Below are 144,179 nucleotides of genomic sequence, written 5' to 3' on the forward strand. Positions count from 1 at the left end.
GGAGGTTTTACTGTAAATGGTTAATGTTGATAATATATTATTTTTCTTGGACTGCAGTTTGTTAATAAATTTATAAATACATACATGATATTGGTGTTTGATTTGAAATGATTTAAAGTATCATTTAAAGTATGTTATATCACATTCCGTTAAAAGAACTTCCACAACTAGCAAAAATGTATGAATAAACAAATTGTTTTAAAGGACAAAAAAAATAATAGTAAAGGAATTGGCTTTATGGTGGTTTTTTATAGCACATTTAAATAAACAAATGCTGGTGGCATGCAAATGAAATTGTAATACTTTTAGTTCAAAACTTTATAGATTCTAATACATAAAGTATTAAAATTTAAAAAATAAATACTTAAAGCTTTGTTTTATTGTATTAACATGTTTATATTGTTAATACCATTTATGTTATATATCTGTTGAATTGAACTCCTACTTTTGAATCCAGAATTTTAACAAATCCTAGACTTTTCCACAATGTCTCATCTCAAGCGTGATATTTGTGCATTCAAATTAATTTACATTGCATCTTAAATGCCTTAGATTGCATATCAACCAAAGGATAACAGGGAACAAACACCTCCAACTGAAATGCAGGCAGTTGGATCTCAAGTTCAGACAAATATACTGGCTCCTTGGTAGGACATCCAAATTGTCATTAAATAGCAAATTACTACAGTGGAACCTCGATTATCCGTCTCTCCATTAACCGTCACCTCTGTTAACCGTCAGGGTCCGTACATAAGTTGTATTGACTACAGAAGTAAAAAATGAGTCATAAATTCATTTTGTTTGAGCATTGCGATAAGTCGATAGGCCAAGTGAAATTCGCTGAAATGTACAGTTTTGCTATCACCATATTTTAAGAATGAATTAACTGTTTTGTTTTCGTGGCCTAAAGATGACATAAAAGAATGGTTAATTTGTGATGAGGACGCAAAAAGCTATCCATTGTTGACAGATGATGAAATCGTTGAAATGGCAACAGAGGCGGAGGAAGCAGATTCAGAAGCTGACACAGACTACAGCTGACAAATTGATTAGATTGTATGAACACAAATCTCTCTTATAGGTCTGGATCCCGCGTATGAAAAAAAAGTTGATTAATAGCAAGCTGAAAATTTGTTAATAGCTTAAGGGTGTCAAGTCGGATAAACTTTGATATATGGGAACACTGGAACAGGGGCAGTTTTAATTGTGGAACAGGTTAAAAATTTGGAACGGTCAGACCACGAAAACGGCACATTTATTTTTTCCGACAGAATAGACTTAAACTCTCCGAACAGAGATTAAACTCTCATGTAAAAATCAGACTGCTTTTTATCACCTGTCATAATTCCTGTCATTTGATATATTCTACATGTTCCACTCATTAAAACGCCCATTTGGTGATAAATAGCAGTCTGATTTTTGCATGAGAGTTTAATCTCTGTTCGGAGAGTTTAAGTCTGTTCTGTCGGACAAAATACATGTGCCGTTTTTGTGGTATGACCGTTCCAAATTTTTAACCTGTTCCACAATTAAAACTTCCCCTGTTTCAGTATTCCCATATATCAAAGTTTGTCCGATTAGACACCCTTAAGCTATTAACAAATTTTCAGCTTGCTATTAATCAACTTTTTTTTCATACGCGGGATCCAGACCTATTATATTGTCAAACAAAACATACAAATAAAATTTGAGAGCTGTACTATGAATTTTGTATTTTTTAATGTTCTGTTAACCGTCTTTTCGATTATCCGTCATACCCTTGGTCCGGTGCCCTGACGGATAATCGAGGTTCCACTGTACTATACAAAGCCATGTTGAAATCAATTAGGATGTATGGTATCCATCTCTGGGATTGTGCTAAATTAACACACATTACAACCATACAACAATTTCAATCAAAAGTCCTTAGATCAATTACTGGCGCACCCTGGTATGTCAGTAATCTCACACTAACCTGAATATTCCCTTCGTAATATGAAGAAATACACATAGATGAAATACAGCTACCAACCATGAAAGTCGAACAAGAAACCAAGATAACGAACTGATCAAACATATCTACCAATGGACCGATAATCAGAAGATTCAAGCAAACGTGGCTACAAGATTTAATACAACAGTGAAATAAACCTATAAGACGAAGCATCATTGGATCATCATCCTTCCTTGCTTAAAATTTCATTCAAACTTGCTTAAAACTTTTAAGAAATTGATTGTAAATAAAAGTTCACAAGGAGCAAAAAATATATACAAATGTTATTTTAATTCCGATATACCTACCTTTAGACATTACAAAAGACAGAAACATACCATTGTGGGTTTAGAATTAAAGGAAATCGAAAATATTTTAAGTTAAAAATTAACTTTGTACATATATACTATTTAAAATTTTTTTGCCTAGAACTTATAGTTATCTTTTACATGTTTAATATGTAGAACTTTCCTTTCAGTTAAATACAACTTATTTTTACCTACCTATTTCTTCTTACAATCAATAGAGAGGATATTCTTGTGATATGTGCAATCAAATGAAATTGCCAATGCTTGCAGCATTTTATCAGTTGGGGCACAGATTAACATAACATTATGTTATGTTAATCTGTGGTTGGGGTTTATTGAGTGTTAGAAACGAACTTTAATACACTATTTTTACTGGAAACAAGCTATAGTTTTACATTAAAATAAGTTTACAATTCGAAACGCTAAACTAAAAGTAAAATTTTGGATAGTAAACTGTGTTAAGCACAAGAAAGAGACTTTAAAAAAATTAAATGTACAAAATGTATTAGCATTGTTTAAAAAAGGGTAGTTCTTAAACAATGGTATTAGTTAAAATGTAACTTGTTTCTCTTGTTTTCACCACTTTCTCCTAGAGAGGATATATTTTTCTATAGAATAAGTATTTAACATTTTTTTAAATTATTTTTTAGAAATTTCAGTTATGTTGTTCATGTAAATATTTATAAAAATTATTATATTTTAAATAAAAATGGTTTTTGTATATAACAAAATAGCCTGTCATCTGTCATTTCTTCTTCTTTTTCGGCTGTCATCTGTCATTTCTTCTTTTTTTGGGCAGTCATCTGTCATTTTTTTCTTCTTTTTTGGCTGTCATGTGTCATTTGTGAGCAAATAATTTAGTAGAATTTTTGGTAGATTTTATCATCAATCTAGTAGAATTTGGTAGGTTTTATATATAAATCTAGTAGAAAACGAGGTTCGGTCGTTGGCAACCCTGGAGAAGGACAGGATGTCAAGATGGTAGTAGAAGTTAGGTTAATAATATGGATTGTCGCTTGGAAATATAATTGTAATAAAGTGCTAAATAAAGATTGTCTCAATAATTCTACATGGTGGCAGCGAACTTGCAAATACTCCGAGGAATATTTGGCAAGTAGAACCTTCTTCGAAGAGCAGAAATAGAGTTAAATAATTCCAGGGATGGCAGAGAATCAAGCAGGAAGCCATGTGCTTGCCAACGTGGCAACAGTATCAGCTCCTTCTGAGTTTAATTTCTCCCTTCCAGGATCATGGAATCAGTGGAAAAAGAGGTTAGAAAGATATATGTCGGTTAGTGGTTTTATAAACAAACCAGAAGCTGAAAAAATTGATATGCTAGTGTATCTAATGGGGGCAGAAGCAGAGGAAATTATAACTCAATTTAATCTAACACCCGCACAGCAAGTATATAGTATTATTATCGAGAAGTTTGACGCTCATTTTATACCCCAAAAGAACGTAATATTTGAACGATTCAAGTTCAACACACGTAGTCAACAGCCAGGGGAGTCGGTGGATGCATATATCACTGCACTTCATAGCCTGGCAGAGCATTGTAGTTATGGGGCTCTAAAAGATGAGTTAATAAGAGACCGCATAGTAGTAGGAGTTTTAGATGTAAAAGTAAGTGAGAGGTTACAACTCCAAAAGAACCTAACATTAGGGGAAGCTGTATTAACAGTACGTCAAGCCGAGCTGCAGAATTCTCAAAACAGGATTCTTAGGCAAGAACGAGTACAAGAAGTAGCTACGGTCAATGCACACAGAGGTAACTACTGGTCACAATCACAAGCAGAACCAAATAAATATGGACAACAGAACACATGGGGGAAATCCAACAAAAACTACAAATGTACATACTGTAGTGTACCAAGCTGCAACAGCCGAGAAAGATGTCCAGCAAAAGATAGTCGTTGTCGATTATGTGGAAAGAAAGGACATTGGCAAGCTAGATGTAGATTCGGCAGGAATGTAAGAGTAGTTGAAGGTCAAAACTGTGCTGAAAGTGAGGTAGGAATAGAAAATGAAATGGAAAACTTACAGGTAAATAACTTTGATTTTCATCTAGGACACATTTACACTAATGATAAAGATCAGTGGTTTGCAAAAGTTTTAGTTGACAATAAATATGTTATGCCTTTTCTTGTTGATACAGGTGCTGATGTAAGTTGTGTCTCTAGAAATATGTTGTCTGATTTCTACAAAAATAAAATGTATGTTTGCCAGGAGTCCATAGGGGGCCCTGATAATAAAAAACTAGAAATTGAGGGTAAAATTGATGTTAATTTGACTTATAATGACAATATGTGTTCAGAATCTTTATGTGTTGTAAAAAATCTAAAGGTGCCTATCCTTGGTCGGCCTGGAATTATAAAATTAAAAATGCTTAATATTAATAAAAATAGTTCACGTTATATTAATAACTTAGTATCTAAAAATATAAATGCATTTGGGGCAGAATCAGAGACCTACAGTGCTAGCAAGTACTCATTAGAAACGATAGCTGAGTCATTTCAAGGAATATTTGATGATATTGGGGAATTTAAAACAGAAATGAAACTTGAGCTAAAATCTAATGTTCAGCCATTTGCTCAGTCAGTACCACGAGTAGTTCCATTACCACTCATGCCCAAGTTAAAAGTTGAGTTAGACCGTCTACTTCAGTTGGGTATAATAAAACCAATTGAAGAACATACCAGGTGGGTAAGTCCTATTGTTTGTGTACCAAAGGGTGACTCTGTTAGGTTGTGCGGAGATTACACAAAACTTAACCAAAGTGTATTAAGAGCTTATTTCCCACTTCCAAAAATAGAGCATACTTTGGCTCAACTGAAAAATTCAATAATATTTTCTAAGCTCGACACAACTAGTGGTTACTTCCAAATTAAACTGAAACCAGAAAGCCAATTGCTAACTACATTCATCACACCATTTGGTCGATACTTTTTTACACGTCTTCCCTTTGGAATTTCATGTTCTCCAGAATATTTTGCACTTAGGTTTTCTAAGATTCTTTCAGGTATGAAAGGGGTAGTCTTTTATATGGATGATATTTTAATCCATGCTAGTTCAGTCAAAGAACATGACGAAATTTTAAACCAAGTTCTAATAAAATTACACAGTGAAGGTATAACCCTTAATAAAAACAAATGTGTCATTGCTGCTAAGTCAGTCAAGTACTTGGGGCATATCATCACTACTTCTGGGGTTAAAATAGATCCTGAACGGGTCAGAGCAATTAGAGAATTCCCAGAACCAGAAAATAAAACAGAACTTTTAAGATTATTAGGTATGATTAATTTTGCGGGTAAATATATTAAAAACAAATCTGAAATTTTAGAACCTTTAACATCTCTTCTAAAAAAGGACTCAGTATTCTTATGGGGACCTGCTCAAATTCAAGCTCTAAATACTCTAAAAAAATGTTTAGAAAGTTCCCCAAATTTATCATATTTTGATGCGAACAAAACTATTGTTGTAAATTCAGACTCTAGTTGTTTTGGCATAGGAACTTGTCTGATGCAAGAAAATCTAGATAAATCTCGCGAAATAGTGGCATTTTCATCTCGATTATTAAGTCAAGTAGAGGGTCGATACGCGCAGATAGAAAAAGAAGCCCTGGCAATTACGTGGGCAGCTGAAAAGTTTGCTGATTATATAACAGGGGTCAAAGATTTGATTTTTGAAACAGACTCAAAACCCCTTGTTCAAATTTTACAGACGAAAAATGTGGATGAATTATCTCCTAGGTTGCAGCGGTTTCGGATGAGATTAATGCGTTACAATTATAAAGTAGTTTACATCCCAGGAAAACAGTTGGTTGTGTCAGACGCACTAAGTCGAAGTCCCATAAAAAATTCTGTACCTAGTAATGATGAGTTGACAGGTATTGAAGTCGAGGGGTATGTTAAATCGGTAATCCGTAATTTACCCATAAAAGATCGGTTTATAAAGCAAATAATCGAGGAACAAAGCAATGACCCTGTTTTACAAATAATAAAACAATATACGTTGACTTCATGGCCAGAAAAGTCTAAAATTCCTGTGCATGTTTTGCCATATTTTCAATTCAGATATGATATATCATTTTGTGAAAATTTGTTATTAAAAAGTTCTCGAATTATTATACCAGCAGCTTTACAACTTAAATGTCTAGAATATATTCACACAGGTCATCTGGGGGTAGTCAAGTGCAGGGACAGGGCTAAATCTACAGTGTGGTGGATCGGGCTGTCTTCTCAAATAGAAAAAATGATTAGAAATTGTCCCAATTGTGTGGAAAATCGTGAAAATATAAAAGAAACTTTTTACAAAGAAGAATCATGTACACGACCTTGGGAAAAGATAGCGCTAGATCTTTTTAAACTGGATAAATGGTTCTTGATTGTCGTGGACTACTACTCCAGATATTTTGAAATATTTGAGCTCAGTTCCATGACTGAAATTGTTATTATAAATCACTTGAAAGGTTTATTCTCTAGATATGGTATTCCCAATATTGTGCGTAGTGACAATGGACCACAATTTTCAACATTATTTAAGAAATTTGCTTCAAATTATAATTTTATTCATGTAACTAGTAGCCCATACTTTGCACAGAGCAATGGATTAGTTGAACGGGCAGTTAAGACTGCTAAAGAACTAATCAAAAAGAATAGTGAAGATATATTTTTAGCGCTCTTAGCCTATAGGGCTACACCTTTAAGGTGTGGACTTTCACCAGCAGAGCTGTTTTTCTCTAGAAAATTAAGAACTAATCTACCACAGTTGTCATTAAATTTGGAACAATCGGTTGTTAAGGGGGGAGTGTCATTAAGAGAAAGGGAAAATAAGGAAAAACAAGCAGATAATTATAATAGTAGACACCGAGCCAAGGATATGCAACCTTTATATGTGGGCGATTCTGTCTGGATTATTGATATTAGGCAATATGGAAAGGTAATTGAAATTTGTGAAGAACCACGCTCTTATGTTGTTCAAACTAATAGTGGTCAATTCAGACGTAACAGATGGCATTTGGTCCAGGCACCTTACTATACTCCTGATACCAGTAACCAGTTAGTTCCTAAGAAATTTGTTGACGGCAGCGACTTAGCAACTCCAGGCTTCTCCCACAAAGAAAAGGAGAATGAGAATATAAATAATTCCTCTGATACTTTAGAGACTATACATGGGAGTCAGAGTTGTGGAGTCGATGCTTCACCAAATAAAAGTGATGTCCAAAGTGAACACTTACCTGTACAGGAACCTGATCTGTTATTGAGGCCTAAAAGGAACATTAAAAAGCCAATTTACTTGTCCGACTATAGTTGTTAAGTTATGTATATTATGTTATGTTATGTATTCATTCTATATTTGCTGGGGTCCTGGAATTCTCAGAGAGCTCTGTGGCTTACCTCATTTAAAAAGAGGAGAATGTAGAGTCAGCTCAGTATGCAACCACTTATACGTTTCCTTCAGAAACGTAGTCGGTACTTGAGACAGAACCTCTTTGGGGGAGAACGACAGGATGTCAAGATGGTAGTAGAAGTTAGGTTAATAATATGGATTGTCGCTTGGAAATATAATTGTAATAAAGTGCTAAATAAAGATTGTCTCAATAATTCTACAGTTTTCATATTATATTTTTGGACTTATTTACATAGAAGAGATGATTGTTGCATGCCAATGTGAAAGCTCATCAAACGGTGTCTAGTATGAGTGCCGCAGATCTCGTTTATTCAAAGCTAAAGAATCTTTCACTGGTAAGTGTTTTATAAATAGTTGATCAAATTTTGTTATGATATTTGAACATAGCCACTTTGCACGACGCAAGTGATTGCGAAATTAATTAGTCGTTATACGGGCTCCGATACCTACCTTGAACCTACCAAAATACATAAGTAGTATGTAATACTTTTATTTACATAATTTGATTACCATCAAAATTTCTATCAATATTCACCTAATATATTGTTTTCTTACTATATGTTTTGTTGTATTTTTTCCATTCTAAATCATTTCAATTCAAAATCAAAATAATTTGATTTACATAAGTTAAAAATGTCAAAAGGTTAATCTGTTTAGTTAGACGATCTTCGCACATAATGACAAGCTGTCTCTGTGGCGAAGTTTTAATGCGAGTGAATCCCAATACAACGCAAATACCAGCCGCGTGGTAAGTTGGTTCGAATCCCAATAGAAACTTTTATTTTTTTATTTTTTTTTATACATTTTATTATTCTAAGTATATTTATTATATAATTTTATTTTCAGAAAATACGTATTTAGTTAAAAATTTTTCCGACAATTAATGTTCAGATCATTTGTGGAATTTTTAATGTGTTTGTGTGTGTTTTATTTTTTTATTATTTTAATTTTTGGCACTGTTTTAATAAAAATGTTTGAGAAGTAGTAAGTATAAATTAATTTAATATTTAAATAAAATATAAATAAAAAGTATATTAATTTCGTTTATAATCATATAATCATATAATAAAAGTATAACTTCTTACGTGCGTACAAAGTACACACACATTCTTTTTTTTTTTTCATACGCGGGATCCAGACCTATATGCAAAAAATACTTTTCTAAGAGACTATCTTTTGATAATCATTATTTGCGCATACACCCGGATAAGACAGTTGATATAGTTTCAAAAATATATTGTTGCCAAATCTGCTCGTACCCAGCGCCGGATAAAGGGGCGGGCGAGCCGGGCGACCGCCCGGGGCGCCAAATTTTGAGGGGCGCTAAATTTTGAAGGACGCCGATATAAAAATATAGTTTTTTTCATTCATTATTTTTTTTGGTTTTATATATTAATTTTGAACATTTTTCCTATGACATTGTTTGAATAATTCTAATATTATTTATTAGAAAAATATTTCTATCTATAGTGAGAATTCATAACTCACAAAAAAGATTAATAGACTAAAACCAAAGTTCACTAATAAATATAATACCAGCAAGAATTCTTATGGTTTTTATCACTCATACACAATTAATGCAAAATTCTTTTTACGATCTACAAAAGTTGTTCATTTTTTTGGGTCATTTGTCACGTAGGTATCACATTATGTCAACAATCTACTTTAAAAATGGACGAAGATCAAATTTTAAATTATCAACAAAATTATGAATAGTCAGTGATACTATATACCTATGTACTGTATTACTATGTTGTAAAACTCTTTGGTTAAATAATTTTGTCTTTCTGTAAATTTGCATTAACACTGGCGCGTGTGCTTTAAAGTAGAATAAAAAAAGTTTTGTAAAATATTGGTTGTGGAATTAATGAATTTGTATTTTTTTTCCGTTACATAAATTTTGATAAGTAGCTATCCACGTAATAAAAAAATAAATGAATAATGAAATTTATGGTAGAAAATCATAATATTAACTTATTGCACATGAGGTCATGAGGTAAATGACGAAAATTTTGAACATTTGAAGTGATTTTTTTAAACTATTATTCTCATCGGTCTTAGTAATTAAATTTACCTATTCTTTCATTGTAAAGTGATTTATTTCTTCTTTTAAAAATTTTTTCTGCCAATCTGGGTATTTATGAATTAGGAATGACAAGTTCTTCTTCACATGAATGTATAGAAACCTATTTCGAAAACTTTGTACCTAAGCGTCAAGATGTTTTGTTTTTTGCATAAAAAACGGCGCGTCGTATGAAAAAAAGGGTAAATTTTTTGTCACAAATTAAACGAGGAATTCCAAAATGATTTTTTATTTGAAATATCATTAAATCGCCAGTTTGTTAGAAAAATTACAACACCTCGTTTCTCGGAAACAAAACATTTGCGGACATACGTTTATAGAGCAAACTGTCATCATTTTTTCATGTAGAATTATCCCTCAAAGTTTGTCGCACTTATTTAGAAACACCCTATATCCTTTATAATTTCCATAGTTTTCAGTGTATTCCTTCACTCAACCGTTCTCTCCAGTTCTTTCTGTTTTGCCAGTCTCCTTCTTGAAGATTTCTTCTTTCCATTGCTTCGTCCACTTCACCTCTGAAAGATCTTCGGCCCTGCCTTTCTTTTTTCTTCGTATCGGGCTCCACTGTATTATTCTGTTGATCCAACGTTTTTTGTCTGCTTTTCTTCTTGTCCGTACCAGGTTAATTTCTTCTGTTCTATGTAGTCTATTATGTCTGAGTTCACCCCCATTCTTCTCTTAATCTCTATGTTATTTATTCGATCTCTTTTCATTGCTCTTAGCTTTAGCTGGTACTCACAGCTTTTCCTTAGAAATTCCATCTCTGTTGTATTTTGTTTTTGGTTTACTTATTTACTATACAATTTTCACACCCATAAGTCAGGATACTTCTTGTCATGGTGTGATATATTCTTCCTCTTGTTTTTATATTGATGTTCTTGTCCAACAATACCGGGTTAATTTTCAAAATTTTCATATGCAGTCTCTTGTTTGTCCTAGTCTATGTTTTATATTATCTTCTTCAGTTGTTCCTTTGTTTGATATTATGAAACCTAAATACTTGTTAAAATAAGAAGATCTACGGTTTCGTTTTGATCAAAATCTGTCTTCCTCCATCCCCCGATAGCACTATTTCTAGGTCTACCTGTTGTCAAGGAGGCTCTAAGGAAGACAGATTTTTACCATTCCGACCGTAGATTGTCGATATAAATTAAAATAATTTATATCGCAGTATGGATAGAACGCCCTCTAACGGGGAATAAGCGAAATGAATTTCGACTCAATTCAAGCTTTCTGTTTAACCCAGGTATAAACATACCAAAAGGCACCGCCAGGAAAACATTCCACTTAGCGGTTCAGAGAGCCCATATGAAACGAGTCTTTGTACTCTATGCAGAGTATGGCATTAACAAAATAAGAAGATCTACGGTTTCGTTTTGATCAAAATCTGTCTTCCTCCATCCCCCGATAGCACTATTTCTAGGTCTACCTGTTGTCAAGGAGGCTCTAAGGAAGACAGATTTTTACCATTCCGACCGTAGATTGTCGATATAAATTAAAATAATTTATATCGCAGTATGGATAGAACGCCCTCTAACGGGGAATAAGCGAAATGAATTTCGACTCAATTCAAGCTTTCTGTTTAACCCAGGTATAAACATACCAAAAGGCACCGCCAGGAAAACATTCCACTTAGCGGTTCAGAGAGCCCATATGAAACGAGTCTTTGTACTCTATGCAGAGTATGGCATTAACAAAATAAGAAGATCTACGGTTTCGTTTTGATCAAAATCTGTCTTCCTCCATCCCCCGATAGCACTATTTCTAGGTCTACCTGTTGTCAAGGAGGCTCTAAGGAAGACAGATTTTTACCATTCCGACCGTAGATTGTCGATATAAATTAAAATAATTTATATCGCAGTATGGATAGAACGCCCTCTAACGGGGAATAAGCGAAATGAATTTCGACTCAATTCAAGCTTTCTGCTTAACCCAGGTATAAACATACCAAAAGGCACCGCCAGGAAAACATTCCACTTAGCGGTTCAGAGAGCCCATATGAAACGAGTCTTTGTACTCTATGCAGAGTATGGCATTAACAAAATAAGAAGATCTACGGTTTCGTTTTGATCAAAATCTGTCTTCCTCCATCCCTTTCCTGGCGGTGCCTTTTGGTATGTTTATACCTGGGTTAAGCAGAAAGCTTGAATTGAGTCGAAATTCATTTCGCTTATTCCCCGTTAGAGGGCGTTCTATCCATACTGCGATATAAATTATTTTAATTTATATCGACAATCTACGGTCGGAATGGTAAAAATCTGTCTTCCTTAGAGCCTCCTTGACAACAGGTAGACCTAGAAATAGTGCTATCGGGGGATGGAGGAAGACAGATTTTAATCAAAACGAAACCGTAGATTTTCTTATTTTGTTAATGCCATACTCTGCATAGAGTACAAAGACTCGTTTCATATGGGCTCTCTGAACCGCTAAGTGGAATGTTTTCCTGGCGGTGCCTTTTGGTATGTTTATACCTGGGTTAAGCAGAAAGCTTGAATTGAGTCGAAATTCATTTCGCTAAATACTTGTACTTGTTTGTTCCTTTGATTTGTTTACCTTCGTCTATTTCCAGTCTATTCTTTTGTTATTGGAATACCCATTCCTTCGCACTTCTTCTCCCTGATTTCAGGGTTTTTTCCAGGAATATTTAAAATAGGAAATGGATATGGAACAGCCCTGTAGCAGTTCATTTTTCGTCTTAAATAAATTGCATATTCTATTGCCCGTTTTGATAGCTACTTTGTTCTTCTTGTATAGTGCTTATACTGCTTTTATTAATATTCGTGGAACTTCGAGGTCTTCCATTGTGTCCCATAGCCTTAGTTCTAGGTACCGAGGCATAGGCCAACTCATTATATCGTAAAACAATGAATGATTTTCAATTGAATTTAGATGATTGTAGAAGCCAAGGATATAACAACGGCTCTAACATGAAGGGAAGAAATAAAGGTGTACAAGCTCGTGTCTGCAAAGAATAGCCTCCTTATTTTTTATGCTATGTGGATCCCACTCCCTCAATTTAGTCATTGGGGATGCAGATTGTGCGCTTGCAGTGCGCAAAATCAACATCTTTTTTTGTTATTGTAAAAGTACAACGTAATACATTTTTTCAGTTTGTTGGCAATGTGCATTTATCTTTATCTTTTGTCTTGCTCCTTCGTTGCTTGGATTTCAAATGCGTTTGTTATGCTATGCCATATTATGTTGCATCAGCTATAAACAATAAATGACTATTGTACTCCCAAGTAGCAATTTTTCGACGCATTGGTTGTCAGTACAAACAAATGCACTGTATATAACGTTGCCAGAGAGCATTTTCAGTTGTTTCGGCCAACGTCCCCTATCGCGACTGACATTACGATGTTACAACTTTAAGTAATACCTTTAGTTATACGGGCAACTAATTTATTACCATTGTGACAACTACATATCACAGTTCAGCTTTTTCAACAATCGCAACAACTTAAAAACGTTATAATGCTAAATTAATTTACGCCCTGGCCGATTTGGGTTTTCTGGCCGACTCTGAAGTTGTCTGTCACGACCCTAGGTGTTGTTCTAGGTGTGTGACACCTTTGCGGTAACTTCAGAAGGAGAAAAATAATTTACTTTATAACCTTATTATTTTCTTATTATTATATGTTTTATTTTGCTGGAAATTTTCGATTTATTTAACAACCTGGTAATTTGTTTTTTTAATAGCTGGTTTCCATTCCATTGTCCACTGTTTTATCAGTAGATTTGATAACCTTAATATTTCAATCTTTGTATCAGCTTTAGTAGACGGGGTTGCCAGATGAGTTTTTACTCTTTCAGTATATAGCTTTGCTTTCACAAAATCAGTACATAAATTCTTTTTAGGCCATGTAAATACAGTATACTTATACAGTAATATGCATATCCGTCCTAAATGTCCCAAAAGGAATTCCAAAAATTGGAAACCTAATTATTCCAAACCATTCGATCCAAACCACCCACGTAATTACCATTTTTTTAGCTAAAATCTGCTAAATCAAAAAATAAAATATACTTAAGGATTTTTGGGATATATTTGGGATTTTTGATAATAAAAACAACAGCTAACTTAAAGGGATAGGCGCAAAATGTCGCCTGTTAAAATGTTCAATGTATTTTAAATGTTTACATTTTTTGCGAATCCTGAGAAAACTAATAAGTATTTTGAAAAATTTAAACGCAGAAAGAAAGATTACGTTATTAACGGGGACCGAAAGTCCCTGAAAACTTCTATGTTTATTTTAATAAGTTATAGGGGTGAAAAAAATAAAAAAATTAGTGTGACTTTTAATTCCAAATATCTCATTCATAAGAAACGTTTTGGTTTTTCTAAATAATGCAGTCTTTCATTGTGCGTTTAAATTTTTCAAAAATACTTATTATAGTTTCCTCATGATTCGAAAAAAATGAATAGGTACAGTGGTGTCATGGTGTGGGAACGCGTGGGAACGCCGTTCCCGCACTGGTTAAGAAAAGAAAAAAAAATAATAGAGAATTTAGGTTTTGTAAACAAAAATTAGCAGTGCGTTCCGGCACTGCGTTCCCGCACTGCTAATTTTGCCATGACACCACTGAATAGGTACATTTAATAACTAGAATATTTTGTCATCCCCTAATTTTAACATCTGCATGTCTGGATCAAATTCTTCAAACAAATTGTTTCGCATTTAACATTAGAAACACGTAAACACAACATTTTTTGTTTTGCAAAATTACATATGTTTAGATATTTTAGTTTTCCATCATTAGCTTCTAATAGGCTCACCGAATGTCAGAACTCTTCAATAACACCTGAAATACTGCTTGCACTGTTACTTGAAATCTGCAAGTTTATTACACAAGAATCCAGTTTCCAGTTTCATTTCTCTGTAACATTCACCATCTACGTCCTGAATCTTATTTTCGGTAATGACATTAGGAAATTGTAACCAAATGTCTGAAAATTAATTTAGAAATGGGGTAAATACTATTAAAAAGCAAATTTTATTTTAGTCATAACAAAATGTTGAAATATACCAAAAATCTACTAAAAAATATTGCCTACTAGAATATTTTAAAAAATATCAAAAACCTACCAAAAAAAGTAGAAATCTCCTAAATGTGACAACGCTGTTAAGGAGAATGATACACTTTTGACACTGGTCACATGACCTCTGTCACCCAATAAGAGGGTGCGTTCTAAAATGGTTGGGATAGTCGGCGCGGCCGGGTTTTGGTTGGCGATTGGGCTTCTAAGTTGTCTTTTCCGTCTATGGTTGGTAATAAGGTATTTTTTTAGTAATATTGGTAAATTTGGTAATGCACCATTTTGGTTTTACTTGAGATTTTTGAGATGTAAAGAAAATGAAAACACAGAATATAAATAATGCAGGCATTTTTTGATACCTTTAAAAGCACCATCAATACATTAAATTTATACAGAACATCTTTAACATAAATTTTGACTTTTATATTAATATTAGATTTTTTTAAATTTGCATATTTTTTGTCAAAAATGTCATAAAAAGGAGCGCGTGTGTTTTTTAAAGGTGAAATATTCATATTTGACGGTAATCTGAGATGAGTTTATAAATTTCACATCAGGTAATTTTGTTTAAGTCCTTTATGTATTTATATAAATTTAAATACCTAATACGATGTCAAAATAGTTTTGGTTTTCGCATTCACCATACATCTGTTAAAAATATATAGGTAAAAAAACATAACCAGTCTGACTCCTTGAACAACCATTGCACGCGCAGGTTCTTTTTATAGTCGCTTCAGTTGTCTTATGCAACGCTTACGAAACGATGTTGCTTCACAGGAGGTTGCCTAGGCAACGTCAAGACAACTCAAAAATCGTCCACCAAATTAGTGCAGAATAGGGTCGTCTTCTAGGCAATAACAACGTTGTAACAAAACGCTGCCACGCGGTAGACAACGTTGTCGTGTCGACAAATTGCTACTTGGGCTATTTTTGATTAAATATATTGTTACATAGTTCTTTATAATGAAATTTTAATTTTTTGCCTTTTTTTTTTACTATTTTTTCATATTTGCAGCATGTATATAATATTTCGTATGAAAGGGCGCCAAATCTTGTTTTGCCCGGGGCGCTCAAAACCCTAGAACCGGCCCTGCTCGTACCAACCTACAATTTCATCTGCGTTTATACTCTGGGCTAATTAGCAAAATTCATGGAAAAGTTATTTACCAGCAATTTTATTCCTGGAATCGAATTATAAGATCCTATATATTAATAATATAGGTATGCAAAGTCCGCAGATAGTGTGCTACTTTTTTTATAAACAAAATGGCGCCGACAAATCGTATTTTTTTCAATTATTGCTCTATAAATCCGAAGATTTTAACTTTACAACAAAAACACCCAAATAAAAATTCACCGCAATTAAATTCTGCATAGAGATATGTTTTTCACGATTTGCTCCGACGAAAATTTTCCTCGGAAAATGCGGGTTTTCCTAACAAAAACTATAATTTTCAAATAAAGTTTTAGATAAGTAATTATTAATCAATAATTAAATAACTTAGTGGCATCAAAGATTTCTTGGTATAGATTGTAATTCCAGAAGCCGGTGAAAATTAAACGAATATTTTAGCAACAATTCAATTGTTAATTAACAATTTACGATCACAATAATAACCAAAATAATCATGATACATTGATCAAACTTATAAAGATGAGATGCTTGTTTAATATTTTATCGACAAAATATAAATTTTTCTTTTTTTTTGCATAATCTTTAAATTTTGAAAAAAAAATAGTTATAATACGTTGGTCTAATTAGTAAAGTACAAAGAAAGGTTATTTACCAGCAATTTTATTGCTTTAATCGAATTATAAGATCCTATATATTATTAATATAGGTATGCAAAGTCCACAGATAGTGTGCTACTTTTTTTATAAACAAAATGGCGCCGACAAATCGTATTTTTTTCAATTATTGCTCTATAACTCCGAAGATTTTAACTTTACACCAAAAATACTCAAATAAAAATTCACCCCAATTTAATTCTACATAGAGGCATGTTTTTCCCGATTTGCTCTGACGAAAATTTTCCTCGGAAAATGTGGGTTTTCCCAACAAAATCTCGAATTTTCAAATAAATTTTTTGGGCCACTAATTATTTATCAATAATTATATAGCTTGGTGAAATAAAAGCTTTCTTGGTATAGATTATAAATTCAGAAGCCGGTTAAAATGAAATGAATATTTTAGCAACAATTCAATTGTTAATTAACAATTTACAGTCGCAATAACAACCAAAATAATCATGAGACATTGATCAAACTTAAAAGAAAGATTATAAAGGTGTGATGCCTATTTAATATTTTGTCGACAAAATATAAATTTTTCATTTTTTTGCATAATCTTTAAATGTTTAAAGAAAATTGTTATAAACAAATAAACATTTCTTAGAAATTGTTTATTATATTCTAATTTTAAAAAATACTTCAAATGCGTATTTCATAGGTCTTGAAAATGAATGCTTTAAAAAAATTTTCCAACCATGTGCAAAAAAGTTAGGAAACAGCAAAATAAATATACGATAGCTCCATTGTTTATAATTTGTTTTAATTGTTTCAAAGCTTAAAAGTGATCTATGGTACAATCTAATTACTCATAAAGAATGTCAAAAATTAGTGCAATGGTTATATTTTAATCAAAGATTAAAAATACTTTTTTTTTGTAATTTTTAGCGCGAAAGTAGGCTTGATACAGAGCCGGAGATAAAATGTTCACTCGAAGCGACTGACACGCTTAAACTCGCGCGAGTTGTGTATGTGGGCGGGTAGCTACGGTACTGTATTATTCTACTTTCGCGCGTATAAATTACAAAAAAATATATTTATAATCTTTAATTAAAATATAACCATTAAGCTGATAATCCATATTGTTTTATAAATAACTAGCTTGTACTTTAAACTCACTTCTACGCTTTGAAAGAATTAAAAAAAATTATTAACACCGTAGTAATCGTATGTTTACTTTGCTGTTTCATAACTTTTTTGCAAATGGTTGCAAAAAAGTTTTAAAGCATTCATTTTCAAGATATTTGAAATGCGCCTTTTAGCTATTTTTTAAAATTATGATATAATAAAAACTTTCTGAGAAACGTTAATTTGTGTATAACTATTTTTTTTTTAACATTTAAAGATTATGCAAAAAAATAAAAAATTTATATTTTGTCGACAAAATGTTAAATAGGCATCTCATCTTTATAAGATTTCAAAGTTTGATCAGTGTATCATAATTATTTTGGTTATTATTGCGACCGTAAATTATTAATTAACAATTGAATTGTTGCTAAAATATTAGTTTAATTTTCACCAGCTTCTGGAACTATAATCTAAACCAAGAAGGCTTTTAAGTCACCAAATTATTTAATTATTGGTAAATAATTACTTATCTAAAACTTTATTTGAAAATTAAAGATTTTGTTGGGAAAACCCGCATTTTCCGAGGAAAATTTTCGTCTGAGCAGATCGGGAAAAACACGTCTCTATGCAGAATTTAATCACGGTGAATTTTTATTTGAGTGTTTTTGTTGTAAAGTTAAAATCTTCGGAGTTCTAGAGCAATAATTGAAAAAAACACGATTTTCGGGCGCCATTTTGTTTATAAAAAAAGTAGCACACTATCTGCGGACTTTGCATACCTATATTATTAATATATACAATCATAAGATTCGATTCCAGCAATAAAATTGCTGGTAAATAACTTTTCCCAAAAATGGCCTATTCTCCGATAATCAGCCCAGACTATTATTAAACATAATTGTGTTGTAGCCATTGTAAATTTGTTTTAAAATAAATATAAACGCGCCTTAGTTATGCATTTAAGACTTGACGTTGGTCTAAAACGTTTTGTTTGTGTGGAATGCAATAAACAGTTTAATCAAAAATATGAATTAGATAATTATATATTAAAAAAACAATGATAATGTCAATAAGTAGATACCAAAATTTGATTGTGTTCTTTTTGTAATTATAAAATAACAGTTTTAGAGAGCTTACGATAATATGTATCTGTTAATTCATTCTCATAAAACTCCTCATGTTTGTTCCGATCGTAAAAAAGCATGTAAACAAAATGTAGAATTACAAAGACACATTTTGAGTCGTCATTCAAGTAACGAATCATTGATAAAAATGATAACCTCTAATTTTTTTTTCTCTGATTCTGGCTTTGGTTTAGAACTAGAACCTTTAGCCACGTAATTGTATAACTTATCACTAAGTCAGGGGAGTAATGTGTAGTGTGTGTGTTGAGTAAGTGTCTTGTTACTTTGCAAAGTCGACGTCATTGTCTTTACAAAGAGACGCTAATTGTTTCCGAACGACTGCGATCCCTCCGGTGAGTACCGATCCCACACCTCTAAATTTTATACTTGTGAAATATGCAATTTCAAAACTATAAACAAATATGATTTTAAAAAACATTGAAAAACTTGTTTAAAATAAAAAAAAAAGAATGTGTGTGTACTTTGTACGCACATAAGAAGTTATACTTCTATTACATATTATGTGATTTTAACGAAATTGATATAATGTACTTTAAACAGTTTATTTATATTTTATTTAAATATTAAACTAATTTTAATACTTACTACTTTCCAAAAATTTTTATTAAGGTAATACCAAAAATTTAAAAAAATAAAAGAATAAAACGCACACAAACACATTAAAAAATGCCACAAAGAAAAAATGATTTCTGAACGATAATAATTGTTGGCAAAAATTATAAATACGCATTTTCTGAAAAAAAATATATAACAAATATACTTACAATCATAAAATGCATAAAAAAATAAAAACTTGCATCGGGATTCGAACCCGCGAATTTGGGGGCGCTTTGATTCGTAATCGAAGCCTAGACTCACTCATCCAATTACACATTACTTGTCATGTAGAAAACTAGGGCAACTGAACGTTTTACTGTTTGACAGTTGATCTGAATCTAATTAAATTATGTAGTTTGATTTTTGTGGAAGAAAATATTAAAATATAACAAGACAGTAAGAAAACAATATATTAGATGAAGAGTGTAGAACTTTTGTTCAAATTTTTGTAATCAAATTAAGTATGTAAACCAAAGCATTACATACCTACTAGTTACTAGATAAATAAATCTACGCCAAAAAATCATAATTTAAAAATAAAAATCGGACCTAATTTCGGATTTCAAAAAAAAATAGAATGAGTTTACCTTGTCCAAAATAGTCCAAAAGTCCAAAAATATATATATGAAAACTATTTAAAAAGGCAGTATAACTATTAACTAACTTTTGTTTGTTGTTTCTTTTCCCACAAATTTCAAAACGCAACAACCATAAATAATCAAACCACAGCTGTGCCACAGCAGCCATATTGAATAATTTTTGACATGTCATTTGAACATCCAATTAGAACAAAGTTATAATGCGACTGCGCCCAGATTGAAGGTTTTAATCATATTAAAATTCACCCTCATATCGCGCCTAAAGAAGTATAACTTCAAAAATATTATTTTAACCGTTTGCGGTCGTTATCAGAAAATATATAACACCATTATAAATCGTATTAAGTAGCATTTTCCTCATGTCGCTCGCCTAGCATGTCTGTCACACTTGAAAATTACACTGATTTAGTCGTTGGCATCTCTAGCATGTCGTAAATATAAAGCATTATAACCATAGACATAAATAATATGTATATTTACGTCTATGCTCGTTACTCGCTAACCATTCAATAGTTAAAAATTTTACCGAGATATTTGAATTGTTTGGTAGATTTCGGTTGAGAATCATCTATATCGGTTATTCCCCAAATTCTGGTAATTGCTTTAAATAAATTTATGTTTGGCCTTGCGCTTGCTACACATGCTTCAATTTCAATTAAAGATAAGTGTCTATGTGGAGTTCTGTTGATTTTATAGATTGTGTTAGTATTTTTAACATGAATAAATAAATTTAATTTAAGTTTCCGTTTCATCATCCAGCCTCAAAAGTCCACTACTTAACATAGGACTCCTCCTCTTGTTTCCAATCCTGTCTATCCTGCGCCGCTCTAATCCAGTTTTATTTAGTCTTTTCAAATCATCTTGTAGGCGGTCGACCGACGCTTTTCTTGTCTTCTCTTGATCTTGATTCCAATAACTTTTTTGTCCATCGCCCATCTGTCATTCTGGCTGCATCTCCAGTTTAGTGTCTGGCTATCTTTTCGATGACTTCAGTCACCTTTGTTCTTCTCCTGATCTCTTCGTTTTTTATTCTGTCTCGCAGAGTTGTTCCCAACATTAACCGCTCCATTATTCGCTGTGTGACTCTTAGTTTTGTAGCCGAGGCTTTAGTTAAGGTAAGTGTTTCTGCTCCGTATGTCAAGACTGGGAGGACGCACTGTTCAAATAACTTTCTCTGTGGCAACTCACATGTGGCTCACAGGCATGTGGGCAACTCACTTTTAAAAGTTACTCTCAGTTTTCCATATGCTGCCCACCCAAGACCTGATTCTTCTCTTCAGTTCATGAGTCTGGTTATCCCTGCAATCGTAATTGCATGTCCCAGGTATTTTTATCTCTCTACGAGTTCTATTTCTTTCCCACCAATACTGATGTTCTGGTAGGGTACCAAAGTCATTATTTTTATTTTTGTGTTGGCTATATTTAAACTTATATTTTCTGTAGCCACAACGAGTTCCTGTACCATAATATCTCTTGTCATACCTAGATCCTTAGCTATTATGACTATAATGCCTGGTTGCCCCAACAAATCTTAAGCTCCAGCTTAGCTAAGCTCTACTTATAGATAGGGCCTCCTTGAGTATCACTTACGTTGCACCGTAATTTTAGATTCTTACCTTATTATCAATTATATCTATTATTATATTATGGTATTCTTATTGTAATATATTATAATTGTATTATATTAATTCTTATGATATTCTCGACTTAAGCTTAAGATCTGTTGGTGCAACCGGGCATAAGTTGTTTAGGTATTCTACATCTCTTTTAATTCCTGTTGTCGTCCAATCCAAATTCTATAAGGTTGTCAAGAATTCAAGTTTCCGTTTAAAATATGCCAATAAATTTTAACACATCATTCAATTTTAAATTCAACTGTAGCTTATTTAGCACGTTCGGTGTTCAACTTGAACAAGCACCACATGGCTGGTACCACATACTTAAATAGTTCATTTAGTATTAACGTAATACTACCGCCGAAACTCGTGCTTCGTCGGCACTCTCGATGAAACCCTCGTGCCGACACACTGTCGGCATGGGCAAATAACAAGTTGACATGTTTTGTTCAATTCTACCAAATACGAATATTTTAGTATAGATAGTAAAAAAGATGGAGCTATTTTACATAATGTTAGAAATGTTATTTTGATTAAACGGCCACCACGACCTCAGTGCACTTTCATATGACACTTAGTTCAGTAGGCATGTAATACATGACAAATACATACTTGTTTGTACAACACTTTACTCGTCATTGCGTTCGACCACAAAGGGATAAATTATTATATCACAATTGAAAACGTGATAATCAAACAAGATTGTTGTAGCCATTTATTCCACTCAATAAAGCATAAAAAAATGTATAATTTTTGAGCCTGTCATAGGCACAGGAACAATTTTAGGCGATTTATTTCTATAAAAATCTTCCTATAGGGTGAGTTATTTGAAAAAAGGTTTTTTTGTAAAATTACAAAGACTCGCACTTTTTATATTTCTTTCAAAACTAAGTATATTAAACCAGCGAAACTTGTAGATCATACATTAATAAAGTGTAAAGGGATAATGATTATTATTAATTAGGGGGTATTTTCACGTTTTTTGTTGCTTAAGAAAATATGTACCAATTTTAATTTTTCTCATAACCCCCTTATGATTGGTGCTAGTCTTTTATAAAAATAAAAACAAATTTTTTTTAACCATTACAAAAACGGTTTTATGAGTTTTCCACGAAAATGCATTGGTTTCTTCATATTTCATGTTGAAACTTTAAATCTTATTGTTTGATGAAGAAGAAATAACTTTCAATACTTATTCACTTGTGTTGGGGTACAAACACCACCATCCCATTTTGTTTTTTTTTTATTATTATTAACTTACTTTCTTTAAAAAATTATTTTTTGATAAAACACATACTTTTTAAATAATTCGCATAAAGTCGTTTGAATAAGTGATTTTGTTTTGTTAAAAATTGACATTTTCACTTGTAAATTGATCTAAAAGTATGATGAACTATGGAAAAATGACATGGACGTATAAACACAGAAAGTGTCTATACGTCCATGGAAATGATCATTGGCTAGACTAGACTGTTTTACTTTACTAATATAAAGCTTGTATAATAATTTTTAATGTACTAGATTTACGCCCTTTTAATTGCCCATAAAATGAGATTTTGTAAAACCGCATCAGTCCATCGATTGCTAAGATATAATAATTAGTTTATCCCAAGAAGAAAAAAGTAAAAGGCTTTTTAAAAGCAAATCCAGATACCTAATCCATAGCACATTTTCTTTTCTTATATTTTATCACTATAATGTAAAAATATGTTTACCCTTATTTATTACATTAGTAATATGGTTAATTTTTTGTAAACATTTAGAGTAAGGTCCACTTAAATATCGTGGTAGTTTGCTACTGCTAATTTAAAAAAGCAGTTGATCTTCTAAAATCTCTGATATCTGACGAGGGAACATCCATAAAATTCGTCGTTGAAAAGAGGAAGGGGGGACTTTGCTTATTACGACGGTATACGACAGAGGGGCCATTGCTAGTTTAGAATTAAAAAGAATTATATTACTTTTATCGCATACTTTTCATTTCGTTTTTATCGCGCATAGCCTTAAATAATATTGCTAGCAGTTTTATATAGAATAACAAACAATAAAACATTGTTCTTTGGGTTTAAAAAAACGCTTCTATACAGAACAACGTCTGGAAACAATAAATACTAAACTGTTCATTTATTTATTGAATACTCTGTGTGACACAATTCTACAAGAATGAATAGAAATAAAATATTTAGTTTTACATTGTATAACATATTATATTACAATATACATAATATAACATATTATATTAATAACAGAAATGGCATTGAAATCAACAGAATAAGTATCAAGATTTATAATGATGCAGTTAAGAAAGCATAGGTACTCTGATAAAAGTTGTCTTTTGTCCAAATAAAGCTAATTAGTTGTACAGTGAATTGATAGAAAAAAGTACGCGGATATTAATGAGCTACATAGTAATACTGATTTGGTTACATTCGTAAATAAACTTTGAGAGCCAACTTTGTAAAATCCAGAAATAACATGGAATTTAAAAAAAAATCACTAAAAAGGGGGGTCATGACGCTTTACGATGGAAGGAGAGGAAAGTAATAAAAACTCCAAAAATTTTACGACGTAATTTATGGATGTTCCCTAGGGATAATTAATGACAACTGGTTCTCAAACTTTTTATTTTCAAAGTGTAGGTCTACAAATAGGTGAGCGGCAGGCAACCCCAAAATGACATGGCACTGACCACGGTGTCGTGAATGGCTAATTTTGGTCATATTTTATGTTTTTGATGGTGCTGAAAACGAAAATGAAGTTTATTCTGAATTTTAATTGGGCGCATTGTCAAAATCGAAATTTTACACTAAAAATAAAAAAAAAATCACGTTTTTCTTAAAATTAAAAGTTGCACCATTTTTTTCTATAAAACACTTTGTTCTAATACTTTCCGGAAAACTTCTTTGTACTCTATACTCTATATTTTAACAGAACCGTGATTAAAAAGCTTCTTCTTCTTATAATTGTTGTAGATCTGTCGATCTGTTAATTCAGACGTTGAAGTATTTCTTGAGAGGTAGACTGTGAGCTATCTCTCCATCTTTTTGGTGGTCTCCCCAGTGGACGGTTGCCAGTTGGTTTTCCTTCTAGCGCAATTCTTGGTAGTCTGTGCTCCTCCATTATTTTTTACATGACTGAACCATTCTCTTCGTCTTTGCCTGCCCCATCTGACTACATCTTGACTGCGCATGACTGCGGTCTTGTTTATTTGTCCTCTTAGGTCTCTGGCTGATAACTTGATAAATCTACACCTAGATATTTGAACTTGATTTAGCTGTTCTATGGGTTTCCCCTCTACCACGAGCTTGCATCTAATTGGATCTTTCGCAATGGTAATGCATTTTATTTTCTGCGTGGATGTGTTCATGTTGAGTCGTCGACATGCTTGATAGAAACGATACAGTTGTCTTTGTAAAGTTGTCATCCTCATCCTTTGCAGTCAGGGCCGCATCATCCGCATAGCACACTATACTGATTCTACTATGACAGAGTATGTATCCTAGTTGTAGCGATTCCACATCTTCTATTATTTCATCCATTAGCATATTGAATAGAAATGGGCTGAAGCTGTCTCCCTGCCTGATTCCCATTGGTGTTGGTATATTGGCCGTAGTGGTGTCATTTGATTAAAAAGCCAACTTGCTCAAAAGCTCAAATTTCATCACGCAACTCTTGCGATTAAACTTGGTCATTCAGGAATCTGCACCTTTTATTTTAAAAAATTCATAACTTTTAGAATAAGACTCAATGCTTGCAACAGATCCCATAGTCTTCAGAAAGGTGAAAAATTTATGCTATAAAAATTTCAGAAAAAATATTAAACTCAAAAAAACATATTTTTTTATTTATAGGGTAAAATTGCATTTTTGACAACGTTCCCTCACTTAAAACTCAAAATAAACCTTATTTTCGGTTTCAGCACCATCAAAAACATAAAGTATGTCTACAATTAGCCATTCACCTCACCGTGGTCAGTATCTCGAGAAATAAGCGTTTTTTGGGGGTGTGCCGCTTGTCTAAAAGTTTATTGGCGCACCAGAGTTTTAAACTGGGATAATCTTGCCATTATATATGTTCAAAACGGTGTAGCCCTTTACTTTTTCGTCTTAAAGTAAACAAACTATCATTTTAGAATTGCCCATGATATATGTAGAGTGGTACCTACTGCATGTTTTTGAATACAATAAATGAAGGAACATTAACTACTACATAAAAATGAAACTATCATGTCTTATCGACAACTGGACCTGTTCGGTCTCTTTTTTAATTTGTGTGGGATACTTAACATTTTTTCGTAGAATGTCACCAATTTCATAGGTAGTTAAGAAATGTAGAATATAGAATTTTTAAGCAGTCAATTGCTGCTACTCACTCAAAGTATCAACCTAAATTTTGATTTTTTTAGTTGCTTAGGCCCGGTTTTTCAGTGAGCGGTTAAAATTTTGGTTAGCTAACCTAGTTTAAATTTTAACCAATATTTTAACCCTAATAGCGTTTTTGAGTGCTTTAAACCAAATTAAGAAAATCTCGGTTAGCTAACCATTTTTTTTCTTCTGTTGGCAGCAGTAACTGTACGTGCGCATGTGCAATTCGAGAAGTAATGATCAATTTGGCAGAAAAATAAATAAAAAACAATTTCATAACCAAATTAAAAAAGTTTTTAATGCAATGCAATATCAAGTTCGGAATCTTTGTTTAGTTCATAACGTCTACCTCGGTTTCATAACAGAAGAGAATTACAATTACTGGGACCATTTAGACTTTTTTTCAGATTTTGTTTGTCAAAGACCACGGTCTTATCACTATTTGAACAGATTGACCAGGAAATAAGGAGTCAGACTGTTTGGTAAATAATTATTTTTCTGTGTAAACAAATATACAATAATCTTTTTAAAATATTACTAGGAATCATGCATTAAATCCTGTTACAGTAAGTGTAAACATAGGTACCTGTTTTACAGTTATATTGAAATATATTTCCTTATAATTCCTTCCTATATAATAATTCCTTTCGATAATAATAATTTCCTTATAAAAATAAGGAGGTATTAGAATACTTCCCGCGATGAAATAAAATAACATAACCCAACTAATCCCTTCTGTCAGGCAGGTACTCAAAAAAATAAACATGATGCATTCACTGCACCCACGCGCAAGCGTAACCGTAAAATTCGGAGTTAAACCATCTAACGAGAATCGGTTAAAATCTTGGTTAACTTAAACGAGTTTAAGCTCTAACCTAGTACTGAAAAACTGATTAAACATGAATATTTCGGTGACCAAAAAATAAATACGTTAACCCAGCACTGAAAAACCGGCCCTTAGTTGAATAGTTACTTATTTACCTAATCTGAAACCCCTGTATTTAGATATTATCCGTGTATATAATTATAGATAAGAAAATATAGATTTAAATTCCCCTATTTTAAGTCATCATTCATAAGATATTGTAATTAATTTTAAGAACAATTAAAATACATTTAAAAAAATAAAACGACTTAATTATTTATTCATAAAACGTTAAAAGAAACGACTTATTTATTGGCTATTGATAATGTATTTGGAGCGATAAAAAGTACATGTGTGGTAAGTTTTTCTAAAAAAAATTGACAGCATAGGAAAAAATATGTGGTTTTATTTTGTTATAAATAAATTTATTATAACAAAACTATAGCATATTTAGCATTTGGTAATGTATTAGTTAGGTGGCTCTACTCGAGTAACTGCGGATTAAAAAAAATGAAGAAAATTGCTGTTGGAAGCCGAGAAATTCCATTTTTTTACATATAGTGATGAATGCGCTAATAAGCGGCAAAATAACTCAAAAGATGGAAAACAATACATTGTGAAGTAAAAAGAGATGAAACTAGTAGAGGTGGAAATTGTCGATATAAACATAAAGGCTATAGCGGGATAAGATGGTCAAAAATGCCCCCGCACCGATCAGCCCCGCTACTTATGTTTTCGATAAAGGATATAAAGTTATGCCCTCATGCAAATTTTTAGCATCCCAGAGGTCCTAAAACTTTTTAAATCGAGAAAAGAAGAATTTTTAGGTTTTATTTTTTTGTGAGCGCAGTTTTACTTTAAAAAATCTGAAAAAATTCAAGAGGTTGTATCCTTTGAATACAAAACAACCTGATTTTTTTCAGATATTTGTAATAAAAAATGAGACCAGGAAAAATTTTTAAAATTTTCAAAAAAATTTTAGGTTATAATATGATTTGGCCAACTTTTAAATAGTATTTTTTTGTGTACATTTTGCCGTTCTTTTGAATGGCAGAGGCAGAATTTTTAATATCTGAGCGGAAAGAACGAAAAAATTGAAAAAACCGTTTTTGGCTGTCACGAGATGCATCTCGGGACAGCAAATTTTAGGATTTAGGATCCTTACTACAACAACTGACAAAATACTAAAAGTGTGAATTTTGTCATAAAATTTGGTATGTCGGGTTTTAATAATATTTGGAACAACTTTTCCAAATAACTTTTTTCGATATCTAACGCGAAGCAAATTGAATCGCATATAGAAAATTCCCCCTGTTTGTAATAGGCCGCGTTTAAAACTTAAAGATTAGTTGACTATTTTAAAAGTTGTGAACCATTACCCTGTATGACTGAAAAATTTCAAATCTGTATATATTTTGATAGCCGAAACATAGGGGTGTCTTCATCTTGAATGCGACACACTGTATCTTATCAATTTGATAATTTATTGCAATTAATATAGTCGTATTTTTTATAGATTAAAAATATAAAATCAAAATACTGACTAATTCACTAGTTTTATCATAAAAAGTTCAAATTTATTGGCATTGAAGTATTGAACCAATTAATGTGTAATAATATAATATACAGAGTGAGTTGTATGTATGGAAACCCTCAATTATCTCGGAAATGGCTTGCACGATTTTTATAAATTGTGGTGGGTAGGGGTTTTCTAATGTGGGCGATATTATAGTAATACTTACATTGTTGTCAGATCTTCCGTTTTTCTGAATATCTAATTAACTTTCTTATTGCAAATGGAACACCCTGTATATTTTTTGCGTTTTGAAGTCCTTAAGAAATACTGATTATTTTTCATGTTGTATTCCCTATATGTAAAGGCCATAATTTCGGAGTTATTACTACATTTATTTAAAAAAACTTTTTAAACAAATTATAAAAATCAATTTTCTCGGCCTGGGTAGACATTATTTTAGCTTCTTTGGACCATTGGGAACAAAAAAGTTCTTTTGTAATTTTTCTCTAGAGTTAATCGTTTTCGAGTTATAAATAATTTAAACTGAAAAGAAATCGAATAATGACGATTTTCAAGGTTAAAAAAACAAAAATCAAAAATATTATTTTTGAAACTGCGAAGTACAGAAATTCAAGCTAAAGCCTTATTTTATCAGTTAACAATAAGTAATTTGAGCTTGTTTCATTCTAAAATATTGTTTTTTAGTTGTTAATCGCCGGTCATCTCATATGCACTTCATTAACATTTATTAAAAAGCAATGTTTTAGAATAAAACGTGCCAAAAAATTTTATAGCGATCTCCTGGAAGAAGGGTTTAGCTTGAATTTGGGTACACCGCAGTTTCAAAAATAATATTTTTTATTTTTATTTTTGAACCTTGAAAATCGTCATTATTCGATTTTTTTCAGTTTTAGATTGTTTATAACTCGAAAATGATTAACTTTAGAGGAAAATTACAAAAGACCTTTTTTGTTCCCAATGATCCAAAGAACGTAAAATAATGCCTACACTGGCCTAAAAAATTGATTTTTATAATTTCTTTAATTTTTTTTTAAATAAATGTAGCAATAACTCCGAAACTATGGCATTTAGGTATAGGGAATATACCATACAAAATAATCAGTATCTGTTAAGGACTTCGAAACGCAAAAAATATACAGGGCGTTCCATTTGAAATAAGAAAGTTCATTAGATTTCCAGAAAAACGGAAAATCTGACAACAATGTAATTATCACTGTAATATCGGCTGCATTAGAAAACCCCTACCCACCAAAATCTGTGAAAAACGTGCAAGTTGTTTCCGAGATACTTCAGGGTTTCTATACATAAAACTCACTCTATTATAATAATTATAATAATACTATTATATTAATACGCATTAATTGGTTCAATATTTCAATGCAATCAATTTGAACTTTTCATGATAAAATTAGTGAATTAGTCAGTATTTTCATTGTATATTTTGAATCGGTAAAAAATACGACTATATTAGTTGCAATATATTGTTATAAATCACCTAGCATAGGTGTAAGTAGATGGAGTAAGTCAGACTAATAAGGAATCTGACAGATATATTTGTCAATTTAGAAGTTTTGTCATAATAATTGTTTTTGTCACGTTTGAATTTTGGAGGACTTATTTTTGTACTTTAGTTTATTAGGAATTTTAATAAACTTGTTAAAACAGAGTAACAATTCTCTTAATCCCTGAACCCATCTAGAATTGCAACAATTGGTGTCAGAAGTAAAGTGGGATTAAGAGAATTTATATGGTGAAAACAAGAAGCGAGACGATGGAAGAAATTAGAGACATGATTGCCGCTATGGAAAAACGTCGGCAGGAAGAAAAAGAAAATGAAGACAAACGTCGGCAGGAAGAAAAAGAAACAGAAAATTTACGTCGTCTAGAAGACAGAGAGTTGCTCGTGACACTTATCTCAAAAATAGAGACTTCAAAAGTGAGTACAGAAGATATGAAAAAAGAAATCGAAGAGACAAAAGAATATATGAAAAAAGAAATCGCAGAGACAAAAGAAGATATGAAAAAAGAAATCGAAGAGACAAAAGAAGACATGATTAAAAAGATTGAAGTAACAAGAGGCCTAGTAGAAAAAAGGCACGATGAGGTAACGAGAACTCTTGAGAATATCCGCCTAGAGGTTGAAAAGTCCCAGAAACTGAGAGTTGAAGGTAAACCAGAAGTGATTTGTTCCCCTGTCAACGGAATAATTAAGCCTCCTACATTTGATGGCGAGATATCCTGGCCAGTGTATAGAAGACAATTCGAAGCTGCTGCACAGAATAATGGATGGACAAATGAACAGAAGGCAACTGCTCTCATATTAGCACTTCGAGGTAAGGCTGTAGAAATCCTCCAAAACATTCCAGAGGACGCACAAAAGAAATATGAGACTGTCGTATCGGCTCTAGAACTAAGATACGGCAGCCAATATTTGAAGCAAGTATACCAGAGCCAACTAAAAGTGCGTATCCAAGGCTCCAACGAATCTGTGCAAGAATACGGAGCAGAAGTAGAAAAGATGGCACGACTCGCTTGGCCCGAAGCCCCTGAAGAGTTTCTACACCAGTTTACCATCCAATGTTTCCTTGATGGCCTGCGAGATGTAGACCTCCAGCAAACATTACGACTAGGAAGAGGACGCTACCAAATATTGAAGGACGCTATTGTCGCAGCATTGGAGTACGAAGCCGTGAAGAATGTGTCCCGCCATCAACGCAAAGTCCATCAAATAAGAGGTGTTGCTGAAGTGGAAGAAGGCGATCTAAATACGTTGTCCCAGGTGTTGGCCGCCCAATTCGAGAAATATCTTGGCCCAATAGCTGAATCTTTGAAGCAAAAACGTCAGGGGCGCCCAAAGTGTTATTTTTGTGGATTGATAGGCCACCTTCAACGTGATTGCAGACAACGTACAAGATCAGAGGACAGTAGGCAAGCTCCACAATATCAACGCAATTCGGAAAACTAAAAGAAGTCAACGTCAAGGGGCGCACGTTGGCTGACCTGTCCCAAGCTCCCAGATTCTCAATATCCACAATAAGACGAAGTAGTGACAGCTTAGTTGCCGATGGACTTCTCAATGGCGACAGATGCAGTTTTACCATCGATACTGGGGCAACTAGGTCAGTTATGAGTAAACGTTTACTGGACCAGTCATCTACACGAATAATATCGAAATCTCCCATACTAGAGACAGCGACAGGCGAAAACATTACTGTTTATGGGGACAGTTGCGTAAAAATCGAGCTGGGACACATCGAGATAGAAGTAATGGTCCTAGTAGCCGACATCGTAGACGAGTTCATCCTAGGTGTCGACATTATGTCCGAACATGGGTTTATTGTAGATGTCAGACACAGGACCTTAGTCGTCGGAAATGAAGAAATTCTACTGTCATCCTCCAGAAAGCAGCACAATGGGCTAAAGATGTTAGTAGCAGAAGACACGAAGATCCCTCCTAACAGTGAAAAGATCGTGGTTGCACAAATTGATGCATCTGGTGGCTTGGGAGCCATGTTATTAGAACCAGACGAGCAGATTCATGAGGGCGTCATTGTGGCCAGATGTTTGGTAGATGGGGATAAGCAGACCGTTCCAGTAAGGGTGGCCAACCCGAATGGCAATAAAATTACTTTCAAAAAGGGCCAAGTGCTTGGAATATGCGAGCCAGTTGTAAGAGTGACCAGAATAGAAGAAAACGTGCCAACAGCTAGCAGTACACACCAACTCTCCACTGAAATTTTGGAAAATCTTAAGAAGTCATGGGGACATCTATCTGAAGATGAATACCAAAAAGCAGAAGAGTTCATCAACAACGAAAGTGACATATTCTTTAAAGGAGAAATAACTGGCCGCACTGACTTAGTCCAACATCGGATTAACACTGACAACTCCAACCCCATAAGACAGGCACCAAGACGTCTTCCATTTGCAAAACAAAAAGAAGCTTTTACCATCCTTGAAGATATGCGAAAGGAGAATGTCATCGAAGAGTCGAGTAGCCCCTGGTCTTCTCCAGTGGTGTTGGTAACCAAGAAAGATGGCTCAACGCGGTTCTGTGTCGACTACAGGAGGCTGAATAGCGTTACCAAGAAGGACAGCTATCCACTACCCCGTATTGATGATACACTTAGTGCCTTGGCTGAGTCGAAATGGTTTTCCACTGTGGACCTCAAAAGCGGTTATTGGCAAGTTGCAGTACACCCTGAAGACAGAGAGAAGACCGCATTTTCTGCTGGAAATGGGCTCTACCAATTCAAAGTGATGCCATTCGGATTGTGTAATGCACCTGCCACGTTTGAACGTTTAATGGAGCTAGTACTTAGAGGACTTACATGGAAAATCTGTCTGGTCTACCTCGACGACATTATGGTCATCGGAAAAGATTTCGACGAACATCTTGCCAATTTGAAAGAAGTTTTCACCAGACTAAGGAACGCTCACCTACAAGTAAATGCCAAAAAGTGCGAGCTCTTCCAAGAAAAAGTTAGTTTCCTTGGACATGTAATTTCATCCTCAGGAATTGCAGCAGATCAGGCGAAAATAAAAGCAGTACAGGAATGGCCCACACCAAGAAACAAACACGATATCCGAAGCTTCCTTGGTCTTTGCAGTTACTATCGTCGCTTCGTGAAAGATTTTGGTAAGATTGCCAAACCTCTCCATAATCTGACTGAGAGAAAACTGTCATTTGACTGGACACCAGAGTGCCAGCTTGCCTTCACCACACTCAAGCATAAATTGACTACGGCTCCAATCCTGGCATATCCGAAAGAACAGGGTCTTTTCGTGCTTGATACAGATGCTTCTCAAAATGGTATCGGGGCGGTGCTTTCCCAAGTACAAGAGGGCGAGGAACGCGTCATAGGATACTTCAGCAAAACTTTGGGAAAAGCAGAAAGAAACTACTGTGTCACCAGAAAGGAGTTATTGGCAGTCGTCAAAGCAGTAGAACACTACCATTCGTTCCTCTATGGCAGAAAATTCTTGATAAGAACCGATCATTCTGCCTTGCAATGGCTTCTCAATTTCAAGACACCTGAAGGTCAGATAGCTCGGTGGCTGGAGAACCTACAGACTTATGATTTTGAAATTCGTCACAGAGCGGGAAGAAGTCATGGGAATGCCGACGGTCTCTCGAGAAGACCATGCAACGGGAGGAACTGTCGATTCTGCGACCGCCAAGAAGAACGAGATGGCCAGATTCTACAGTTGAGAACCATAGAGGATAGAAATGACGAAGAAGCTCTAGAAAACCTTCAGGCTGAACAAAAGGAAGATACAGACCTAAAAATAGTTCGGGAGTGGCTGGACCACGGAGCTAGACCACAGTGGCAGGAGATTGCAAAATATGGGCAAGCAGTTAAGGGCTATTGGCTTCAGTGGGACTCCCTGTGTCTACGAGATGACATCATCACTCGTAAATGGGAGAGTCCAGATGGAACAAGAACAGTGCCCCAAGTTGTTCTTCCAAGGTCATGTATTAAGGACGTGCTTGCAGAACTTCACGATAGTCGCTCCGGCGGGCATTTTGGAATCAATAGGACTCTGGCCAGAGTCCGTGAGAGATATTATTGGGTTCATTGTCGTCAAGATGTGGAAGAATGGTGCAAACGATGTGACCTGTGTGCATCCAAGAAAGGACCCAAAACAAGACTTAGGGGAAAACTCCAACAATATATTACTGGAACTCCATGGGAACGAGTTGCTGTAGACATTTTGGGACCATTTCCAGAGACAGCATCAGGAAACAAATATTTGATGGTTGCTATGGATTATTTTTCCAAATGGCCTGAAGTAGTTGCACTACCCAACCAAGAAGCAGTCACAGTTGGTGAAGCCCTGCTGGAGAATGTCGTTTCCCGACATGGTGTTCCACTTCTGCTTCATTCTGACCAGGGGCGCAACTTCGAATCGGCAGTTTGGAAGACCATGATGGCTTTGTTAGGAATTAAGAAGACCAGAACAACACCGCTCCATCCTCAATCCGACGGCATGGTAGAAAGACATAACCGGACCATCAACAACTACCTGTCCCTGTTTGTAGACGAAAACCAGAGAGACTGGGACAAACTGGTGCCTCTGTTTCTGCTAGCATACCGAAGTTCCCAACATGATGCAACTGGTTACACTCCAGCAATGCTGTTAACTGGTCGAGAGATGAGGCTTCCCATCGATCTCCTACATAGTAATGTACCAGACGGAGAGGCGGGTCAAGAGACACTTCCCGAGTATGTCAGCGGTCTAAAGGATCGACTGGTTAAGGTCCACGATTTCGCCAGAAACAAGCTACAACTCACCAGTGACCGGATGAAGGTTAGGTTCGATAAGAAATCCACACCTGTTAGTTTCAAGGAAGGTGATGCAGTTTGGCTCTACCAACCAACGAGAAGGAAAGGTCTAAGTCCCAAGTTGCAGCGGCCCTGGGAGGGACCGTACCTGGTCATTAAGAAGATAAACGACCTTGTGTATAGGGTGCAACTGACGCCACGAAGTAAGCCGAAGGTCGTCCACCTAGAGAGACTGTGTCCTTATGAAGGGCAGAATCCACCGACCTGGTCCATTTAGGTACTGTTCGGGGCGAACAGCCTGAAAGAAGGGGGCGGTGTTATAAATCACCTAGCATAGGTGTAAGTAGATGGAGTAAGTCAGACTAATAAGGAATCTGACAGATATATTTGTCAATTTAGAAGTTTTGTCATAATAATTGTTTTTGTCACGTTTGAATTTTGGAGGACTTATTTTTGTACTTTAGTTTATTAGGAATTTTAATAAACTTGTTAAAACAGAGTAACAATTCTCTTAATCCCTGAACCCATCTAGAATTGCAACAATATTATCTAATGGATAAGATACAGTGTGTCGCATTTAAGATGAAGACACCCCTATGTTTCGGCTATCAAAATATATACAGATTTGAAATTTTGCAGTCATAGAGGTTGATGGTTCACAATTTTTAAAATAGTCAACTGAACTTTAAATTTTAAACGCGGCTTACTGCGAATCCACAAACAGGGTGAATCTTCGATATGCGATTCGATATAAAAAAATAAAAATAAAATAAAAAGTTACTAAGAAGATCTAAACCTCCGAGGTGTTGAATCGGGTTTAGGTCTTAGCGTAGTAAAAAAAATATTTTTTTTTTATTTAATAAAACTCCAACAGGAATCTTATGATTATTGCTATCTGATCATTACTATGATCAATAAGCAAGTTAGTTCTATATACAAAATATTATAAAAAACTTATCTAAGGTCATATTCAACAATATTCCTTAGGCTCTAATACATTACAGTACTACTAGCTAACGTGTACACTTTAGCCGCACTTTGCTCTGCTTTTTCACTTTCACGCACTTGAACTTATTGCACTAACTCGAACGGCTTCGTTCTCTTAAGTCTTCTTATCTGGTTGGCGTTGTCTAGGAGATTGATGGCCTCGACATTCACATGGTTGGAGAGCCTTTGTTCATGACTCTCGGCAAACTTACCTACTGTCTGGATAACCGTATCCATCTGGAGGTCTCGATGAAGATCACAGTTTCTGAAGTACCATGGAGCTTTGACGATGTTCCTTAATACTTTATTCTGATATCGTTGTATAATTTGGATGTTACTTTCTTTTGTACAGCCCCATAGCTGTATCCCATATGTCCATATCGGTTTAAGGACTTGCTTATACAATAACAATTTGTTATAAGTAGACAGATTGGATTTTTTTCCCATCAACCAGTACATCTTTCTGAACTTGATTTCTAATTCTTCCTTTTTTTTTAATATGCGCTTTCCAACGTAGCTTGGAATCTAATGTCATACCCAAATATTTTGCCGTATTTGCATAAGGTATTTGGTTTCTATTTATACTAACTGGGATATGTTGTTCTCTTTTGTTAGTAAAATTGACATGAACAGATTTTGTTTCATTTAATTTGGTACGCCATCGCCTGGTCCAGATGTTAATTTGTTCAATAGAATTCTGTAGCATGGTTGCTGCTTCCTCGTGGTTTTGTCCGACTGCTAGAATGCATGTGTCGTCTGCAAATGTCGCAATTGTGTTAGGTTCTAATGATGGAATATCACTGGTATAGAGCAAGTATAGCACTGGCCCCAGGACACTTCCTTGCGGAACTCCAGCTTTAATTTCTCTTAATTCTGAATATGCTTCCTCATTTTTAACTCGAAAGTATCTGTCGGATATATATGATTCTAGTAGTTCAGAATATTGTTCCGTCATGCCACACTTTGTCAAAAGCCTGCGCTACATCGAGGAAAATTGCAGAACAGACTCTTCCTTCTTCTAAAGCTTTTTCTACTATATCTGTTATTCTATGCACCTGATCTATCGTTGTGTGGTTTTCTCTAAACCCAAACTGATGATTAGGAATTAGATTTTTTTCCTCTATAATCGGTTTTAGTCTCTTCAAGAGTAGTTTTTCATATAATTTAGACATGACAGGTAACAGTGAAATAGGCCTATATGAAGAAGCTGCTTGTGGAGGTTTTCCTGGTTTTAGTGTCATTATAATTTCTGCCACCTTCCATATCTTTGGTACGTACCTCAGCCTAAAGGAAGCATTTATAAGATTTGTTAATTTTATTATAGCTTTCCTTGGAAGTTGCTTTAATACTTCCCCAGTAATCAGATCAAATCCAGGAGCTTTCTTTGGATTTATATTTTCTTTTATTTCCAAATATACTTCTTTTGGAGTTACAGGGCTAATCTCCATTTCATCTTGATCAGGGAGCTCCCAGTTAATTATTTCTTGTTCTTCATTTGGTTGAAGAGTATTTTCTAGGTGATCAGCAAACCTGTTGGCCTTTTGTATATTGCTTCTTGCCCAGCTACCATTAGTATTTCTAATTGGTGGATTCTGTAAGATTGGCCTTTTTAATCGTTTGGTAGCCTTCCACAATGAGTAATCAGTAGCGCTATCATTTGATAGTTCACTTAAGTAGATGCTAACCGATTCGTTTTTAATTTTTTGAATTTCTCTTTTTAATTTTTGTGTGGCATTATTTAATCTAGTTTTATCAACTGGTGCTCTAGACTGATGCCACTTGCGTCTCAGTTTTCTTTTTTCGGTTATCATTCCTCTGATTGCTTTCGGGTAGTTATTTCCTTTTATTATTTCGACACTGTTCTTGCTGTTGTTCCAAGCAGCTTGTTGTACATTTTTATTGAGTAGTTCTACTTCTGCCTCTAGTTGATCAACGGTTCTTAATGGAACTGAGAGGTTAATCTTCTCTTCAAGGTCTATCTGGAAACTTTTCCAGTCAGTATTTTTGTTAACAAGTCTAGGAGGTCTTTCTTTTTTGATAACAGTGTCACTGAGTGTGAGAATAATTGGAGAATGGTCCGAGTTCATATCAAATGCCTCTTCTATCTCTATGTAACTTGTTGAAATATTTCTGACTACAAAAAAGTCGATAAGGTCTGGGATTTTATTTGTGTCAGTAGGCCAGTATGTTGGCTTTCCCGTTGATATTGCGTCGCATTTTATGTATTTCATTGCTTCCAAAAATTCCTTCCCTTTGGTGGTAGTCAGCCGTGATCCCCAATGCGTATGTTTTGCATTGAAGTCTCCTCCAAGGATAAAGCTATGTCCTTGACTGGTCAGGAAATCTACATATTGATTTTTCTTGATGGCATGTCTTGGCGGACAGTAAACCGCTGTGACAATTACCTCATAGTTTTTACATTTAATTTTTACTGATGTGGACTGAAATTCTTGAGTTCTGTATCCCATTTCCTGATAGTGCATAATATTTTCTTTGATTATTACTGCACTACCTCCTTTGGCTGTATTATCAGGGTGAGTAGTATGATAAGTTTTATAACCCCTAAATCTAATATATGACTCATTCGTAAAATGGGTTTCAGAAATGAGGCATATGTCTATTTTCTCTATATCTAGTATGGCTTGTAGTTCTTGCTGATGTTTCAAGATGCCATTTGCATTCCATTCTACTGTTCGTAAACTACCCTCCATTACCAAGTCTTTTGGGTATAGCTCCTTTGGTGCTATATTCTATTCTGGTTATACGGTCGTCCAGGTTAGTTAATCTTTCCAGTATTTTCTGTAGTGTTTGTTCTATTTTCAGATCTTTTTGACTACTATAGTTTTCTTCGTTACTTTTACCAGCTGCTACCATGCTATAAGTTCTTGTTTTGGATTTTCTACAGGTTTTGGATGCATTCTTTGTGGTTGTCTGGGTAAGGTCTGTTTCTTGTTATATTTATCTTTTGTTTTTTGTATTTCCTTTGCCACGATACATCCTCTATAGTTAGCCGGATGCCCTTCTCCACAATGGACACATTTAGGTTGTGCGTCCTTGGGTTTCTCACATTTGGCTGTTAGGTGTTTTCCCGTGCAGCGGACACATCTTGGTTCTTTCGCACAGTAACCTTGTGTATGTCCATATGCCTGACATCTCTTACATTGAGGTACCAATTTTGATTTTCTTAGCGGAAGTATTTGTACTTTTACGCTCATGATATCGGAAATCTCATAAATTCTATTGATATTTTCGTCATTTCTGAATACCAACATAAACATATTTAGTGGTTGCTTTGTTTTGTATTTTAATTTTGGTATGACATCCATTATCTTGAATCCTTTATCATTTAAATCTTTCATGATCGAATCTTTACTGGCTGAATGATGTAACTTATTGACTATAACTTTAATTGGTCGGTTTTGCTTATTTTCGTACGTATGCCATGGATAATTTACTTCACTCAACTTTTTGGTTAATTTCCTGAGGTCTTCTTCACTATCGACATTCATTTTAGCGCTCTTGTCTCCAAGTACTTTCATCTGGTATTTAGTAGTATGTAGCCTGACTAATTCATGGAATTGGCTAAATTCGACAATACTCTCCACAATTATTGGAGGTGGGAGTTGGGTTTTTCTAGTTTTTTCTTCTCTTTGTTGGACAGATGACTCTTTTTGTGGTGGGGTCAATGATGTATCCATTTTACGTTTTTTGTAATTGACACGTATCCTCATCAGTTTGATATTCATCATTCTTAGGTTCTTTCTCTTTGGTTAAGTTTTTCTCTAGATCTGCAAATTTTAATTGCAAGCTTTCATTTAATTTTTGTAAATTATCTAAGTGGAGTTGGAGCTGATTTACTCTATCCGTAGCGTAATTCTTCTCCATTTCCGTCCGTTTACATGCCGCGTACAGCATTTGTTTGTTTTGGGACCTTGCATAATTTTCCTGAAAGAGGGTACTATTTTGTTGTATTAACAGTACCTCGTTAGGTGTTTGAAGACCCGCATTTTGTTGGATCATTTTAGCGAGAACCAACAATTATAATAGTCGCTAGGTGCCCTTCATTATTTCTAACCAAGCGCCCGAACTATATAGACCTGGATCCCGCGTAAGAAAAAAAAGTTGATTAATAGCAAGCTGAAAATTTGTTAATAGCTTAACGGTGTCTAGTCGGACAAACTTTGATGCACGGGAACACTGGAACAGGGGAAGTTTTAACTGTGGAGCATGATAAACGTGTCGTCCTCACAAGTTTATTATTGTGAAAAATAACAAGTTGTTTTTAAGTTTATTCGATAGCCAACGTTATATAATATATGAGAAAATGTTTGTCCGACAAAAATGTTGGGCATTTTAACGAGTCCGACACGTAGAACATGTCACATCACCGGAATTATGTTGGTGATGAATAGCAGTCTGATTTTTGGATGAGAGTTTAATGAAAGGTTAAAAAAGCAATTGGAAGTTATGTCCGACAAAATTAATGGGAAGTTTTCGTAGTCGGACATTCTAAACAGGTAAGATATACACAAAAATGCTGGTGATAAATAGCTTTCCGACAAAGATGAATTTTAATTAAGTAAATAATTCCTTACCAAGAATGACTGTTGTCGGAAAAAAATAAGGGGTAGATTTTGTAGTCGGACAATTTAAAAAAATAATTTTTGAAATTTCAATAAGGGGTGATCATTCTATGTCAAAAGTACCTGCAGTCAATTACAATCGATATCTTTCGATTTATCTCAACATCATTTAGATACCTCACTGTAATACATTTATAGTAGATCAGGCAAAGTATATTATGGATTGAGTGGTCTAGCTATCTTTGTCTGCGACATGCGCGGGATCGCTTGGTTAAAAGAGATAGATAGACCACCTATCGACTTTTTGCACTGTATTCCCTGTCTACCCTTATGTCTATGAATACATTTCCATTTAAGAAAACTGTCACTTTTGACAATAATTCATAATAAATCGTAACTTCAAATTTAAACTAATCGATTTATTTTGGCAGCAAATTATTTCTAGCCATGTGACATATTAAATACATTAATATATTTCATTTGTAGAAAGTTGAGAAAAATTACGTTATACAATTTTAATAATAATTTATTTAGGTACCCTTTTTCAATCAAGCAAAGCATTACAGCACGAAGAATGATATTCAATAGAATTTTCACAATTATCTGGCAACTGAACCTCATTGAATTGATGACCAAGCATTTTACGAACTTTGTAAAATGTTCGAAAATTACTCAAAAATGTTCCGTTGAATGGTTTCACTTTTGATTTGGCGACTTAAAATTTAAACTGTTGACACTCAAAAATAGGCACAAAAACACTCCATAGTTAATATAAATTTTAATTTCCAACACACGTGGCAAACAGAAACTCAGAGACCATGTACTTTCAAATACTACTTTGTATAGCACAAAGTGTCACACTGACAAATGCAGCCTTCTATTATAATACATACTTCTAAGCAAAATGTGTCATATTTACGTATATTCTTATAAGCACCGGAGTTTTACACTCTTCACATTTTTCAATGTCGTTTACAGGGTTAAGATTTAAGTATGGAAAAAAGTGTATACAACGTTTTTTGTAGGAAATTTTCCGTACTTTCTGATGCGCCTAATTAGAAAACCCTAAGAGATTGCTTTCACATGTTCTTTGACATTTTTTTTATCATTTTGAGAATATCTAGAACAAACTCCACCCAAAAAAATAATTGTTTTGCTATATATACATGCATTGATACTTACCTCACTGTTTTTGGAGTGTGCATGTATATATGCACATGCAAATATGTGAATATAAATAATAATATACAGCTAAAATAACTTTATCAATATGTGACTAAGTCATTCTGAAAAAATGTTTTTTATTTATTTCCTTCGATTTGCCCAAACTTTTTGTCCGACATATAACTTTTTGCGTTACAAAATATAATTTTTACATAAACAAATCAAAATTAGCTTGCTATTTATCACCAACATTTTTGTCTATATCTTACATGTTTAGAATGTCCGACTAGGAAAATTTCCCATTAATTTTGTCCGACAGAACTTCCAATTGCTTTTTTAACCTTTCATTAAACTCTCATGCAAAAATCAGACTGCTATTCATCACCAACATAATTCCTGTGATGTGACATGTTCTACGTGTCGGACTCGTTAAAATGCCCAACCTTTTTGTCGGACAAACATTTTTTCATATATTATATAACGTTGGTTATTGAATAAACTTAAAAACAACTTGCTATTTTTCACCATCATAAACTTGTCAGGACGACACGTTTATCATGGTCCAGCGTTAAAACTTCCCCTGTTCCAGTATTCCCATGCATCAATGTTTGTCCGACTAGACACCGTTAATCTATTAACAAATTTTCAGCTTGCTATTAATCAACTTTTTTTTCTTACGCGGGATCCAGGTCTAATACCCAATTTAAAAGTATTGTAAACAAAACAGTAATTTGGATTTTTATCTTACCAGTTTTTGTCACTTATCTATTTTCGACTTAATTATCAAATGATAATTAGCAGACACGGAAACACACAACCTTTATGATACGAGGTTTAATGAATTCTGTAAAAAAAATATAAAAAAAAATACATAAAAAACAAAAGAAAAAAAACTAAATAAAAAAAAATAAAAAATATAATAAAAAAAATTGTTAAAAAATATAATAAAAACAAATAAAAAAAACAGAGTAAAAACTTAGTATTAGTAATAGTTATAAATTTAGATACTAAGCATATTATTTGTAAAAGAGAGAATTCAAAACACATTGGCCAGTTGGTAGCTTAAACCAGTACCAATGAAACACAAACACACACACTTTTCTTTTTGTCACTTTTGTCTTTATGTATCTGCAATTTCATGTCGCCTATCACTAATTGTTCTCTTTTTTTTTTAAATTAGGATGTGATCTATTTGGTTTCCGTCTGTTGTTCCAGGTATTACCCACGTTACTTTTTGCTCTTTTTTGTGCTGTAATTGAGTACTAATAATAAAAGTATTGGTTGCTGCTGCTAGATTACATATTATTCTCTTGCCATTGTTATTCGTATTTTGATATGTCGTTTCTTTTCCTGCGATGTCTCTATTCTTCATTCCCTATCTTTGCGTTGGAGTTTACTAACAGGATTATTTTGTCGTTCTTTGGTATTTCTTTGTACAATTCTTCAAGTTTCTCATAGAATTAATTTTTCTTTTCTAACTTCATGGCAAAAATTATACGACTTTGAATAGGAATATGTGCATGAATATTTGTAGGAATAATAAATACGCTCTAAAATATTGTAAATTCATCTTATTTTTCGTTTCATAATACAGTTTATATAAGTTTACAAAAAAGAAGTAACTTACTTTAAATAAATAGTACGAATGTAAGTATACAAAGGTATTTTAAATAAATATTGTTGCTATTACTAAAAATAATGTCACAAGGATCGAGTCTATTTAAAAAACGTCCTATTATACTCATCTAAGTATAAATAAGTGTTAATATTGAAAATGTTAGTGTATATTTAATTACAAAGTTTCTGAAATGATACAAAAACATTTAAAAACAATAATAATAAATTAGATTATTAAGTATACTTAACTAAGTATAAATAAAGCCTTCTGAAAAGTAGTAGATGTACAGGATCTACATTAGAATCTATAATAAGAAGCAAAACCAGCTCTAATGTAGTACCTTTCACTCAAAAAATCTGCATTTTAAAGTATACTCAATGATATTTTCTATAAATTATCACCCACTACACAAAAACTATTATACAACAAAATAGATTACATCTTTTATAATCTACATTTTGATTATAGTGTTTGAATGGGATACCTACATCAAAATTTTATCATTTCGACCAATTCCTCTACTACTTCTCTTCACGGATGTTAAACGATGTTAAACTAACTCTAAAATACAGTACAAATTTACAAAAAGTTATTTCATCTTTACAAAAGAACTATATAATTTATAATGTATAGAATAAAAATTTTTAAGCAACAATAACAAAACATTATTTAAATAACAAGAATAAGTTTAAAAATATACAAGTAAAACATAGAAATACGAGAAATGAACTTTTTGAGGTGTACGACGTTAATAGGGAGAAATGAGGGTGCTCCTTTCTTTGTAGTTTTGACTTATGACGAAAACCTACAACAGAAATTTACGATTTAATATTGGGAATAAACCACAATTTTAGTTATAGATAGTGAAACCGTGGCGCCTAGTAAACCTAAAAAGAGCACTAAGTCAAAATTCCTCGACTTTGATTAGGTCATTAGGTCATACCAATATTACTCATAAAGTACAGTGATTTATTACAGATATAGCAGATGAACCCTACCAGATGTGTCTTCCCACCAGAAAAGTTAAAATTACCGAAATTGAAGAAGTAATCAAAAACCTAAATACAAAAAAAGCATCTGGATACGACCTGATAACAGGACTAATTCTCAAAGAACTACCTGAAGAAGCAATAAAGGTACTAATGTACATATACAATGCTGTCCTAAGATTGTGCTACTTCCCCTCCCAATGGAAGGTAGTACAAATCATTCTAATTCATAAACCCAACAAAGACAGAACCCAACCTTCATCCTATCGTCCTATTAGCCTTCTGCCTTTACCCTCCAAAGTGTTTGAGATGCTTCTCCTGAAAAGAATAGACACTATCATTACAGAAAAAAACCTAATACCTAATCGAACAGGTCCATAGGGGTAGTTAGAACCGCAAGAGATGCACTCGAGAACAAGAAATATTGTACAGCAGCCTTCCTGAATGTCTCCCAAGCCTTCGACAAGGTATGGCATAAAGGTCTAATATCAAAACTTAAAAGACAATTGCCTCATCCAATCTGCATGCTCCTACAATCATACCTCACCGGCAGATCGTATCAGATAAAACTAGGGAAGGCCCTCACTACTCTACATCCCATCCACTCTGGCGTACCCTAAGGAAGTGTCCTTGGACCCACACTGTACCTCCTGTTCACATCAGATATACCAACTTCAGATCTTACAACAATTGCAACATATGCTGATGACACTGCTGTCCTAATGGCTTGCCACTAAAATCCGACCCTAGCTTCACAGATACTACAAAGTCATTTAAATAGACTTGAAATATGGTTTAAACTGTGGTGAGTCAAAGTTAATAGCTCCAAGTCAACACACATAACGTTTACACTAAGGAAGGGTGGGGGATTTACCTAGACAGCCGCTTAACATGGCAAAAGCATATTTGGAACAAACGACTGCAACGGGACTCGTTTATAGAAAGATGTACTGGTCCATGAATCAAAAATCACGTTTAAGTCTAGACAATAAACTTCTGATCTACAAATGTGTACTGAAACCCATCTGGACGTATGGCATACAAATCTGGGGAACTGCCAGTGAAACAAATTTACTCAAGATACAGCGCTTTCAATCAAAAGTTCTAAGGCAACTGTGCCAAGCTCCTTGGTACATTTCCAACGATAATATACATAGTGATCTCCAAGTCCAAACCGTCAACGAAGAAATTGTTTCTCTGTGCTCCAAGTACCACAATAGACTACAGGTTCACCCAAACATATTGGTCACCACTCTCCTGACACCCCTACAGAACAGAAGACTAAAAAGAACAGACGCTCTTGACCTCAATACTAACTAATTTCCCACGTATTACTATTGTACTATTCAAATTAATTCAATTAATTTATTAATAACTGTACTAATTCAATCATTATTGTACTCTTTTAGGTATTCACCACTGGGAGAATAGTGACTGTGTCACACTCTTAACACTCATATGGTATTGTTGATTATTTTTTATAAAATAGATTGCAATAAAATGGATGTCAAAAAAATAAAGTACAGTGGAACCCCGATAAGTCGGCCTCCGAGAACCCGGAAGTCCGGCTTACCGGGACCGATTTTCATCAGACAAACAAACATTTTTTCACTTTGACTGAATTTTACACCAAAAAATAAACAATACTGTATACAACTGTACGTAATTTAGATGTACTGTGCATATGTACTTCATGTTTTTGCAATTATATGAGTTTATCTGTAAGTATACCCGTATTTTATTATTACCATATTCTCCGGCTAACCCGGATTTTCGATAACCCGGATCGGCCGCGGTCCCTAGCGGAGAACACATCTAAAGCGGCGTCCTCATTGAGTCGACGTTGCCGATTGACTGTGTTTATCGACGCTCTCGACTGAGTGTGTACGCGGCAATCGACTTTGTCGATCGACAAAAGATGTCGATCGACGTGTCGACTGGTTTTCCATGCTCTGTCGGTAGAATCAAAGGGTAATTGAGTCGAATTCGAAGTGTGTACGTGCATCCGACCTTCGACATTTAAAAATACAGTAAAAATAATTCAGCGTGCGGCGTAGTCTGCCTCATCTAAAGTCTCGTGTTTTGTACTTGTCGGCAAAATGGAATGGGAAAAAGAAAAAGTGATTGCATTTATTGAAGCTTACAAATTAAAAACAAATCTATGGAATACTAGAAGCAAATATTATAAAGACCGAAACATGAGACACGATGCTTTGATGGAAATTGCCAGTGAATTTAATATAGTAAAGCAGGTGGTAGAACAAAAAATAAAAAAATTTCAAATCCAGTTAGCAAGAGGAATAAAAAAAACAAAGGATGGCAATAAATCTGGCAGTGGCACGGATGATGTGTACAAAAGTAAATGGTTTGCTTATGAAAGTTTAAGATTTTTACCCCGATTTTTTGGCCCGATTTTTTGCAACAAATATTCAAATTCACTTTCCGACATTCGAAAAAAATTTCTGAAACCTCCGTTTCATCTGTATTCAAGGTTCAATATATCGATATCATCCTTTTTCAAATCTTCCATCAGATTACTACCGCTATACCGATTTCTACTTTGAAGACTTGGTCGAACCCAAGATCTTCTTTCACGCGATGATTTACGTTTTTTAGTTGTGATAATAACAAATACGGCACAAATAATAATGGCGTCATCTTCGTCACACATTTTCGTTTCGACTGTCGACAAATATTCTGCCTACCTGGTGTGGACATCGAAGCTTTTTCGATTTGTCGGTCGACAGAGTCGATCGACAATGTCAACTCAATGAGGACTCCGCTTAAGCGATCGCGTGCACGATGGCGATGGCGATCTCGGTTTCTGTAGAAAGCGAACACATCGGTGCGATAGCGACCTGCGATTTCATTAGTATACTAATATTTCCAACTGTATTATTTATACAGTGAGCACGTAAAGGTTGGAATAAATTCATTTTCTCTAGAATGGACAATTTTGGGAAAAATCCCGAAACAGGTCGATTTTTATTTTTAAATTACGACTTTTTAGCATATATATCATACTAGTGACGTCACCCATTTGGGCGTGATGACTTCATAGATGACTTTTTTAAATGATAATAGGGATTGTGTCATAGCTCATTTGAAAGGTAATTCAATTCTCTATTCAGTAATATAAACATTAACATAATTATTTATACAGGGTGTCCAAAAAAAAAATTTTATTTAAATTTATTGACATAAAAGAAGAATAAGTGTAATTTATTTAAGTCAAAATACATTTTACTGCTATCAGAAAACAGGAAAACATGTTTATTTGAAAAATAAAAAATACTGTTTTTTGCAAATTCAATATTAAAGCAGCCACCCACCTGCCTCTTGACAATTTGAGCATTTAATTTAAACGAAAAGCAATAAGTTTTTTCAAATAAACATTTTTTCTGTTTTCTGGGAGCAGTAAAATGTATTTTGAATTAAATAAATAACACGTATTCTTCTTTTCATGTCAATAAATTTAATTAAAAAAATTTTTTTTCGACACCCTGTATAAATAATTATGTTAATGTTTATACTAGTGCATAGAGAATTTGGTTACCTTCCAAACGAGCTATCACACGACCCCTACTCTTATTTAAAAAAAAATCATCGATTACGTCATCACGCCCAAATGGGTGACGTCACTATTATGATATATATGCCAAAAAGTCGTAATTTAAAAATAAAAATTGACCTGTTTTGGGATTTTTTTCCAAAATCGTCCATTCTCGAGAAAATGAATTTATTCCAACCTTTACATGCTCACTGTATATAAATAATACAGTTGGAAATATTGCGTATAAAATGTGCGATTTACAAGAAGAGGCACTGCTTGTTGATGTATAACTTGAAGGCATGTAACCTTCATTATTCGAAATTAAGTCGGATAAAGAAAGAAATTTAATAAAAGGTATGCGTGGGTGTTTTTTTTTCATTTCAGGGGTTCCCTAAATAAAACCGTTTTTGAACGGTTACGAGTATGCGCAGTAACGAGAAATGTGTAACTGCGCATACATTTTCGTTATTGCGCATGCGCGTAACGGTTCAAGAGCGGTTTTGTATCGAATCGGAACAAACCATATAAGTCTGGGGAATTCTGTTCAAAATCTGGCAACTTTTAAAACACAATATGGGGAAATAAATTATTTGGGCCTGGCAACGCTGGGAAGGCATCGCCAGTGTATGAATAGATACTATCAAGTCAACATTGCTGTTGAACCCCTCCCAACAGAACGTGGAACATGTATAGTGAACAAACAAAATAACAATATGTGAATTAAAAACAGTATTAGGTGAACATTTAAATACCAAAAACTCATTTAATGTTAATGATCTACTAGGTCAGTGGTTTCCCTATCTGCATCTATTGGCATAATAGCTATGATGATCAGTGAATCATATGCTGATCAACTTAAAAGCATTCCGCTTGCAGGTATTACTATGGGAAGAAGAATATCTGAAGATCTCTGCGATCAATTAATAGAAAAAGTAAAACTATCTTCTTTCGCGATGCAAGTAGATGAAGCTACTGATGTTCTTAAGGATGCACACTTGATTATGTAAGATATGTTGTGGAAACTGATGTTAGAGAAGATATGTTATTCTGTAAACTTATTGAAGGCAATACTACAGACTACAGCAAGTGAAGCTTTTCATTATCATTGATAATTTTTTTAATGAAAATGACATTCTGTGGAAGAACTGTGTGGGACTATGTACAGATGGAGCTGTATCTATGGCAGGAAAAAACGCCAGTCTACAGGCACGAGTTCGAAAGGTGGCTCCTCGTGCAGTTTGGACGCATTTAAGAGATATGGATGAAGATCTACTAACAGTATTTGGAGTTATTATAAGAGCTGTAAATTTTATTAGAAACAGCCCATTATGAGGAAGGCTTTTCGCCATATTTCTTACTGATAATAATAGAGAATAAGCAAACTTGTTTTATGGCACGAAATTCCTTGTAAAACTTGCGTATTTAGTTAATATTCTTCAAAGACGCAGTATTTAAATAAATCAATGTAAGGGCCTCAAATACATGCATTTACGCAGAAAGACAAGATACTGCATTTATAAAAAAATTAGAACTGTGGATAATAAGTTTGAAAAATTTTGACATGTTTGCCACTTTTAAAATTACCTGTCTTGTTGATGAAATAGAAGAAAGTAAAGTTCTTATTAATAATCATTTGACCAGTCTATAAAAGCAATAATTCTCGTTTTACTTTAAATATCTTGACATGTCCAAATATGAATGGAATGGATTAGAAACCTGTTTGTGATTGAAAAATATGATGATTTTGGCCTTACGACAGCAGAGCAGGAAATGATAATATTTATTGTATCTAGTGATAGCAAATTTTCAAGATTGAGTTGAGAATTTGTAAAATTAGATTGTTCAAAAATTAAGGGGGCGCAAGAATTTTATTTTTTTTTAAAGGGGGGCGCAGGTACCAAAATGTTGGAAACCACCACTGTACTAGGTAGTTAATGCGACTATTATGTACAGACTGGTAAACCAAGAAAATTTACATAAAAGTATTATACAGGGTGTTTCATTTGCAAACGGAAATACTTGAATGGTCAATAGAGGTCACTGACTGATTTTTATAACCGAGTTACACAGTTTTATCGATTTTGTCAATTTCTTGCTGGAACCAAATCTTTAGAACCACCTTTTTATATTTTTTTGTAATTTGGTACACATATGTCCCATTTAACACTCAAACTACCCAACTACTAATCACAAGGAAAATCCAGATCCGGATTACAAAAAATATAAAAGTTAAAGCTTTCAACTTAATAAAATATTTAAAAATATTTAATATCAAATTGAAAACTTATTGGACAATTTTCCTACTAACACCTCTACGGCTTCAAAAAATTACAAGCCAGATGGATACTAAAGTAAAGAAGACACGAGGGAATTCTAAAATTTGCAATTCACAATCCCGTTTGTTCAGCGTGGTAAATTCCAACAAAAAATGGACCTATGTTACTCAATAGGCGTAATACTAATAGAAAATAGAAATGTATACCATTTTTATTCAGTTAAAATGCGAAGCCAAAACTGTCTTAACTTTTAGTTAGTTCAGAGAGCGCAATCAGCACTCTTATCGACGATTTCGCCTCTTATTAGAGGCTCATCAGAGAATGCATAGGTTGCTGTTTCTAAACCAAGTTTAAATTACCATTTTCCTGGTAACACCTCCACGGCTTCTAAAAATTGCAAGCCAGATGCATGCTGAAGCAAAAAAGACCCGAGGGAATTCTAAAATTTGCAATTCACAACCCCGCTGCGCTCTCTGAACTAAGTAAAAATTAAGACAGTCTTGGATTCGCGCATTGCAACTGAATAAAAATGGTATCCATTTTTATTTTCTATTAGTATTACGCCTATTGAGTAACAGGCCCATTTTCTGTTGGAATTTGCCACGCTAAACAGACGGGGTTTTGAATTGCAAATTTTAGGATTCCTTCGTGGAGGTGTTACCAGGAAAATGGTCCAATAAGTTTTCAATTTGATAATATTTTTAAATATTATAATAAGTTGAAAGCTTTGACTTGTATCTAGTAGATTCCGCTAGGCACCTACTACCATCACGTTAGTTGCAATGCGGGGACTAATAGACTGGGTAATTTAAATTTGGTTCAGAGATAGCAACCACGCATTCTCGCAATTGAATGACTTTAATTTTGAAATAATATTGAAATTTTTAAGAACTCTGTGATTAAAAAGCAGGTATTAACTTTTAATAATAAATTGTTAAAGTTAATGAATGAATACTCATTTTGCTACATTGGAACGACCCACTTACTCCGAGTTCTTAAAAATTTGGATATAATTTCAAAATTAGTCATTAAATTTTCTGCAAAAAATATCAAGTGAACTATAAACTCAATATTTTGTGCTCTTTTTAAATGTGCAAACGGATTTTGAAACTTTTAATATACAGGGTGTGTTTTCAAAGTCAAAGTCAGTGTTTGTTAATTCGGACCTGGATTTTTCTTGTGATTAGTAGTTGGATACCAAATATCAAATATATATACAAGGTGGTTCTAGTTACCAGTTCAGAAGTACCAGTTCAAAGTTATGAGTCCAGAAAGAAATGGGCAAAATCAATAAAACACTCTGTAACTCGATTACAAAAATCGGTGAGGCAATAAATGTGGTATATTTAGAATCGTCTCAGGAACCTCTATTCACCATTCAAGTATTTCGGTTTGCCAATGAAACACCCTGTACTTATTGGAGATTATAAAAATAATAACTTACTTCTAAAATGAATTTCCAGCTGAATTTCACTATTGGCTATAATATCACAGAGTTCGCATTTGAATTCTTTTCCTTGGCGTTCTGCCCTTAGCTTGTGCTTCCTGCCATCAAGGTGTCTTTGGAAAATTTTGGTGCTGGTTACCTTGACTCTGCAAATCTCGCACGATAACGGCTAAAATATTAAACATAAATTAACAACCTAGTGCAGTCACTGAAGGTTTTCACCTCCGATTTCGTTGAACCTCCATCGATTTTCATGAAAATTGGTGAGCAATTAGAGGATACCTCAAGGAACAAAGGTGACATGATGCCAACTTGCGCTTTTACCCTGTAGGTGGATGCCACCCCTTTTCTAGGGTAAAAATTATTTTATTAAAAATAATACGATAAGTCGATAGAGGGACAAATTCTAAGCAAAATTTGTTATATTAATTTATTAACATAAATCAATACTTTTTGAGTTATTAAAGACCAAAGATTTTATTTTTTTCGTAAAAAATGCATGTTTAAGGGCTGTTTTTCACGTATATTCCAAAAACTATTAGCTTTTACAAAAAAGTTATTCTTACCGAAATTGAAGACAATAAAAAATTGAATACAGTATTTACTCAAAGTACTAAACTGATGTTAATTCAAAGTGAATTAAAAGATAGGTAATTGAATGTATATTTTTTTCGATGAGTACTCAAATCTAAATATTCAATCTTAAATAACGGGAAAACGGTGCATTTTATAAAATATACCTGTTAAATACTTATCGAAGTACTTCAAATTACCTAACAAATGAGCTCCAGAAGAAGTTAATAGCATCAAAATTAAGCAAGTTATGATGAAACTAAGAGAACCGTTTCGAATTTTTTATGAAAAAGTGAAAAATAAAATATACGCTATTTCTATAAAAATTAAAATTTATAGTAATCCGTACAAATATTTCTTTGTATTAGCATAAATAATGATTTTAACAATTTTCACTGGTTTAGAATGGATATTTTTGAAAAAAAGATATAATTTAAAAAAAATCAGAATTTTTAAAATTATCGTCATTTTCATCTTCTTTTGATAATAACTATAAAAATAGTCAATACACGTAAAAAATGGTAAATAACCAAATTTTAGTTTTTTCTATATCAAATATTACACCTCTTTTACCATTTCTGTAGGGTAAAAAATAACCGAGATAGAAACGTTTAACGCTTAAATTTTGCTGCGAGAACCATGTAACCGTGGCCATTTAATCTTTGATTTCTAAAAAAGTAAGGGGTTTGAAAAATGAAATGCAACGGGTTTTAATACCCTTTCAAACCGTTTTTAGGTAAAACTGGGATCTTAAAAATTAACGGAGTTATTAAAAAAAACGATACCATTTTTTAGAAACATTTTTAAAAGATAAAGTTTGAACAATTTTTGTAGCATAAATTTTAATGCTACTAACTTGTTTGGTATCTCATTTGATAGATATTTTTAAGTACTTTCACAAACGTTTAATAAGTTTATGTTATAAAATGCATCATTTTCCCGTAATTTAAGCTTGAATACTTAGATTTGGGTACTCGCCGAAAAAAATATGTATTAAATTACCTATAACTCACTTTTAGTTAATATGAAAAGGTTTTTTTAGTAAGGAGTTTATTTAGTTTTTTATTAGCTTCAATTTTGGTAATTATAACTTTTTTGTAAAAACAAGAGTTTTTGAGTTTTCTATGAAAAATCGGTTAAAAACATGCATTTTCCTTACGAAAAATTAAAATTTTTGATCTTTAATAACTCAAAAAGTTTTGATTTATTTTAATAACTTTATATAACAAATTTTGCTTGGAATTTTTCCCCCTATCTAATTATGGGGTTTTTTTAATAAAATAATTTTCACCCCGAGAATGGGTGGCATCCAACCCCAGGGTAAAAGCGCAAGTTGGCACCATGTCACCTTTGTTTCTTGAGATATCCTCTAACCACTCACCAATTTTCATGGAAATCGATGGAGGTTGAACGAAATCGGAGGTAATAGCTCATGTCCACTTTCAGTAACTCCACTAACCGTGTTTAAAATCGGCTCAGCTCAAATTTCGATCGCCGGCAGTGAAACACCAAATTAAAGATGAAACTTTATTTATGTACAACACTCTAACTCGGGAGCCTTAAAAATCTACCAAGTCTTACTGTCTTACTTATATAAATGATAAACGGATAATGAATGATAATGAGACTACATGTTGTCTCTGTGAGGTGATTCGAATGAATGAATTAAAATCAATGCTTTTTCTCGGTGGCAATAGTATTGGGGTCAGGACCCACGCGACTAACAAAGATTTTCATTTAATAATCAAAATTAACGTGCCATGACCAAAAATATTGTTTATGATTTGCAACAATTAAACAAATTAAATAACCCGCACATGTTTAAATATAATAACAAATTGCTTTAATGTGATATACGGGGTGATATACAGGGTGATTGATTAGTAGGGTTAAAGCTAAATAGCTCCGCTATAGTAATAGATAGCAATAAAAGTTAATAACAAAAATTTTAGCCACCTTTGAGCTTCACATTACAAAATTAGTTAGAATGTTACAGGGTGTTCGATAACAGAGTGGCAGACCTAACTTATGTTTTTTTAAATGGAACACCCTATATTTTATTTTATATTCGAAATCCTGTTAACTTCTCCATCACAACAATATAAAGGTTTGTAATGTTATACAGGGTATTTACAAAGTTATAACCAATTTTGTATGAAAATCGTAACAAGTTCAACTCCCTGTATAAATAAAAATAAGCACAACAGCAATGGTTTATTAATGATATATTTTTTTATTTATTGTCAAAATTTTTAAGAATTATTGATATTGCTAATTTTCTTTATATCAAATAAGGGTGAGTCAAAACGCAAGTACATTATTTTCTCAGTAATGTTAAATGGAACACCCTGTATTTTATATCATTATTGAAAAGTAACATTAACGTACTTTAATTTTTATATAACATTCCCTATGCCCAAATTTATTAGTTTTCGATATATTTTAATTTTTCAGAGCAAATTATTTTAGGTGTCTAAATTTATCTAAATTTTAAGTAAGCCATGACTGAATTGACAATTGAAGATTACCGATTATCAGTCCGGTAATCAATGTAACACTGTAGCAAATAAAGAAATAAAAATAATTTATTAGTAATACATTTTACAAACAAAAACACAACCACTACATGCAACATGTTTGAAACCATTAAAAACTATCTTTTTATGTAAATGCCACAAATAAACAAAGAAAATTAGTAATAAATTTTACAAAAAACACACAAACACAAAATACAATATTTTGTGAAGACAAATTAAACACTACTTTTGTATGTAAATGTAACAATGTAACAAATAAAGAACGAAACATAATTTACCAGTAATACATTTTGCAAAAAAACATGTTTGAAGAAATTAGAAGCTACTTTTAATAAAATATTTTTAATATTTAATTACATAAGGTGTTCAAAATTATCTCCATAAATACATTTATGTACGCCTAAAAACGATCATTGAATGAGCTACTTACTCTACGGAGCACTTGTAAATTAACACATCGAATTACACTTTGTATTCCATTTTTCATCTCATCCCTTGTTGTTGGAGGTATTTTATAAACTTCATTATTAACGTAACCCCAAAAAAATCAGTCCAGTTTATTAAATTCTGGTGATTTGGGTGGCTACGCTATTGGTCCATTGAAAATGAAAATATCTCGAAAACTAAGAAATTTAGACATAGGGAATGTTATCTAAAAATTAAAGTACGGTAATGGTACTTTTCAAAAGTGATATAAAATACAGGGTGTTCCATTTAAAATTACTGAGAAAATAATGTACTTGCGTTTTGACTCACCCTGTATTTGATATAAAGAAAATTAGCAATATCGACCATTCTTGAAAATTTTGACAATACGTTAAAAAATATGGCATTAATAAACGGTTATGGCATTACGATTTTCATATAAAATTGGTTATAACTTTTTAAATACCCTGTATATAACATAACAAAACTTTATATTTTTGTGATGGAGAAGTTAACAGGATTTCGAATTTAAAATAAAATATAGGGTGTTCCATTTAAAGTTTGGTCTGCCACTGTGTTATCGAACACCCTGTAACATTCTAACTAATTTTGTAATGTGAAGCTCAAAGGTGGCTAAAATTTTTGTTATTAACTTTTATTGTTATCAATTACTATAGCGGAGCTATTGAGCTTTACCCTACTAATCAATCACCCTGTATAGATTGTTCAATATCGAATATGGAAATGGAATGTTTGAAATTAAACAAACCGTAAGACAAACAATGCGCTGCTAGATATTCTCCAAATTACTGTATGGCATGGAGAGCTGGACCCTTACAGAAACGCTTATAAAAAATTGGAGGCCTTTGAGATGTGGATCTATCGGCGGGTGTTACGGATCAGTTGGGTTGATCAAATAAGAAATTAAACAGTTTACATCGAATGAATAAGAGCACAGAAATAACAAAAACATTAAAAGTTTGGAAGTTACAATATTTTGTCATTCCATGTAATGAGACATCCAGAGAAGTATAACCTACACCTCATAATATAGGGAAAGATCGCCGGAAGAAGAGGCCAAGGCCGAAGAATAACATCCTGGCTCTGAAACATCATCGCTAATCTGTTTAGAGCCGCCGTAAATAAAGTTATTATTGCCAAATGATCGCCAATGTTCGATAATCGGACAGGGTACTGAAAGAAGAAGAAGAAGACAAACATGATTTTAAAAGGTGTATGAGAAAATATCGGTCAAAATCTAGATATCATGAATTCCGCCATGGTCACCATAGCAAACGAAGTTTTGAAACCAGAAAAAGACTCGATAAAGAAAAAGGATTGGATGACCGATAAAATACTAGACCTTATTCAACAAAGAAGAAATTGGAAAAACAAAGACGAAATTCGGTATAGAGAGATATATCGACAAATAAGATACGAGGTTAAGCGAGCAAAAGAGGACTGGATGGAACAAAGATGTCGTGAAATGGAAGAACTACAAAGAAAACATGACGAGTTTAATATACATAAAAAGCTCAAAGAAATTACCTACACTCAGAGAAAAAGAACTCCTCACTTTATGAGAAACTCCAAAGGTAAAATAATTCTCGACTTGGATGAAAAAAAGAAAGAATGGACTAACTATATAAAAGAGCTCATCCTGGATACGAGGCCACCACTTAACACCACAAAGTATACGAATACTGGTCCTAGTATTTTAAAAGCGGAAGGCCCTGACCAAATACCATCAGACTGGCTCAAACTTCTGGATGACGACAATGTCTCACAACTAACAAACATTTATAACCATATAGACGAGACAGGAATGATGCCACAGATATGGTTAGAGTCTGCATTTATTCCACTCCCAAAAAAACCTAATACATCATCATGTAAAGACTTTAGACTAATTAGTCTCATGAGCCACTACCTCAAGCTACTTCTTAAGATAATTCTTAATAGAATCAAGCAGAAATGTGAAGAGAAAATGGGAAACAAACAATTGGGTTTCAGAGAAGGGTTGGGAACAAGGGAAGCTTTGTTCTCAATGTTAACATTACTTCAACGATCATGGGAAATACAGAAACCAATTTACGTCTGCTTTATAGATTTTGAGAAGGCGTTTGATAGAGTTCAACATGGAATATCTAGAAATGATTGGAATAGATGATAAAGATCTGAGACTTTTACAACATCTATATTGGAATCAAGAAGCTTCTATTCTGGTAGACGGCAAAGAAACAGACAAAATTTGTATTCAAAGAGGTGTCAGACAGGGTTGTGTGTTATCCCCAACTTTCTTTAACGTATACTCAGAAATAATTTTTAATGAAACCTTGGAAGGACAATGTGGAGTTCGAATCGGGGGAGAAACCATTAACAACATCAGATATGCAGACGACGACACCGCGATAATGGCTGAAAATATCGAAGATCTTCAATTCCTTATTGATCGAGTCACTAGAGAATGCTCCAATAACGGACTTAACATAAATGCAACAAAGACAAAGTTACTTGTGGTTAGTAAACAAGACGTCGGCCTTATGCAAATAATTGTCAGTGATGAATCAATAACAAAAGTTAACCATTTTAAATACCTAGGATGTTGGATAAACGAGACACTAAATCCGGATTAAGAAATTAAAACTCGTATAGAAATTGCAAGAAGAGCATTTATGAAACTTAGATCTATTCTGAGCAACTCTCAGCTGAACTTACAACTAAGAATCAAGTTCCTAAAATGTTATGTGTATCCTGTATTACTATATGGACGTGAAACCTGGATCATGAAGGTTAACATTATGAACAAATTAGAAGCCTTTGAGATGTGGTCGTATCGTAGAATGCTCAGAATATCTTGGGTTCAACGCGTTTCAAACAGAGAAGTCTTAAACAGAGTAGGTCAAGGCGAAGGTGACTTAATGAAGATGATAAAAAAGAGAAAACTTGAATATCTGGGGCATATAATGAGAGATAGCAGATACAGGATGCTGCAGTTAATACTCGATGGAAAGATCGACGGAAAAAGAGGAATTGGTCGAAAGAAATATTCATGGCTCCGAAACGTTCGTCAATGGGCTGGCTTATCAGCAGATCAATTGTTACATGCCGCACAAGATCGAGAACGATATCGGCAAATTGTCTTGGAAGCTACCCACTCCTAAAAATTTGGGCACGGTACTTAAAGAAGAAGAAGTATGAGTATACAGAGGAGCCACTTGGGGGCAGTGATCATTACTTATTAAAGACTAAGACCGCATTTAAAGTATCAGCCTCATAAAATGACGTTGCAGAATTCAAAAGCCGGCGCAGTCAAAGTAGAGACCTTATGGAGAACTGACTCCCCTGTTTGACATCAACAGGGGAGTGCCCAACAAGAGCCTGCGATATGAGAGGTAGTAAAGAGAAGAAGTACAGAAGTAGTAAATCAAGCTTGAGATGGTTTAGACATCTAGGAAGAATGAAAGACGAAAGATTACCAAAAATATTCGAAAATAAGGAAACGGGTGACAAAAGAGAAGCATAAAGATGTACACAAAATAACAGGGTTAAGACCTGGAACTAATACCGGAAACCAAATCTGAACAAGATTCTGATCAATAAAAAACAAGCGAAGTCAATAAATGATGTACGATCATATCGAGGAGCGAACATAGATTCCGACCACTTCCTGGTAATTGCAAAATGCAAAATGAAGGCAAAACCAAAAGAGAGATTAGTAGCAAGAAAAAAATGGAGGAGGATGAAATAAAAGATGGATATAAAGAAGAACTTAAAAGAGAAATACAACACGAAGAACAAGAAATAGAAGAACGATGGAAACTAATTAAACAAGCCATAGAAAAGGCTTGGATACAAAAATAGCACAATAAGAAACACCAGAAGAAATGAATGGTTTGACTAGAAATGTAGAGAACAAATAGAAAGAAAAAACAAAGCTAGATTGAAATGGATAAACTCAGGAACAATAGAAGATATGGAAACATACAGGATGGCGAGGACAATAACAAAGCAAACATGTAGAATGAAAAAGAAACGAAAGTTAGAAGAAGTGATGATGGAAATCGAAAGAGAAAGCATGAGAAATAATTCTAAACCACTATATAATTGTTTAAAATTAGAAAAAAACCAAAACCGATAGTAGCCATAGAAGAAGACATTTGGATAAGACATTTCGAGGAATTATATAAAGTAACAGGTGAGACGACACAGGAAGGGGACATAATAAGGATAAGACACAGCACGGAGTAATACAAGAAACCTACAAAAGAAGATGTAGCAGAAAGTATTAAGAAGATAAGAACAGAAAAGCAGCGGGTTACGACAAATTAAACGGAGAACTCATCAAATATGGTGGAGAAGCTCTATCTATAAAATACATGAATTAATTGTAACGATTTGGAAAGAGGAAAGAATGCCAGAAGACTGAAAAACGGGAGTAATTATAACAATACCCAAAAATGGAGACCTAAAAATATGCAAAAACTATAGAGAAATAATTATCTTGCTAAATGTGACATACAAGGTCATAACGGGAATTACTCCATTAAAATGTTACATTTTATAAGCCATACCTTGCATTTGTTAGAGGAGTCAATTTTATTTCTTTAATGTGTATGGGGAATCAATAGAAGCTTAAGTTCAAGTTTTTGGGGTCGCCACCCTTGTCCCCCTGCCGCCACCTTGGAAATGGGGTGCAAAGGGATTTCGCGCTATATCTCGTAAACTAGCAGCCCTACAGAAAATCTAATTAGACATAAAATGTAGCAAATTAAATTTTCTACAATTTTGTTTTTACTACTTTTTATCGTCAAGTGACCAACAAAAAAGATATAAACAAAAATATGTAAAAAAATTTTAACAAGTTTCCTTTTAGAGGTTGTAACTTTTTTTCAGTTCATTTTAAAATAAAACCTTTACCAATTTTATAGAGGGTTTTTCAGCGAACAATTTCCACTATAATGTTGTTTAATTTTATTTATGTATATAGGTTTTACAGCGCTCCAAACTTGACCAGATTCTCGAATGCTCATAGGGATACAATAAAAACAAAAGTTAGGCTTACTTTTCTATCTATATATATTTTTTATTCATATAATTTATTATGATTTTAACATTCCTGTGCTATTATTATTCTGTTTTTGACCTTTCTCCCCACTATAAAACTTATAACCCTAAGCATATAGAAAAGGCCCAAGAAGTTGTTTGAGGACAAATTCGCCGGTTCAGAAGAAGAATGACGCAACCGCAAAATGAAAAATTCTTAAGAAGAGCAAAAAAACGATTTTTGATATCAAAATCATAAAGTATGATCAAAATTAGCCATTCACCACACCGTGGTCAGGATCTCGAGTTTTGAGCGTTTTTTGGGTTGTGCCGCTTGTTTATGAAGTAACATACCTTTTTTCCTATTATATATTTTGTCTTGAAATTTTCCAAAAAACTTCTTCGGGAATTATATTTTATTGTTGTGTTGGTTAAAATTATAATATAAAAAGTTTGTTACTCAACTTTTTTAAGTAAACATGAAACTACGAAATATGATGACAAAATGTTTAAAAATTAACAACTCCTTTTTTAACGTGTTTAAATATTTTGGACAAATTTCATTGTTATCTACATACTTCAGATATGACACAGTAAATTTTTCAAAAGGAAGTATTGACAGCAACCAAAGATACAGCAAGGTAAATTTGAAAAATCATCAAAATTGATTTTTGGATTTTTTGTATAAAATTTGACTTTTGAGCATGTTCCACCACCTCTAGATAAAAATAAACTTCATATTCGGATTCAGCGACCTCGAAAACATAAAAATAGACCAAAATTGGTCATTCACTTTAAATTTGATTTTCGTGGTCGGCATAACGGTTGATGCCGCTCGCCTAATATATGGATAGAAAAATATTTATTTTTATTGTATTCCTATGAGAATTCGAGAATTTGGTCAATTTTGGAGCGCTGTAAAACCTAGATAATAAATAAAATAAAACAACTTTATAGTGAAAATTGTTCATTGAAAAATCCTCTACAAAATCGGTATGATGTTATTTTATTGTGAAATGAACGGAAAAAAAGTTATAACCTCCAAAAGAAACTTCTTACAAAATTTTCTCTTATTTTTGTTTATAACTTTTTTGTTGGTCACTTGACGATAAAAAGTAATAGACATAAAATTGTAGAAAATTGAATTTTCTACATTTTATGTGTAATTAAATTTTCTGTAGGATTGCTAGTTTAGGAGATACACTTTTTCCTATATGGCTGTCGGGGGACAAGGGTGGCGACCCCAAAAACTTGAACTTAAACTTCTACTGAACCTCCCTACACATTAAAAAAATAAAATTGACTCCTCTAAGAAATGCACCCTAAATGTAACATTTCAATGGACTAAATAATAAAGATCTGATTAGCAGAGCACACCGAAAAAATCATAGGAAATTACCAATTATTAGTCCAGGAAGCGAAGCTTTTCACCTCGAAATTTTTACGGAATGGATCGATTTGCTTGAAAATTTGAGAATAAGTAGTGGATAGTCCAAGGATCAAAATCTATATGATGTCGAAAGGCGCTTTTACCATGGGGTTGGCTGCCACCCCATCTCGGGAGTGGAAATTTTTTATTATATTTTGACCACAAAAGTTGATAAAAACGTTCGTTCTAAGCAAAACATGTTCTATACATTTTTTTAATAAAATTAATAATTTTCGATTTATTCGCTATCGAAAGTGTTGGTTTTATATCGAAAAAATCAATGTTTTTCGATATAAGTACTCATTTACGATTCCCTCAATTTTTTTCGTAGAAAAAATATTTTCAAATTAAATTCTTGGGAATTAAATAACCTACAATTTATCTACAACAATCTACCTACAAAATATCCGCTTTTAACTCCAGTTTTTTTAAAAACTAATCATTCTCAGCCAGTCAAACTTCTTATCTAGAATGTAGATAGAATAAGGCCGCAATGACTAAAAACACCGCTAACTTACATTACTATGCTTCCAATTGTTTTACTTAGAATGAATGTTTTTACCAACTTTTGCGGTCAAAATATAATAAAAAATTTACACCCCCGAGATGGGGTGGCAACCACACCCATGGTAAAAGCGCCTTTCGGCATCATATAGATTTTGATCCTTGGACTATCCACTACTTATTCTCAAATTTTCAAGCAAATCGATCCATTCTGTAAAAATTGCGAGGTTTTGTACTATTTTAAGCTTCATTACTTGGACTAAATATGGATTCAGAAAAGAAAAATCGAGGATAGACACGATTCATATAATTAGACAAATCATGGAAAAAACATATGAACACAACATGGAACACAACATATGCTTTTGTGGATTTTAAACAGGCCTTCGATAAACTAAACAGAAGAGAACTAATAGAATATCTAACACGCATAAAAATACCAGACAAACTAATAAAAATAACAATGAAAGAGGCATAAGCAGTAATAGATTTAGGTCAAAAGACAACAGCAAAGATTAGGGTCCAAAACGGAGTCAGACAAGGAGATGTCCTGTCAACTGAGTTATTTATTACAGCATTTACAGCTCTAGATTGTGCAATAAAAGAAGTATAAAACAACGGAATAATTAATAAAAATGCAATGCAAATAATAGGTTATGCAGATGATATCGTTATATAGTAGCCCGGAATAACAGATCATTAATAAAAGCGTTCTCTGAAATAGAAAAAAGGGACAAATAGAAGAGGACTGGACATAAATACAGTAAAACCTCGATAGAACGGACCTCTATTTAACGGACTTTGGATATAACGGACAAAAAATCCCTTAAATGTAAAAAAATTTAAAAAAATCAAATTCTGGAAGGAAAATTAGCAAGGACAGGATTAAAAATTGGGTTTTTTTAAGAATTTGTACCTACAGTGAGAAAATTTGAAGAGAAGAATCTGGGAATACCGCCGGAAGAGATGAAAGTTTATTGATTTTAGACAACGCTCCTGCTCATCCCTCTGAAAATATGCTACGTTTAGAAGATGATCATTAAAAAATACAACATCGCTTATTCAACTTAAGGATCAGGAAGTAATTTTGGCAACCAAACAAATATAATTCTGAAAGTTTTAAGATGAAGTAATGGTTGTATTGCATTATAAAGATAACGCAGGGAATACAAGAGGGTAGCATAATTTTAGAGAGTTGATTATAAAAAAACAGCAAACTTCAAAAGTGCAAACAAAACTGATTCCTTTTTCAAACAGGATTACCGAAAGCAAGCGCGTCGATATCAAACAGCAACGTCACTTCACGAGTAAGACAATTAAATACAATTTTATTTGTGTTATTTGTGTTTTATTTGTGTTTTGTCTTTTTTATCTATACCTACCTACTTAAATACATTGCACATAGGTATTTTCCAAAAAAAAGTTTTTTGATTTATTTTAAACCTATTTTTATATAACGGACTTTCGGCTTTGGTGGACACCCCCCCCCCCCATTAGTCCGTTATATCGAGGTTTTACTGTATGGAAAAATCAAAATACATGAACGCAAGCAGATTCAAGAAAACAGGACTAACACAAATGATAACAGATAATTACAGATTTGAGGAAGTAGATACATTCAAATATTTGGGAACAATGATTAGTAGAGATAATGAAATAGAGCTTACCACAAAAATAAAAAAATACTAAAAGATAAAAAGTTAAGCAGAAATACAAAAATACGAATATATAAGACTACAATCAGGCCAGTTGTAATGTATGCCATAGAAACCAACACCCTAACGTTAAAAGAAGAACAGCTGAAAGTATTTGAAAGAAAAATAATGCGCAACATTTTGTGCGCAATTTTTTGAAAAAAAAGTACTAAGTGAAAACGAAAGAAGACCCTGGATGAATCACGAAATAGAGCAATGGATGGAAGGAGAAAACATAGTGAAAGAAGCAAAATCACGAAGATTAACGTGGTATGGTCATATAAGTAGAAAAAGTGAAGACGACCCCATTAAAGTTACTACCAACTGGATACCCCCTGAGACAAGAGCACGAGGCAGACCAAAAGCAAGATGAAAACAGCAAATCGATGACGACTTAAGAGCTATGGGAATTCGAAACTGGAAAAACAAGACTAAGAAACGAAATAAGTGGAGAAAAGTAGTGATGGAAACGGAGACACACCAGAAGCTTTAAAGATGGGGCAGATTAGAACAGAAGCGGACTGATCCCCCATGTCTTAACGGATCATTGAAGTGAAAAAACAGCTAAAACTTCCACAGGAGTGTACAGCTTATAAATATATAGTATACATACAGACCAAACAAGTTACTTACCTGAATTAGTTGCTTTTTTAAATCATCTACTCCATTTTCTTTATCGGTATTTTCTCCTTCACTATCGGATTTTTGTTTGGAAAAATTTTTTGGTAGATCTTCTACCCGATTGTGAATCTCTCCCCGATTGTGAATATCTCCCGACATTTCAACGGTTACCGAATAGACAATGTATAATAAAGTGTGTAAAAATTTTGCCATGTTCAACGAAATGGTCAATGCGAAGTAAGCTTGTTCTAGTTTTTTAGCTTTGATTTTAGAATCGTAAAAACTTAACTCATTAGTCCAGCCGAGTTGAATGTGTTTATGTTTTCTGTATTAGATACTAAAATAATTTTCTGAAAACATCTATACAGAATGTCTCAAAATGAGCGACCGTGTTTAAAAAATTTAGTTCAAGTAGTTATTACAAATCAAAAATTTGAGAGGAACTCCTTCACATTCTTGTATATAAAGTTAACGTAATATGCTGCTATATCTACTGTCCTGTGTATTAGGAACGCTTCATATCACCTTAGAATCCAATAATTATTGTTGAACACTGTTCTGATAATACATAATCGGATAAGTTTTTCTGGTATACCAAACTTACGCATTGATTGGTATAGTAGGTACTGTTCTCTTGACACTGTCGTATGCGTCAGGGCCGCCGCTTCCATGTGTGCTAAGTGTGCATCGCACACGGACGGCCAAAAGCAGGCCACTGATGATAATACTTTTTTTAAAACGAAAATAAATTCAAATAATTAAATAGTAATAGGTCTGGATCCCGCGTTTGAAAAAAAAGTTGATTAATAGCAAGCTGAAAATTTGTTAATAGCTTAAGGGTGTCTAGTCGGATAAACTTTGATATATGGGAACACTGTAACAGGGGCAGTTTTAATTGTGGAACAGGTTAAAAATTTGGAACGATCAGACCACGAAAACGGCACATTTATTTTGTCCGACAGAACAGACTCAAACTCTCCGAACAGAGATTAAACTCTCATGCAAAAATTAGACTGCTATTTATCACCTGTCATAATTCCTGTCATTTGACATATTCTACATGTTCCATTCATTAAAACGCCCATTTTGTGATAAATAGCAGTCTGATTTTTGCATGAGAGTTTAATCTCTGTTCGGAGAGTTTAAGTCTGTTCTGTCGGACAAAATACATGTGCCGTTTTCGTGGTCTGACCGTTCCAAATTTTTAACCTGTTCCACAATTAAAACTTCCCCTGTTCCAGTGTTCCCATATATCAAAGTTTGTCCGACTAGACACCCTTAAGCTATTAACAAATTTTCAGCTTGCTATTAATCAACTTTTTTTTCATACGCGGGATCCAGACCTATAATGATTCAGATAATTCTGTAAACTATTATTAGTATAGTATAGTTGATCCAAAAGATGGCATAACCCAGACATCCAAAGTGAAAGTTATTCTTCAACACCAAATTGTTCTATATGGTCCACACAATGTCCAGAAAAAAGTCACACCATTTTGAGCGTCGGGTTTGGGGGGGAGAGGGGGGAGAAATCGGTAAATTCGTAGTTTTTTAAGTTTTTCGCCAATATTTCTAAAACTATGCGGTTTAGCATGAACAACCTTCTATACAAAATTGTTCTACATTAAATTTAAAATAAAAAATGCCCTATGCATCATCTTTTCAAAATGAACGGTTCCAAAGTTACGGAGGTAATATAGTACAACTAGTCCAAAAAAAGGCCTAACCCAAACATCCAAAGTAAAAGTTTTCCTCCAACACCAAAATGTTCTATATGGTCCACATATTGTTCAGTAAAAAGTCACACCATTTTGAGCGTCCGGTTTGGGGGGGAGATGGGGGAGAAGTCGGAAATTAGTAGTTTTTTACGTTTTTCGTCAATATTTCTAAAACTATGCTTTAGCTTAAACAATGTTATATACAAGAATATTCTATGTGTTTAAAACAAAAAATGTTCTATACATAATTGTTATAAAATCAACGGTTTCAGAGTTACGGAGGGTGAAAAGTCGAGGTTTTCGATACTTTTTATATTTTTTGGGCAATATTTATGATATAACTATACCAAAAACCCAGACATCCAAAGTGAAAGTTTTCCTCCAACACCAAAATGTTCTATATGGTCCACATATTGTTCAGTAAAAAGTCACACCATTTTGAGCATCGGGTTTGGGGGGGAGAAATCGGTAAATATAAAAAGTGTCGAAAACCTCCACTTTTCACCCTCCGTAACTCTGGAACCGTTGATTTTATAACAATTATGTATACAACCTTTTTTGTTTTAAATTTTATATAGAATATTTTTCTATAGAACATTTCTTACGCTAAAGCACATTTTTAGAAATATTGACGAAAAACTTAAAAAAACTACTAATTTACCGACTTCTCCCCCATCTCCCCCCCAAACCGGACGCTCAAAATGGTGTGACTTTTTACTGAACAATATGTGGACCATATAGAACAATTTGGAGTTGAGGGAAAACTTTTACTTTGGATGTCTGGGTTAGGCCTTTTTTTGGACCAATTATACTATACTACCTCCGTAACTTTGGAACCGTTCATTTTAGAAGGGTTATGCATAGGGCCTTTTTTATTTCAAATTTAATGTAGAACAATTTTGTGTAGAGGGTTGTTTATGCTAAACCGCTTAGTTTTAGAAATATTGACGAAAAACGTAAAAAAACTACGAATTTGCAGATTTATCCCCCCTCTCCCCCCCCAAACCCGACGCTCAAAATGGTGTGACTTTTTTTTGAACATTATGTGGACCATATAGAACAATTTGGTGTTGGAGGATAACTTTCACTTTGGATGTCTGGGTTTGGGTCTAACTATACCATACTATATTATTATTACCTGATAATACTAAAATGAGTTTCATTTATCATTTATAGTTGTTTTTTCATCCTAATCTAAACAAAAATATCAGAAAATATTATTTATTGTATGCACTGCCCTTTTGCAAGTATGGTCATAAAGCAGTTCCGGGAATACTTTTTCATTCGAAGCTGGCGGCTTTCGGACTTTTAGATATTTTTCTCGTCCCCGTGTGGAGGCGGGCCGCTCAAGTAGAATACCTCCACAGCTTCTCCTGCTCATCGTAAAAAGCAACAAATTGGAGCCGCTGTCCGCTCTCCTCTAGCCAAGCTCCTAACCTGTCCCTGGGACATAGTTAATACTTCCAACTATCATACGACACCCACCCCTACCCATCAAACCACTGAAAACAAACGGATATGCATAGGGATAACGGCTATGTATCATCCTAATATACCGCCACCCAACCTCAAGGTGTAACTCCATCATGCCGAAGGGGTGATGGCCCAGGGGTAATATAGTGGGTTACAAGCGATGCCTAAGGGAGATGGCGAACCCGAGTGGAAAATAGCCTTGGAGGGGCAAGGGCGCACTGCCCCACTGAACCGATCAGCACGACCCAACTCGTGGGAAGAAAAATGGGACAAAAAAAGAAAAAAAGAATGTGTGCTTTGTACGCACGTAAGAAGTTATACTTCTCTTATATGATTTTAACGAAATCAATATACTTTAAACAGTTTCTCTACTACTTTCCAAAAATGTTTATTAAAACAATACCAAAAATTAAAAAAATAAAAGAATAAAAGACACACAAACACATTAAAAAATGCCACAAATGATTTCTGAACAATAATTGTTGCCAAAAATTATATAATAATATACTTACAATCATAAAATCTATAAAAAAAAAATAAAAAAATGATATAACTTGCATTGGGCTTGAACCTACTTCCCGTGTATCCCGCCGTACGAGAGTCGAAGCGATTTCAAACTGCACCACCTTCGCGTATACGTTATGTGGGAATATACACAAACTGAACAACTTTTTGACATTTTGTTTATATGAATTTTTATTAGTTTGATTTTTGTCGAATTAAAATACAACAATATATAGAGTAAGAAAACGATACATTAGATGAAAATTTGTAGAAAGTTTGTTCGTAATCAGATTATGTAAATTAAAGCATTGCCTACTAGGGGCATAGCATAACAAGTACTAGGTAAGTACATTATTTTTTTTACATTTTCCAAATAGGTATGAAGATAATTTTTTATTGGAATACAACTGAAACATTTAGAATTGCGTACCTGTGGCTTTTCACAACTATTTAAAAAGTCACTATAATTATAAATTTGATTTTATTTCTGTCCTCACAACAATAAAAACTAATATACAACATTTTTGTTTACCGATAACCTCCATATTGAACAATTATTGACAGATCATTTCAACACCCAATCAGAGCCCGTATAAAGACTAATACCAAACTGTCGGTGTGCGCATGCGCGCAGATCAATATAAATTCACCCTCAATCCCAATCGCGCCTAAAGTAGTATAACTTCAAAAATAATAAAGGCGGAAGAGAGAGCAGCGGGGGCGAAAGAGAAAACAAAAGAGGAAGGGAAAAAGGAAGGGACGAATCTCAAGGGGAGAAAAGCTGGAGGCGAGAAGTGGAAGAAAAGGAATAAATCGGATCTAGAACCAGTGCAATCAAAAGCAATGGAAAAGACAGATAAGAGGGAAAAGTGAGAAGGAAGAGAGAAACAGCAAACCAAGAGAAAGGAAGAAAGAAAGAGAACAGGAAGAGAAAAAGAGGGAGAAGGGAACAGACAGACATTTCATTTATTAAAAATAATAGGTGAAAATAGTTTCTATTCTTGTGGAATCCGTACTCACCGGAAGGACAGCATATGTTCAGATACAATTAGCGTCTCTTTGGAAAGACAATAAAGTCGACTTTTCAAAGTAACAAGACATTTACTCAACACATTACTTCTGCGCATTTCTTTAAATACTAGTAAGGTACATTTTTCTAAAGTGTTGAAATTAGAAGAGGGCGGCAAATATTAAGTTGCACACGGGCTACCAACACCTTAGCGGCGGCCCTGGTATGCGTCATTAAAGTCAACGATTAAATGATGAGTTTCAATGTTAAATTCTAATGTTTTCTCGAGAATCTGTCTTATTAAATCAAACTGGTCAATTGTTGATTTTTCGGAGTAAATCCAGCAAGGTGTTTTACAATTATTCCACTGAGTAAACCCAGTGGCGTAGCTAGGGTGGGTGACACCCGGGGCGGTAATCGATGGTGTCACCCCAAATCCTAAAAATCCGATAACCGTATGTTTTGAATAATGAAAAAATTAAGAATTATAGTTAACGAAACTGCAGTAAATAGTATATCATCGTCGTCGTCTAACCGCTATCGTCCACTGCTGAACATAGGCCTCTTAAGTTTCTGCATGTCTCCCTATCTCGAGCTACCACTCTCTAGTTCCCGGCAGTTCTATATAATAGTTTATTTACTTTTTTGTTTTACACTATGTGAATGAATTAAAATATTTTTTAGCTTTACTAGCGAAAAGTTCTGAAATCACATTTTCTATATTTATGTTTTGTGTTGCTTCATGTTCGATAGTTAATCATCATCATCCAGCCTCAATAGTCCACTGCTGAACATAGGCCTCCTCCCCTCGTTTCCATCTCCATCTATCCTGCGCCGCTCTGATCCAGTTTTTTTAGCTTTCTTAAGTCGTCAGTCCATCTTGTAGGCGGTCGACCGACGCTTCTCTTGTCTTCTCCTGACCTCCATTCCAGTAACCTCTTCGTCCATCGCCCATCTGTCGTTCTGGCTATGTGTCCTGCCCATCTCCACTTCAACCTGGCTATCCTTTCGATGACGTTAGTCACCTTTGTTCTTCTGCTAATTTCTTCGTTTTTGATTTTGTCTCGCATTGTTATTCCTAACATTGACCGCTCCATTCTCCTAACATTAATTGCTCCGTTCGATAGTTAATAAACCGAGGTTATTAAGCCTTGTTGACGTCATTGTTTCTCGCAAGTAATTCTTGATTGATTTTAGCTTCCCAAAACTTCTCTCACATGAAGCAACCGATGCAAAAATGGTCATAAACAAGTTTAAGGCGACCAAGTTTGGGAGAGATTCCATAAAATCGCATTCCACCATGAATTTTAAAAAGTCTACAGCTAACCATTTAGATACTGTAATATTGGCCGCTTGCAAAAGTCTTCTAAGCCTTGGTATTTCTAGCAGGAGGTCTTCTTCTGATACCTCTTCATGGTAAAAGTCACAAAATGTTGAAACAGCTAATTTCAACTGTTTACTGTTCGTGGAAAAGTAAAGTGTGTGTCTGCACAGCCTCGAACAAAAAAGCCATATGGATGGACTGATCTGGTTTCGAGTTCAACATTGAATTATTGAATGTCAAAACATTTCAACATAATATTATCTTTTTGAAGTTCGGCTCGAAGTGTAGAGTTTTTAGGTAGAAATGTCGTCGTCTTCATATTTTGTCGTTGCAAAATATATGTATTACTTTATTTTATAATATGATTATGTTTTTCTTCAATATAAAGACGAAGTACCCCTATTTTGGTCGCTGATTGATCAATGCCTTTAATTATACAAAGCGGGCATAAGGTTATGTGTGGCACCTCTGGTGTATAAATTTTCTTGTTGATGAGAGACTTTGTAAATTGAAGGAACAACACTATAAAAATGTTCTGCCAATACTTTAACTGCAGCCAGCATAGTGCGCAGTGACTGAGAACTCCAACGCGTTGTGGAAAGTCGCTTAACAGATGTTTTGCTGTGTTTAATAAGCACTTCCTAGCAGCTAATGGAAACACATAAAAAACTTAAAAATTGCTTCTTCAGTTCTGGAAAATGTTATACAAGATGTGTTTTGTGCAAAAGAGTGCTGGCCACATAAATTAATTAAATGATCAATAGATCCGAGGAAAATGGCCTTTTTGATTTTTGCTTTAATAATAGCTTGTATTCCTCCATGTACGCCGCTCATAACAGATGCATTATCGTATCCCTGTGAACGGTATTTCATAATATTTCTACACCATCAATTTCAAGCTTCTTGAGAATTTCGTTACTTAGATTAACTGCTTTTTTCCATTTAACGGAAAAAAATCCAAGAAATGCTTCTTACACCTCGACTTCTCTCGGTTTCGTCACAGTATAAAGAGGAACAGTATAAAGAGGAACAGTAAAATTTCTTCTATGTAGGCACTTTGATCTCAAGAAGTACTACCGGAAGTTAACCGGTACGTAGCAATGCGAGAGTGGTACTCTAGCGGTCTAGCGACTGGGAACCTTGCGCGGTCGCCATGCGCCTTTTTTACTTCTTATTTCTTTACTTCTTTTTACGATTTTACTTCCAATTTTTCTCAGAGCAGTTCTAGTGACCCTATTTATACTGTGGTTTCGTGTGTTCACAAAATAATATCGAACTTTAGATTGTTACGTGAGTAAAGTCACAAATTAATGATTTATTCTTTTGTTATCGGGTCTCTCGGGTGTCACCCCTGAAGGGGTGACACCCGGGGCGGACCGCCCCCCCCCCGCCCCACCCTAGCTACGCCACTGGTAAACCTGTAGCCTTTTGTAGAGAATATTTGCTAGTTTTTTGTAAGCGGTTGATATGCCAATATGTAAGATAGATCGACAGGCTTGGCGATTGGGTACCGGAAGGCGTAGAACGCTATAGAACCGGTTATATATATATATGATAACAGGGTTATACCTCTGTAGCTGTTACACTGGTGTTGGAGCTGGTCGCCTTTTCTATGTAGCAGGCATATGACGATGACGCCTTGAAACCATTCACATGGCATGGTCTCATGTTGCCGCACAAGTAGCAAAAGTTTATGCAGTGTGTAGTTTTCTCAGTTTCCTCTATATTGCCAATATTCTTGTAGAGCTCACTGCAAATTTGATCAGTTCCTGGTGATTTATTATTTTTAACCTTTTAAATGGCTTGGTCAATCTCTTCAATCGTATGTGGTATTTCGTTTGGGTTGAATATATTCCAATGATTTCGATCTGCTAAGGTGTTATCTCCTTTTTCTCATATTATGAGAAGAGCACTTGAAGGATGGGAAAAGGGCATCTCAATAAATGGTCATAAAATAAACAACCTACGTTTCGCAGTGCTATATCTACTGTCCTGTGTATTCGGAACGCTTCATATCACCTTAGAATCCAATAATTATTGTTGAACACTGTTCTGATAATACATAATCGGATAAGTTTTTCTGGTATACCAAACTTACGCATTGATTGGTATAGTAGGTACTGTTCTCTTGACACTGTCGTATGCGTCAGGGCCGCCGCTTCCATGTGTGCTAAGTGTGCATCGCACACGGACGGCCAAAAGCAGGCCACTGATGATAATACTTTTTTTAAAACGAAAATAAATTCAAATAATTAAATAGTAATAGGTCTGGATCCCGCGTTTGAAAAAAAAGTTGATTAATAGCAAGCTGAAAATTTGTTAATAGCTTAAGGGTGTCTAGTCGGATAAACTTTGATATATGGGAACACTGTAACAGGGGCAGTTTTAATTGTGGAACAGGTTAAAAATTTGGAACGATCAGACCACGAAAACGGCACATTTATTTTGTCCGACAGAACAGACTCAAACTCTCCGAACAGAGATTAAACTCTCATGCAAAAATTAGACTGCTATTTATCACCTGTCATAATTCCTGTCATTTGACATATTCTACATGTTCCATTCATTAAAACGCCCATTTTGTGATAAATAGCAGTCTGATTTTTGCATGAGAGTTTAATCTCTGTTCGGAGAGTTTAAGTCTGTTCTGTCGGACAAAATACATGTGCCGTTTTCGTGGTCTGACCGTTCCAAATTTTTAACCTGTTCCACAATTAAAACTTCCCCTGTTCCAGTGTTCCCATATATCAAAGTTTGTCCGACTAGACACCCTTAAGCTATTAACAAATTTTCAGCTTGCTATTAATCAACTTTTTTTTCATACGCGGGATCCAGACCTATAATGATTCAGATAATTCTGTAAACTATTATTAGTATAGTATAGTTGATCCAAAAGATGGCATAACCCAGACATCCAAAGTGAAAGTTATTCTTCAACACCAAATTGTTCTATATGGTCCACACAATGTCCAGAAAAAAGTCACACCATTTTGAGCGTCGGGTTTGGGGGGGAGAGGGGGGAGAAATCGGTAAATTCGTAGTTTTTTAAGTTTTTCGCCAATATTTCTAAAACTATGCGGTTTAGCATGAACAACCTTCTATACAAAATTGTTCTACATTAAATTTAAAATAAAAAATGCCCTATGCATCATCTTTTCAAAATGAACGGTTCCAAAGTTACGGAGGTAATATAGTACAACTAGTCCAAAAAAAGGCCTAACCCAAACATCCAAAGTAAAAGTTTTCCTCCAACACCAAAATGTTCTATATGGTCCACATATTGTTCAGTAAAAAGTCACACCATTTTGAGCGTCCGGTTTGGGGGGGAGATGGGGGAGAAGTCGGAAATTAGTAGTTTTTTACGTTTTTCGTCAATATTTCTAAAACTATGCTTTAGCTTAAACAATGTTATATACAAGAATATTCTATGTGTTTAAAACAAAAAATGTTCTATACATAATTGTTATAAAATCAACGGTTTCAGAGTTACGGAGGGTGAAAAGTCGAGGTTTTCGATACTTTTTATATTTTTTGGGCAATATTTATGATATAACTATACCAAAAACCCAGACATCCAAAGTGAAAGTTTTCCTCCAACACCAAAATGTTCTATATGGTCCACATATTGTTCAGTAAAAAGTCACACCATTTTGAGCATCGGGTTTGGGGGGGAGAAATCGGTAAATATAAAAAGTGTCGAAAACCTCCACTTTTCACCCTCCGTAACTCTGGAACCGTTGATTTTATAACAATTATGTATACAACCTTTTTTGTTTTAAATTTTATATAGAATATTTTTCTATAGAACATTTCTTACGCTAAAGCACATTTTTAGAAATATTGACGAAAAACTTAAAAAAACTACTAATTTACCGACTTCTCCCCCATCTCCCCCCCAAACCGGACGCTCAAAATGGTGTGACTTTTTACTGAACAATATGTGGACCATATAGAACAATTTGGAGTTGAGGGAAAACTTTTACTTTGGATGTCTGGGTTAGGCCTTTTTTTGGACCAATTATACTATACTACCTCCGTAACTTTGGAACCGTTCATTTTAGAAGGGTTATGCATAGGGCCTTTTTTATTTCAAATTTAATGTAGAACAATTTTGTGTAGAGGGTTGTTTATGCTAAACCGCTTAGTTTTAGAAATATTGACGAAAAACGTAAAAAAACTACGAATTTGCAGATTTATCCCCCCTCTCCCCCCCCAAACCCGACGCTCAAAATGGTGTGACTTTTTTTTGAACATTATGTGGACCATATAGAACAATTTGGTGTTGGAGGATAACTTTCACTTTGGATGTCTGGGTTTGGGTCTAACTATACCATACTATATTATTATTACCTGATAATACTAAAATGAGTTTCATTTATCATTTATAGTTGTTTTTTCATCCTAATCTAAACAAAAATATCAGAAAATATTATTTATTGTATGCACTGCCCTTTTGCAAGTATGGTCATAAAGCAGTTCCGGGAATACTTTTTCATTCGAAGCTGGCGGCTTTCGGACTTTTAGATATTTTTCTCGTCCCCGTGTGGAGGCGGGCCGCTCAAGTAGAATACCTCCACAGCTTCTCCTGCTCATCGTAAAAAGCAACAAATTGGAGCCGCTGTCCGCTCTCCTCTAGCCAAGCTCCTAACCTGTCCCTGGGACATAGTTAATACTTCCAACTATCATACGACACCCACCCCTACCCATCAAACCACTGAAAACAAACGGATATGCATAGGGATAACGGCTATGTATCATCCTAATATACCGCCACCCAACCTCAAGGTGTAACTCCATCATGCCGAAGGGGTGATGGCCCAGGGGTAATATAGTGGGTTACAAGCGATGCCTAAGGGAGATGGCGAACCCGAGTGGAAAATAGCCTTGGAGGGGCAAGGGCGCACTGCCCCACTGAACCGATCAGCACGACCCAACTCGTGGGAAGAAAAATGGGACAAACAAAGAAAAAAAGAATGTGTGCTTTGTACGCACGTAAGAAGTTATACTTCTCTTATATGATTTTAACGAAATCAATATACTTTAAACAGTTTCTCTACTACTTTCCAAAAATGTTTATTAAAACAATACCAAAAATTAAAAAAATAAAAGAATAAAAGACACACAAACACATTAAAAAATGCCACAAATGATTTCTGAACAATAATTGTTGCCAAAAATTATATAATAATATACTTACAATCATAAAATCTATAAAAAAAAATAAAAAAATGATATAACTTGCATTGGGCTTGAACCTACTTCCCGTGTATCCCGCCGTACGAGAGTCGAAGCGATTTCAAACTGCACCACCTTCGCGTATACGTTATGTGGGAATATACACAAACTGAACAACTTTTTGACATTTTGTTTATATGAATTTTTATTAGTTTGATTTTTGTCGAATTAAAATACAACAATATATAGAGTAAGAAAACGATACATTAGATGAAAATTTGTAGAAAGTTTGTTCGTAATCAGATTATGTAAATTAAAGCATTGCCTACTAGGGGCATAGCATAACAAGTACTAGGTAAGTACATTATTTTTTTTACATTTTCCAAATAGGTATGAAGATAATTTTTTATTGGAATACAACTGAAACATTTAGAATTGCGTACCTGTGGCTTTTCACAACTATTTAAAAAGTCACTATAATTATAAATTTGATTTTATTTCTGTCCTCACAACAATAAAAACTAATATACAACATTTTTGTTTACCGATAACCTCCATATTGAACAATTATTGACAGATCATTTCAACACCCAATCAGAGCCCGTATAAAGACTAATACCAAACTGTCGGTGTGCGCATGCGCGCAGATCAATATAAATTCACCCTCAATCCCAATCGCGCCTAAAGTAGTATAACTTCAAAAATAATAAAGGCGGAAGAGAGAGCAGCGGGGGCGAAAGAGAAAACAAAAGAGGAAGGGAAAAAGGAAGGGACGAATCTCAAGGGGAGAAAATCTGGAGGCGAGAAGTGGAAGAAAAGGAATAAATCGGATCTAGAACCAGTGCAATCAAAAGCAATGGAAAAGACAGATAAGAGGGAAAAGTGAGAAGGAAGAGAGAAACAGCAAACCAAGAGAAAGGAAGAAAGAAAGAGAACAGGAAGAGAAAAAGAGGGAGAAGGGAACAGACAGACATTTCATTTATTAAAAATAATAGGTGAAAATAGTTTCTATTCTTGTGGAATCCGTACTCACCGGAAGGACAGCATATGTTCAGATACAATTAGCGTCTCTTTGGAAAGACAATAAAGTCGACTTTTCAAAGTAACAAGACATTTACTCAACACATTACTTCTGCGCATTTCTTTAAATACTAGTAAGGTACATTTTTCTAAAGTGTTGAAATTAGAAGAGGGCGGCAAATATTAAGTTGCACACGGGCTACCAACACCTTAGCGGCGGCCCTGGTATGCGTCATTAAAGTCAACGATTAAATGATGAGTTTCAATGTTAAATTCTAATGTTTTCTCGAGAATCTGTCTTATTAAATCAAACTGGTCAATTGTTGATTTTTCGGAGTAAATCCAGCAAGGTGTTTTACAATTATTCCACTGAGTAAACCTGTAGCCTTTTGTAGAGAATATTTGCTAGTTTTTTGTAAGCGGTTGATATGCCAATATGTAAGATAGATCGACAGGCTTGGCGATTGGGTACCGGAAGGCGTAGAACGCTATAGAACCGGTTATATATATATATGATAACAGGGTTATACCTCTGTAGCTGTTACACTGGTGTTGGAGCTGGTCGCCTTTTCTATGTAGCAGGCATATGACGATGACGCCTTGAAACCATTCACATGGCATGGTCTCATGTTGCCGCACAAGTAGCAAAAGTTTATGCAGTGTGTAGTTTTCTCAGTTTCCTCTATATTGCCAATATTCTTGTAGAGCTCACTGCAAATTTGATCAGTTCCTGGTGATTTATTATTTTTAACCTTTTAAATGGCTTGGTCAATCTCTTCAATCGTATGTGGTATTTCGTTTGGGTTGAATATATTCCAATGATTTCGATCTGCTAAGGTGTTATCTCCTTTTTCTCATATTATGAGAAGAGCACTTGAAGGATGGGAAAAGGGCATCTCAATAAATGGTCATAAAATAAACAACCTACGTTTCGCAGATGACACAGCTCTTCTTGCTGAGCTCATTGATCATTGATTCAGAGCTGATTGACCTTATACATCTGGTCGAAAATGAAAGTCAAATATTTGGTCTGCAATTAAACATATCCAAGGCAAAGATCATGATAATGGATCGCTATCGTGATATCGGAACGCCAGAGGGGCCACGCCCATATGCGTAACCAGGGGTGGTTTTGGGGGTTATAACCCCCCTTTTGGATGTACTTTGAGCTCTATACGCTTAACACCATTATAACGCCATACCCCCCAGAGACCATCAAGTAGACGTAACCCCCCCCTTAGGATCATCCTGGTTGCACCTCTGGCCACACCCCCCTGCCCATGTGTATGGGCGCCTATGGCGTCTGTTGGGGACGAGTGTTACGAATTCCTTGGACCTACCGTAGGACAAATAATTCAATTTTAAATGAGCTAAAAGTTAGCCAACGACTCTCCAGTAAAGTCAATCTCCAACAATTAAAATACTTTGGCCATTAGTCCAGTCGGGTTAGACGAATAACAGGCCTAACCTTGCATTAGCAGCTGCCTTAAATTTTATTTTTCTGTTCTGTAGAGGGGGTCAATAGTAGTGTAAATTTAAAATCTCGACTGAATTCCGCCGTTGCGTTAGCTGCTATCTTGATTTTAAACGAGAACCGCTTTTGCTCAATATCTCCGTCATTTTCAACTTTTCAACAAAAAGTATACCAACCAAAATTGTTGAAAATGTTATTTTATATAATTTCTATTATTACAATTTTTTCGTGCGGTCGATATTTTCCGAGTTATGGCGGAAAATAGTGACAGTTGGAGCATAATTATTAAATTATCTCGTTTATTATTAGGTTTATTTTGATTTCTTTAATTTTTTTGCTAAAATTAATATTTAAGGTAGTACATATGCGGTAATTGCGCGAGCGTAAGACCTGATTGATTTTATAGCAATTGTTTTTGTTCAATATCTACGCCATTTTCAACTAAAATTGTTCCAAATATGATTTCCTACAATTTCATTTTAACAATTTTTTTCATGCGGTTGATATTTTCCGAGATAAGTGGGAAAATAGTAAAATGTGGTGGTGGGAGCATAATAATTATTGAATTAAATCTTGTTTCCGAGCTGCCCCAAATTTGATAATTCTATCCATTAGGGGAGTCTAAATTTAAAATCGCGACTGAATTCCGCGGTTGCATTAGCCGCCATATTGATTTTAAAGGAGAACTGTTATTGCTTAATATCTCCGCCATTTTCAACTTTTCGACAAAAACGGGAGGAAATAAAATTTTTGGAAATGCAATTTCCTACATATTATATTGCACAATTTTTTATCCTATCAATATTTTCCGAGATAAGAGGGAAAATAGTGGAAGCGGAGGGAAAGCATAATTATTGAATTGTCTCATTTATTATTAACTTTACGACATAATTATTGTACATAAATAAAAATAAAGAGAATATTTTGTACAATTTTTGAAACTTCCAATGAAACACCAACCAAACTAAGTACATAAAAGACAAAAATAACATCTTATATCATGCATTAAGTTCACTTCATTTTATTAACTAGCGGGTTTTATTGGTTGAATTTGTCTGTCGATATTTTAAGTTTTATGTCAGCTAATATATATTTTTATATTCCAACAATTTTTTTAAATTTTGGAACCTGTTGGGAAGACATGTGCAGGAATTGTAGTAAATCGTAATTGCAACTATTTCAGTCCTTACACTTTTTGTCGAAAAATTGAAAATGGCGGAGATATTGAACAAAAACAATTGCTATAAAATCAATCAGGTCTTACCCTCGCACCTTTACCGCGTTCGTAGTACCTTAAATATTGATTTTATCAAAAAAATTAAAGAAATCAAAATTGTACAAAATTTAATTCTCTTCGTTTTTGTACAGGTACATGTTTGTTGTAAAGGTAATAATAAACGAGATAATTCAATGCTTCAATAATTATGCTCTAACTGTCACTATTTTCCCCCCATTACTCGGAAAATATCGACCGCACGAAAAAATTATAATTAACGAAATTATAGAAAATCATATTTTCAACAATTTCAGTATGTACATTTTTTATCGAAAAGTCGAAAATAGCCGAGATATTGAGCAAAAATGGTTCTCGTTTAAAATCAAGATGGCCGCTAACGCAACGGAGGAATTCAGTCGAGATTTTAAATTTACACTACTATTGACCCTCTCTAAAGATTGACAAAATAAAATTTGGGGCAGCTCCTAATGCAAGGTCAAATGCTATCTCGACTGGGCTACATGTTTATATGGCGTAGAGGGCTGCACAATCAAAACGAGGGATATAAAGATACCATGGACGGCGAAAGTCACAAATATATGTAGGTGTCCTTAAAAGAACCAACCAAGAACGCTGACTTTTCGAAACTATCAAGAAAAGGAAAACGATGTATCAGGATCATGCGAAATGAAAAATAGCAGTTCCTTCAACTTATAGGTAATCGAGATCGAGGGTAAAATTGAAGGAAAGAATGGGATGCAAGAAAATGTCCTGGCTCCGAAACCTAAGGCAATAAACAAGGATTAACGATATACGATATACAATCTCTGATACATATTGCAAGAAACAGAGAGTTAATGGAAAATGTGATCGTAACATCCATTAGTGGATTTGCATCTAAAGAAGAAGAATGACTTGTTATGAGAGCAAACACATGGAAAGACTCATTATACAGGGAAAGGTGGAAGGCCGAAGATCACGAGGAAGATCCCCAACAAGATGGATCGATCAAATTACAGGAATATGCAAAAGACCTATGTATGAGTTAAAAGAAATGACCAGAGACAGAGATCTTTGGAGACGGGCAATACAGGACGCAGGACGTCACGTCGACCATTACACTCCCTCCGGGGGGTCAGGATTAGTGATGTGACGAATGTCATTTTTGAACATTGGCGAATACGAATATCTGCTGCAGACAATGTTGTTTTTAAAATGTGTTTGTTTTTGTATCTTTTCTAAATTTCTAATGAGAAGTTACTTGATATTTAGTGTAATAGTGTAGCTCAATCTGAACCTTAAGAGGCTACAGTAACGATCAACAGGTAGCAACAAACGCGTTCCAAGATTGCGGCTCTAATCTTGAATATTTTGTCGAGATATTTGGCACACATATTCGTAATATAATAAAGAATGGCGGTACAGAGCCCAATTTCAGAAATATGTTAGTACGTGGAAATTACTCTATAACTAAATAAAATATTGAAAAAAGGAGCCTATACCGCCATTAAGAAGAAAAAAAACTTTCTTCAAATAAACTTTTTTATCCCATGCCTAGATTTTGTGTAATCTTGGAACTACTAAAATTTTTTTTTTCTAACAAGAAATCGAACATATTATAACTAAATAACTAATTAGGCAACATAGAGAAATTATCACTGTCATTTTGACAAACCTGCGTCAGATTTTCTCTAATCTGTTCTGTCATCTTTATCGATATCTGTTCAGTGCAGTAGTGTGTTAATTTAAGAATTCGTTTTTGTTGTTTCATAGGAAAGTAGTGTTTATTGATAGTTAATTTATTATATATTTGTTTTTGTTGTATAAGTTGTTGGCCTCTTTGAAAGAATAGATTGTTGTTAATTGTGAGTTTTAGTTATATGTAGGTAGTAAGTATATTTTACGTAAAAATATTTCGAATTCTAATGCGAGTATATAAAGTTTTAGGAGGATTTTTTATTCTAAAAATACATATTATCAATAGTTTAACAAAATGGAAAAGTAAATCAAACGAAAGATAAAGTGAAACCTTCCAAGAAAAAGTCCATTAAAAACCGTGCCAAAATTATGCGAAAATCGAAATTTGTTTCGCTTCACAACAAAAAATGATTATTTATTATTAGATATTTCATGCAAATACCTTTCTAAATACCTATCTTAACATAAAATTTTCACCCATTTTTGTTTATTTTTATAAATATCTATTAATAATAAAATCGTTTTCTATTTCTTCCATTTAGCCAGTGACGGTTTAAGGCATCATGGGGCCCTAGGCGGCCATAAGAAGTAGTCCCCTTTATAGCGACCATTTACTTAATACAAATTCACAGATATTTATGTTGTTTTGGGAAGTAGTGACTCCAAAAATAAATTATGACAATGTACTAAAAGAGATCATTTTTCTTTTTTACTTATTAAGTTACTTAAAGATTTAAGTAAAATCACTGCATCTGATTTTATAGTTGGATCTTTTAATGCTTACTAGCAGCACTAAAACATTCTAAAATTTTGGACCACATAATGTTTAAAAGAGCTATTTGATACTTATTAATTTCCTATACAACATTTGTACTGCTTTAGCAGCATCAAATCTAGCTGACCATCTAGTATACAAGTCTTTTAACTAACATTTCACAATAACTTGTCATGAACCATTTACTCATGGTTTTTGCTCCGAACATAGCAGAACCGCTTGGCTTGACATGAAATTTGGCATAAAGTTTTTTTTTTAAATATATTAAAAAAGTTATTAAAAGTTTTCCCTGAAAAGTGCTTTATTTTTTGGTTATTTCACGTTGAAATATTCGATTTGGAATCTGACGAATGAGAACCTACTTTTCATTAGCTACAACTCTGCTTCTATTGGATCTACAACCTTCATTAGTACAACGTTTTTTCACTTTTTTATAAGCTATATTTTTGCTAAGAAAATTTTTTTCTAAAATACTCACTTTTTGAGTTACTTGCGAAAAACCGTCTAAAAGCGACTTTTTCTTTTGCTGAAAAATGGACATATTCGCTCGCAAATAACTCGAAATGTATTGATTTAGTGAAAAAACTCTATTGAACAAAAGTTGCTTGGAATTAGTCAATTTATCCACTGCCGGAAGTATTTTGAACGTATATTTTTTCATCCCTAGGAAGGGGTGGACTCAACGTCAGAGCAAAAGCACACAGTACAATATCACTTTTTTTCTTTGACAATATCATTGTCAAGTCAATGAATGCCTTATATTTCCAAAAAAATTGAAAAAAAGTGTCATGTTAATTTAAGTAACGTCAATAATTTTTGTAAAGTCAGTCGATCTTGTAAAGTTCACCGAAAAAGGAATAGAAACTTGGTTTTAAGCGGCACTTGAACATTTTTATGTTAATGAAACTAGGGGTATTCACGTAAAGTATATCGTGGATATCCCATACGTAACAATCATCGTTGATATGATATTCCAAATTTCATGCCAATCCAAGCTCTTCTTTAAAATATATAGGTTTTTTAAAATCCGGAGGTTTTGCAATATTTTACCGTGAGTAAATGGACTATAAGGCCCATCAGTGGGTACAAATTAAAAAAAAGATTATTTCTTGAATCATACCAAAATAATTAACAGTTTCTAAGCAACATTTGCTTGCAAAAAGGGTACCCCCCGTTAAGATAGGCAAAATGCCCTCACTCCCAGAATTTAATTTTATTAATTTTTTTACGTTCTATGCAACTAAAAAATGAGATTACGCGGACTTTTAGCTAGCCACCCCCCTTACCCCTCCCCCCACAGCCAAAAACGTATATTTTTAGATTTAATTTTTTTTAGTTGGGTTCCAATTGATATAAAAATTTCAAAAAATTCACAAGTGTAGCTGTTGCTTTTACAAAACATGTCCATTTTTTATAAACCCATAGGTCGAGTGTACATAACCTCAAAAAAATTTTTAACTTTCTAAAAACCTTTAACTTTTTTTTGGAGGGGGCTGCAGGTCCAATTTTTTTTGCATTTTATGTATTTTATCAAAAGCTAGCTTCCTGATTTTTTTCAGATTTTTACGTCAGGTGCGCCATCTTGAAAAATCATGAAAACTGTTTTTTTAGGGGGTTTTTGGGGATTTTCTCCATTTTATAGACTGCAACATAGATCAACTCAAAGTTTCGTTAATAGATTATGTATAATTTAAAATAACTGAGTATATTAGGATATTCAAAAATTGGGTGAAACACTTTTAAACCCCCCAAAAACCATGTTTTTTAAAGTTTTGTAAGGATTTTTGCTGGTCTAATTATATTTTTTTGAGATCGATAGAGCCTGAATATTTTTTTTCATGTTTTTACGTTATATGTGATTAAAATATGTGACTAATCGCATTTTTAGCCCACCACCCCCTTCCCCTCTCCCCACAAAAAAGTCAATTTTTCTATTTTTTTTTTGTTTAGTTAAGTTGCAATTAATTTAAAAATTTTATAAGACTTCTACAAAAAATATCTATTTTTTATAGACCCGTAGGTCGAGTGTACAATACATATAACCTCAAAATTCCTTTTTTATTTTTTTAAAACGCATTTTTGACTTCCAATCGATATTTTTTTAAAACGTCCAATGAATTTACATCTCTCTCGCGGACGGCCGGTTCAATACGTGGTTAGCGCTCATTTTTAATTATTAAAAATAATAGTAATAAAATAATGACAAAAATTTCTTCAGGCTCCTGCAGGGGGGGGGCTTTAAACTTTGAGTTGGTCACTTTATGACTTTCATAATAATAATTTTTAATCGAGTTATTAAGCCTTGAAAATGGCAATTTTCGCGTTTTTCAAATATTAAATTGCATGTAACTTGACAACAGTCAATATTATAGAAAAATCACAAGAAACCTTTTTGTTCAGGTTGATCCAGAGAATCTAAAACAAATTTGTTCTAAGTGAAAAAATTGATTTTTTGAATTCGTTTAAAAAATTGTTTAACAATTTTCCGACCGCGGTACTGCTTGGCACCATGTGGATTTGTTATAAGGACCTGTTTTTGAATAAGTTTGTGCAAAAAAATAAATCGAAATAATTTACCTAATGGGGACAAGCATGCAGCATAGAATATTTGCATTATGAGCCAAACTAAGATGTTCGGAAAACATTAAACGATAGATACTGTTGTAGATGCGAGTTGCGCAAACGGCAACATGACCATAGGCTGTTGTTCGCATGTAATTAACTGCCATAATATAATATTTATCGCATGGAAGATATTTTACAAAAATCATCAAGCCAGCAGAATATCTTAAAAAACTCTTTGACAATACAGATGTTATACCTGTAATAGACGAAGACAGCGATGAAGACTTTAGAACTGAAGTGTTATACCAACCAATATATTCTCCGAATACTCTACGAGTATATACGGAGCTATATATTGGTAATACATTCCTTATTCTTTTTATGGTGTTTTACGTAGCAGTAAACGTGAATCAAAATGACATTATAATAGGCAGAGCAGAGATATAGGTTATGTAGATGGTACAAGCACATGTTTGAATAATTAGAATATGTATAATGGAAGGTAATATTAGGGTACCTACTAAATACACACTAACAAAGAACAAAATGTTTTGATTCACAAAACGACAAGAAGTAGGATATATTAAAATAATGTATTTTTCTTAAATTGATTATTCTGTTTTATTTCTGTTTTTTGTATCCTACCCAAAAGATATCACAATGACATCTTTACTTTATATAAAAATATTGCAAAAATTTGAAATTATTTTTGATTAAAAGCAAGCTGAAAATATCTGAATAGTTTAACGGTGTCTAGTCGGACAAACTTTGATGTAGGTATGGAAACAGGGGAAGTTTTAATTGTGAAACTTAATTTTAATTGTGAAACGTGCCATCCTGACAAGTTTATGATTGTGAAAACTAGCAGGTTGTTTTTAAGTTTATTCAATAGCAAATGATATAAAATATCCCTAAAAACTCAGGTATTTCAAATTATACCTACATTACCTATAAAAAAAACCTTGAATTAATCTATTTTGAAGTCTATAACATGGAGAAAATCCCTAAAAACCACCGAACAAACCAGTTTTGCGGATTTTTGAAGATGGCGCACCTTACGGAAAAATCTGAAAAAAGTCAGAAATATAGTCTTTGATAAAATACACAAAACACAAAAAAAAAATAAACATAAATCCATCACCAAAAAAATATACGTATTAAAAAACAAAAAAAAAAAGTGGTTATAATAATATGTACTTACACTCAACCTTCGGGTCCATAAAAATAGATGTTCTGTAAAAGCCTCAGCTGTGCGTGTGAATTTTTTGTAATTTATAATTTAATAATTATTAACTATGTAGGTATTCTAAATGGGAAATAAGCCACAATTTAACTAAAAAATGAACATTTAGAATAGTTAATTACAAAAATGCCCCAAAGAAATAGCTTCAGAATAACATTCATAATTTAATTGCAAACCAACTTAAAAAAAAATCGAAAAATTGATATTTTTGCCTGTGGGGGAGGGGGAATAGGGGAAGTGGGCTAAAATTGCGGTAAGTCCTAATTTTTTTAAATCATATAGAACGTAAAAAATAAAAAAAATATTCAGGCTTTATCGACCACAAAAAATATAATTAGATCCGCAAAAATTCTTACACCACTTTAAAAAAACATTGTTTTTTGGGGGGTTTAAATGTGTTTCGCCCAATTTTTGATTATCCTAATATACTCAGTTATTTTAAATTATACATAATCTATTAACAAAACCTTGAGTTGATCTATGTTGCAGTCTATAAAATGGAGAAAATCTTCAAAAACCCCCTAAAAAAACAGTTTTCTTAATTTTTCAAAATGGCGCACCTGACGGAAAAATCTGAAAAAAATCAAAGAGATAACTTTTGATAAAATACACAAAATGCAAAAAAAAAATTGGACCTGCAGCCCCCTCCAAAAAAAAGTTATAGGTTTTAAAAAGTTAAAAAAAATTTGAGGTTATGTACACTCGACATATGGGTCCATAAAAAATGGACATGTTTTGTAAAAGTCTCAGCTACAATTGTGAATTTTTTGAAATTTTTAAATCAATCGGAACCCAACTAAAAAAAATTAAATCAAAAAATCTACGTTTTTGGCTGTGGGGGGAGGGGTAAGAGGGGTGGCGAGCTAAAAATCCGCGTTATCTCATTTTTTAGTTGCATGGAACGTAAAAAAATTAATAAAATTGAATTCTGGGAGTGAGGGCATTTTGCCTATCTTAACGGGGGGTACCCTTTATTACCAAATGGAGGGACTGATTAGAACATGGAATATAAAATGCCTAACTGCTTAATTTGGCTTGAAGTCGGTTGTATTTTTCTGACATATTTGACGGAAGACAAAACAAAAAACTGAGTGATTGGAAATCATAAATTAACCATAGAGCTTTTCATTCATAGTTATTTGTTTCGAGCTTCTGTCATATGTCGTATAATCCGTGTATATTAATATTATACACAGATTATACAACATATGACAGAAGCTCGAAACAAATGACAATCGATGAAAAGCCCTATTTAGGAGAAGCAACGAAGCACTAAAAAGACCAAAACCTAGGAATTCTGTGACAAATTTGACAGAAGACAAAACAAAAACTGAGTTTGATTGGAAATCATAAATTAATAATTCTCTTTTTTCTTTGTCTAAGTTAGTCCTATTTGATTTATTTAACATTTTACATTTTTTTTAAATTACTGCTTAGATAATTAAATATTAATTAATGCATTTGAGCGGGACGCGGGCCCTAGGCGGCCGCCTAATGGTTAATCCGGCACTGCATTTAGCGAGACTATGATATTGTCCAAATATTAATCTTAGATAATGTCAAAGACTACAACTGTTGCCAAAGTTTATGATACTATCTCCCGACGTTATATTTTGTTGCTACCTGTTGATCGCTACTGTTTACTCTTAAGCTTTATCACATAATAACAAATAAGATAAAGTGAAGGCTGATAATGTGATAGGAGGTTAAGTTAATTTTTCGTAATAAAAAAAAGATGAGAAATGAATAGATTTTGATTTTATTAACCTAATATTTTATTATCTTCATATTTTTTTCGGATATTTATATTCGTAAAACATTCGCATAAATTTCGCGAATACGAATATTCGTTATATCACTAGTCAGTAGTGGGAGCACGCCAAATAGAATTCTATTTTAGTGACGTCACGTTCTCTAACAGCCGTCGATTCTTGCATTGTGAAATTCGATTTTGTGACGTCAGCAAAATAGAATTCTATTTGGCGTGCTCTGGGCCCAGGATTGAATAGAGAAAGAGAGATCTGCTTCTTCGATATGAAGGCCTTTTTATTTTTCACGTCGAAATATTCAACCCAACTGTTCAAGATTGAGATCGTATGTTTTAGGATACTCTCTTCTCATTTTGTTTAGATTTCTTTGGAATTTTCCGAGTTGTTTTGATTTTTTGGTTTTTCTATGCTTTCTAGCAGTTTTTTATCTATGTAATCTGTACTTCTATGTAATGGTTTTGGTGCTTGCAAAATTTAATAGTCTCAACCGGTTATCGTTCGACTTCATTTAGGGTCGATTTCTCATATTGTCTATTCGGTAGGGATACACCGGTCACGGATTAAGAAAGAAATGAACGAATTTACTGGTCCGCTGTAGTTTGACTATTTACACATGGGCGCAGTAATTTTTTATTTGAGGGGGTTCTTATATAAATCAAATAATTTTAAATTTTAGGTGTTTGTATAGCATCAGAAGCCTAAACGACATAATTTCATGATTCTTTATAACAGGTTATTATCCGTAGCCAAAAATCAATATACCTAATATTAATTGTTGCATGAATATCAATAGAATAAAAATAAAACAAATTATAGGTAACTTATAAAAGGTAGAAGGCTAAACGTTGCTGTAATGTTGATGTTTTAATTTAATCTCTAAAATGGTTTTATATAAAGTCACAATCAATTTAAGTGATATATTGACGTTGGATGTTTTTAAATTAAAGTCAATTGACGCGTGTAAAAAGCATTTATATGACATTGTAAACTAATTTTAGCTTGTTTTATTCTTTTATCAGATCGCATGTTTTCTATGTTAGTTATGTATATTTTATAGTTTATATGTATAATGGGATATTTTTCCCGTAAATAAAAATTATTAAAAACAATATTATAGTATTACGTATGTACCTACAATATCTACAAATAGTTTCGATTTCAAACAAATCACACCTATTAGAAAGAACACGCCTTGAAAAGGATCCGGAAATCCTACAGCAGGGCATTATGTAAACATCAAATATTTAAGTAAAATGCTACATTGTGTATATTATTAAGTCAATACACGTACCAATTTTTTTTACTAAAATTATTTAGTCGTTATTGTTCACACTATCATCGCCATCGCTGTCGTCACCGTTAATTGTTATTATGATTGGGCTTATTTCGTTAATTTTATTTTTACGAATCCACCAATCCTCAATTAATTTTTCGCACTTGTATATACAGATCCGCCATACTTCTGGAGTTGCAATTGAAAGTGCTTCTCGCCAAGTTTCCCAAACCGCTTCGTCTGTATACCCATTAGGCCCAATATGGTTGTCGTAATATTGTTTTGCTGTTCCCCATATATATTCGATAGGATTAAACTGGCAGTGGTATGGTGGAAGACGTAAAACTTGATGCCCGTAACTTTCAATAACCTGATCCACCACAAAGATTTTTGGTTTTGCATGTTGTTTTGCCAAACGTAACAACTCAGACTTTAATATATGCTGTGGAATAGATATGCGTTCATTTGTTAGCCATTCTTTAATATCTACATTCCACGAATTTGTTGGACTTTTGTTTAGTATTTCTGAATGGTAAGGCGCATTGTCTAAAATAATTACGCTGGGCTCACTTAATCCGCGAAGAAGTTTTTCACGCAACCATTTCACAAACATTTACGTGTTCATATTGTCATGCTTGTCACTGTTTTTTGATGTAGACGAAAATATTAGATCAGCACCTTCTATAATGCCTTTCTTCCCTCCCGCGTGCAGAATTATATGTCGCTTCCCTTCTCCACTAGTATGCTTGATCGATTTTATGTTGTCATCTTGCCATATTCTCTTGGTAGCACCCTTAGAAAATATCCATGTTTCGTCTAAATATACAAAAGTTGACCCTTCTTCTTTAAATATATTATATTTTCTCAGAAACTAAATTCTCTTGTGTACAACAGAACTTCTTTCACAAACCGCTTTTCTGTTATCCTCTTTTTTCAATTTGAATCCTATGTTATGTAGGACTTGCCATAAACTTGTTCTGCCGATGTCACCAAATTTCCTCTCTTTTAACTTAAGTAAAATTGTATCTAAAGTCTCTAAAGTCACATGTTCCTTATTTGCACGCATTTGATATATGATATTACGAATTTGAAATTTTCGTCCTTCGAACATATCGTTCGTTTTTAATGAAAGGCGAGTATGGTGGTGATCGTTTTCCGGCACTTCACTATAAGGCTTTTCATCGATTGTCATTTGTTTCGAGCTTCTGTCATGTGTCACATAATATTAATATATCTACGTCATACGTCTTTGGTTTGTATCATTGGCAATACCAATAACGTATGACGTAGATATATTAATATTATGTTATACCTGACAGAAGCTCGAAACAAATGACTGTGAATGAAAAGCCCTATTCTCGTTTTTAACTGTAGATCTTAATTTTGATTCGCTAATTCCTAAAGCATCGCACACGCGTTGTTGTACAAACGTTACCGATTTTAAAGGATCACCATTGTTTTTTTCCGCAATAAAGTACTTATGTGGCTTACAAATTAGAGCATCTACGTCTAAAACACGTCTTGGAATTTTCGGTTAAACAGCATGAACAGATTCTCACAAAATTAACAATAGAAGACGTTACCAATTCGACAGAATAAATTCAACTGGAAGATAACAAATGTAATGTCCTTATAGTTTCTTATAGCATTCCTGATTTGTTTGTCGACCCAGTAAGTTAAATTACCTATTAAAATTGCATTACTTTGTCATACTTTATCTAATTTGGTTTTGCACCTATTTGGGTAATTAAGTACTTTCACTTGAATAAGTACAATGCCAACACAGTTACCGTAATTAAAATAGGTCAAAAAATGAGCTTTATTTTGATACTATACAGTATAGTGCAAATGAAAGGATTAAATTCGTTATTTCGTAAACCGGCGATTTAAGAAAAAATACCGAAACAGGTCGATTTTTATTTTTAAATTATATTTTGCAATAAATGTCATACTAGTAACGTCATCCATATGGGCGTGATGAAGTAATCGATGATTTTTTAAATGAGAATAGGGGTCGTGTGCTAGCTCATTTGAAAGATCATTCAATTCTCTATTTACTAATATAAACTGTATGCTGTATATACTCGTATACTGTATATACGAGTAAATGCAAAATTTACTGAATGCATTAACATTATTTAGTGGTGGCCGCATATCGAAATAACTACTCTGTGATAGACCACATAACGAATTAGTTTGCGGTAGACCGCATATTGGATGGTAGACCGCATATCGAATCGGCACTAATCTATATATTTTTTCGTATTTAAAATATTACTTGCGGGTAAATACTAATTGTTCTTTTAGTCAAGGAAGTCTCTTCGCCTCTGCTCGGGAAAATGTTCTAGTCAGGTGTTTTGCATATTCTTACTCCTAAGTTAGTATTAAGTTTTTGCTAAGAAAGGTATTTCTAACAAGGGTGCATTGTATTTTATTATTTATCTTATTATCTTTCCTTAAATTATCCTGTTTATTAAATTTTAATCAAAAAATTACTAAAAATTCAATAATTAAATAGATATTGGCCCTCTACGCACCCGAGGTCTACGCTTATGTTACTGGTATACCTAAAATATTACAATCGACCTGCTGATTCGTTTGTTTCTTTATTAATCCGTGACCGGTGTATCCCTACCGAATAGACTTTACCTGCGGTAATCTATGGTTCAGTTGAACCAGGTTCACCGGTGATCTACGGTTTTGTTGGGAATGCATTTCTCATTGCGCGTTCATGTCAGCGCTCGTTCTACAGCTTTCGAGAAATGCCAATAGATGGCAAAAGGTAAAGAACTGTCGCCATTTTGAACTACCTTTTTTATGCTGTTTTTGAATAAAGTTAAATTTAAGTATTTATAGTCAAATAGTCATTTTAATAATTATAGAAACAAAAATAATGTTATCGTTTATCGTTAGGCTTAATATAATAAAATAGGATATATTTATATGACAGCGTTTTATGTTAATACAACGCATGCGTAGTCCATTAAATCATCTGAACTGAGTTCTGAAATCTTTGAACGGCCGAATTCCACCGTTCAAATTTAAACTGCCATCGGTTGAACGTGCGAATTGAGAAAGACGATTTTCACTTTAAACTGACGTTTACGAGAAGTTCAGGTTAAAGTGGAGTTGAACTCGATATGAGAAATTGGCCCTTAAGCTCTAAAGTAAAGTCTTATAGTTGCAGCATTGTTAAGTCTAAGTACTCTTAAGTCATTCATTGTTAAGTCTTTGTATTCTTTATTATCCCGGCCTTTGTCTTTATTTCCATTATCTATGCTTTCTTCATTGTTATTATTACTCCCTGTTTCACAATTCATCAAAATGTTGTTTCTATCGTCTTAATCTTGGTCATCAAATATCGTGTTTCCTTTTTTGTCTTTGTAATAAGTAGGCTGCGGTTTATATTCCCTTTCTTTGATTTTTAATGCCTTGATTTACATTTCTAATTATATTATTTTTTATTTGTCTTTGAGGAGTTGTGACCTGAGAAGTTTAATATGAGGTACAAAAAACATAAAATTATAATTTTTTAAAAACTCTTTTATTATTAAACTGCGACCAAAGTTTATACAATAATTAATGAGCCATTTATTTACTTACAACAAAACATACTAAAAAATTAAAACGTGGATATTAGCCTAAAGACAACTCGCGTTGTCCAGATCAATTAAACAATATAAATAAGTGCTTTAATATAAGTTACCTTAATAATTAATAGGTCAGCTCCAATCACTTCAGTAAAAAAAACTTAACGGTTGTATTTATGTATCATTAAATTGTCGGAATCAATATACATCACACTGATAATGTTTCAGAACATTGTGTAGAATAGTATTAATAGAAAATCTTTGTTGTTCTTTAGAATTTACAATACACCTTTTCAACTTTATTATCAGACAAATAATAGAAAAGTCTATTGAATATGGAAAACCAGCATACATGTGATTTGTAGATTTAAAAAGTGCTTTTGTCAGGGTGAGGCGAAATGGCATCTTAAATTTATTACAAGCTGAACAAACAGACCATCAGATAATAAAGATAATTATTAATGAAATTAACAAGAACAATAGGACCAGAGTTATAATGTCAATAGGAGAAACAGAGCGCATAGAACTAAAAGGAGGAATCCGCTAAGAAGACTCGCTCAGCCCATTGTTATTCAATATGGTCATGAATCAAATAATTCACGAACTAAGAAAACGATATGGATACCACATGGGAGCTCATAAAATCACGATAGTATGCTATGCCAATGATGCAGTACTAATTGCTGATAACGAGGATGACCTACAAAGGCAACTTCACGCCTTCTTTATCACAGCAGAGAATATTAGTAGAAAAAACTAAATGTATAGTGATCAGTAAAGAGCCGCGTAGATACAAACTAAAAATAGGCGGCAAAATTGTAGAACAAGTAATGAAATTCAATTACCTAGGAGTAGAGATCACGAGTGACAGGAATATAATAGTCCAAGAGGCAGCGCTGAAAAATCTCTTTGAATTTACTGAAGCTAGTTGATTACTGTGATTGTGTAGAGAAACATACTGCGGTCGGTCAAACGAAACGTAGAACAGGGGTTACTGAGAGGGTATCAAAGCTGCTTTCCTACGAAGGTAATTAAATCCATTTACTAAGGCTAAAAATCAGTACACACATTTTAAATTAAATATAAATAAAAGTTATTATAGTCGGTCAGCTGTATGACGGGACAGAGGCGGTCGGTCGGCCCCAGTGAATGTACAGGGTTATTCACTATATTTTGACCCCCTTGTAAACTGCTGTATTTACAGAATTAGAAAAAAATGTAAAATACAAAAGTTATTCGATTTTTTAATTATGATTTTTTGACATATATATCGTACTAGTGACGTCATCCATTTGGGCGTGATGACGTAATCGACTATTTTTTTAAATGGGAATAGGGGTCGAGTGCTAGCTCATTTGAAAGGTTATTCAATTCCCCATTCAGTAATATAAACATTAACATGATTAATTATACAGGGTGTAAAAAATTTTTTTAATTAAATTAATTAATTAATAATTTAAAAAAATTTTGGACACCCTGTATAATGATCATAATGTTTATAGTACTGTATTTATAGAGAATTGAATAACCTTTCAAATGAGCTAGCACACGACCCCTATTATTCTCATTTAAAAAATAGTCGATTACGTCATCACGCCCAGATGGATGACGTCACTAGTACGATATATATGTCAAAAAATCGAATAACTTTTTTATTTTACATTTTTTTTTCTAATTCTGTAAATAAAGCAGTTTACAAGGGGGTCAAAATGTAGTGAATAACCCTGTACATTCATTGGGGCCGACCGACCGGCTATGTCCCGTCATACAGCTGACCGACTATAATAACTTTTATTTATATTCAATTTAGAATGTGTGTACTGATTTTCAGCCTTAGTAAATGGATTTAATTACCTTCGTAAGAAAGCAACTTTGATACCCTCTCAGTAAACCCTGTTCTACGTTTCGCTTGACCGACCGCAGCATGTTTCTCTACACAATCACAGTAATCAACTGTGAAAAATTTGGCTTTACTAAATTCAAAGAGATTTTTCAGCGCTGCCTCTCCGTCTATAAGAACAGAGACCACAAGGCAAGCAACAAAAGTAGCAAGAGTAAGTGGTTGCGTCCGAGAAACCATATGGAGAAACAAATATCTGACCACGGAAAGCAAAATGAAAGTATATAAGACCAATTCCAACATATGCAGAGGAGACAAGGACAGAGACAAGAAAGACGAAACAACAAATCAACAATATCGAAATGAAAGTATTAATATCAATAGCGGGCGTATCATTACGAGACACACAAAGCAACAGAAGTAATGTGTGAATGTGAAGATGTGTAAAAAATATACGAAAAGGAATATTCACACCTTTTCTCACTTGCCATTTTGTGACAGATGTTTCGCTATTTTTAGCTCTTCAGACAGAACTTGCTTGAAAGACGAGGTAAAGAGAATATCCTTTCATATATCAGTAGTTATTACACAACCATGCAGTCATTCTCCAGATTGTGAAGATGGTACTAAAGCCAAAACAAAAACTAAATTTCATACACATTTCATTAACTTGACACGTTCGTTGCCCATCTTGAACAAGCGCCACACTACGTACTTAAATTGTTCATTTAGTAACACGGTACTAATGCCGACACTCGTGCGTCGTTGATACCTTCGATGAAACTGCCGTGACGACACTCGTGCGTCATGGGCACCGAACATGTTAAGGTACGATTCCGACATCGACTGCAGACGGCAACTGCAAACAGCAGTCGTGACAGACGTCACTTTGCACTATTAATTTGTATGAGACTGATTGTCAGAACGTTAGTTGCTAAGAATTATACAAATTAATGATGCAAAGTAAATACGTCTGTCATGGTAACAACTGTAACTGCCGCTTGCAGTTGCCGTCTGCTGTCGATGTCGGAATCGTGCCTTTAAAGGCATCAATGGAGACTTGTTAAATTAAATGGGGATTACTTCGAAAAATGCCACAAGCATTATGATCAAGAATTAAGCATTGCAAGGATACTTTTAGGTCATACCTCACGTAAAATCCTTTCTTTACCTTCACATGAAACATATTTCAGTTCTTTTGTCCTAGATTATGTAGGAGTTAGTATTAAAACTAGATTCTAGCAGTGAAAACATCAGTGTAAATTCTAAAATTCAATAAGACATGATTTTTATTTAACAAAAATGAGGCTGAATTGATCACCTAAGAAAGTCAGTACATTACAATCTAATTACTTACTAGTATAAAAAATTATCATGATTTCATGACTTATAATATACGAGCATGAAGCAAAAAATAAACAGCAGTACTATTTTATATGTGAACAAAAAAAATTACTCCGAAAGAAAGACAAATGACATATCGACGGCGGAAAGGCAGGACCTCGTAACTGAAAACTTTGTATAATTCGGTTATTTCAGTTTTCGCTTTAGGTATAATAGTGTAGCGGCACCTATTAACCAGGGGTTAAAGCTGAGAAAATTTCCGGAAGGCTTTAAATTACAGAAAACGGTACTACCAAACATAATATGATACGCCCTAAATGAAAAATGATTCGGTTTTTTTGGTCTCCTGTAAAATCATCATCTTGCCATTTAAGAGTTCCTGCTTTTCCGCCGTCGATATATTGAACTATTAAATCTAACAATAAAACACTGAAAACGTGTGTTTTCTATACTTGCACAAAATGTATTACAACTATGTGACTACAGCTGTTTCGGCAGAGTGCCTTTCTCAACTATCTGAACTATTAAAATTATTTGTGTAGGTAACTTTAAGCTAACACTGGCCAAATACTGATAACAAATGCAGGCTCAAATTTCTTTTGATCTTTATTTTCAGGAGATTTCTGCAACTGTTGTACTTACACAATCATTTCATAATCAAATCAATACTTCATTATTTGATTAGTATTCTTTAGACAATGGAATACTCATTGCAAAGTGTAAAATACCATTATTCACTCTTGTGAGAAACTGATTAAGAGTGAAGCACATATTTTTGCTACCTTGTGAAATTTGTCTTGCTTTAAATAACTCTTCAACAAGCTGTTAGGAAAATACCTCACATTTGTTTCTCTGGTGTACATACATGTGATGAAATGCAGTACATTGTTGTTTTTGTATGTTTGCATCAGCAATTATTTTAAAGTGCTTTATAATATATGTTGCACTAATAACTGAATTTGGCCTCTTCTTCTTCTTCTTGTAGTGCATATCCGTTTCTCGGATGTTGGCGACCATCATGACAATCTGTACTTTGGCTACTGATCAAAATTTATAAACAGTGTCATCAATAACACAAAAATCATCTTTTTTTTTGATAATCTTCGTAGTTTTGCATATATTTTATATTATATTTTATCATTTTCAACAAAATAACCATGGGACTTTTTAATTCTGTTTGTACTTAGTAGTACCTATAACAGAAAATCTGAAGAATATGTATGTTTACATCAAACCTATCAAGATATAGAAATGAAACAGGAAATATCACTTATGGCGGCTTTTTTCCTGCTTAAAGATAAATGTCTTTATTATCACTAAATACAATTGTGCCCCCAAACAAATTTAAATACGGCAGGAAAAGTCATGAAAAAGGAGTGCGACAGGGTTGCATCTTATCACCGCTATTATTTAATCTGCATTCAGAGAAGCGTTAAAAGAGGTTGAAGGTGGGATCAAAATTAATGAGTACTATCGACATCAGGTAAGCAGATGATACCGTGCTAATAGCAATGTACAAAAACTACAAAATATAGTAAATTCAGTAGTTACTCACAGCAAAATGTTTGATTTAAATCTAAACGTTTCCAAAAACTAAAATTCTAGTATCTTCAATGATACCAATAAATATACATGTGTATGACAAGGGACAAATAATAGAACAGATAACTTCTATAAAATATTTGGGAGCAAATATCAACAGCCAGTGTTACCCAAAAAAAAAAAAAAGAAATTATCACAAATCGAAAGAGCGAGGAAAACAGTCATGAACATGAAAACATTTTTTACAAGATCAGATCTTAGTCTAGAGCTCATAATCTGAATGATCAGATGTTTTCTGTTTTGCTGTATGGGCGTGAAAGTTGGACAATGAAACAGAAAAAAGAATAGATAGATACCTTTCGAGGTGTATACAGTACCTGGCCAAATTATTAGGCCAAATAAGGAAAAATTTACTATGTTATGAAGTTATTTTTCTCATGATTATGAACATATTTGAAAAAAATACTGTTGTGTTCCTTTTTTTGTGGATATTAACTTTAAGGTGCGTATCCATTAGGTTTGCTGCTCCGCGCTCCCTGCAACTGCTCCAATCGATACGGCATGCGCTCCTCTACATATAAATCGCCACCGATTGGAGCGCGAACCTAATAGATACGCACCTTTATCTGTAAATGAGCGCATGTCGTATCGATTGGAGCAGTTGCAGGGAGCGCGGAGCAGCAAACCTAATGGATACGCACCTTAAAGTTAATATGCACAAAAAATAAACACGCCTTAAAGTTACAGGGAGCGCTGAGTAGCGAACCTAATGGATACGCACCCCAAGAGTTAATATCCACAGAAAAGGAATAAAACAATATTTTTTCAAATATATTCATAATCATGAGGGAAATAACTTCATATAGTAAATTTTTCCTTGCATGGCCTAATAATTTGGCCAGGTACTGTATATACTCATGAATGCTGTTAATGACATGGCAAAAAGTTACCAATAATGGGGTACTTAGGTGCATAACAAAAAGAATTGCTAAGCATGATCAAAGAGAGGAACAGTTGGTCCTGTGTTGAGGTGAAAGATATGAATTATATACTCTGAACTCTGAATCATATTGGAAGGTAATGTACAGGGCAAAAGATTAGTCGCCAGAACTGGTGGTTGAAACACCTGAAGAGATTGCCAACCTTCAAAAGGAGATGACACAATAAGAAGAGAACATAGAGTTTATACACCAATGGAAAAAAAGCTACATAACTTATTAACTTGTAATTAAGTATGAAAGGTTATTAGCAGAACTTTTTTATTTTACTAATTGAATGGAAATGACTAGTAAAACGATAAATATTACATCTAGTTTAATGTTAAGCACTTATTTTGCAGTTAAAACACGTCTGGAAGTGTATTGTCATTTCTGAACTTTATTTTTATTAACTTACCTACATTTTGAATGCTAAATTATGATAAATAAAAAGACGATATCGTCGGAACAATATTTATTATAGAAAATCAAATACAGAATCATATATAGGCGTTCTTGGGTCTCGTTACCCGCCATTTGGCCTAGCGTCAGGAATGCATCTTGTTCGAGAAAACGTGCCCGGCTAGTTCTGTAAGAATATTTTTTGCTTCGCGCCAAACTAACTGTCTAAACGATCACTATGACATAAAAAATCTCGAGCCATACGCAAATCAAAAGACATATGTACAAGAAAAATAACAAGTATAATATGCGTATCAACCTAAAGTATTACAAAAATGATGGTATATTAAGTATATATATACAAAATTTGTCTGTCTGCAAGAATGTAAGGATTATAATTATGTTCATACATACATATATAAATTTCTAAGGCATCTTGCGACTGGCAAATATATACGGTTTTCTTGTATTCGTCATTAATGTAATGTGAACGTATGTGTATAAACGATATTTAAATAAATGTATAGAGTGGCTAGAGCATTAGTGCTATACGGACTTGGAAAACTTCGTCACGTCTTACGATAGGTCTGAAAAAAAGCAAATATTACACATTAAACATATATAATTGGTAAAATTCAACTATCGGTATACAAAAACATTTCGAATTTAGTCCCAAATCTATGTGATCTTCAAGATAGATGCTCTGAACTTAGGACTTGTCTGACCCTCTTGCTGGCGAGTGCATAGTGGGACAAATTGTAGAAAACTTGGCCAAAAGTCTAACGATATATCAATTTGGACATGAATGTGTACTATAAGGTTTTCGACTTTGACGGCAAATATGGCGGACCAAATTTCAGAAAATTTGAATTAATGAGATATACAGTATTGTGCGAATTAATGTGAACAGAGATCGAAATTCAGTTTTCATAAGTGGGCACACCTGCTGTGCCTATTCTGTCAGCTGTTTTGTCCAAAAAACAACATAACCTCAAAACCTTATTAGTATATTGTTCAAAACACGTGCTTTGTGTTTTATACCATTATTATATTTTGTTGTATCTCAGGTTATGTGCAAGTTGGTGTTATTTTCATTGATTTTGTGAAAACTGTGCAATCAGGTTTAACTTTTTAATATGGATATCACTACTAGGAAAAAAGAAAGGATCATAACACTTGGTGAGCATACACCAATGACTCAGAGGGACATTGCAAAGAAGTGTTGTGTAAGTTTGGGTGCAGTAAACAAACAAGGAAACAGGGTCAGTTGAAGTGCAGAGGAAAGGAAAATGTGGAAGAAAACGGAAGACAACTCCTCAAAATGAAGCCTTTCTTTTGAGCGATAGCAAACTTCATCCCAGAAAAACAAGTTATGACCTCCAGCAAGATTTAGAAAAGGCTGGAATAAAAATTCACGACTCAAAAGTATGCAGACGTCTCTTAGAAGGAGGGAGAAGAGCCGTGAGACCGCAGAAGAAACAACTTCTGACAGCGCCTATGATGAAAAAAGACTAATTGGGCAAAAAAATACGCTCATTGGAGTGCAGAAGATTGGAGAAAAGTGTTATTTTCTGATGAGACCCACTTCCTAGTGCAGGGCCACAATCAAAATTCGTATGAAAGGCAGATAATGAGTCACTTTCAGCTAGCCATATTAACCAAACAGTTAAACATCCCACCAAAAAAATGTTCTGGGGCTGTTTTTAATACTCAAGAACTGGCACTCTTATTCCTATTGAAGGTATGATAACAGTGAAAAGTACAAAGCCATGCTAGACCAACGCTTAGCTATAGATCTAGACAAAGTACAGGCAGAAGGGACTGCAATTTTTCAACAAGATTCAGCTCCATGCCATGTATCGAAGGTTATGATGAAATATTTCAAGGATAATAAACCCTCTTCTTGATTGGCCTGGGAATTCACCTGACCTTAATCCTATTGAAAATTTGTGGGCAATATGTAAGGCTAAACTGCAAAAATTTGACTGTATGACAAAAACAAAACTGGTGGAAGCAGTGATTAAGGTGTGGTTTAGAGATGAAGCAATCACAAACAATTGCAAAAAACTTGTGGATTCCATGCCTAGAAGACTCCAGGAAGTCATAAAAGTAAAAGGGGGACATATTAAATACGAATTAATGAAAAAATCTCATGTAAGTGTACCTAAATTTACCTTTGGCCTAAATAAATCATATTTACAAATTAATTCTGTTTGTTCACATTAATTCGCACAGTACTGTAAGTAGTACTGGATGAACCAATAAAGAAAGTCAAGAGAAGAATGATAAATCTAACATTAGGATACTGACAAATGAAACAGACTCAACTATCTGAGCTAGTATTTGCAGACGACATGTTATTGATAGCAGAAAACCGAGAAGACTTACAGAACAATCAAACATAAATATGAAAATTAATACAGAGAAAACTAAAACAATGATAATTTCAAATATGAGAAAGACACACGCAATGGAATTAGATGGGAAACAACTAGAGCAAGTGGAATATTTTAAATACCTAGAAGTAATAATTGAATCAAATGGTAAACAAGACATGGAAATAAACAACAGAATGTGACGAACAGGAAGCTTATTTAACGCTATGAAAACAACATTTTTTGGGGAAAAAAGAGATACCGGAGAAAGTAAAAAATGGCAGTCTTTAGATCAGTAGTTAGACCAACAATCATGTATAGCAGCGAGACACGGACATTGACGGGAAGACAAAAATCGAGAGTCAAAGCTATGGAAATGAGGTTCCTGAAGAAAAAAGCAAACAAAATAGGACAGACAAAATATGAAACGAAACAATCAGACAAAACCTAAAACTAGAACTAATCAATGAAAAAAAAAGTAGAGGGGCAACTTAGATGGTTCGGGCACATGTGTAGAATGTCAAACGAGAGACTAACAAAACGAGAGTGCAGGGGAAAAACAAGAGTTATGTGGGTAGATGAAATCAGGAAAGAAGTCAAGAAGAAAGGATTGACATTGGAAAGTGCCAGAAACCTAACACAAGATCAGAAAGCATGGAGACTACAATGCCAATCTAAACTCCACCAGTCTTACACCTAAAAGTAGAAAGGCTCAGGAATAAATAAGTAAATAAGTAAGATATAAATTGGAAAAACAAGGTTTTGACCTCTAGTATGGTATAGTTAGACCCAAACCCAGACATCCAAAGTGAAAGTTATCCTCCAACACCAAATTATTCTATATGGTTCACATAATGTTCAGAAAAAAGTCACACCATTTTGAGCGTCGGGTTTGGGGGGGAGAGGGGGGAGAAATCTGCAAATTCGTAGTTTTTTATGTTTTTCATCAATATTTCTAAAACTAAGCGGTTTAGCATGAACAACCTTCTACACAAAATTGTTCTACATTAAATTTGAAATAAAAAAGGCCCTATGCATAACCCTTCTAAACTGAACGGTTCCAAAGTTACGGAGGTAGTATAGTATAATTGGTCCAAAAAAAGGCCTAGCCCAGACATCCAAATTAAAAGTTTTCCTTCAACACCAAATTGTTCTATATGGTCCACATATTGTTCAGTAAAAAGTTATACCATTTTGAGCATCCGGTTTGGGGAGGAGATGGGGGAGAAGTCGGTAAATTAGTAGTTTTTTTACGTTTTTCGTCAATATTTCTAAAACTATGCTTTAGCGTAAGGAATGTTCTATATAAAAATGTTTGTTTTTTGTTTTGTTTTGTTTTTTTTATTTCCACGGGACAAGCCCAATAAAGTTACAATTGTTTACAAATTTTGGAACAATTTAGTATACTAAATATAAGCCATATATATATATATATATATATATATATATATATATATATATATATATATATATATATATATATATATATATATATATAAGGTAAATGACCAGTCATTGCCACTATAAGAAAGTTAAAGCTAAAAACCATATAAAGCTAAAAACCAATAATTGCCACACAATTTTTCAAAATACCAATTATTGCCACCCAGTCATTGCCATACAGAAATAACTCTACATTTTACTGAAAAATCTTGTTTATTAATAAAAATTCCACAGGTTTTAGGCCTCAAATACATCCACTGGTAAAGCAAATTCATAACGGATCCGTTCACCAGTGGATAAAATAATAGGGGTTGGCAGTATGCCTAAAACACGATTTTCGTTAACAAAGGAGATGTCTTTTTCATCACAAATAAAAATGTTCTTTTCCGCACTAACAGATTTCATGGACATTATCTGTACATCATTATTGTCCATAAGGCCTTGGATAATACAAACATATCTGTACGTTATAGATTTTCTTTTACCGCCTAGGAATTTCACAAGTACATAGTTTCCCACACTAAGTTCTCCGTCAGTCAATGGGCAAAATTCTTTGTTAGGGTCATCACAAAAGTCTATGTCATCACAGCTGCTACCACTCTCGACCCACTCTTCATCCTCTCCGTCGTCATCAGAAATATCCCGTTTTGGCTTCTCTTTCAATAGACGTTTTTGCTCTCTTGCAATTTTTCTTTGGTTTTTTTCTTCTTCTTTCTTTTTCTTTTCATTTTCTTTCTTCAAGTGATATTCACGCCAAGCTTCTGATGTTACCACGAATGGAATCTTTTCCTTTAGTTTTCTCTTCTTTGTCTGAGGTTTTGGGTCTGGCCAAAACAGTGCTTTCTTAAATGGAGTAGGAACTTTGCATGGACTCTCCAAGTGTACATGTGATGTACTTGGTTCAGGAGTAGGAACTTTGCATGGACTCTCCAAGTGTACATGTGATGTACTTGGTTCAGGAGTAGGAACTTTGCATGGACTCTTCAAGTGTACACGTGATGTACTTGGTTCAGGAGTAGACAATATATCTGAGCTATGAGTGCCAGAGATGTTTGGTTCGAAATTTTTTACTGGTGTGCAGTGAGTTGGAAATATGTTATTATTGTTTTGGATGGTACATTTAATTTGTTTTGGTAGTGTTTCCATTGTCCATTCTTTCCATATGTTAAAAAGGGATTTATCCTCAATAGAACCCTTCCAATCCTGATTTTCATTTAAAGTTACCTTGAACATATTTAAAGTTTCTTCACCCAGCTTTCCTTCAAAATACTTAAGTGCTTGTACAGATTGTTTACATGCACTATTATCAGACTCAGATGTCCCAAAAATTGTGGAACTGGCACTAACATTTTTTACACTAATTTTTTCAAAGTGCACATTTTCAACATTAAATGGGCATAATCCTGAAGATTTAAACCCGTTCTGAATAATTTCTTCATTTATCTGATTGAGTGCCTTTTCAAAAACATAGCCAAAATGATATTTCTGAAGTTTCTTGCCATCATTGTCCATTCTCCACTTTTGAACTTCATTTTTATATATCACTTTTAAGGGCCTAAACACTGCTATATCCATAGGTTGTAGCAGATGGGTTGAGTTAGGATACAAAGCTATCAGTTCTATTCCATTTTCTTTGCAAAAGTTGGACACATGCAACGTTAGATGAGAAACATGCCCATCAACAAAAAATACAATAGGTTTTTTAATATTTTCTCTAATGAGCCACGGATTAAATATATTGGTCATATATTCATAAAATGTACTAGAACACATCCATCCATTATCGGAAGTTCCCAGAGCCCAATCTTTTGGAATACTTTGTGATATAGCTGATGGAATTCTTTCATATGCTAACACAATCATTGGAGGGGTGATTTTTCCTGCAGCATTAGCTGTTACCAATACTGTTATATTTTCCTTGTCATCTCCAGCAGAGCGATAAATATTTTTATCACCTTTCTTAGCCAAAACCTTTCCCGCTTTAGGTGATAAATAAAGTGCACTCTCATCGGCATTAAAAACACGATTGGGTTCTTTTGTTATATCAAACAAATCTGTTGACTTTAAGTATTCCTCAATTTCACTGAACCACTGTCTCAAATTGTATTCACTTACATTTTCCCGACTGGGAGTTAAATTCTGTGACACTCTTTGGGATATTTCTGGATGTCTTCTCAAAAACAAGCGAAACCATTTGTCAGTGGGACGGCTATGAATAAACGATTTCTCTCTTTCTGTAGAATTCATTATTTTCTGAACTGTATCCAAAAGCTCAACTTTTGAAACAGGAAAATGTCTTTCTGCTAGATGTAAAATCCATTTTACTAAGACCGATTCCTCTTCTTTGGTTAAAATTGTAGAAGGGCCCATAGAACAAACTAATGGTGACTTTCCATCCCTCTTATGCCTCAAAGTACTACGAGGAACTCCATGAATTTTTGCTGCTGTAGCTGCTGGGATTCCCTTCTTCACATCCTCTAGGGCTTTGGCCAATTGCTCTTTCGAATAATTCCTTTTAGGTGCCATTTCTGGAATGAACAAAATACTTGTAATACCAAATATTAATGTAACCGATGATTGCCACTTAGAACCAGTGATTGCCACCACTGGCAATAATTGGTAAAAGTAAAGTTTTTGCAATAAAAAAAATAGTGGCAACACCGTAATTTTAAATAGTAAATTTACACATTATAAAGCATTAAAAATAACCCAAACCAATAATGGCCACTTGTGGCAATGACTGGTATTCATAAAATATTTTGCGACCAGTCATTGCCAGGTACATTTCTTTGGAAATATGTACCCTTAACTGAATTTAAACAGCAAACAAATGTATTTTAGAGTATTTAAGAGGAGCACATGTGTAAATAAGTTTCTAAAACAATCATTTACAGAAGTGAATAATAAAAAGAAAAATGTACTTACCTTAATTTTTTCATAAGAAATCACAAAAATCAGGAAGAAATTTTACACAACACTACTCTAAGGGGTATACAACAAAAATGGCTGAAGCTTGGGTATTGTACCACAGTACACAGTTGCCAAACTTAATAAGGTATTAGTACTTGCAAAAAATGTAATTTGATTTCAAGTCATTTTCTTATTTTCTTAGAATTTAAGGATCAGTGGCAATAATTGGTAGAGTGGCAAGGACTGGTTGTTTACCTTATATATATATATATATATATATATATATATATATATATATATATATATATATAACACATAAAATATAATAGTTAAAATAGAGTTAACATAAATAATATAAATTACATACAAAACAAATTAAGAACAGACTGGTAAAGGTGGACATAACAAAACAATTAAGAGGCAATATTAATTTGTTGTAAGTTGCGTATAAATTGGTTGGGTGTAGAACTAAAATTAAGCCTCTCGGTATTTTGATTTGCTAGACGTAACATTCTAGTTATAGGTTCATTGAGGCCATAATTACATCGATGAAATGGTACATGAAAAGTGGTTTCTACTGCATTTCGAGTACTGTATGAAGGAACTTTAAAACCAACCTTAGACAATAAATAATGACTATTTGTTGTACCATTTAACAAACTATATAGAATTTTCAAATCATGGTGATAACGACGTTCTTCCAGTGTATTGATATTTATAAATGCTCTAATTTCGTCATAACTGTAAAACCTGTTACTCCCAGTAATAGCTCTAATTTTAAATCCCAAAAACCTAAGGAATTTGTTTTGGACCTTTTCAATTTTTTCTGCGTAAACATTATAGTAAGGTGACCAAATACTACAACAGTATTCCAAGTAAGGTCTAACAAGAGAACAGTATAACAATTTTAGGGTATTGGGACTTTTAAAATCATAGCAGTTTCGTTTCATGAAGCCAAGCATCTGTAAAGCCTTTGAAATAATAGAATCAATATGATCTGCGAATTTTAGCGATTTGTCAAACAGTATTCCAAGATCTCTTATTGTATTAACACAATCTAGTGGTGTGTTATCAAGTTTATATTCAAACGGAATACACGTTCTACCTTGATAAAAACTAATTTTATGACACTTTTTGACATTTAGCTCCATTTCATTTTCTTTACACCAATTCTGTATTTTATTTAATTGAAATTGCAGATTTTCGCAATCGTCAGGACTAGATATTTTCGAAAAGATTTTTAAATCATCCGCAAACAAAAGCTTATCACAGTTTATATCTGCAATATCATTTATAAATATAATAAATAATAGCGGACCCAGATGTGAACCCTGAGGGACCCCAGAACTGACAACTACATCCTGAGATAGACAATCCTGGATCCTTACTGCTTGGCGCCTTCCTATTAGGTAGCTTTCCAGCCATTCAAGCAGTTTCCCATCTACTCCAGCAGCTTCCAATTTAGACAATAGGATGTTATGATTTACCCTGTCAAATGCCTTGGAGAAGTCTGTATAAATTGAATCAATTTGATACCCACCCTCCAAAGCACTTGACAACGCATTCAAATAGCAAAGAAGATTTAATTCCGATGATTTGTGTTTCTGAAAACCATATTGCTCATCTACTGGAAACAATTTGAAACATACCGAGAGGCAGTCGGACACTAAGCTTTCAAATAACTTAGGAATGGTACTTAATATAGAAATCGGTCTATAATTTGTAATGTCAGATCTACTACCAGCTTTATGTATTGGCGTTAAAAAACTTAATTTCCATGAATCAGGAAAGTAACCAGTATACAATGAAGAATTAAAAATTTTCCACAATGGTCTGGCCAAAATAAAACTGCATTTCTTCAAAACTATAGGAGGTATTTTGTCAGGACCAGCACCTCTGTACACATCTAACGCCATCATCCTTTCATATACTTGAGATATTGTAATATTACATGAATTAATCGTTATATTGGTGGTGGGAGGTAAAACACGTTTACTGATTACTTTCTCAGAATAAACTGATGAGAAATATAATGCAAAAGCATTTGCAATATCACTTGGAGTTGTATAAGTGATATTGTTCAAAGACATTTCATTTGGTAAACCTGTCCTCGTTCGTTTTGAATTTATGAATGACCAAAACGATTTAATGTTACTATGAATGGAATTCTCAGTTTTTTCTATAAAGTTATTATGACAAGTTTTTGTTAGAGCTTTACATTTACTTCTAAGGCTCGAGAATGCATTATAATCATTTAGAGAGGAACTAACTTTAAATTTTAAATGTGATAACTTCTTTTCAATTACTAGTTTCTTTAGTTCTGGCGAGAACCATTTTGGAAACTTTTTTGTTGACATTATTTTTTTTGGCACAAAAATTTCAAAAGCACAGTACATGACTTCATAGAATGTATTTAACATTTTATCTAGACTTTGATTTTCAAGAATTTGATCCCAGTTAACACAAGAAAGGTAATCATTCAAGGCGTTAAAATCAGTGTTATTAAAATCCAAATAATAAGAGCTGTTCAGGTTTGTTGAGCAGCCATTACTACAAAGAAAATCTTTTATGGCAATGTTCAAGGCAGGATGATGCCTATCTAATGGAACTATTTCCTCATCAGAAGCTATAACTTGAATAGAACTGTCATTAGCAAATATCAAGTCCAATAAAACCACACGAGAATTGGATATTGTGTTGATTTGAAATAAATTGTGAAAATTACATAGATTTGACAATATCCAAGCAGATTGAGTTTCATTAGGAGTACAATATTGACTAAAAGTAACATTGGAAGACAGTTCATCATTAGACCACATAATGTTTGGCAGATTAAAGTCTCCGAACAAAAATAGTTTGGAAGCTGGATACTTCTCACTAACTTCATCAACACTTTCACTGAATTCGGTATATACAGCTGGTTCCGCTTTGGGTGGAATATAGACAGTTCCAAATATTGCCATAGACTGACCACTGCCAATAGTAATAAACACCTGTTCAATATTACTGCTGCTTACAAATAGGGCACTCGAGATTGACTTCCTGACCGCAATCAAAACACCGCCACCCCTAGTGTGGATGCTAGTTTCACTTGATCTATCTTTTCGGTACACAATGTAACTCTCCATACCAAGTTCAGAGTCTAGAAAATCAGCAGTCAGCCAAGTCTCAGTTAGAATAATTACATCATAGGAACAATGTGAAATATTTAATAAGAGAGTCTGAAGTTTAGTTCGAAGCCCATTTGTATTTTGGTAATAAACATTTAAGTTATTATGAGGCGTGCCACGTGGAGACTGACTTAGTTTTTTTGAACAATTTTGGGTATATTGTTAAAATATTTAATGGTTAAATTAAGTTCACCTTGGTCTTGTCTCTTTAATAATTCACTTCGAGTTTTACTAAAAAGCTCACGTTGCATTTGAGTTTGATCGAGACTTATAAAGATTTTTTTGTCTTTGTTGGTATTGTGTCTATTTTTAAACACCATAAAAGCTTCTTGAGCAGAAGATAGTGTTAGTTTTAGTGGTCGATTGCCATTTTTATTTTTCTTACCCACTCGGATTATTTTTTTAACTTCAACGCTGGATGGGTTATCTACGATTTGAGTTATGAAACTCTTAACTTCTTGAACATCAGAGTTATGATTTGTTTCTGGAAAATTAAAAATCATGAGATTATTTGCTCGTTTTTGCCTCTCCTGTATTTCTGTAATCACTTCTTCGGCACTAAGATTTGACCTCTCTTCTTTTAGATTTTGAATTTCCACTTTCATTTGCCCAACTTCTGCCTTAAGAGCTTCAATCTGCCTCACAAGATTTGGCACATTTTTAAACGCAAGCCTACAGTCAGTACAGAAAAAGTATAAAGATCTCTTCTGCAGAACCACTGCACGTAACTCACTGGCACTGAGACTGGTGCACTCTTCAGTATTATGCAATATTATGTGACAGCTGTCGCACACTACAGATTTATCTCCCACAGGATTTTGACAATTTCCACAATTTCCATTCATGATAATACTTTGAACTAAATTCCTGGACTATAAGGCTTATTAAAAACCAACTTATATTTGGAAACAAGTTAAATTAGCCTCTACTAATTGATGTCAGCAAAAAAGAAGGAAGCAAAAACAGCTCATTAACAACTTACTGTGGATTTATAACACAATTTAGTCAATTAATTGCACAACAAACACAGGTTCAGCAAAACAAGGTAAATCACTGAATCACTTTGATTTTTCTGCAAATTTACATATAAAATAAAGTTTATTTACTTAACAAAAATCTCTTAAATTCAGCAAAAACATGGCATGACAAATTGTTCCACTTGTATTTGAGAGTGTTGTGTGTGTGAATGTTCTACATAAAATTTAAAACAAAAAAGGTTGTATACATAATTGTTATAAAATCAACAGTTCCAGAGTTACAGAGGGTGCAAAGTGGAGGTCTCCCCCCTCTCCCCCCAAAATCCGACGCTCAAAATGGTGTGACTTTTTTCTGAACATTATGTGGACCATATAGAACAATTTGGTGTTGGAGGATAACTTTCACTTTGGATATCTGGGTTTTTGGTATAGTTATATCAAAAATATTGCCCAAAAAATATAAAAGGTATCGAAAACCTTGACGTTTCACCCTCCGTAACTCTGGAACCGTTGATTTTATGACAATTATGTATAGAACATTTTTTATTTTAAATTTCACGTAGAACATTTTTGTATATAACATTGTTTACGCTAAAGCATAGTTTTAGAAATATTGACGAAAAACGTAAAAAAACTACTAATTTACCGGATTCTCTCCCATCTCCCTCCCAAACCGGACACTCAAAATGGTGTAACTTTTTACTGAACAATATGTGGACCATATAGAACATTTTGGTGTTGAAGGAAAACTTTTACTTTGGATGTTTGGGTTAGGCCTTTTTTTGGATCAGTTATACAATACTGCCTCCGTAACTTTGGAACCATTCATTTTAGAAAGATTATGCATAGGGCCGTTTTATTTCAAATTTAATGTAGAACAATTTTGTTGAGAGGGTTGTTCATGCTAAACCGCATAGTTTTAGAAATATTGGCGAAAAACTTAAAAAACTACGAATTTACCGATTTCTCCCCCTCTCCCCCCCAAACCGACACTCAAAATGGTGTGACTTTTTTCTGGACATTGTGTGGACCATATAGAACAATTTGGTGTTGAAGAAGGATAACTTTCACTTTGGATGTCTGGGTTATGCCATCTTTTGGATCAACTATACTATACTACTCGCTGAATATGAATTATGATGTCAAAAATTATGATGAGTATTCTAAACAGAAGATCAAAATCTAGAACAGCAAAGCTAGCAAAATTTAGAACAATTAGAGTGTACTATACGGTTTTTGACTTTCTGAATACGAATTTAATATCAAAAGTGAAAACCTTAAATGCTGGATCCATAATTGGCGACTAAATCGTTTCAATTGTAACAGTGTATTAAGAAATATTTAATTTTTTTAAGTGTCATAAAAACCAACACTGAAAATCAAGGCTAAGGATAGAAAGGAATGGAAGCTGATTCTGGAACAGGTCAAGACCCACCACGGGTTTTAAAGCCAATAATGATGAAGATTTAAAAATTTTATTTTTTTCTAACATAAATTTGAAAAAACGTTTTTACTTATGGGTAATATTGCTAAATAAAATTTATATACTTACAACTTGGTACTGCTGTATTGGTATAATTTCTATGGATTTGATCATAGGTAAATTTAACGAAGGCATCATACTGCTCGGATAGCTTGGCTGTTAAAACATTGTCATATTCTTCTCTAATTTCTACTTCACGTTCTCTAAGCATACGCTCGCATATCATGCCCACCTGGAAATCATCAGAGTACAAATATAGTCCATCTGCTTAATCTTTGCATAAGTATGACATTATTCAGGAAATATTTTCTATATTAGGTCACAGAAACTAAAACGAGGAACTTAAGCTGCTTGTCCATTGACAACAGCATATATCGAACAAGGACAGCCATATTATGATGATGGCTAGTGATTTACCTTGTTTATAAAAAGGAAAGAATTAAAGCCAGGCAAATTTAGACCTTGTTTGAAAAACAAGACACCTGATCTATCTGAGGGATCAAAAATCGCAGTAGGGAATACAGTACATGATATTATGTACCAACAAAGTATCACATAACCTAATAAAATTAAGTTATACATCCCCAAGAATTTTTTAGAGTAATCTTTTTTGAGATCGCTTTCCAGAGTGGAAATCAAAACATTAAATTAAAAATGTAATTTTCATTAAACCAATAATAATTGTGATTTAATACCATATTACTTGACTTAATACTCAGCCCATTCACAGACACGACTGCATATGTAGACACAAAGGAAAATAATTGTCTGATAATATTTCTGATAATTATTATATCTGATATAATTGTCTGATAATTATTCATAATATAATAAAAAACAGAAAATAAATATACAGTTTATTCTCTCAAACAAACAATAACAAATAATATCCAAAAATAAAATCATTAGTACTAATGAAAATAATGACACTTGACCTAAAATTTTATTTGAAGTCAAACAAACTTTTATTTCTAAGATATGCACGAATTTAATGACAAAGAACTTAATGAATAAGTACATATAATTTATTTAACCATGAACATAACTTGAATCTTTTGGTGAATTCCTAGTTGGTATAAAGCCCACTTTATACCAATCAAAACAAAAAGTATCAGCAAAGTGCAACAAAAGTAGAAATTTTTCAGTAAATAGAAAGAGAGAAATATCAAATGCCACAAGTTATAAAAGTGACAGTAAAAAGATGAATGAAATAACTGACGAAACTGCTGACAAATTTTAATTCTAATAATCTAGCAAATTAAGGGATCCAAACACCATTAGTAGATAGTATACACAGTAATTCTTTATAGTCTCCTTATTTGTATTTTCAGATCTATGTACTTGTATTTTTAACACAGATTATTTTTGTTATGTATTTTTTTTATTTAGCTTAAATGCCTTACTTAGTAAAGTCGACTTCATTGTCTTTACAAAGAGACACTAATTGTATCTGAACTTCTGCTGTCCCTCCGGTGTAGTGGGTTTTGAGATTTTAGATTATTAAATAGTATGAGATCTGCTCTATTATGTCTGTGACCACAGTACGGTTCTATGGTATTATAATATCACCCTGTACAAAAGATGTTTAAAACTCATTCAAAGTCATTAATCCATGTAGTATCTGTTCTTGTATCAATAACCGCAAGTAACATTGAATTGTCATGTTTTGTTATTATTTAAATGTGTATATAAACATTAACTCGGTCGAGAAAGAGTATTATGATTATCGATGTAGTTGGAAGGTATTCACGTATAGGATAGGTCAAGTTAATATTGTAAACAACTTATGTAGTGAATCATCGGCTTCGAATTAAATATAATGTTATCGGAAAACCTGAGTTTTAATTAATTGGGACCAGAAGGCATAACATCACACTATTTAATACATGGCTGATCCTGCAGACTAGAGGAGGTCTTCTGAAAGGAGCAGAGATGGCGGCACCAGCTTGGAAATGGAGACGGCGAAAATGGACCAGGAACCGACGATCCAATACTGCCCGTATTGTGAGACGGTCAACCCAGTGAGCGACAGTGCAAAGACAAAGTGATAAAATGTAAGTAAGAATGTCTATCTTTATTAAAAATGCTTCCCTCGTTTTTATATTATTATTGAACATTGAATATTTATCTTTGCTGATTTTTGAATAATTTATGAAGTATCGATTTTTTTTTTATGAATTTTGAAACATGAAGTGATTTTTTGAATTGAATATTTTTATCAAAGTTTATTATATATGTTATTATTGAATTTTTACTGAATTTTGAATTTTTATTGAATTTATTTGAAAAATCTATCCGATTTCGATTTTTAGTACGGTTATTTTTAAATATTGTATGGAATATCGAATTTTTTCCAAAAATTTCTATCGAAGTTTGAGATATAAACTTATTTTGAATATTTTTATCTAACTTTTGCATATGCTATTTTTTTATTGACGAATATGTATACTATTATTGAATTTTTATTAGCCAGTTGTTTTTATTATTGATATTTATTGATTCTATAGATACATTTTAATCGATTTTGTGTTAAATTTTGTATGAGATGAACCTGAATTAATATTTTTTTGAGTGATAAATGATATTTTTTTAATGAATAATGATTAGTGATGACATACGTTGATATAAGAGCTTTAAGACAAACATTGCTATAAGCAAGAGATATATTTTTAACGAACCGACCTGAAGAGTCGAGATAAAGAATCTGGAGGACTATATAGATAAGAAGAAGAACTAACAATATTATAAGCTAAATATTATGAGGCAACTAGAGACAATAAGAAACCCACTGCTCTTGTCAAATTAGGAAGGTACTAATGATTTATAGAAGCTTGAACGCTTATTAGAGACCCACTGTGTTTTGAAGGGTACCTATTTTATTCATGATTATTCGTGAATAAACAACGGCCTCAAAGCAAGGGACTGAGGTTGTGATATTTTTAGAAGAATTTGAACCGCATAAAATACCTATTTCGTGTTTTGAGTTAACTATACCACCTTAATGGTGTGTACAGATCAGGGCGAAAATTCGGGTTAATATTGGCGGAGAACTAAGACATCCGAGTGAAACCTCTTTTATTAAGGTAAAACAAAGGTATCGGAGCTAGTATATGAAGTGATGATTATGATGTTATATGAAATGATATATGAGATAAATGATATATGATTGTTATATGAAATATGTATATGAAGATGAATTATATACACTGTAGAAGTGCTATTATATGAAGAAAAATTAATTATATGAGTTGTAGTACCAGACAAGAAGAAAAGAAAGAAAAAAGAGAATTTTTAGTAAAATATGTGGGAAAAATGAAAGAAGACACATAAAAATTGCAAGAAAAGAAGCAAAATTAAGAAGATACTAAGCAAATAAGTAGCTAATCATTGAATTATGTCTAAGAATTAAAGTTGTAAATTTTTGTTTTCTCTAAAGTAACGTAAATTATAAATAACTTATTTTTAAATGTAGATAATGAATTCAGGTTAAATTTTCGCGGAAAATGGAAGTGTTTGAATTAAGGATAGACAATATCTTACAATAAGTGTTAGTAGATAGTAAGCAAAGGGACACAAAAAGTAAGTTTTTAGAGAGATTAAATCTTATTTTAGCTACAAGAGTTATTAGAAGTTTTTTAGAGAAATATTAGAAGTTTTTAGAGAGATTACATTTTTATTATAGGTACAATATTTTAAAGTTACTAAGACATATATAAATAAATCAAAAGAAGACTGAAATAGGAATTATTAATAGAGTAAAGGATACATTTTTTTTACTTATTCGAGTAATATTAGCTTAGCTTAGGACTTTTAGGTAGATACGAGATTTTTAGTTAGGTAGATTAGATTATTCCCCTGCTTGTAGGAGATGCATATAGGCACTAAAAGACTATATTAAAAATCCCGATAGGTTTAGTCACTGTTTTTATGTGGACACTGTTTTGTGAATGGAGAAAAGACTAAAAAGCAAGACGGAACAGAAAGTGAATTAGTGATAATAATAAACAATTTTTAGGATTAAAAAAAAACTCTGAAACGTACCATGTTACAGTTAGTTAGGATAGTTAGGAAATTTAATTTTTGAAAATCGTATTAGGTAACCATAAACATTTTTGTAAAAGGGAAAGAGGAGCATCACATTTTAAAAATATGTAATTTTAACAAAACGGGGAGGTATGGTATTATAATATCACCCTGTACAAAAGATGTTTAAAACTCATTCAAAGTCATTAATCCATGTAGTATCTGTTCTTGTATCAATAACCGCAAGTAACATTGAATTGTCATGTTTTGTTATTATTTAAATGTGTATATAAACATTAACTCGGTCGAGAAAGAGTATTATGATTATCGATGTAGTTGGAAGGTATTCACGTATAGGATAGGTCAAGTTAATATTGTAAACAACTTATGTAGTGAATCATCGGCTTCGAATTAAATATAATGTTATCGGAAAACCTGAGTTTTAATTAATTGGGACCAGAAGGCATAACATCACACTATTTAATACAGTTCCAGTACAGCTCATAGTTGTCATTTTCAAGTATTCTGTGATTTTTATCAAGTCTGTATCAAATTAAAAGGTCAGAGGGAAAAACAATGAATGTCAATTTTTGGACATTTAGCGATTTTTGTGCAATATCTTAGCTTAGAAAGAGTACTAAAAACCTGTGAATGGCCTAGGGGAAATAAAGATGATAACCGTCTTAAAATCACGTCACAAGATTGGACGCAAGGGGGAAAACAATGAATATGTAACTTTGTTTCTCATTTTACCGAAAATGCTTGCAGATAGACATTCATCATTTTTCCCCCTGACCCTTCAATTATGCTCCCTTAAGAGAAAATTCGCTAATCCCAGATATTGAATTTTAAACTTAAATTGTGGCTTTATTTCCAAATAAAACACCTGATGGAAAGCATACCAACCTAACTGAATATAATGAAAATTTTACTCTATAAAAAATAATACATGGAGAAAAATAATTACCTGTCTAAAAGTAAATAATGGCTTCTCTGATCTAGACGGAGATTCAGATGATTCTCCACCTGAACTGCTTCCATCTGATGTTTCCATGCAGTTGTACTGTAGTTGTTTTCTCTTCTGCAATCTTTTGATTTCTGTTTTTAGATTGTCGATTAAGTTTTCTGTAACAAACCAAATAAAAAAATTAAAATACATTTTTAAAAGTCAAGTTGTCAAAAGATAATAGACATAAATCAAATAGAATCATTGTTTGATAGCTGTGAGAACTTGTCAATTTATTCCAAGAATAAATATTTATTTGGCAAATAATGAATAAATAACTTATTTTGAGGTTAGTCATAGAATAAGTTTTATTTGACGCTGGTGAACATAGATGTATCAGTTTTATTAGTAAAATGACTTTAGAGACTGGCCAAATGTGTTTTTTTTTGGCTGAAGCAGATGCCGAAGTTCGGTCTGTAGGTTACCTTGGTGACTAAAAATACACTAAGCTTCATGAAAAAGAGGCCACCTAGAATTTTGTAAGAATTTTTCAATAACTTTAAGTTTATACAATTTATTCTATTGTAACTAAATTCCCACAATGCAGAAACACTTTTAGCATCTTTTAGGTACCGACAAAATGTGCCGACAGGTCAATTAAGGGTAATAAGTTTGCAAAATTGATATCAGTTTTACGACTTCGGATAATGCATGTGTTGTTTGTACCTTATTTTTCTTGAAATATGGCTATTCTGTTTTTCAAAAACCTTTCACTAGAGTACAGTTGTTCTAAGAGTAAACTTGTGCATTTTTTAAATTTAAAACTATGGCTGAGAAATTTGCTAGAGCTGTTCAAACTGTTACTTTGATTGGTAATGGAATAAGCCAAAGAGAAGTGGCCAGACAGCTTGGAGTTAATCGTTGTATGCCAGAGAAGACTGTTCTTTACAATGCACTTCTTTGCAAAATCGGTTCTTTACGGCTAGAGCAATCCAAAACCATTTTCAAAATGCTCACGGGTGGACATTAAGCACTTCTACCGCGAGAAGAAAGTTGAGGAAATTTGATCTAAGGGCTCGCTGTCCAGCAACAGGACCTTTGTTAACAGCAGCACATCGACAACTCTGACTACAGTTTGCTAGAGACCGCGAGCATTGGACGATAGAAGATTGGCAAAATGTTTTGTTTAGTGATGAGTCCAGGATGGTTCTTTATGGCTCAGATGGTCTTATCAAAACATACAGAAGATGTGGGGAATGATATGCTGCTTGTGTTTGACGAGTACATGTTGCCTTTAGAGGACGTTCGGTAATGTTTTGGGCAGGCATTTCATTCGAAGGCCGCACTGATCTCGTATTTATTGATAGGAGTGTTGAATGCTCACCGATACATTACCGAAATTCTAGACGAACATGTAATGCCTTTTGCTGGGTTTGTAGGTGAAAACTTTATTTTTATGCAAGACAATGCGCGGCCACACATAGCCAGGATGGTATCGCAATACCTGGAAACTGTCGGTGTGCCAAAAATGAACTGGCCGGCTCAAAGTCCAGATTTGAACCTGATTAAACATGTTTGGGACCAACTCAAACGAAGGGTAAGAAACAGAATACCTGCTCCAATAAATCGTGAGCAGCCTCGGTTGGCGCTCATGGAAAAATGGGAAGCTTTTCCTCAAAACGACATCCAGAATTTGATTAATTCACTAACTTCACTGCAAATTCTTTCATCTCGAGGGTTTCTAGACAGGCAAATGCTTGCTCCAATTGTGTGGATTTCTTTGCAGATAGTTCACGATTTTTAAAAACGCTAAAGGATTGCACCCTCTAGTTTTATGTTCTTGAATATTTTAAACTTGTGTTTATATATATTTACCTGTTATTTTTACTTTTTGACTTGCTTTATTGTCGTAGTGTTTATTGTATCTTATTGTATTTTACGTATATTTGTAATATTTTGTTAGTTCTTCATATCTTCTGTAATGTTTTACTGCAATGAGCTTTGCTCGTAAATATATATAAATAAATAAATAAATAAATAAATAATTCAATGCCAAATCGAATGAGGAGTGTAATTCACAATAGAGGTGGTAATACACAGTATTAATAATCACGACTTAATTGTAATTTTTATAAAGAAAACAGAAAAAATGTACAATGTTAATTTTTTTTTTTATTTTTCAATAAAATCATTCTTTTGGAAAGTTATTTTTTTGACATTTGTTATTTAAAAAATAATTGCATACTGCTTTAGAACACATTCTTAAACATTACACAAACATCTAATGACAATCACTTTCTGGTATGATTCGTAAAAATTAAAAAATGCCAAAAATTTTAGGTGGCCTGTTTTTAATGGCGCGCAGTGTATATTAACACGTTAATCGCCATGACACCCGACATTTGGGTTTCAAATTCTGTGGTCGTATACGCCCCAACATCCATAGGGCAAGCTTCACTACTAGCGTTAACATCATAGTCTGTAACCCAACTTCAGTGCTTCGAAACACATTTATCTATATCAAAGTGTTTACAAAGGGGCCTGGCAGGCAATACTAGGGAATGAGCTCGGCACTTTTTGTGTTTACTATTATTAAAAATGTTTCAAAAAAGTTATTTATTTATTTATTTATTCACGGGCAAGCCCTATTCAGATATAAACGTTACAGTGTTCTAAATTATATAACATAATTATACAATTATATATAACATTAATGTTAACCAATTATATAACATAAATTATCATAATATAACATAAAGTGGTTTGAGAAAAAATAATGCTATGAGTAGTACAGTTACAAAAAAGAAAAAAAAAAGAATAAGATAACATTAGGTCAGTACAATTACAAACAAAAGATATCACTTAAATCAAGGTATAACGGTTTTGAGTTATCTAATACATACAGGTCATGTGACACTAATCACAATACAAAAGCTCTGGCCGAAAATATTAAAAAGTTAGGGAAGAAATATGGTTTTTAAAGCGGGAAACTGATATATTAAAAATTTCGAGGTTATTTAATGAGTTAGCTAATCGAAGAGTTCTAGGAATAAATGTGTTGTAAGAATAATTGAATCTATGAAAAGAGACATGAAAGGTTTGCACCTGCCTAGTCGAACGACTGGGGACAAATAGAGATATTTTGGAGAGAAGCTCGGGGCAGTTACACAGCCCGTTGATAATTTTAAATAAAATTATTAAGTCTCTTTGTTTTCTGCGTACCTCAAGAGGAGGTAAGTTCAGTATGCGCTCTAATACAGAATAGTCGTAGTATACATGCATCTTAGTGGCAGTATATTTCAGAAAATTGTGTTGGACAGCCTCAAGTTTCAGTTTATGAGTAAAGTAATAGGGGGACCAAATTGTGGAACAGTAATCGAAATGAGATCTAACCAGGGAGAAATAAAGGGATTTAATAGCTGAGATGTTTGTAAAGTCTCTGGTGGTTCTTTTTATAAAGCCAAGCATCTTCATAGACTTCTGTATTGTACTGGAAATGTGTGATTTATAGCTAAGGGCGGAGTCAAGGATCACACCTAGATCCCTAGTTTCAGAGGCAGAATGTAAGGTCAGATTATTTATACTATATTCGAAGATGATTGGATGATGAGTTCGGTGGAAACGAAGAATATGGCATTTGGATGCATTCAAACACATACCATTTTGCATAAACCAGTTAGATAGGCGATCAATATCACCTTGTAGACTAAGTGAATCAGCCTCACATGTGATTATTTTAAAACATTTTAAATCATCAGCGAATAACAAAGTTTCACTTACTTGGAAACAGGGTATTAGATCATTGATAAATATATTAAACAACAGAGGTCCCAAGTGTGATCCTTGTGGTACACCTAAGCTAACAGAGATGGTATGAGAATAGTGATGATTAATCCTAACAATTTGTGATCTTTGCGTAAGATAGCTCTTGAGCCACTTCAATATAAGGCCATCAACTCCGTATAAATAAAGTTTATGAATCAAGAGCTCATGGTTAACTTTGTCGAAAGCTTTGGAAAAGTCAGTATACACAGAGTCAACTTGTAAACCCCACTCAAGAGCATCTGTCAAAAAATCAACATATGTTATGAGACCCAATTCTGCTGATTTTTTGGATGTAAATCCAAATTGTTGGGCCCCTATAATTGGCGAGAAGTCATAACTTAAATAATCGGAAATAATGCTCTCAAAAACTTTAGGAATAGCACTAAGAATACAAATGGGACGATAGTTACCTATATCCGATTTTCGACCTGATTTATATATTGGAGTGACATAAGAATTTTTCCAGTAGTCTGGAAATTCCCCTGTTAATAAAGACTTATTAAATATATAAAAAAGTGGGCGCGATAGAATGAAGCTGAATGTTTTAAGGAAAGTGGGAGGAATTCCATCAGGACCAGGACCTTTGTTGGTATTGAGTTCAGACAGTTTTTCATAGATTTTTGAAATTTCAATGTGATAATTAGACACATTAACCAAAGGTGAAACCTGGGTTACATGCGGATGTAAGGATTGGTTAGTATAGACGGAAGAGAATTGGTTAGCAAAAAGATTAGCAATATCAGTTCCATTGAAGGCAGTACGATCTCCAAGAGTCATTGTATTAGGTATAGCGTTATTTTCCCTTTTACTACTTACAAATTTCCAAAAGGATTTAACGTTATTAACAATAGAATGTTCGGTACGTTGAATGTAATCAGCATAACACTGTCTTGATAAAAATTTACATCTAGTTCTTAAGTTACTAAATGCTGCATAACTTTCTGGACACCTTGTGCTCTTATATATCTTGTGCGCTGATTTCTTCTCGTGAAGCAACTTCTTCAGCTCAGAGGAGTACCAGCATGGAAATTTCTTATCACAGATTTTTTTTAGCGGAACAAAACGATCAATGATGGAATAAAAAATGTCGTAAAATACAGAAACCATGTCAGAGAGCTCTTTTCTCTGAAGTGCACCATCCCAATTAATTGCTTCAAGAGAAGAACGAATTGCTGCATAGTCAGCATGAACAAAGTCATAATAATACTCTTCACCAGATGAATGATCATTTGTGATTTTGAGTGGCAAACTGCATTCAAGCGGAGGATGATGTGTGTCCACTGTAATTAAAGTATCGATAGCCTTCAATACATCAATACCCAATGGAGATAAAATGAGATCAAGTGTAACTCCTCTATCGTTGGTTATTTCGTTGGTCTGGAAGAGATTGAAAAAAGCACAGATATTGGATATAGTTTCAATAGAATCAGCTTCAGATTGTGTAGCTGTAGGCTGAGGAGAAGCAACGGAACAATAATCATCGACATCCCAAACTGCAGATGGAAGATTAAAATCACCCAATAGAAAAAGGTTTGCTCTATCGTATTGCTCGCTTATAGTGATAAGCTGTTCAAAGTATGATTGGTATAAAGTAGCTATAGATTTAGGTGGAAAATATACTGTACCGATTATAGATTTGTTATTAAAGAGAACAAACAACTGTTCAATCGAAGGATCAGACTGAATTTGACAAGAAGGAATTGAGTTCTTAATGGCAATCAATACTCCCCCACCTCTACTGAAGACACTGGAGTCCTTAGAGCGGTCGGTTCTGTAGATATTATAGTTGAGAAGCCCAAGTTCAGCATCCATAATTTCAGGTGTGAGCCACGTTTCAGTTAAGATAATGATATCATAGGAACAGTTGCTGACATTCAAGCTGAGGTCAGACAGTTTAGTTCTTAGTCCTCTAACATTTTGGTATTAAAGTATAGGGCTGCCCGGTTTTAGTTTTTTTACAGATTTTCGGTGTATTGTTGAAGTATTTAATAGTTAAGTTCTGCTCACCAGCCTGTTGACGCACTCTAAGTTCGTTTTTCACTGAATCGAGTTGCTTTTTCTGATAGGGAGTTTGATCAGATAGGAAAAATATTTTATTTGTCTGGCCTAATTTAACTTTGTTTCTTAAGATTTGATGCACTTCGCGAGCCGAGGAAAGAACGACTTTAATTGGTCTATGTCCGTTTTTATTCTTCTTCCCAAAACGAAAGATATGTTTATTGTTGACACTTATACAGATCAACTATACAACAGATCAACAGATTATATCAATTATACAGAATAATGGTGAACATCAAAAAAACATAACAAACAATAAAACTTATTACATGCACCACATGAAAATTTTGATTTTGGCCCCTTCTTCTGAGCGGTTTTTCTGCCTTCTTCAGCACTTATTTTCGCGTAACATTCTACACAATTTCGACGATCTTTTGAAGCAACTTCATGTGAAATATGCTTTCTGTTATCATTTTCCGGCACTCTCCGGACATCTACTTTATCGATTTGTAACATACTTAGAGCAATGCTCTGTCTAAAACCGTTTTGATATTTTGGCATTTGTCACCGTTTTGTATATTATAAAAGCGTTTACTACTGCTAAGCCAAGTAATATTTCAAAAGTTTTCTATACCACTTAATCCCTTTACACAAAGGGGAAGAATATGATTTCAACTGATCGGATAGATCTATGAATGACTTACATGAATTATAGTCAACTATAAGAGATGGATTTTCTAGGTCTGTTCCTCTTCTTGTATATTTAGTAGTTTGTCAGTATGAATAGTGCTTAGGCAAAGAATATCACGTTTATCCTGCCATTTTAAAACTAGTACTTCTGTATTACTTTCCTTTGCGTAAAGGTGTCCTTTATTTATTTTTTGGCCTCTACATCATTTGGATTGTTTTTTCTGCTTTTCCTTAGAGTACCGACAAGTTTCAACGAATGGATTGTAGACTAAACAAAACATCTGCAATTTTAGCACACACAGACTTGTTAGAATTCGAAAAAAATGACAACTGATATTCAGGTTTCGCGGCGCTCGGTCGTCAGAGGATCTGAAACCCATAAGTAGGGCGTCATTTTCAAAATATATTTTTAGAGAATTTTTTTAACCTAGCACTTTATAATAGCCAGTACATCATATCCAGTGTAGAAACCTAATGATTTACTAGAAAAACTAAGTTGGGCCTGGTGGTGGGATATTTTTCGCTTCATTTGGGCGATTAACGTGTTAAATGATAAAACTTTACACAAAATTTTGCATTATATTTTTGTTACAGGTAAACAGAGTTAACAAAAACCCATAAGGTCATTTGCACCGCATTAGCGAATGTCTGTCATCTCTTCTTCTCAAGGTTGCAGACAAATTGGTTTTACTGTAACTGATAAGCGATAAACAAAAATTTGAAATTATGTATAAGATAAAAACTCGTTTTATATTTCATTGTTTCATTATTCCATCTTCGGCGAAACCTTCGATCTAGTTATCCCTGAAGCCGAATTTTGGTTGAAGGTTTAAATGTCAGCTCTAAATATCGGTCTGTCTCGAAATAACTTTATTTGTCAAATAGACTACCATCCATAATTGGTGAAACTTGCCTTAAATTTACTAGACAGTTAGGACTGGGATCAGCAAACTGAGTATAATGTTAACCCTTTCAGTCATGAGTTTTTGTTTGCAAAGATAAAAATTTAAAACTTGGAGGTTGAAATATGTTTTTTTAAAGATTTATAAACAACAAATTTTGCCCATAAACATTGTTATGCCTAGTACAGAAATAATAATTACTAATAATTAAATAATTAAATAAATTAAATAATAATAATAATTAAATTAGAAATAATTACTTATTTCAAAATTGTAATTTATAAATTTTGACACAATACCTACAATAAAATAGCAAAAATTATCCAAATTATTTGTAAAAATATCCAAAAAATTTTCTCCGTGGTTATAATTATTGTACGCTCCTTGTAGTATCAGTACTACTGTATAAGATTCTATATTCTTCCTGGGTCAGGCACTTGAAAACGTAGCCTGAAATAGAACGACGCCAACACCGAATTGACGTGCGATCTCTCTGTTTACGCGAGCAGGCCTGCTGCACGTCTCGCGTATTCTACGATTTTGAAAGGGCGCATAGGCACAGAGTCTTATAGCCGGACCTCCAAAATTTTATCAGTTGCTTCTCTTGTGTCTTGTGAAACTGTTTTAAATGATTTTGTTTTTGATTTTGGCTGTTATTAGTAGGTTAAGTATTGAATAAAACTAGGTAGGACAAATTAAATTTGTTTATGAAAACTGAATAATAAACAGGTAAATTTGAGATCGGTCTATTGAAGGGCATTTTAATTTTATATTAATTTAGTAATAATTCACTAACGACAAATAAATCTGTAAATATTTATTTGTCAGTCGTCCATTATATTTTATAGATATAGATAGAAGTGTTATTAGAATTTATAGATAATTAAAAATTTAAAGCGAGGTTAATTGTTAACTTATCAATTTATTCGAAGAGTAAATTATTATTTGATACAAAAATAAAATAAGTAATATTTGACGTTGTTGAAACGTAGGTGTGTGAGTTTTATTGGTGGAAAAACTTTAGTCATCGAATATGAATATTTTAAACGATGTAATATGCAGTTTGATCGAGACGCCTTATTCAAGGCGCCAAAATCAAGAAAGGTCAGAAATTATTTCAATGGGCCGGCCTTTACCAAATTTAACAATTTTATCCACAGATAAGACAAAAGACAATCGACCATTTTCGAGATCGTTTAAAACAATATGGTATGAAAATCATAAATGGCTAAGCGGAAGTTATTTTAAAAATTCACTTTTCTGTTGGCCTTGTCTGTTGCTCTCAAATTTGAAGCAAAATGTTTGGGTGAGTCAGGGATATTCAGATTTGAAAAATTTATCAGCTAGTGTAAAAAAACATGAATCTTCGAAAGAACATTTAAACAATTGCTTAGGTTTAAAATGGTTAGAAAAAAATAAACAAACTATTGACAGTGCTTTAGCTGGACAAATTTCTCTATCTAATAAGATATATAATGAAGAAGTTGAAAAAGATTGAAGAAGTTGAAGAAATTGATGTTACAATTCTGTTAGTAAAACAAGAACCTGCATTTCGCGGTTGTGATGAGAGCCATAATTCTTCAAACATGGGGAAATTTTAAAGAAATTTTTAATTTAGTAGTTAAACGCGATCAGGAAATGCAGGATCATGTTAAAAAAATAGAAGGGGTGTTCACGGGTTTGTCAAAAACAATACAAAATGATTTAATAGATTGCCTTGCCGATTACGTAAAAAATGAAATTTCAACAGAAATTAATGAAAGTCAATTTTTTTCTATACTAGCGGACGATACTACTGATATAACCGAAAAATCACAGTGTACTTTAACAATCCGTTTTGTTAAAAAAGTTGGTCAGGTAACAGAAAGATTTTTAGGGTTTTTTGATGTTAGCGAGAATAGATCTACAGACGCTCTATATAGTTTAATTTCAAACGTGCTTGAGCCATATGATTACAAAAATAAATAAATTGCTCAATTTTACGATGGTGCAAGTGTAATGGCTGGCTCTTTAAACGGATTACAATCAAAAATTAAAGTAGATGCTCCAAAAGCAATTTTTACACATTGTTGTGCTCATAGATTACATTTAGTATTGCAAGACGGCTCAAAATGTATTACAAATTGTAGGATATTTTTTGTCGCCTACCCGAAGTATATGTGTAGCCTACCCACATACTGAGGTCGCGAGCCGCCACTGGTTGGGGGTTAAAAGTTGATGTTCATTTAAATGAATATGATGACTGAAATGGTTAAGAATTTCACATTTTATTTGGTTACATTTATTTGATTAAAATACATTGGATCTTAGAATAATCATATACATATTATACACATATAAACCATGGGCAAAATAATTTTATATTTTATTCAACTATAATTCAAAATTAACTTTGTGGTTCCAATGCTTCATTGTGAATATTGTGATAAATAATTGCATTTAATATTTTCATTCAAGTTTAGCTGCAGGTATATGAACAAAGAACAATTATTTCTTATTCACCATCTAATTTCAAGGAGATTACTTAAGAGGATATTAAAGTTGTCAAGGTTGTTAGATTTGGCAAACAAAACAAAAATGGTGCTGGTTCCTTAAAATCATTCGTGGTATCAAATTCTTCTGATGTAGGTAACAAGTATTTTAAAAAATAAGTCAAAACAGATATTAACAAATTTCGATCTCAGTCCCTAGCAACTCAACTTGTTATTGCACCTAAAGTTTGAAAAATATGTTAATCTACGCTAACTCTAAGACTTAACCTGCCAACATGGTTAAAAAAAATTATAATGCAAAACTCTTCTGTAAAATTATGGATAATTTTGATTTATGAACATTCACAATAACTTTTAAACTATTGCTAGCAGATAAAATCTTTCATATTCGAAGATCTGATAATTTTTACACAAATTTGAAAGAAATAGAATTTTTTTTGGGATGATAAGATAAAACGTAGGAATTAATTTTTTCTCAGCTAATTTGTTAATAATAATTAAACAAGTAAATAGTTTCACTTCAAAGATAAAGACCTAGCAATTTTATCATATAGAATACAGAATATAGTGGTACAGGTTTGTGTTTTAACATTTTAACTATGGAAAAATATTTCATCTAGGAAGAATAGCTTAAATGATATTTTTAATTGTTTATAGGTTAAAAATAGCTGTAATTTTGCAATGCGATTTTTGGCTATAAAAATGGTTCTATGAACATTTTTTGATACATAATGATATTTTAACACTTAAACTTTCATTTAGTATGCATAGAATCTGTCAGATTATTACAAAAAAAGGTTTCCGAGATAAACAAATAAAGTAACTTTTAAACTAATTATTGATGAATCGATCTGAATGAGGGTATGTTAACAAATTGCGTGCAGATATCTGATCTTAAGACTTATACTCTGAACGAACAAAAAAACACGGCATACTACTTAACTTTACTCAAATTAATAACATTGCTTATTTTGCAGTTTTCAAAGCAACAAATAATTAAATAACAAACTTTTAGCAACTGTCATTTGAAAACTTACAACAAGAGTGGGGGAAAGAATGAAAACAAATGCCAAAATTGAAGAAGAATTCAAGGAAAATATAAGAGCCACACACATAAAATTTCTTCGCTTAAAATGGATACAACATACAAAGAGACCCCCCACACTCAGATATGTTGAGAAGGATAACTAACTAGACACCACTATGGCCCAAATTTCGAGGAAGGCCTAGAAATAGATGGCTTGATGATGTAGAAGAAGAGAGAGCAATAAATGTTAACCCATTCACAAACACGACTACATTATTACTACGCTTACCAAGAGAAATTACTGCATATGCAGTAGTGTCTGCAAATGGGTTAAAGACTAGAAGTTCAGTGCAAGGACAGGAAGAAATGGAAAAGAGTCACAATAGCAGCAAAGACACACAGCAAGCAATGAATGACATAGATGAGTAATCCACCTCACCCAAGAATAGGATTTTGAATGCCATGGTATTAGCTGCAATCCATAGGGATTGTAATGTTTAATGAATGAATGAAATAAATTAAAAATATATATTTAAAACTAAAATAAAGTGAAATGAAATCAAACTCATTTATGAAACACAAACTTAATAGCTGAAACTCATTTCCAATACAAGTACAGTGGAACCTTGATAAGTCGGATTAATCGGGACTACAGCCTATCCGGGTTATCGAAAATCTGAGTTAGCCAGAGAATATGGTAAAAATGAATAAAATACAGTATACTTACTAATAAACTCCATTATAATTGAAAAACATGAAATACCTATGCATAGTACATCTAAATTACTTACAGTTGTATTCAGTATTGTTCATTTCTTGCTAAAAAACTCAGTCAAACTGAAAAAATGATTGTACTGTCTAATGAAAATCGATCCGGGTTAGCCGGACTTCCGGGTTATCGGAGGCCGACTTATCAGGGGTCCACTGTATGTGCCAAATGTCAATCAATGATTAAAGTCCCAATTTGTAGACTACTACGAGAAATATTTATATTTGCTGTGACTCAATGTCTACATCACTTTTCTAATAAAATTTAAGGACCGTAAGGACTTCAAAGAGAGAAAATATAGACAGACTCATAAAATATCTTCGCTTAGAATAGATAGGACATATCGCTGGTACCTATGATTAATGTGATTCCTAATATATTTCCTGTTAAAATAATAACTCTTTGATAAGTGTTGGTGATCCAATTCTTTTTTATATGTGTGTCCGCGAAGATTATAACTCCCAAAATATTTATTACGAAAAGATTTAGTACACAATAGATGCCGACAAAAACAATTATTTCCCTTTCTGTTTCTGCCGATGAAAGCAATTATTTCTGAGAACTTTTCAGTAATTATAATTTTCGTGGACCCACAAACAGAAATTATGTTTTTTGCTGATACTCCTCAAAAAATAAATTTTTTCGCTAACACTATTAGGGATTATAAATTTCACAATCATATAATTGAAAATAATATTTTTTGCAGCGTTCATTGAAAGTTCTACTCTTAATGGCACTTTTCACTTATAATTTTCATAGGCGGAGGCGATATATCATCGGTGATGTGACAATACCTCCTATCTGCTTTTTCATGAGTTTTGTAAGAGAGAATAAAAAATTTTTTTCGAGTCACATCCTGTTTTAATAATATATGTTTTTACTTGTTTTGTAATAAATTCAACTATTTATTTATTACAAAACAAGTCAAAACTTACATATGAAGGGTACAGGCAAAGAAGGTCCTATGTCAAAATAAACCGGGAGATATTAACAGAAGTTCAACCACGATTTTCTAAGTCCTGCCCTTTGCAATACTGGAAGGTTAGAGAAGGTAATTACAATTTGTGAAAAAATCCACGGGTTTCCTGTGACATTTTTCTGTGAAAATTAGATTTTCCATGAATAAAAAAATTGGGAGTTGCGATGAATTTTTAAGTCCTGTCATATCCATAGAATAACAGGATACTATCTATTTTATGAAGAAAATTTTTTGGGCAGGACGGTCGCAAAAGTACTTAGGGAGTATACATATATACAAATATGTAATGAAAATAATGAAATTTTCATGATTTTCTAAGTCCTGCCAACTTAATAAATTAATTATACTTATTTCAAAATGACCAAAAAAAATATTGGCATGACGTCACCTAATGTTTAACTGCACTTGTTTCTTGGAAAATTTTGTATAAAATTTTCACTCTGGTTCCGTGATTTTCTAAGTCATAAAATAAATTTTGTTACAAAATAAATAATTTCAGTATACATTATGCAAAATGGCAGGATGTTTAGTTACACCTTTTTTACTATATATAGTTAAAAAATTTGTAAGAAAATTCGTGGAAAATTACACGATTTTCTAAGTCATGCCATTTCGCACATATCTCAAGAAGGTTAATATAAATCTATTTTCAAAGAGGCAGGATGGTTGTATAGTTATTTCGTATAAAAAAATTAAATTATCTGTCTGTAAAATTATTTCAGGGTGTTATACAAACATATTCATATCACCACATTTTTCTTGAGTAATACCATGTCGAGTATGCTTAAAAAACACTAATCTAAAACCGTTTACAACTTTACAAATGTCATCAGACCATCTGGTTGGCGGACGACCTCTACTTCGATATGCTTCGTCTAGAAGAAGCATATCGATTGTAATTAGTTTCTTTAAAATAGCTGCAGAACGCTTTTATTTGGAAAAACGAAAACTGGTACACTTATTTATCTTCCAGAGGTCAATTGTCAAATGTCAATTATCAATTGTCAATTTTTAGTACCGGTCATAGGGGTCCGTTAGGGTACGGAAACGGATATATTATCGAATAACTTTTGTGTCTAACTTTTAAGCATCTCTGACACTGGATTATTGAATTCTGGAATAGTTTTGTACTAAAAGGTACTTTTGCTTTAACTCAGAAGAATACGCAGTGCAGTGTTCTAGAAAAATCGATGTGAAAAATTTTTCGTTTTTTGGTTTTTTGAGTTTAAAAGAATTTAGAAAAATTCTATTTAGAAAAACGAAAACTGCTACGTTTATTTCTCTTCCAGAGATGAATCGATTTTATCAATTGTGAATTTCTAGTACTGGTCATAGGCCTCCGTCTATTTAAAAGTACGCCCACCAATAAAACGAGTGTGATTCATGTGCCTGAAACTTTTTTATCTTCGAGAGGCCCCACACCAAAGAAACATAAAACATGAAACGTAAAACATGTTTCATGAAAATAAAACACAGCTAAACAAATTGAAGTTCGCACACACAAGAAGCGAGTGTGATTCATGCACATAAAAAATTTTTATCTTGGTGAAATCTGTTTCAGGAAAGAGATCGTGTTGTATTTTTCGGTTTCAGTTTCATTGTTTTGGACAGTTAATTATGTGCATAATATGAATTCCAACCAAGAATTTAATATTGCATTGGTTTCTGTTGTAAAGTAGAACGAAGAGTTGTACAATTATTATAACCTGGAGAGGTACTCGAATAGGTAATGATAAGAAAATATAAGAAAATATCAGTTTTCTTTAAACCAGGACCCAAAATAAAACAATGTAGATGTTTGAATACTCAGTCTATAAAATTATTTAAATTTGCGAAGATGATTACTTAGTTCGTTTTCAACCAAATACGTACTATGATTATGATGTTGGGCAGTAATAAAAAGTTGCCGCAAGAGTAACAACCTCGTCATCATTACTTTCCATTGTTGGCTATACAAATTTTCATTTTGGTTCTTTGATTAGTATATAATATGAAACGGTTTCGTCCTTCACAATTCATTTTGTTTCATGTTTTACGTTTTAAGTTTTACTTCACGTTTCTTTGATCTGCAGCCTCCCTTATATATATATAGTGGCTAAACACCCCTTTAGGGGTTACGCCGCTTACGCTCTCTAGATCTATGTTTTGAGGTAGATCAGTCCTCATGTTCGTTATTTAATTTTCTCTGTTATTTTTCTCCACTCTTTCCTGTCTCTGGTTTTCCCTTTCCAATGTCGTATGCCCGCATTGTTGAGATCACTTACTACTTCTTGTAACCATGTAGATCTTGGTCTTCCACGTCTTCTTTTGCCAGCTGGTGTCCATTCCAATATTGAGTATATCGTCGTAGTTGATCCGGATCTCCATATGTGTCCTAGCCATTTTGCTCTTTGCTGTTTTATTTTACATACTATATCCTCCTCAATTTCTTCCAGTAACTCAAGGTTCGTTCTTTGTCTAAATTCATTGTCATTTATTTTTATTGGTCCTAATATTGCTCTTAGTATTTTTCTTTCTTGTATTCTAAGGTTTTCCTCTTGTTTTTTTGTCATGCTAAGAGTTTCGGCTGCATACATCATCGTCGGTCGAATTATTGTTTTGTATACTTTCATTTTTGATTTCTTACTCAATAACTTATTTTTAAGTAATTTTTTATTTGCATGGAAGCTCTTATTTGCTGTAATAATCCTTTCTTTGATTTCGGTTTCTCTTTCTCCATTGTTTGTTATTAATATTCCTAAATATTTAAATTTTTCGACTTCTTCAAAAGTGTATTCTCCTACTCTAACCTTTCTGTTTTCAAAGTTTTTGTCAAATCTCATTATTTTGGTTTTCTCTTGGTTTATTTTTAATCCCATTACTTTTCCTTCTGTTACCATTTCGTTTACATTCGTTCCATTGTTTTTCTATTTTTTGTTATTAGCACAATATCATCAGCGTATGCTATTATTTGTCCTTCTCTCGTTCGGAGGGTGCCTTTGTTGATCTTCCTGACGACGTATTCTAGGGCAAGATTAAACAGAGTTGCTGATAATGAATCTCCTTGTCTCACCCCTTTATTGATGACAAATTCTTCTGTGTCGCCTACTTGAGTTTTTATACTAACTACAGTTCTACTCATTGTCATTTGTATTAATCTTCTTAATTTATGTTGTATTCCCATTTCTTTCAGAGCTACCATTAGTTTTGATCTATTTATTGTATCAAATGCTTGTCGAAAATCTATAAAAAGCAGTTCAATTTCTATTTTATATCCATGAGCTTTTTCCATAATTTGTTTAACTGTATGTATGGCATCTGTTGTAGACTTTCCCTTAACAAATCCGCATTGATAGTGTCCTATGATATTCGTGGTAGCTTCGGTCAGTCTTCGTTGTATTAAGGCGGACATGATTTTATATGCTGTGTTTAATAGCGTCAGTCCTCTGTAGTTTTTACACATCTGTTGATCTCCTTTTTTATGAATCGTGATAATTTGTCCTTTGTACCATTCTTCCGGCATTTTTTCTTCGTCCCATATGTCTTTTATTAAATTGTATAATCTATCTTTTAATTCTTCACCACCATATTTTATAAGCTCCATATTGATACAGTCCGATCCTGAGGCTTTACCATTACGGCTGCTATTAATAATTTCCTCAACTTCCTCTTTTGTTGGTATTTGTAGCTGGTTTCCTAACATCATTGTCTCTTCTCCTCTGTTTTCATTTAGGTCTTGATCTTGTTGTTCTGTTAATAATTCTTTAAAATATTTAGCCCAAATTTCTTTATACTCTTCATCGTTTTCTGATACTTTTCCATTTTTATCTTTTATGCTTTTTATCTTTCCTTTAAACGTTTTGTTCTGCTCACTAATTTTCTTATAGAATTCTTTTGTGTTTCTGTTCTTACTCTCTTTTTCTATTTCTTTTATCTTATCATCCAACCACTCACGTCTAATTTTCCTTATTTTTTTCTTACATGCATGCCTTATTCTATTGTATTCTTCCCTATAATCCTGTCTATTTGTTCTTATCCACATTTGTCTCATTTCTACCTTCTTTTTTAACATTTTATGGCATTCTTCATTATACCATTCTTGTCTTTTTTTGTTTCTTTTTATCCCTACGTGTACTTCCGCTGTTTCATTTATACATTTTTTTATATTTCTCCATTCTGTTTCTATATCCTTTGAAGGTTTAGATTGTTCCTTCAGTTTTTTGTTCATGTCATCAGCATATTTAATCCTTATGTCTGGAGTATTCAGTTTTTCTACGTGCCATTTATTTTTTGTTGTCGTGTTTTTTAGTGTTCTTTTGACTTTTTGTCTTACTTTTGCAGTCACCATAAAATGGTCTGTGTCTGCATGTGCACCTCTGTAGGACCTCACGTCTGTTACCGATGTTTGCTTCCTTCTTGTAATCAGAATATGGTCTATTTGTGACCATGTTTTTTGGTCTGGGGAAATCCACGTCACTTTATGGTATTTGGGATGTTCGAATTTTGTACTAACGATAATCATATTGGTACTAGATGCTAGATTACATAATCGTTGGCCATTGTCGTTAGTTTTTTCGTGTATTGTGTGCTTACCTGCTACTTGGTTAATGTAGTCTTCCTTACCTATTTGGGCATTAAAATCTCCCATTACCAGTATTGTGTCTTCTCTAGGTAACTTCTCCATTTCTCGTTCGAGTTCCTCATACAATTTGTCTTTTTCCTCCGCAGTAGCACTTTCAGTTGGGGCATATACGTTTATGATTGATATATTAAATGGTTTGGCGTTAATTCTCAGGTAAGCCATACGTTCATTTATTGGTTTAAATTGCATAATGTTATTTTTTATTTTTCCCATAATTATGAAAGCAACTCCATATTGACCTTGTTTTTCATGTCCCGAGTACTGTAGTGTGTAGTTTTTTTTATTTATTTCTCCTTGACCTGCCCATCTGATTTCTTGAATCACTGCAATATCAATTTGGTATCTTTCTAGTTCTGAGACGATATCCTGCATTTTTCCTGGTTCAAGCATTGTTCTGATGTTCCACGTACTTATTTTTAGTTGATCACATTTTTTCGGTTTTTTATTATATTTTTTTGTGTTCGTATGTTTTATTTTATCTAATCTGTTCAGGTCCTTTTCCTTTGCAATTTTCGTGTCCGTTTTTTGTGTTGTATCCAATATTTGTTTTTTTATCAGTTTTTTGGCGTGTCCTGCTTTGCCCTTTCCAGTTCATTCTTCTCTTTGTTCCATTTCCATTCAGTCCCGTCAATAATTAATTTTTGATAACCTACTCTAGTGTTCTTACCGTTTTCTTTTTGAAATTTTGCAATTCTCCGTATTTCTTGTTGTATTTTCATCTCTTCTTGCGTTAGATCGTTATTGATATATATTTCCGGCTTTGAATTCCTTAGTTTGTTTTTGTTCTTCATAATTTTTATTTTTTCATTTTTGTTTTTTAGTTTTACAAGACATGTTTTGTCCCCTATTTTATAAGCTTCTTCTATTTCTACTTTAATACCTAATTCTCTTTCCACGAAATCTGCCATAACCTCATTGACTACATTTGGGTTATTTGTATCCATCGGTAGACCCTGGACAATAACATTGTTAGCTTTTCTCTCTTTCTCGAACTTTTCTACCTTCATTTTCACTATCTTTAGTTCCTGTTTCATTTCATCATTTTCTTTTTGTAGTTGTTGGTTACTTTGTTTGAATTCATTTATTTCTTTTCTTAATTCTCGGAGGTCATTTCTATATTCTCGTTGTTCTTCTTTTATTCCTTTTACCTCCGATGTTAAACTTTGTGTTTGATCTGTTAAATTTTGCATCATTTTTAAAAGCTGATCAATTTTGTTTTCATCTTTCTGTTGTTTGGTTGGTGTTCTGGATAGTTTCTTGCTCTTGTTAAAAATATTGTCTGCATCTATCTCTAGACTTCTCTTTTTACTGTCTTCTGAGGTGTAATCATTATCACTATCCACCATTTTTTATGTATTTGTACTCTATATTAAAGCAAGCGATAAGCTCTAGTTCCCCAGTCGACCCGGCGAAGGCTCTAGAACTTCTCAAGCAATAATTGAGTATGACTTTAAATATATTAAAATTCTTTTTACTTCGAAATCTTGTTTACTTAGTTTATTATTAATTGATTGATTTCCTTTCTTGGATTTTTAAAACTTTTTGGAAAACCGGCAACGTCGCTTTTAATTTGATCAAGACTTGTTCTCTTATCTGTTGTCAAAAGAACTGGAATTTATAAAATGTCGTTTGTTTTGATTAACATAAAATGTTCTATAAGTTACTTATAGGCCGATTTTTGCCACTATTTTTTGCACTTTAGATAGTTTATGACCTTATACAAATGTTCGCATATAGTTAATATTTTATTTCGCACTATTACCTCAAAAATCGGAATAAACTCTGGTGAAAATGTTTAACACTTTTATTTCGCACAATGCGTTGTTGCCACCCTCCGCAGCCTCCCTTAGAAAGCAATAAAGGTTTGCCATGACAGCAACGACCTCGTCATAACTTTCCATTGTCGACTATACAAATTTTATTTTTGTTTCTTCGATTAGTATATCACATGAAATCAAATGTTTTTTCACAATTTATTTGTTTCTTATTTCAAGTTTCATGTTTCACGTCTCATCTTTCACGTTTTATGTTATTTTAATCTGCCTTAGGAAGCATTTTCAGATTAGTTGAATTGTGTTAAATTGCCTTAAAATTATTAAATTTATTAATTGCCTTTATTGCAATTATTAATTGCCTTAAAATCAATTTGTTGTTATTAATTTATTTTGTTGCATAGCAATTTTATCCCGCCTTCTTACTTGTTCGAACACAAAATACACACGCATGTAACAGGCGCTGAGTTGCCGCACTCAACTCGTTTTCCTGATATTGTAGGATTGTAGATATTATCCTGATATTGTTTCCTATATTTGATAGCAAAATTTACTGACACTAACAACACCAGAATAAATCGATTTTTAAATACAGCATCTATCTACTTGCAACTTTTTGCATTGTGTTCAGGATAACATCAGGAAAAGGTGTATAATATAAAAATGGGTGGAAATTGCATTTTAGTGCATAACATGCATCCAAAAGTGCATAAACCTGTCAAAATCGGTGTATGAAGGGCAAAATTTTGTTATTTGGGAGGTTTATGGAGTTACGAATACGCAAGCAGAACCGACCTCTGAATCACCTAGTGCCCAGAGTTGCTGCTAAGGCACGCCATCTGGAGTTTCGTGGGATATCGGCAATAAATTAAAACAAAAACAGAATATTCGATGGTTTTTGGGATGGCCGAACACGAATATGACATTACAACCGACCCTCGGAGCACCTGGTGCCCAGGGTGACTGATCTCGAATTTAAGAGAGTTTTTGGAGGTCGATTCTGATGGCGTATTCATGTTCAGCAACCACAAAACTCTTCGAGAAATCTACTTGCATCACTTTAGTGTCTGAAAGCCTCGAAATTTAAGAATACGGCGTGTATATCAGTCACCCCGAGCACTAGGTAAAGATCTGTTCTAATGTGACATTCTTGTTCAGAAACCCCAAAAACCACCTGAGTAATCTGTCTGTATCAATTTACTGCCGAAATTAATATATAAATATGGTATAGAAAATGCTTAGCAAATAAAAAGGTACCATAAAATATCATTTTATTATAATACTAAAATACAGGGTGTCCCATTTAAGAAAACTCAAAAAATACTCATTCCGAGTTTCAAGTTTCAACCAACCCCGTATACTAAAATTAAACATTTTGGTATACTATTAATAACTGACAATAGTAGACTATATTAAAAATCGTTTAAACATAAATTAATAGAAGTTTGGATATCAAATCACTAACAATATGTATAGGGTGTGAATGTTCCTACAAAATTAAAAAAAAAACGTAATTATATTTTAAACTACCTCGTATAATATTTCAAAACACTATATTTTATTAAAGAGAACATCGAGTAGAATCCAAAAATGTAAAAATATACAGGGTATTCCATTTAAAAAAACATAAATTTTTGTCACCCTGTGAAAACGGGTAGCCCTGTATATTAGAAAATACTGTTAAATTATAGTCCTATCTGTGGCACATGTTTTACCTAAATAACTTTTTTCGTATATCTTACGACAAACGAGTAATTGGACTAGCCCACACTAATGCCCAACCCTGTATACAAAATAACCATAAAACCATCCTGCCTCTTTGTATATAGACTTATATTAAGATTCTTGAAACATGTGCAAAATGGCATGACTTAGAAAATCGTTGACTTTTTCATGAATTTTCTTACAAATCTAGGACTCCTGCCGTCTTACAAGAACCGTTTAACCTTCCTGCCGAGTACCGAAAAGGTATTGATTGCATTTGAGTATTATAACTTTTTAAAGGCAGGACTTAGAAAATCACGGAATCAGGGTGAGAATTTTCCGCAGAATTTTCCAAGGGACAAGTATACTTAAACATTAGGAGACGTCATGCCAATATTTTTTTGATCATTTTGAAATAAATATGTTTAGTTTATTAAGTTGGCAGGACTTAGAAAATCATGAAAATTTCATTATTTTCATTACATATTTGTATATATGTATACTCCCTAAGTACTTTTGCGACCGTCCTGCCCAAAAAATTTTCTTCATAAAATTGATAGTATCCTGTCTATCTACGGATATGGCAGGACTTAGAAATTCATCGCAAAACCCTATTTTTATTTTTTGGGAAAATCTAATTTTTACAGGAAAATGTCACAGGAAATTTGTGGATGTTTCCACAGATTGTAATTACATCGTCTACCCTTCCAGTATTGCAAAAGGCAGGACTTAGAAAATCGTGGCTGAACTTCTGTATAATATCTCCCAGTCTAAAATAATAAGTTTTGATGAGAAAAATGGTTTTAAAGTTAAAACTCCCTAGTGTTTATTTTTATGCACTCATTTATTTACTAAATTTACTGAAATTACAGCGATGGCATCAGCCTCTGTTTACAACATGACATAGCACTTTTTTTGGCCAGGGCCGCACGGACTTGCCACCTTCTTAGCCTGACTAGAGAAATTAAAATATATCTGTGGTACTAAGGCAAAACCTGATATGTCAAAAATTATCGATTTTTCGTTTTTAATGCCAATAAATATGTACATTGAGCGACGAAGAATGTGATGACAAAACCCTACATGGCTAAGCACATCCATGTAACCAGTAGATAATAAAATTGTTTCCGATATGTCCACTACTACAACAACACAGAGAACTTTTAACTTATCTGCTACAAAATCCCGTTTTTGACATATCGGGTTTTGCCTTAGAGATATGTTGTTATTCCTGACTGAACACATTCAGAGCAGTGATTGATTTATAGAATGGTAGTATAGATTGCTGGCTAACAGAGGGGACCAGAAACATTTTCTGCAAAAATTGACATATCACCTTCTTTGCCTGTACCCGTCATATGAAAACAGGAGGTGGCCCTAAAAAAAGGTTTTACGTCTCTCCTAGAAAACTCATGAAAAAGCAAATAGGAGATATTGAGAAGGATAACTAACTGGACACCACTATGGTCGAGGAATAGAGGAAGGCCTACAGTCCATTCACTTTACAAATTCCCAACTGTAAACAAACGCACGTGGAAGCTAAACAGGGCCGTACTGATGTGTATCATATGTTTTTTAAAAATAGTTACTTTTGAAACTAATACCGTAAGAATTGCTTGAAATTTAATTGTAAACAAAATTTTGTTCTTTTTAAGGGGAAAGGCGCGAAATATCGGCTGTCAAAATTTTTAATGTGTTTTAAATTGTATTAATTTTTTTCGATTCCTGAGAAAACTAATAAGTATTTTTGAAAAATTTAAACGCAGAATAAAATATTACCTTATTACCGAGGGTCAAGAGTCCCTTAGAATTAATAAAAAGTTTCTTTTTAGTGAAATATTTGCAATTAAAAATCACCCTAAATTTTCTTTTTTATTTTCACCCCTGTAACTTATTAAAATAAACATTATAGAAGTTTTCAGGGACTTTCGGCCCTCAATAATAATGTAATCTTTCATTCTGCCTTTAAATTTTTCAAAAATATTTATTAGTTTTCACAGGACTCAAAAAAAATGAATACATTTAAAACACATTGAACATTTTGACAGGCGAAATTTTGCGCCTATGTCCTTAAGAAAAATGTGATAAAATAAAATATTCATTAACTGAGATATACATAACAATGTGAACATTTTCAATAAAGTAGCATCATATTATAAGGTTATGTTATTTATAAGTTATGTCTTTGCTAAGAATGTTTTTTTTTCGATAAAATATTTACTTTCTGGAATATTTGCAAAAAACCGTATAAAAACGTGGTTATTTTTGTTGAAAAATGAACATAATCACTCACAAATAACTCGAAAAGTATTGACTTTGTGAATAAAGTGAAAAACCTCTATAGAACAAAAGTTGCTTAGAATTAATCAATTTATCCATTTCCGGGCTTATTTTGAATGTGTATTTTTTTGCCAGGACCAAAGCACACATCGGCACAGTATTACTTTTTTCTTTGACATATTAGCTATATGTATGCCAAATTTCATGTCACGATTATAAAAAATAAAACTATAAAACACGACCAGTCTTAATTAATAACTCAACAATAACTACTGTAAAGTACATAACATAACACAAAATAATATTTTCTTAAAAACTAACACGCTAAAAAATACAATTTGAATTTGCAGATGCAGACTGACAAGTTAGGACCTGTAAAATGAGAAACCGCCTCGTTTAGGGCGATAAATTATATTTAATAGCTTCTTGACGAATGAGTGGACGAATCGTTAACACATGCGTTTGTTTATGTTGGGAATTTGCTATGTGAATGTAGTGTAGAAGATGTATGATGTAGATTAAGATATAAGAGCAATGAATGTTAAAAACCGGGAAGTTCAGTGCAAGGACAGGAAGAAATGAAATAGCCACGATTGCATGGCACACCGCAGGACACACAACAAGTTATAATTGAGGCGTTCTTTGCAAAAACCCCAGTAGTCCTTTTTTTCCGAAAATGGACTTATGCCATCTATGGATTGAAGGACTAATTACCTACGTTCCTTGCGTAAGAAACTTCCATTAAAGTTACAGTAGTCCAAAATATAAGCGACAAAAGTATAGGCGATTCCGCATAAACCCCATATGTCAAGCGCAATTCCCTTTGTTAATGACTATTGGTGTTTTTGCGGGAAACTTTATCGCTTGGCTGTCAGTAGGTTTTTATAGGTTAAAGTTCCTTCGAATAGTTGTGTTGTGTGATTTTATAAGTAAATATCGTTTTTCCTATAAATTAATGAAAAATTCCTGCAAAAACCCCATATGTCAAATGAATAAATGTCCTTCATAAATAAACAAAAGGAAAAAATAATGTTATTTATATTGTAAACTGTGTGTAATCATCAAAATAATAAATCACTAATTTGAGAATTTCTGTAAACTTAATAGGGTTCAATTAAATAACTTTTTTTTAAATATCTCCTATGTTGTAAAAAGTGACATATGGGGTTTTTGCAAAGAACGCCTCAATTGACATAGAAGAGTAATCCACCCAAAGATCTTATACACATAGATTTGGCCAACTCCGAAAAATAGCGTAACGCAGAGCAGTTTGGGTCGGTGGTCTATTTATCTCTCTCTACTGGCGCTTAGCTTTCTCTCTCTAGCATATGATGGCTGTCGCCTCTGTGTAACTGTCGTTCCATTACTCCCACCTCTTGGTAGATACGCTCACACTCGCACGACAGACAAATATAGCTAGACCACCGTAATTGATATCGACGTTACACCCCGATGCATTGTTTAGCATATCTCTAGCCAGATCTATTCTTGACATATCTCTGAATCCACCTCACCCAAGAATAGGATTTTGACCTCTATGACGTTAGATGTAATTCCTAGTGAGTGTAATGCTTAATGAATGAAGTAAAGAAAAAATATATATTTACAACTAAAATAAAATGTAACTAAACTAAGTTTAAGTATGTATTAACATTCAACACTCATTTCCAATACAAGTATGTGTCAAATGTCAATAAAATGATCCTAATCCTATGTCCCAAGTAGTAGATGACTATGAGAAATATTTATTTGCCGTGACTCAATTTCTACACCACTTTTCTAATAAAATTTAAGAACTTTAGAAAGGTTTTAAAAGCACAGTATGGACAAGGCATGAATGGATCATTGGTATGGAGGTATTACACATTAAAGGGAACATAATCATTTTTTTGTATTAAGGGAACAGAAATAGAATTTTAATGAATGATATCTGGGAAAGTAGAAATATTTCCTTTAAAATGGGAAATGATACAGCTTCCATAATAGCAAAATAATGTTTCTGTCAGATATTGGGTCATAGAACCTAGGAATTAAAAGAAAAGTAAAAAATTAAAATGACAGTTAAAATTTGGGAATAAAACAATACGTTTTGAAACAATAAATCCCATGCATAAAGAAACATTAAAATTAGTGGGTAGCTCGTTTGCATAAATTACAATACACAATAGTAAACATTAACATGTCAATCATCAGCTGATGACACATTTGTCATAAACTATATAAAAATAACCGTTTTCAAAATTCCACATAAAAAAGATTACGGGACAAAAAATGTCCCAAAATGAACCTACCTGGAGTCAAAGTTTTGCTCAAAACGTCAGGAAATACTGAGCTCTTGGGTGACGAAGATCCCGTTGGACTGCTCGAAGGTCCTGGAGATCCAATTCCGCTTTGTGTGGGGCTCGAACAGAAAGGTACACATCGCCTCCGTTTCGCAGGCCGTCCGCCCAAAACGGGCTCCCAATCCAAAGATCTTTTCAATGTTGCACACGCCATTTTTAGTTTGGTTGCTAACTAATCAAAACAAAACTATCAACTTCACTTGTTCCGTAACTGGCACGAAAATATTATCTGAAATAAGTCTATTGCACACTTTGTATTCCAATTCTAGTAGATTTCGCTTTAATATTTCACTACGAAGGGGATGTTTCTTGATTTTCTTTCTTTATCTCAATCCAAAATGGCGATACGAAATACGAGAACTGACATTTTTAGAATTATTTCAGTCCTCCTTCTCAAAAAGATTAAATCGATTTGCACTTGCGCAATGACATGCGCAGTAGCTGTACAGGCATCTCAAATAGCCAGTGGCGTCAACTGGAATTTATTGAAAATCCATTGTTCTGACCAAAAACCGTTATTTACAACTGAAACTCCAAAGAAAAAAAAATTCAATTATTCTAAAATAAAACTTATTAAATTAATAACCATATAACGAAACTTCTGTGAGTAAAATTTGAAAAGAGGGCGTCATTAAACAGTTTTTAGTTTATTTTCAAATATCTTTCCTCGCATCGATTTGTAGTATCGATTGTAGACAGTAATGAATAAATTTCGATTGTTAAAACGTTATAAATTGTTCCTAAGGGTCAGTCTCTCTTATGCGATTGTCGCATGCGTTCGACGCAAGCAGCAGTCGCAAGCGATGTTCTGTGCACTCCTCAAATGTAAACTTTATACGAGCGGTCTGTCTTGTGCATCTGACGCGTCGGACGCACAAGACAGACCGCTCGTATAAAGTTTACATTTGAGGAGTGCACAGAACATCGCTTGCGACTGCTGCTTGCGTCGAACGCATGCGACAATCGCATAAGAGAGACTGCGGCTTTAAGCCGCAGTCTCTCTTATGCGATTGTCGCATGCGTTCGACGCAAGCAGCAGTCGCAAGCGATGTTCTGTGCACTCCTCAAATGTAAACTTTATACGAGCGGTCTGTCTTGTGCGTCCGACGCGTCAGATGCACAAGACAGACCGCTCGTATAAAGTTTACATTTGAGGAGTGCACAGAACATCGCTTGCGACTGCTGCTTGCGTCGAACGCATGCGACAATCGCATAAGAGAGACTGCGGCTTAAAACGAAAAAAAGATAAAGGTTTTAATGCGAATATAACATAAAAACTTATTTAAAAAACTGGATTAATAAAGTCGAATAATAATATAAAACTATAGGTATGGGCTATTCCACGAATATACGCCTGTCTTGGATTATCGCGACAACGAATATTTTAGTGTGCAACATTAGTGTAGGAAACAAAGGTTGAACCTTGCAAAATGGACACAAGTCCGGTTTTATTTTTTTTTCTGGTATATCAAGGGGTGCTTATTATAAGACTAACTTTTTCTGAAAAAATTTCGCCCCGGAACCCCCCTTTTCACCCCTTTAAAGGGGGTAATTTGTGGTTTTTGCGGAACGTAGCCCTTCCTTACCTTTTACAAAAAATTTCTTTTATAGAAATATGAAGAGGACTATATTCTCTACGATTTATTTTCCGACAGCATCTGTCTATCATCCACCGTTTAGCAAGGGTGGCGCCCCAAAGTTGACAAGTTTTTAAAAAAGATGTTTTTAAAAAATATATATTTTTCCCTAACTGTAACGGAAATTAAGAAGAAATCCTGCGGCGATGATTCACAAATATGATTGATTTTTTGGTATAGGTTTCACTTAAGGGTAATTGCCCTTTTTTTAATTACAGTGTGTTACATTTTAAAAAACCCCTTTTTATACCATCTGAACCGTTTATGCTAGAGTAAAAAAGACTTTCAGCGATTACCCATGTACTGGTGCCATTTACAAATTTGTATAATGCACCACCATTTTTTTCCGGGAACCATCCCAAAAAAAGAAGAATTAATAAATAAAGTGATTTTCTTGGAATCCTTCACACACAATGCCCTTTATTAATATGCTTCATATATCATTTTGTGCACGTTATTATTATCCATGCATGGACACCAAAAGCGATTTCCTAGTGCAACCCCTGTAGCCAAAAAAAAATAAATAAAATGGGGGTTGAAATATTTTTTTTGTTTTTTGCTTTTTGATCCATATGGGCATATGCTTCATCAATAGTGCTTTGCAAAAATATATATGGTTATTGCAACATCCCTGCGGAAACCACCCCTATCCTTGAAAATATACTGCAGAAACTACCCCTATCCCTTGGCGAGCATGTTTTTACGATTTTCTCATTACCTATGCATTCTTTTTAAACAAAGCTTATACAAGGTTAAAGACCACTATTTACTCTAAAAATTACGTCCTATTCATTTTTTTCGTATACGCAACCGTTACGGCACAGTGGCGCCGTAAACCTCATATATGCTTTGGCGGGCTCCAGTTTTTTTTCGTCATCTGTTCGTTTTATTGATAAAGTACTTATGTAAAATAAAACAACACAGTGTAACCTACAAATTATGACCTATCCACATTTTACAATCTTTGCGCCCCAAAGCCACAGTGGTGGCCCAAAATCAATTTTTGCATATTTTCGCCACCTACACGCATTTTATTGCATTAATGCTACCTTAATAGCACAATATTTACCCTTAGGTGGTCGCTAAGCAGTGGCGGATCCAGGGAGGGGTGATGGGGGTGATCACCTGCCCCCCCCCCCTCTTAAACCAAGTGATATTATATTCAAAGATTATAAAGATATTCATTTATTTTTATAGAAATTTAGTAGAAATACTTATATTATATTATTATTTTTATAAGAATGGCGTACTTTTTATGCTTAAGCGACAGTGACGGATCCAGCATCGTTAAGAGGGGGGTGCCAATTGGCTAAATTTCTATAAAAATAAATGAATATTTTTATAACTCTCAAACATTCCATATTCTGAATTTTCCCACATTCTCAGTGTACCTACGTATTTTTCGGTCTTTATATCCAACTTGCAGTCTAGATAGGTACCTAACTCCAAGGTGACTGTAGTTCTTCTGGGTACCTACTTAATGATACACAACAAGAAAATCCAGAGCGTCAGCTTAGTTCTCCAATTCTCATTTTTTCTTCAAAATAATACAAGGACAATTAATTTTTAAGTAGTCGATCGATTAAGCAGCGACACTCATCCATGGTTAACTGCACGCACACTTTTTATAGGTACTGTAACCAAATTTAAATCTAGTAACAGGGCTACTGATATACACAGCGCGCTCACGCACTCACGCCGTCGATCCTTCAAAATTTTCAGACACTAGCCGATCCCGATGCGACAGCGATGATATAACC

General features: G+C 33.5%; 4 protein-coding genes and 1 long non-coding RNA gene across 5 annotated transcripts; 2 read left to right on the plus strand and 3 right to left on the minus strand.

Moving 5' to 3' along the window:
- Positions 1-3,441: 3,441 nt before the first annotated feature.
- Positions 3,442-4,447, plus strand: LOC126890951 (uncharacterized). Its single transcript, XM_050660126.1, has 2 exons — positions 3,442-4,323; positions 4,436-4,447. The coding sequence occupies exons 1-2, from the start codon at positions 3,442-3,444 to the stop codon at positions 4,445-4,447; spliced, it is 894 nt and encodes a 297-aa protein (XP_050516083.1).
- A 4,648-nt stretch (positions 4,448-9,095) lies between these two features.
- On the plus strand, positions 9,096-26,434 carry LOC126891719 (uncharacterized). Its single transcript, XR_007700522.1, has 2 exons — positions 9,096-14,198; positions 14,364-26,434. It is a non-coding gene; the product is annotated as an uncharacterized LOC126891719 (long non-coding RNA).
- A 16,532-nt stretch (positions 26,435-42,966) lies between these two features.
- Positions 42,967-64,431, minus strand: LOC126891720 (zinc finger protein 346-like). Its single transcript, XM_050660985.1, has 3 exons — positions 64,136-64,431; positions 51,291-51,462; positions 42,967-43,833 (listed from the first exon to the last, which is right to left on the minus strand). The coding sequence occupies exons 1-3, from the start codon at positions 64,334-64,336 to the stop codon at positions 43,694-43,696; spliced, it is 513 nt and encodes a 170-aa protein (XP_050516942.1). The 5' UTR covers positions 64,337-64,431; the 3' UTR covers positions 42,967-43,693.
- A 23,968-nt stretch (positions 64,432-88,399) lies between these two features.
- Positions 88,400-88,972, minus strand: LOC126890953 (uncharacterized). The gene has a single exon (XM_050660127.1). The coding sequence runs from the start codon at positions 88,970-88,972 to the stop codon at positions 88,400-88,402; it is 573 nt and encodes a 190-aa protein (XP_050516084.1).
- Positions 88,973-98,112: 9,140 nt separating this feature from the next.
- LOC126891721 (akirin) lies at positions 98,113-141,179 on the minus strand. The gene is made up of 4 exons (XM_050660986.1): positions 140,732-141,179; positions 115,403-115,560; positions 110,482-110,644; positions 98,113-98,641 (listed from the first exon to the last, which is right to left on the minus strand). The coding sequence occupies exons 1-4, from the start codon at positions 140,934-140,936 to the stop codon at positions 98,631-98,633; spliced, it is 537 nt and encodes a 178-aa protein (XP_050516943.1). The 5' UTR covers positions 140,937-141,179; the 3' UTR covers positions 98,113-98,630.
- Positions 141,180-144,179: the final 3,000 nt, after the last annotated feature.

Source organism: Diabrotica virgifera, chromosome 9 (assembly GCF_917563875.1).
Source record: "Diabrotica virgifera virgifera chromosome 9, PGI_DIABVI_V3a".
Lineage (NCBI taxonomy): Eukaryota > Metazoa > Arthropoda > Insecta > Coleoptera > Chrysomelidae > Diabrotica > Diabrotica virgifera.

Bases quoted from the DNA above. Each gene is read 5' to 3' on its own strand.
- LOC126890951 (XM_050660126.1), top strand. From the start codon at position 3,442: ATGGCAGAGAATCAAGCAGGAAGCCATGTGCTTGCCAACGTGGCAACA.
- LOC126891720 (XM_050660985.1), bottom strand. From the start codon at position 64,336: ATGGCAAAATTTTTACACACTTTATTATACATTGTCTATTCGGTAACC. The intron at 51,463-64,135 runs GTAAGTAACTTG...TTAATATTTTAG, and splicing joins TAAAAAAGCAACTAATTCAG to CCGTTATCGTGCGAGATTTG. The intron at 43,834-51,290 runs GTAAGTTATTAT...TTTCTGTTGTAG, and splicing joins GCTGGAAATTCATTTTAGAA to GTTTTCGTCATAAGTCAAAA.
- LOC126890953 (XM_050660127.1), bottom strand. From the start codon at position 88,972: ATGTTTGTGAAATGGTTGCGTGAAAAACTTCTTCGCGGATTAAGTGAG.
- LOC126891721 (XM_050660986.1), bottom strand. From the start codon at position 140,936: ATGGCGTGTGCAACATTGAAAAGATCTTTGGATTGGGAGCCCGTTTTG. The intron at 115,561-140,731 runs GTAGGTTCATTT...GGTTTGTTACAG, and splicing joins GAGCAAAACTTTGACTCCAG to AAAACTTAATCGACAATCTA. The intron at 110,645-115,402 runs GTAATTATTTTT...GATGATTTCCAG, and splicing joins CATTATTTACTTTTAGACAG to GTGGGCATGATATGCGAGCG.